General features: G+C 40.2%; 9 protein-coding genes across 9 annotated transcripts in view; 7 read left to right on the forward strand and 2 right to left on the reverse strand.

Moving 5' to 3' along the window:
- LOC129808477 (uncharacterized) overlaps positions 1-3,303 on the forward strand; it is a 5,537-nt gene extending 2,234 nt beyond the window's left edge. The window contains exons 1-2 of the mRNA XM_055858257.1: positions 1-2,654; positions 2,699-3,303. The exon at positions 1-2,654 is cut by the window's left edge and continues 2,234 nt beyond it. Coding sequence (XP_055714232.1) covers positions 1-2,654; positions 2,699-3,303 — 3,259 coding nt within the window. The remainder of the gene's footprint in view (positions 2,655-2,698) is intronic.
- Positions 3,304-34,889: 31,586 nt separating this feature from the next.
- Positions 34,890-39,207, forward strand: LOC129808630 (uncharacterized protein K02A2.6-like). Its single transcript, XM_055858417.1, has one exon. It carries the CDS (start codon positions 35,149-35,151, stop codon positions 39,079-39,081), a length of 3,933 nt encoding a protein of 1,310 aa, XP_055714392.1. The 5' UTR covers positions 34,890-35,148; the 3' UTR covers positions 39,082-39,207.
- A 10,569-nt stretch (positions 39,208-49,776) lies between these two features.
- LOC129808478 (uncharacterized) lies at positions 49,777-55,718 on the forward strand. Its single transcript, XM_055858258.1, has 4 exons — positions 49,777-51,703; positions 51,832-52,703; positions 52,755-53,899; positions 55,415-55,718. The coding sequence occupies exons 1-4, from the start codon at positions 49,777-49,779 to the stop codon at positions 55,716-55,718; spliced, it is 4,248 nt and encodes a 1,415-aa protein (XP_055714233.1).
- Positions 55,719-72,659: 16,941 nt separating this feature from the next.
- Positions 72,660-76,967, forward strand: LOC129808479 (uncharacterized protein K02A2.6-like). Its single transcript, XM_055858259.1, has one exon. It carries the CDS (start codon positions 72,660-72,662, stop codon positions 76,965-76,967), a length of 4,308 nt encoding a protein of 1,435 aa, XP_055714234.1.
- A 1,313-nt stretch (positions 76,968-78,280) lies between these two features.
- LOC129808481 (uncharacterized protein K02A2.6-like) lies at positions 78,281-82,588 on the forward strand. The gene has a single exon (XM_055858260.1). The coding sequence runs from the start codon at positions 78,281-78,283 to the stop codon at positions 82,586-82,588; it is 4,308 nt and encodes a 1,435-aa protein (XP_055714235.1).
- Positions 82,589-92,386: 9,798 nt separating this feature from the next.
- On the reverse strand, positions 92,387-98,427 carry LOC129808492 (uncharacterized). Its single transcript, XM_055858269.1, has 2 exons — positions 98,304-98,427; positions 92,387-95,442 (listed from the first exon to the last, which is right to left on the reverse strand). The coding sequence occupies exons 1-2, from the start codon at positions 98,425-98,427 to the stop codon at positions 92,387-92,389; spliced, it is 3,180 nt and encodes a 1,059-aa protein (XP_055714244.1).
- A 9,749-nt stretch (positions 98,428-108,176) lies between these two features.
- LOC129808493 (uncharacterized protein K02A2.6-like) lies at positions 108,177-118,927 on the forward strand. Its single transcript, XM_055858270.1, has 4 exons — positions 108,177-108,452; positions 111,213-111,423; positions 116,875-118,827; positions 118,914-118,927. The coding sequence occupies exons 1-4, from the start codon at positions 108,177-108,179 to the stop codon at positions 118,925-118,927; spliced, it is 2,454 nt and encodes an 817-aa protein (XP_055714245.1).
- Positions 118,928-119,009: 82 nt separating this feature from the next.
- LOC129808494 (uncharacterized protein K02A2.6-like) lies at positions 119,010-121,328 on the forward strand. The gene has a single exon (XM_055858271.1). The coding sequence runs from the start codon at positions 119,019-119,021 to the stop codon at positions 121,326-121,328; it is 2,310 nt and encodes a 769-aa protein (XP_055714246.1). The 5' UTR covers positions 119,010-119,018.
- Positions 121,329-126,932: 5,604 nt separating this feature from the next.
- LOC129808495 (uncharacterized) lies at positions 126,933-127,941 on the reverse strand. The gene is made up of 2 exons (XM_055858273.1): positions 127,092-127,941; positions 126,933-126,991 (listed from the first exon to the last, which is right to left on the reverse strand). Exons 1-2 carry the CDS (start codon positions 127,939-127,941, stop codon positions 126,933-126,935), a joined length of 909 nt encoding a protein of 302 aa, XP_055714248.1.
- Between the last annotated feature and the right edge of the window lie 7,275 nt (positions 127,942-135,216).

The raw sequence follows: 135,216 nt of genomic DNA on the forward strand, positions 1-135,216 counted from the left end.
TCCTGAGGAACCTACCGCATCTCTTGAACAAGAAGCAGCAGAAAAACACTTCGAAATAACCCATTCCAGGTCTTCAGATGGACGTTTTGTTGTGAAATTACCCTTCAGGTCCAATTCTCAGGATTTGGGGGACTCCAGGTCGAAGGCACTCCGCCAATACATGTCTTTGGAGCGGAAATTCCATTCCAATCCAGAATTTCACCGTCTTTACACTAGTGTCATGGACGACTACATTCAGCGTAAATGGCTCGAGACAGTCCCTCCAGACGCTGTCCAGGACTACTCGTACTACATGGCTCAACATGGAGTGTTGAAAGATTCAGCCACAACTCAGTTGAGAGTCGTGTACAACGCAAGTGAAAAGACAAGTACTGGACTTAGCCTCAACGATACTCTCATGGTGGGTCCAGTTGTACAGCCTGACCTGTACACAATCTTAATTCGATTCTGTCGTCATCCGTATGCCATCACCACAGATATTTCCAAGATGTACCCTCAGCTGATACTACATCATCCTCACTCTGACTTCCAGAGACTTCTGTGGCGAAAAACTCCAGAGGATCCTATCACGGATTATCGGATGACGCGGGTCTGTTTCGGCGTGGCAAGTTCTCCATTCCTTGCCACAAAGGCAATCACTATGCTGGGAGAAGAGCATAAGCAGACTCATCCATTGGCATCCCAAGCTCTACTCAACTCCTTTTATGTCGATGATGGCATCATTTCGGTGGAGACTTGTGATCAAGCCAAGGCTACTTGTACCCAACTGATAGAAGTTCTTGCAAGTGGTGGTTTCACTTTGGGAAAGTGGAATTCAAATTACCCAGGAGTGCTCCCGGATAATTGCCGCCCAACTCAGCAAGGCGTCGATGTAGCGACTACTTCCACCAAGACTTTGGGAATCAAGTGGAACACCAAGGATGATGTATTCTTCTTCACAGTCTCTCAAGAGGATGAGGTAAATACCAAACGTCAAGTAGCCTCATTCATCGCTAAAATTTTCGATCCCTTGGGACTAATCGCGCCTGTCGTTATCAACGCAAAGCTCCATCTTCAAGGACTTCATCAGTTGAAAGGCGGATGGGATGTCGAAGTTCCACCAGAATTTCAAGCTAGTTGGGATCGCTTCCTCCATTCATTGGACAATACCGAATCAATTCGAGTTCCCAGATGGGCTTCCGGAATCGCTCATGCAAAGGAAGTCCAAATCCACGGTTTTTGCGATGCTAGTCTTCGTGCCTTTGGTTCTGCTGTGTATCTCATCACAAAAAATGATGGTGAAACGACTTCCCACCTACTCACAACAAAGTCGAGAGTGGCACCAGGGGAGGACAAAAGCCAAACCATACCGCGTTTGGAACTCTGCGGAGCACTCTTGCTAGCGGAACTTGTGGACAAAATCAAAGACATTCTGGGCATTACAGCAGTATACTTATGGACTGACAGTACGGTCGTTCTTTCCTGGCTCTACAACCGTGCATTAGAGTTCAAACCTTTCGTCTCCCATAGAGTGAACAAAATCCTACGCTTGTCGTCTTCTAACCAATGGAGGCACGTTAGGACAGCGGAAAATTCTGCGGATTTGATCACCAGGGGAGCCACCACTCTTCAGATATCAGAATCGCAACTGTGGTGGAATGGGCCATCATGGCTCACTGCAGATTCCAAGGATTGTCCGCCCCAATTCATCTACTCGAACGCTGTTCTGACTTCTCAAGTCACGAAAAACATGAACGCCCGAAGTTACTTAGAAGATTTGGTTCATGTTCACTCATCGTTATTGAAGTGTCAGAGGATCGTGGCCTACGTCTGCAGATTCCGTAAGGCTTGCGGCAAAAGAGTTCCGGTGGAACGGGGGCCAATTTCTTCATCTGAGTTGGATAACGCATTGAAGCACTTAATCCGTCTCGAACAGTCTTCTGCCTCTGATGGACTGGCGGATGCCATTCGTAAAGGACCTGTTGGATCATCCTCCAAGTGGAAACATGTCTCCATTTTGTTTCCGTTCATCGATGACAGCGGACTTATCCGAGTAGGCGGACGCTTACAGAATTCCCAAGAGTGTTTCGACGTGAAACATCCTGTTCTGTTGCCCAGAGGAAGATTGGCAGAACTCATAGCCATTCACGAACACCGAAAACTGCTGCACGCTGGCCCACTGACTCTTCTTGCCAACCTTCGGCAGAAATTTTGGCCTATCGCTGGACGTTCTCTGGTGAAACGAGTGTACAGAAGCTGTGTTATCTGTACACGAGCTCGTCCGCGACCTGAATCTCAACTCATGGGAAGTCTTCCAGCGTCTCGGGTGACATTCCAAAGGCCATTCTGCTTCACTGGTATCGACTATGCGGGACCAATTCCAATCCGCACTTTTCAAAATCGAAATGCTGCAAAGAGAAATGCTTATCTGGCCATCTTCATTTGCATGACCACTCGCGCCATACATATTGAAGTGGTCAGTGCTCTCTCTACAGAAGCTTTTATGGCTGCTCTCAAGCGCTTCGCAGCCCGTCGAGGAACCCCGAAGGTCATTCATTCTGATTGTGGACGTAACTTCGTGGGTGCCAGCCGCGAACTCAAGGATCTCATGGGTTCACCGCAGCGTTCCAAGAGGAATTGGCTTCTCACAATCAACACCATCAAATCGAATGGAGGTTCAACCCTCCTTTGGCTCCCCACCAAGGCGGATTGTGGGAAGCTGGAGTGCGCTCCATCAAGTACCATCTTAAGCGCACTGTCGGAACAACTGCTCTCACCTTTGAGGAGCTCACCACTGTCCTTACTCAAGTGGAGGCCGTGTTGAACAGTCGCCCCATCGGCCTGGCCTCGGACAACCCGAATGAACAGGAAATCCTCACGCCTGGACATTTCCTTGTGGGATCCAACATCACTTCACCTCCTGATCCTGATCTCACCGAGCTCAATGACAATCAGCTCACTCGTTGGCGTTTGTGTCAGCAACGCTTCCAGCACTTCGCCAATCGCTGGAGACGCGATTACCTCAACACTCTACAGCAACGGTCGAAGTGGAAGGTGCCGCAGAAAAACCTACAAATAGGCCAAGTAGTGCTGACTCTGGACTCTACGTCTTTCGGAGAGAAATGGATTTTAGGAATTGTGGAAGATCTCCACCCGGGCATTGATGGACGAGTAAGGGTCGTGACTATCAGAACTCCCAAGGGACTTTATAGACGATCAGTGAATAAGTTAGCCCGTTTATTCACTGAGGATGCTTCTGAACTATCTGGTTCCAATGGTTCAGCCAGGGGAGCTTATGTTCAAAATTCAAATGAAAGCATTTGAAACGTTTACATTTGAGCGCAAGGAGTTGCGCGCTGAGAAGAAGGGGGCGCTGCTGTTGAGTTTCTCTCCTTCTTTCTCCCTCCCTCAACTTTTTGTAAAAAACTCTCTCCGATTTCCGCCAAACACGTTAAGTGCGAAAAAATAAAAAATCCCATAAAATCTCAAATAAAGTGTTTTTTAATTAAAGTGTGGGATTGTCTGGTGACGCGAGTGAAGTGTCTACTTGTCTAGTGAAGATTCTTCGGCTGGTGCAGTCCTGGGAAATTTTTTCTGGCCCTTCTCCCCGAATAACCTCATTTTCTTCATCTCCCGGACAGGTAAAATATTACTGACTGGGCAGGGCATTCTAGGGAAGGCACAGGATCTATAATCCCTCTGTTTATTTGCACCAGGTAACATATTACTGACTGGGCAGGGCATTCTAGGGAAGGCACAGGATCTCCAACTCCTCGGTTTATTTGCACCAGGTAATTTTACCCACACCCCCTTTTATTGTTTTCTCAATAGCTCCGCCCCTATGGCATTCAGCGGACTCAAATTTTAGTATGTTATAGCTGGGCCTTAGGGCTTTCCATCAATACCAAACTTAAGGTCCCCCGACCTCCCTGACCCGAGCTATAAGGGTCCAAGAAAAATTTCTTAAAATAGCCATAACTCCGGTTCTAATTGTCATAATTTAAAAAGTTAGGGCTTTTTGGAAAGCTCTCGTGAAATGCCACTTCCCCTTCTAACATTCCAAGTTCATAAAACCACCGCTAGGGGCGCTATTATTAAAAAGAAAATTTTTAAATCTTATAAGTTAAATAACTCAAAAATTCCATTGTGCGTCGGGCTGAAATTTTAGTATGTTGTAGCCGTTGATTATACCTATTAAACAAAAAAAACCTTAAGTCGATCCATAACCCCTGACCCGAGCTATAAGGGGTCAAAGTTCGAACATTGACTGGCCTCCATCTCCGGTTCTAACTAACATAGCAACCCAAATTTTACCTTTTTGGCTTCGTCTTGTTCAGGATGAACATGAATATCAACCTATTTAAATTATAATTTTAAGGTACTAATTCAATATCCCGTGAAGGAGATTATTATTTGTAAGTCCTTCAGACTCTAAAAATAGTATTCATATTTAAAATAGTCAAACTCATACTAATTGCTGATCAATTGCAGTCTCCTAGAAAGGGCTAGGAAATCAGCTCAATTACGAGGACTTAAAGGACAAGATCAGTCTCATTGCATTTTTTATATCCTTAATTAATAGGACAAGGAGACTCGTCCTTTAAGGACCACTAGGATTAGTTAATATTTTCAAATTACTTTTATCAGTTAATTAGGGTCAAACACAGAAAATTACTCATTTTTTAACGTCAAAATTTTCATGTTTCTAGGACGAATCCTGGGATGAAATTTATACCAGAACATTTGTAAAAGCTTCAAATCCTAGGATTCATCCATAAAATTCAAATAGTATGTATAGTTTTTCTAATATTAATGAAAAGGTTTTTATCATTTATGATATTATGTGCAAAGAAAAGATGAAAAATTGCACATCTTTTAGGACAAAATTAACGCATTTAGGATCTAAATTAAGGACCTGGACTAACGGCAAATCATTTTTAAACTCCTTAAAAATAGATTTGCCATATCAGAATTCAAAATTAGTTAATAGTTTAAGAACTATTAAAGATAAAAGATGAGCTGTTTTCCACCCAAGAATTAGGTCACCCGCAAAAGGTGAAAGACGACATGGAAAAATGTAGCAATCCATCAGCAATTTTTGGTAAATAGGAAAATTAAGTTAATGTGTCACCAAAGACACAACAGAAATTATTTAGAAAATATTAAGTTTTAAGTGGGAAATTTAAAATTGTATAAAAGCTTAAGAAATTGTTAAAATAAATCAGAATGAAAAAGCCAGCTTCAACAAGAGTTTCACTCAAGACTTCAGCGGCAGCTACTACAAGTAAGTGCCAAATAATAAGCAGGGCTTAATTATTCTCCTGGACAGGCCTAAGTTCGGCGGCACCATCCCGAGTGCCAACAAGACATCGGCCCCAGCTAAAACTTGCCTAACAAGCGGCAGGTGCAGAGAAGCTCTCGTAGAGCTGAATTAAATAGTTGACGAAGGAGGCGCACCACAGCCAAGTCAGAAGGGCTAGAAACCCTTCAGATTCCCCGGAGAGGCAGCATCCAGGTTGCCATTTTTCAAGTGGCAGTAATAGCCCTATACTTGAGGCTAGAGGCTGTCCAATTGTGGACGCCAGGGGAACGACTTATCCGGCAACTATTTAATTACAGCCTCGTGAGCTACGCAAAAGAGCAAGGAGCCTTTCTGAACGTTTCGGAAAGGATTCTTCCTCTAGGCTAAGCTCTGCTACAAGTCAGGGCTTGGACATGGTCCTTCGACTTTTTTAACAAATACAATTTCAAATCTCTTACCAGTGGCCAGGAGCTACAAAACCGGAGCATCTTCTGATGGGTCGAAGACACCAAAGGAAGACTCACCAAACACCAACAAATCATCAGACGAGCAGCATAAGGCGGAGGAGACCAAGAAGAAAGTCCAACAGTGGCTCCTCGAGAACTCCCGGAAAGTTGCCAGTACCCCGGGAGAAAAACTGCAGTCGAAGAAGAAACTCAAGAGAATCTCCATCGAAGAGTATCTCAAACGGAAGAGGGAAGGCCCAGGGAGCCCAAAAGCCTTCACCATTCCAAGAAGGCAGTCTTCGCCAGACGAGAAGATTGTCAGCAACTCTCCACTCCAGGAGCTAGAGGCAAAGGCCAGACATCCACCAAGTGCACGTCGCCACAGTGGACATCGTCAGAGACGCCATCAGCCAACAAAGAGGGATTTTCCAAGGCACAGCCAAGTCCCGCACAGGCCTCAGCCATATAGGCCATTTTTAGAAAATCTACAGGTGAATCTGCAACCCGGATACGACCGGCAGATCACCCTATCATCAACCAGCCAAGCACCACTACCAGCTCAACAAGTGGTGATCACACTAGAAGGGGCCCAAGCTCTGGAACTCCTTCAGAAACTTCAGGCAAAAGGAAACCAGACAAGTAATCCTAGGCCGAAGAAGAACAAGAGGCGAGGAGGTAGGCTAGTCAAACTCCGACAGCTAAAAGCTACCCTTCGTCGCCTAAAAAAAGACGCAGAGAGGAGAAACAAATAAAATTTATATTCTGTGTTGAAAAATAAAATTAACAGCAGATACAAAGCCTTATCTTTTCTCTGAGCTTTTTCCACTGTCCACGTCACAATGGACACAAAGGCCATAATTGAGTTCCAACTCTCAATAGTCTCCTCAATTGTTAAATTGGGAGACAACTTCTCCAAAGAAGGTCCAACAAGGAGAAGGAAGAGAGGAGAAGCATACTACACTGAAAAAATCAAAATACTTGAAGATTTGTGGAATAGTTTTCAAGAATATCACGTTGAACTCAACAAAACTCTCGAACCGACACATGAATACATAACCTCAAACACATTTGTGCAAACTCAAGAAAAATACAAGAAAACAAAAGCTCTCATTGAAAATGCCAAGTTAAAAGACTTCATTGAGAATCCAAAGCCAGTACCCTCACCACTGGCAATCAACAATCCAGATCTCAACCATGAGAAATCTGAAACTTCAGCAACCAACAATGATAATCCAAATCCAGAATCACTAAATCAAGGACACCAACCAGCAGGTGATCAAAAAATTGCGTCTCGGCTGAGAGCAATTTTAGCTATGATCAATAGCGATGAAGTGCAGTCATCAGACACCGAAAACGATGACGCACCTCCAACAACACGGCAACGACCAAACGTACCTAAGTTGCCACCAATACAAATCAAAACATTCACTGGAAATGAGAAGGACTGGCAGCCTTTCATTGAAATGTTTAACAGTATAATTCATAGCAATAAAACACTAAGCAATGTAGAAAAATTGCGCTACTTGCTATCTTACACTGACTCACATCCAAAAAAGCTGATCGAGCGTCTTGCACTGACTAACGCCAATTATGAGAGTGCACTGACCATACTCAAAGAACGATATGAAAACAAAAGAGCCATGGTCAGCTCATATGTCAATACAATCGTGACACATAAAAAAATGAGAGCTGGATCAGCTGAGGACGCTATTTGCTTACATGACACTATCAAGTCATGTGTGGCTGGATTGAAAAATCTACAATACAATGTAGAAAACTGGGATCCAATACTATTAGCCATCGTAACATCAAAGTTCGATTCTGCTACAAATCAGGCCTTCGAAGAAAGCCTCAATGACATTACAGAGGTACCAACAATGTCCTCTGTACTAATATTTCTGGTTAAAAGATTCAGAATTTTACGCGCAATACCACGAGAAAATAAAGAAATCAAGAAAGAAGATAAAAGACAATCTTATTACACCAACTCAAAAGAAAACTGCACCAAATGCAAAGGTGCACACCCCATCATAAAGTGTGAGGAATTCAAGAAATTATCTGTTTATGACAGAAATAAACACGTGAAAGAACACAACCTTTGCAGGAATTGTCTTTGGCATGACAAATCTGACGAATGCAAAAGCACAAAAAGGTGCCTCACATGCAACAAGGCACACCACATTATGCTACACTTTGATAAGAAAGATAACAAGAAGGACAATGGGAAAATCCAAGACAAAAAATCTAACTCCAAAAGCCATTACGTCAACGCAAATAAGGATGACAGTGCATCAGAAGATTCTGATGAAGAAATCATTGCTCTTCATACTACAAGCAGTGCTATCATCCTTCCCACAGCAATAATCAAGGCGCGTGGCAAAGATGGCCAGTGGCATCCACTTAGAGCTCTACTGGACACAGGATCCCAAGATAGCTTCATCTCAGAAAACGCAGCCCAAAGTCTCAATCTTCCAAGAACCAAAGTGAGCACAAACATAAAAGGAATTGGAGAAGTACATGCAGCAACGTGCAAATCCACAATCGAACTATATATTTCTCCAAGATTCGAATCAAAATTCAAGGCATCAACAAAGGCATTTATAATGCCAAAACTTACATCGCTACTTCCAAGCAACACCATAAAAACTTCGTTTAACCCTCAACAATATAAAAACTTACCATTGGCAGATCCGACATACAATATACCTGGTAACATTGACCTAATCCTAGGAGCGAATGTCTATGCAGCTATACTAAAGCCTGATATAAACAAAGAAGAGAATGGGCTCATGGCTCAAAATACAAAGCTTGGATGGATTATCTTGGGAAAAACCACTAACGTCACAACTCAAAAGGAAGTAATCAGCATGGTATCTCTAGCAGAAATTGACAAAACGCTTAGAGATTTCTGGGAGATCGACGTTGCAAACAATACTACTGAAGATTTACAAGAAGAATGTGAACTTCATTTCAAAGACACGCACACCAGACTGGAAAATGGCAGATATCAAGTAAGGCTTCCATTCAAGAAAGAGACTGAAATGAAACTTGGAGACTCAAGAAGCCAAGCACTTGCTAGATTTCTATCAATGGAACGTAAATTCGCAACAAATTCAGAGCTAAAACAAGAATACGCCAAATTCATGAACGAATACGAAGAACTAGGACATATGACCATGGTACCAAACTACATTGGGTCACCTCATAATGTATACTACTTACCACATCATGCAGTGTTCAAAATGGAGAGCACAACGACAAAGACAAGAGTCGTCTTCGACGCATCTTGCAAAAGCTCTTCTGGAATATCACTAAACAACATACTTCACACCGGTCCAAAAATCCAGCAAGATCTGACACAGATACTTACAAGATGGCGAAAATATTCTATTGTATGCACAGCAGATGTAGAAAAAATGTTCCGTCAAATAAATCTCCACGAAGATGATCGAAACTACCATCGCATCTTATGGCGAGACAACACCAGAGAAGCCGTGAAAGAATATCAACTGAATACCGTAACTTACGGCACAGGCCCAGCTACATACTTGTCAGTGAGAGTTCTGAAACAACTAGCCATAGATGAAGGTGATAAGTATCCCAAGGCCGCAAAAATTCTTCAACAAGATTTCTACGTGGATGACATGCTAACAGGCGCTCATTCGCAGGAAGAAGCAGAAGAAATATATATCCAAATCACCAAGCTCATGGCGCTTGGCCAAATGAACATACGAAAATGGACAAGCAATTCAATGGAGCTAATGCAGAAATTTCCAGAGGAGTCTCGAGAAAAGGGTATCATCCAAATAAAAGAAGACGAGACAATAAAGCCATTAGGAATCCATTGGAGTCCAACAAGGGATGAATTCCAATACACAATAAAGTTCTCACATGACAAGCTGTGGACAAAGCGCGGAATATTATCCAAAATCGCCTCGATTTTCGATCCAACAGGCTGGCTTGCACCGACAATCCTACGCGCAAAAATAATGATGCAAGCATTGTGGAAGGAAAACATTGGATGGGACGAAAAACCCTCACAAACGTTCATCAAACACTGGATAGAATTCTGCGAAGACATCATCAATATACAGAAAGTACGTATTCCTAGATGGACTGGGTACAAACCAGGAGCGACCATAGAACTTCATGGTTTCTCAGATGCATCGAGACTAGCATACGCTGCTTGCGTATATGTTCGCATCATCTACAAAAACACAGTCACAATCTCACTAATAGCAGCCAAAACCAGAGTTGAGCCAATTAAAGGAAATATTACTATTCCTAGAATGGAGTTATGCGGAGCAGTACTTCTCGCAAACCTAATGAAAATTACAGAAGAGGCTTTAGACGTGAAGATCAGCAAAAAATATGCATGGTGTGATAGTCAAATCACACTTGCATGGATCGATAAGGACCCATCAACTTGGCAGACATACATTGCAAATCGGGTCAATAAAATTCATCAATGCACTCCAAGAGAAATTTGGAATTACATTGCCTCAGACGAAAACCCGGCAGATATTGCTTCGCGAGGTATCACAGCAGATGCCCTTGTAGGCTGCAAGCTGTGGTGGCGGGGGCCAAGATGGCTACGCCATGACGAAGAAGAATGGCCAGTTAATAATCAAGATGAAGCATTATTAGAGCTTGAAAAAACTATGATGAAAGCAAACAACAGTCCATTCTCCCTAGCAATTTTCACCGATAAGGGAGCAGAGGAAGAAATTGGCAACAACAATTGGTTCGCAGAAGATCCAAATGAATGTGATTGGGCAAACAGAGTCCTAGAAAAATTGTCCTCATTCCAAAAAATGGTTACCACATTTGCTTATTGGAGGAGATATATAACAAACTGCCAAAGAAAAACACGAAAAGAAGAGAAAATCACTGGAGAGCTGAGCGTTAAGGAAAGGGAAGATGCGAGGCTGAAGGTGATCAAAATCATTCAAGCCATTCATTTCGCAGATGAAATAAAAGCAATCGAAAACTCCAAACCAATCTCGGTCAAAAGTAAACTAAAAAACCTAAATCCAATACTGCAAAACGGAATACTAAGAGTTGGGGGAAGAATACAAAATTCCCACTTGCCAACGAATCACAAAAATCCCATCATACTTCCAAAATGTCATATGACCGACTTAATCATAAGGGAGACTCACATGGATGTACTTCATGGGGGACCACAACTCACCCTAAACCAACTTCGAACTGAGTATTGGATAATCAAAGGAAAATCCTACATCAAGGCAATTCTAAACAAGTGTTTGAACTGCGCAAAACAGAAGAAAGAAATGTTAAGCCAGATGATGGGAGATCTACCAGCATCCAGAGTTACACCAGCGCCACCCTTCTCGAGATGTGGTGTAGACTACGCAGGACCCATCATGACCCGAAGGAATAAGGGAAGAGGGAGAGGTTCTGAAAAATCATACTTAGAAATATTTGTGTGCCTGGTAACCAAGGCAATCCACATTGAGGTAGTAACAGAGCTTACCACAGAAGCCTTTTTAGCTGCACTAAAAAGATTCATGGGGAGAAGAGGAAAGCCGTTAATAATCATGAGTGACAATGGAACTAATTTTGTCGGACCTCAATGCAGTCTCGATAAAGAAATGCAACAAACCATCAAAGAGTCTTCAAAAGCAGCTGCCATACAATTAACAAAACAAGGCATAACGTGGAAATTTATACCTCCGGGTGCTCCACACTTCGGAGGATTGTGGGAAGCCGCCGTAAAGAGCATCAAATATCACATCCTCAGAACAGTAGGCCTCACACAACTCACCTACGAGGAACTCACAACTCTTCTAGCGCAAGTGGAAGCTTGTGTCAATTCTAGACCTCTAACGGAATTGTCAAATGATCCTGAGGACATCGAAGCCTTAACTCCAGGACACTTCCTAATTGGCAGAGCCATTACCAGTCCACCACAACAGGATATCCCCGAAAACAATCCTATTAATCGCTGGAGAATGATAACCAAATTCAACCAGCAGATATGGAAACGATGGTCCAGAGAATATTTATGCACATTACAACAAAGAACCAAATGGCAAAATAAGATGGAATGCCCAAAGATAAGAGATCTTGTACTCTTGAGGGAAGATAATCTACCACCACTCAACTGGCCTCTTGCTCGCATAATAGAACTACACCCAGGAAGAGATGGACTAACAAGAGTGGTAACAATTCGACTGAAAGGTAACAAAACAAAGCAAGCTCCAATCCATAAGTTAGCCAGACTACCAATATCCACAGCACAAGAGTCAAATAATGAAGCTTCAATTCCTGATGATGGTGAAGCAATTACAACCTCTACTCCACAGCCAACTACTTCAAAAGGTAGAAGTAGTACTCAACGAGAAAAACAACAAACAGTTGCTAGACGTCCAACAACGAGATCTTGTACCAAGGCACTGTTGCTCACAATCCTACAAATAATGTTAATGCTGACAACAGTCTTCGCCTCAAATTTTACAATCCATTCACCAGATTCTGGATTATACATCGAGAAATTGGGATCAGCTCACTTAAGCAGAGGAAAATTGAGACTGGACTTAGCATTCTCCAAGCAAGAACTCATAAGGGAAAGGGCAACCATCCTGCAGGTCTGGAACAAGACTTCAAGTCAATGCACTGAAACAAAGAAAATTGCAGAAACTTCTCATTGCGAGATTCTCATACAACATATGGCACATGAGAGAAACATAATTTTGGATCAAATAAGTGAACTAATTAACTACGATACAAAAAAGGTTACAACAAACAAGCGCACAAAAAGAGGAATGTTTGGAAAATTAGTAAACTTCATATTTGGCAGTGATGAAGATGATCTCTACACTCACCTAGATGCATTGGGTCACAACTACAATGCATTACTGCAAACAATGAATCAACAAACACTACTGCTAAATACCCGAATATCTCAATCAAACACTATAGTCGAGAATAAGCTTAGACTATTCAACGAGCGTGTTGATATTCTCACTCAAGCAATCAAGGAAATGCAAGCTAATAGTTTACGCATTGATCAAAACCAACTAGAAATTCGAATGTTAAGTGCCTACATGGGTGCCAACAATTACTACTTGGAGATAAAAGAAAGGTACAGCGCCCTTCTACAAGCCTTAAATGAGAAAACAAATGGGATAGAGCTAATCAGTAAGGAACAATTACAAGATACAATAGATAAAGCTCATAAAAAATTAGGGCCTGGGTTGATAATCTCCGATCATAGTCTCAAGACAGCGAAATACAAAGTCACAGAAGACAATATTACTGTTCACATATACTTTGACATCATGGAGTCCACCACCTACGAATTAATACACGTGATCGCAATCCCAAAACATCTTTACAATGACACGTATCTATTACGAGACATCGAGAATTCACTACTAGGAGTGGATTATCATAATCAAAAGTATTTCATCATGAACGATGAAGATCTCAGAAGCTGCAAAATTCTTACCCAAGGAAATCACATGTGCAAGACAGACATCGTATACAACATCCCAGATCGTCCATCATGTGTACTAGATGAAATCTTCAGACGACATCAAGGTGAAGAGTGTGTCACAAAGAAAGTGACTGTTCAGGATGTAATCTGGAAAAAGTTAAACACCGAGAACACCTGGTTCTACATGACTGAAAAACCGATATCAGTAGCAGTGCTCTGTAGCGGGTTTCGGGAAGAAACACTCATCAACGGTTCAGGAATTCTCCACGTAAAGCGTGACTGCTTTGTGAAAACTAAAGCATTAACGCTACGATCAAGTTACACCATGGAACTTCAAGTACAAGCAACCTATAATCAACCAATCATCTTTCCTGATTTCAATATGACAGAGCTAGTACATCAACATCCCATTATCCTGAGAAGCTCATCAATCATCAAAGGATCAGAAGATATATTCGCCAAGGCTGCTACTCCAGTTCCCACTGTAATGACAATGGAGGTACAACCGATACCCAAGCACACCTCATATACCATATCAGCGATAATCGTCGTAATCATTCTACTAGTCATCACTTGGAAGACCAGAGCACATTGGTGGCCATTCATCAAGAATAACGTCTGCAGCTCAGAAACAAAGGATATCGAAAAGGGAAATCAGCAGACAAATCAGAAAGAAAAATTGGATCCACCACTGGCTCAGCGACTTCGGCAGATCTTGAACAAAGAAGAACCCACGCAACAGAATACTGTGGGCCCCCAAGATGTTCAGGATGAACATGAATATCAACCTATTTAAATTATAATTTTAAGGTACTAATTCAATATCCCGTGAAGGAGATTATTATTTGTAAGTCCTTCAGACTCTAAAAATAGCATTCATATTTAAAATAGTCAAACTCATACTAATTGCTGATCAATTGCAGTCTCCTAGAAAGGGCTAGGAAATCAGCTCAATTACGAGGACTTAAAGGACAAGATCAGTCTCATTGCATTTTTTATATCCTTAATTAATAGGACAAGGAGACTCGTCCTTTAAGGACCACTAGGATTAGTTAATATTAGGTGAGATTCTTAACAATCTCACCTACTATAATCCTAACAAAATTTCATGTCGTCCGATCGAGCTCAAACTTGGCCAAAACGTGTTTCAGCACTTCCTGATCACGAATATATATGTGGCTAATTTACGTTCCCGGCCGGCCGTCCGGCCGCTCTTTGGAGCTTAATAGCTCCTAAACTTAAAAAGATATCGACTTGCGGTTTTCGGCAAAGGTTAAATATCGTATGAAAATTGCAACATGGTGCATTGACCCCCCACCCCCCACCCCTCCTTCCGCCATTTTGAAGACCCCCCTTTTTTTGTTTTCTCAATAGCTCCGGCCCTATGGCATCGAGCGGGCTCAAATTTTAGTATGTTATAGCTGGGCCTTAGAGCTTTCCATCAATACCAAACTTAAGGTCCCCCGACCCCCCTGACCCGAGCTATAAGGGTCCAAAAAAAATTTCTAAAAATGGCCATAACTCCGGTTCTAATTGTCAGAATTTAAAAAATGAGGGCTTTTTGGAAAGCTCTCGTGAAATGCCACTTCCTCTTCTAACATCGCAAGTTCATAAAACCACCGCTAGGGGCGCTATTATTAAAAAGAAAATTTTTAAATCTTAAAAGTTAAATAACTCAAAAATTCCTTATGCAATCGGGCTGAAATTTTAGTATGTTGTAGCCGTTGATTATACCTATCAAACAAAAAAAACTTAAGTCGATCCATAACCCCTGACCCGAGCTATAAGGGGTCAAAGTTCGAACATTGACCGGCCTCTATCTCCGGTTCTAATTAACATAGCGACCTAAATTTTACCTTTTTGGTTTCGTCTCGATGAGCACTTTCAGATGGAAGTTCAAAAAGTCACTACAGGTGGCGCTGTGATAGCGTCAAAATTCATCGAAATTCAAAGTCACTTTTCTCAAAAACGGCATTGTGCAAGTTAATGAAATTTTAGTATGTTGTAGTCCAGTCTAGGACGTTTCCAAAATGGTGCGTATGTGCGCTGTGGTTTCAATAGAACCGGAGATATGAGGGGTCAAAGTTCACAAAATTCAAAAAATCATATCTCCGGTTCTATGTGACCGATTTTGATGAATGACGGCTTAAACGAAAGATCTCACCAAATGCTACAACTTTCTAGAACATTTGAACTTCGTGGGACCAACACCAGGGGCGCCACAGTCAAAAAACGAATTTCAATATCACATAACCTCAATTATCTCGACTGTCGCTAAACCGATTTTGATGATTACTTCGACATAATTGTAGAGGACATTTGTCTCTACATTTCGTCCATACATCATTTTCCGGTCAGACTACGCTATCACTCCGATTTTGCCGTTTAAGTGTGAAAAAATTGATTTTTCCCATAATAACGCTTTGAAATCACTCAGATGCCAATTTGACTGCCTCTACTCCACCAAGACACTTAAAATAGGGTTTTAAATGGAAAGTCCCACAGAATACAACAATTCTTTGATATAGTTGAAGTTCAACAAATGACTACTTGGGGAACTCTGGATGAAAAAACGAGTTAAGAAACAAAAAACCTCGATTATCTTGGCTTCTGAGTAATCGATGAGATCATGTTCTATGGAAAAATTATAGAGAACATTCTGGTCTACATTTCACCCATATAACACTTTTCTGTCAGTTCATCCAAATCCTTGATATTTTGGTTTAAATACAAAATTTGTATAATTTCACGAATTTTATTCAAGATAACTGAATGGCGTCTCCCTACTTCAGCTCTAAATCGAATTTGCATGCACTCCGAGTTAGCTCACGTTAAGAATCTCACCTACATAAGCCGGTTAGGATTATCTGTCCCTTTTCAAATTACTTTTATCAGTTAATTAGGGTCAAACACAGAAAATTACTCATTTTTTAACGTCAAAATTTTCATGTTTCTAGGACGAATCCTGGGATGAAATTTATACCAGAACATTTGTAAAAGCTTCAAATCCTAGGATTCATCCATAAAATTCAAATAGTATGTATAGTTTTTCTAATATTAATGAAAAGGTTTTTATCATTTATGATATTATGTGCAAAGAAAAGATGAAAAATTGCACATCTTTTAGGACAAAATTAACGCATTTAGGATCTAAATTAAGGACCTGGACTAACGGCAAATCATTTTTAAACTCCTTAAAAATAGATTTGCCATATCAGAATTCAAAATTAGTTAATAGTTTAAGAACTATTAAAGATAAAAGATGAGCTGTTTTCCACCCAAGAATTAGGTCACCCGCAAAAGGTGAAAGACGACATGGAAAAATGTAGCAATTCATCAGCAATTTTTGGTAAATAGGAAAATTAAGTTAATGTGTCACCAAAGACACAACAGAAATTATTTAGAAAATATTAAGTTTTAAGTGGGAAATTTAAAATTGTATAAAAGCTAAAGAAATTGTTAAAATAAATCAGAATGAAAAAGCCAGCTTCAGCAAGAGTTTCACTCAAAACTTCAGCGGCAGCTACTACAAGTAAGTGCCAAATAATAAGCAGGGCTTAATTATTCTCCTGGACAGGCCTAAGTTCGGCGGCACCATCCCGAGTGCCAACAAGACATCGGCCCCAGCTAAAACTTGCCTAACAAGCGGCAGGTGCAGAGAAGCTCTCGTAGAGCTGAATTAGATAGTTGACGAAGGAGGCGCACCACAGCCAAGTCAGAAGGGCTAGAAACCCTTCAGATTCCCCGGAGAGGCAGCATCCAGGTTGCCATTTTTCAAGTGGCAGTAATAGCCCTATACTTGAGGCTAGAGGCTGTCCAATTGTGGACGCCAGGGGAACGACTTATCCGGCAACTATTTAATTACAGCCTCGTGAGCTACGCAAAAGAGCAAGGAGCCTTTCTGAACGTTTCGGAAAGGATTCTTCCTCTAGGCTAAGCTCTGCTACAAGTCAGGGCTTGGACACGTCTCGATGAGCACTTTCAGATGGAAGTTCAAAAAGTCACCACAGGTGGCGCTGTGATAGCGTCAAAATTCATCGAAATTCAAAGTCACTTTTCTAAAAAACGGCATTGTGCAAGTTAATGAAATTTTAGTACGTTGTAGTCCAGTCTAGGACGTTTCCAAAATGGTACGTATGTGCGCTGTGGTTAAAACAGAACCGGAGATATGAGGAGTCAAAGTTCACAAAATTCAAAAAATCATATCTCCGGTTCTATGTGACCGATTTTGATGAATGAGGGCTTAAACGAAAGATCTCTCTAAATGCTATAACTTTCTGGAATATTTGAACTTCGTGGGACCAACACCAGGGGCGCCACAGTCAAAAAACCAATTTCAATATCACATAACCTCAATTATCTCGACTGTCGCTAAACCGATTTTGATGATTACTTCGACATAATTGTAGAGGACATTTGTCTCTACATTTCGTCCATACATCATTTTCCGGTCAGACTACGCTATCACTCAGATTTTGCCGTTTAAGTGTGAAAAAATTGATTTTTACCATAATAACGCTTTGAAACCACTCAGATGCCAATTTGACTGCCTCTACTCCACCAAGACACTTAAAATAGGGTTTTAAATGGAAAGTCCCACAAAAGACAACAATTCTTTGATATAGTTGAAGTTCAACAAAAGACTACTTGGGGAACTCTGGATGAAAAGACGAGTTAAGAAACAAAAAACCTCGATTATCTCGGCTTCTGAGTAATCGATGGGATCATGTTCTATGGGAAAATTATAGAGTACATTCTGGTCTACATTTCACCCATATATCACTTTTCTGCCAGTTCATCCGAATCCTTGATATTTTGGTTTAAATACAAAATTTGTATAATTTCACGAATTTGATTCAAGATAACTGAATGGCGACTCACAATTTCAGCTCTAAATCGAATTTGCATGCACTCCGAGTTAGCTCACGTTAAGAATCTCACCTACATAAGCCGGTTAGGATTATCTGTCCCTTTTAAACACAATTCTTTTTATTTTCACCTCCTTGCCTTTTGTCTTCTGCATTATACCCCTTTTCATGGTCTATCTTCTTATCAGCGTTGCAATTCCACATTTTGCATTTGATTTGTTTTTCTCACAGCGTTTATTGAGAAAGAGGGAAAAAAGTGTATATATAGGAGTTGATATTAAATCTCCCCAATATTACTGATGCTTCACCCAAATTGAAATGATTAAGTTCAGAGTCCCCTTTTCAATTATTTTGGCGGGCCCTTCAGGATGTGGGAAATCTACATTTTCCACAGATATTTAAAAAAACCTAAAAGAGATAACCAACACTGATTTCGAGGCAATTCTTTGGTGTTTCTCTGAACATGGAAGTGTAGGAGGTCTCCCAAAAATCCCTAATCTGAAAGTATGCCAAGGTATCCCGGAAAAAATCGGAGCTAATGATAAATCTCCAAAATTAGTTGTTATCGACGATTTAATGACAGATAAGAAATATGAATCGCGCATCTGTGATCTCTTTATTAAAGAATCACACCACAAAAATATATCTATAATTTTTATTTGCCAAAATATTTTTTATCAATCTCGATTTTCTCGCACAATATCCCTGAATGCGAAATACATTGTAATATTTAAAAATGTGCGAGATAAATCTCAGTTTTTTCCTTTGGCCCGTCAGTTGCATCCAGAAAATCCAAATCATATCCTGAGTGTATATAAGGAATGCACTAAACAACCTTTCGGCTATCTCATGATAGATTTAAATCAGGAAACACCTGATATATTCAGATACCGTACAAATATTTTCAACAAGGACTTTTGCGAGTGTTTTAGCACTGAAGAGCATTTAAATAGTCATGACGCGCACAAAGACAATAAAGAAGAAGAAGAAGAGCTCCAAAAACCCTTTTCAGAAATTGAGGGAAAACAAATATATTTTATACATGCTTAAAGATGCCCCGAAAGAGATGAGAAAAGCAATTATTAAGCACTGTTCACCATCCACTATTAAAGCAATACAAGAAATTATCCATAATACTTTGAATGGCAATTTGAAAGTTCCATCGAAATCTTTTGGCAGGCTAAAAAGATATAAAAATGAGATGCGAAAGATTGTCTGTCCAAAAACCTCTCACTCAGTGCTCCAAGAGGAAAATACTAATGCAGAAAGGGGAAGGTTTTTTGCCAATTTTAATCTCTACATTGTTATCAGGTGTTATTGGTAAACTAATATCGCCATAATGAACAAGAGCAAAAAGCCACTGGAAAGATACATTGTTATTACCCCTGAATTATTTAAAGAGTTAAAACCCTTTATTAATTTTGAAAGGAGTCTCACCTCACATCTCTAGACCGGGAAATTTATAAAATTTTGTCTAACAAGAAGATTAATAATATCGATAAATGGTATAGATCTCGACAGGCGCTAATAAAACAATCTGATTTGAGACGAAAAAAACCAGCAATTCCCACGAGAAAAAGTGAAAAGGAAAAAGAAAGATTTAAATTGCCTACTTACTCAGTGGGCACACAAACACTATATTTAGGACCTTCAAGTTTGAACAGGACTAATGTTACTTCAACAGGGGGTGAAATGTTTATCGATGACGAGATTCAAGACATTGTACCAGAGGGAATGCTTCCTGAGAATGATGAATCTAAAATCGATTTTGATAATAATACTTCCATGGCTGAGGAAGAAGAGTATTATGGATCAACGGATCTTGTGGATGAAGATATCTTTGAAGGATTACCAAGGGATGTTCAACAACAGGTGTTAAAGAAAATTTCCAAATACGGACCCGATCCATCTCGCAGATCAGCAATCCCCAATTCATTTACAATTACCGGACTTGATGGAGTTGTCTACAGTATTCCTACTAAGAATTTAACTGGAGATAAGACACCATCACCCAAACCAATTGCTGTGCCAAAATCTAGGAAGAAACACCCCGCACCAAAATTATCCCCAAAACGCACCCATGGCTATATAAAGAAAAATGCAAAAGATTCATCTGGACAAACGCAAATTGATTCCCCATCAAGAAAGAAGATACAATGGTCACCACTCCAGTAGATAATGAATATCTAAATAATAATAATAATATAATAATAAATTTATTCAAGCTCTACATTTCAGCTCTCAATAGCAATTATCTATATGCTAGACCAGAAAATTTGTACAAAAAATTGAAGCATGATAATTTCACTAGACGCGAAATACAGAATTATTTGCAAGAGCAAGATGTATATTCTTTGCACTATCCAATAAATAAGAATTTTCCAAAAATAAATATTTTGTTTCAAACATTAATGAGCTGTGGGAAATTGATTTGGTGGACATGAAACTGTACAAGAAGTTTAACGACAATTACACTTTCATCTTAACAGTGATTGATGTGTTTTCTAAATTTGCATATGCACGCATATTAAAGACTAAATCTGCTGAAGAGGTTACAAAGGCTTTTTCTAATATAGTTGAAAAGAGTGGAAACATCCCCGAGAAAGTTCAATCAGATCATGGAAAAGAATTCAAGAATTCTGTGTTTAAAAAATATTTGGGGGATAAGAATATAGCACAATATTTTTCTTACAACCCCATCGTGAAATGTGCTGTACACACAGAGAAATTTTAGTGGCATAACAACTCCAAATGGTGTTGTCAGACACACCAACCTCAACCCCAAAATCAACTAACCCCAATTCGGTGTTCAGAATACACCAAGTGGTGTCACAAAGTAACTAACACCGGCTTTGGGTTTCTGATTACACCAATTTTACACCAATTATTAACACTAAATTTAGCGTTGTTGGAACACCATTGTGGATTTTGTATCACACCATCTCAAGAAAATATAGGTGTTCCTTTTACACCAATAAATGAAAAATGTCTACAGATTTGCAACTAAAACTAAATGATCAAAGGATTTAGAATTAGGGCATTGGCATTCATTGGATGGGATTTGAAATTAAATTCCTGGGTGTTTCTATTTAAGAATTTTCCATTTTTCTGCGTGATTTTTATTAATTTTTGACCATTGTTTGAGGGCTTGGGGCCCTCCCTGGATGATATTCTCTGTATTTCAAAGCCATTTGGTGCGTGAAAATCTTTTTCCAACATTTAAGCCTGCGCCGAGATTTGAACACGCGACCTTTGTGATGACAGTCGAGCATCTTCCAGCTGCGCCACGAACTCCTATAATGTATTCAAAGCATATCGGGAACCATTGCATCGGCACACACGATATTCCAAAATTAGAGATTACAATTAGAATTACAGATTTGCAACTAAAACTAAATGATCAAGGATTTAGAATTAGGGCATTGGCATTCATTGGATGGGATTTGAAATTAAATTCCTGGGTGTTTCGGTTTAAGAATTTTTCATTTTTCTGTGTGTGTGGTCGATGGTGAGCAACGACTCCTTCATATTACAACGACTCCTTCATATTACATATTATGAAGGAGTCGTTGTGGTGAGCGACGAACACCGTTTGGCGTTGCAACAGCACTGTTTAGAAAATTGATGGTGTTACTTTTGCACCATTTCAGAGATTTCTGTGGCGGAGTTAATACAACACCGCCAAAGCATTTCATAGAACACCGTTGATTCAAAACTAGGTGTTAATTAGGTGTGAATGCTACTACGTTTGGTGTTCAAGCAACACCAACACCAAATTCAACCCCAAATTCAACACCGCTTTCTCAAAATCACTTCTCTGTGTGTAGTTGAACGTTTTAACAGAACACTAAAGCAATTAATGTTCAGATATTTTACTCATAAGAAAACGAATAGGTATATTGATGTTCTCGATAAATTAATAAATGTGTATAATAGTTCTTATCACTCTACTATAAAAATGTCTCCCGCAGATGTTTCAGAAGATGATATTCCTACATTAAATAGATTATACAGAGAAAAGAACAAAATTTTTGTACAAAAGTATGGCAATAAGCGCCATAAATTGCAAATTGATGATCTTGTACGTATTGCAAAGCCTAAGGCTAATTTTGACAGAGGATTTCAGCCGCGTTGGACCGAGGAAAAATTTTACATTGATCGTATAATTAATAAATCTCCATTTCCCATGTACATTCTCCGTGACTATAAGAATACGCCAAATTCTGGTCGCTTTTATGATCAACAACTGCAGAAAGTAAGAATCAAGAATGGGCACCCTCCCATAGAGCAAATTATAAAAACCCGAGGTTTGGGGAAAAAATTACAGTACTTCGTAAAATTTAAGGGTGATAACACCCATCATTGGATCAATCAATCTGATCTATTGAAACAGCATGGCATCGCTTGAAATGAGAGACGAGTTTTATTTAACTCTTCTCAGCAATTCCTCACAGAAATATTTTCCAAGCAATACACTTGCACATTTCCGGACGAAACTGCCGACTAAGCTTTTCCTCGGCGACGACTGGGTCGTTGGACTCGCTGAAATTGCATTCAATGTCGCTGAAACAGCTGATGAACGTACAAAGCCCAAAGTAATAAAGCCAAGAACTATATTGATTCGTAATGAAAAGAGGGTTAAACCCACGAAAATACCAATATATGCAACGATCACCCCTTTTCACAGTTTAATTTTTCTTTTGAGAAATGGATTCTCATTAGAAGAGCCTCCACGTGATAAAATAATTCTTGGGGCCAGTTTAGAGGAGAAAAATTTTGATAGTCGTGTGAAAAGCGTCATAGATGAATTTACAAAATGCTCCACAATTAAACCAGATTCTGTTAAAATAATTAATACTACAAAAGATGATGGTCCATCAGAACATATCATGGAGATTGAATGTAAAGCACCAGATTATTCAGCGGGGCAAATACTTGGATCTTATAATTCAGAAACCCCTTTAACTACAATAACAGTTTCTGTGGGAGATGAGGAGATTAAGGTACCTCTGTATAAAGACAATTACGAATCTATCGAGGAGATTATGAAAATAATATTGCAAGAAATACCTTATGAAGAAATAAATAGAGAAAAGCATTTGGACATCTTGCAGAACTCCCAATCACCTCCTATTAAGAGAAACATCAATGAAGATGAAATTGTAACATCAACTTTCCACCCTTCTATAGCACCCCTAACTGTTCCACCAAATCATACGCGCGATTTAATGTTTGTTTACACAGATATTATAAAACCACAATTAGTTAGTTACACATTTGCAAGATGCCTAAGGACAATCCTATTGATTCAAAACAGTGAAATTTATAAATCTTTTAATGCCATACAGTATTTTCCTCTGGAAAAAAGCAGCTTCGATACAATTGAAATACTTATAACATCTCAGAATGGAGAAACATACAATTTTCAACCAAGCTCTACGCCGATAATGTTAGTGCTTCATTTTAAGAGGAAGCTGAGATAAGATCTTACGAAGGTATAAATACATCTGAAAATACAAATTTCTACACACGATCAAACATGGCTAGCCTTTACACGTCGTATTATATGAAACAAATTGAACACGGAGAAATTGGGAATGTATACGTTCCTGATTTTTTCGGTGTACAGAGAGGAAGAGGTCTTGCGTCAATCCTTGGAGGCCTGATGAGATTTCTAAGACCATTATTTATGAATGGATTGTCAGCTCTCAAGACACAAGCTGCGAAAACGGGTGCCCAGATTCTATCTGATCTTGGTACAAAACCAATAAAACAGATTTTGTTGCAGCGTGGTACAGGAGCCCCAAATGAATTGAAGCAGAAAATTATTAAAAAGGTACGAAATATGACTGGGGAAGGTATAAATACCAGATCTCGCCAGAGAAATCCTATTCTTTCTACATCATCCTTACTTTCGGGAGCTGCAGGAGCTAGTAAAAAGCATAATATTCTCCACAAGATTAAATCAGCCATTTCAAAGAGGAAACGCAAATTGAAGAAAAAAGTGAAATCAAGTAAAAATCAAAACCGCGAAATTTAGATATTTTCTCATAATGGCAGAGTACAAAGAGTGCATGAAGAGCGAGTTGGATATTTTTATAACACCTCCTGTACAAACATCCATTCTACGCGCCGATGAAATTTCTTATCAACCATTAGCAAGCCTCGATAACCCTAAAGTTATAGAATTCTACTCAGTCGCGCATGGAGATTGTTACCGAGATTTGTCTTCAATCTACGTCAAATTTAAAATCCAACTCCTTAAAGAGAATGGCGAAAACTTCAATGAGGAGGATGTGGAGCAGCCAGGAGTTGTAAATAACATTCTTCATTCAATGATTCTTTCTTTCTCAGTTTCTCTGAATGAGAAAACAATTTCCCAAAATGAAGGAGACTATCATTATCGAAGCTACTTTGAAACTCTTCTAACATATGGAAAGGGCGCAAAAGAAACATTTCTACGCAATTCTGGATGGATTCGAGATACTGGGGGTATGAAAGATTTAAGTTTTACTAATACTGGGTTTACTGAGAGGAAGAATTTGTTTAAGAACAGCAAAGTAGTTGAAGTTTTAGGGAAACTGCATTGTGACATGTTTAATCAACCCACATTTCTAATTAACAATGTGGATCTGCGCGTAATTATCACTCTTGAAAAACCATCATTCTTTATCTTGTGCAATGAAAATCTGAATCCCCAATTTCGCGTTCATGAGGCCACCATGTACATGAAGCAGTTGACTCTAAATCCTAACATATTGTTTGCACACAACAAGGTTTTGGAACATAAAAATGCCCAATATCATTATAAAAAAGTTGAAATTAAAACAGTAACAGTCCCATCGGGATCAAACTCTATCAATCTAGATAACATTATTCACGGAGTTTTGCTCCGAAGAGTAATTTTTGCTATGGTAGATAATCTAGCTTACAATGGCCAAAAGTCTAAAAATCCATTTAACTTCCATCATTACAATATTTCAGATTTTGTTCTTCTTGTCAATGGTACACCTTATCCTGTACAACCATTGCAGATGAATTTTGCTCAAGATCAATATGCGAAAGCTTATCAAACTCTCTTCACGGGCACAGGGATTCATTATGATGATAGGGGCCATGAGATCACTTATAAAGATTTCAAGAATGGCTACTTTATTCTTGCCTACGATCTAAATCCCGATGCTCATTCACAAGGATGTCTTTCTTTGTTAGATCAGGGCTCAATTCGTATAGAGGCACGTTTTTCGCAAACCATACAGAACACAATTACTTGTACTGTATATGCTGAGTATGATGCAAAGCTTGAAATAGATAAGAATAGGAACATCATCTTGTCATAAGAAAACCAGGAAAATGTTATAATAAAAATATTTTTCATGTAAAAATGATTTGTTTTATTATTAAAAATAGAAAATTCCCACAGCAATTAAAAAAATCCCACGACACTTAATCTGCAATCCCATATGACACTGCCCGAGCCAATTTTTTGCTATCGGATGCACTCTTTAAGTGTGGCTGGCTCACAGGAGGGCTCATATGTCCAGACAGCTCGCGCAGTAATCTGAGATCTCCTGTCTCTGCTGTTTTTCCCACCAAGTGACGCGCGCAATTATTCCCACGGGGCATGTGTATGTGTATGAAAATGTATGCATGCATGGGAAATGTCTATATGGGATATCTATGCATTTTCACGATTCAGCGGGAACCCACCAACATGCCGCCGTGGCCGAGTGGTCTAAGCGGTGGTACATATTACGCATAAGACTTTAACTATCTGTCGGTTCAATCCCAGGTCTCGGCCAAAAAATTTTCACGTCGCGAAAAAAAAAATTACGGAAATAGTTAATAGCAGGAATAACAGAGGGCGCGCATAGAAAATAAAAGAACAGCGGTCGGTAATAAAAAATGGCGGACAAAAATAAAGAGCAGCGGTCGGTAATAAAAAATGGCGGACAAAAACAAAAATGGCGGATGGGCATTAAAAATGGCGAACAAAAAATAAAAATGGCAGACAGTAATCAAAATGGCGGATGGGCATTCAAAATGACGGACGGGCATTCAAAATTCAAATTTACAATCATAGATGGTGCTCGAGTGCTCTAACGGGAAATTCAAATTCAAATTTCCGCCTCGTGACGTCAGCCTCCCAGGGGGTGGGGGTGTGACGTCATTCCAAAATATTGCGTCATGCCTCCAGGGTGTGACGTCAGAAAATATGTGACGTCATCATATACGTGACGTCACATGCAGCGACTTGCTCGACAGTGACGTCACACCGACTTGCCCGATGATGACTCATCGTGACGTCATATACAGCGACTTGCTCGATATATACTACTCATGTACTTTAGTTCATTTCGGAGAGGATCATGCTGCGATTTGATCATGTATATTTTTCATTTTTTTTTCTTTTCCCATTTGACATGTACTTCTTACGGCGCAATCTCCTTTCTACTAGGGATTCTCCCGCCTCTCTCTTACCCTGATATTTATGTAAAAGGGGAGCTTGCTATACGTCTGAAGTTTTTGTTTTTTTTTTTTTTTTTTTTTTATCGGTGCTGCATGATTTTTCTTGGTTAGAGCTTTTTCTTACTATTTTTATTTATTTCTTTATTTTTAGGTGTGATTCCTTCATAATCACACCTATTGTGATACTCCGATTTTCTAAAAGTGCTCCGATCGAGCTGAAATTCACAGGGTATACGTTTTGAACATCCCTGATGCCAAAAATGATAGTCCGCCATTTTCGAGTCCGGCCGGCCGTCCGGCCGTCCGTAGTACGCAATATCTCCGGTTTGGAAAGAGATATCTTCATAAATTTTTTTTTTTAAATATATCTACTTGCGCGTACGATAATTTCTATGTTATTAGTTTTTTGAAAAACCGGTTCTAAACCGGTTTCAAACCGTTTTTATAGGTTTTCTAGAAACTGGCTTATGCAATTTGAACTATTTTATGTTCATGTTGTAGCGCTACTTGAGTAGACCAATTTAAAAAAAAAATTGGAGATTGCTCCATGATTTCTCGAGATATTTCAAGTTAAAGATTGCAATATTAAGAAATTTTGCTCGTAGCGTTAGGTGGGAAAAGAAGCGGCGTCACACATGGTATTGCGCCATTTCTCCCTCTCTCTCTCCCTCTATATGTATACATATCTATATATATATATATATATATATATATATATATATATATATATATATATAAACATAGTATATATTTTTATATATACCCGCGGATTTTCGCGGGTCGCGAAATTTTTCGCGAATTTTGGCGGATTTTCGCGGGTCGCGATTTTTTCGCGGGTCGCAAAATTTTTCGGGGATTTTCGCGGGGGCGCGAAAATTTTCGCGGATTTTCGCGGGTCGCGATTTTTTCGCGTATTTTAGCGGGTCGCAAAATTTCTCGCAGATTTTCGCGGGTCGCGAAATTTTTCGCGGATTTTCGCGGGCCGCGAAATTTTTCGCGGATTTTCACGGGTCGCGAAATTTTTCGCGGGTCGCGAAAATTTTTCGCGGATTTTCGCGGGTCGCGAAATTTTTCGCGGATTTTCGCGGGTCGTGTAATTTTTCGCGGATTTTCGCGGGTCGTGTAATTTTTCGAGGGTCGCGAAATTTTTCGCGGATTTCGCGGGCCTCGAAATTTTTCCCGGGCCGCGAAATTTTTCGCGGGTCGCAATTTGTTTCGCGGATATTCGCGGGTCGCGAAATTTTTCGCGGATTTTCGCGGGCCTCGAAATTTTTCGCGGATTTTCGTTGATGGCAAAATTTCTAAAAATAAATGAAAATATAATGTGATGTCAAGTTTGAAGCCTCTATAACTCATAATTTCCGAGATAATCGACTTTAAAGATTTTCAGACATTTTTATGCATTTCTCGTACAATTTTGCTCATTTTCAAATGAAATTTTGCACATCTCAAGCCTAAAGAAGGCTATAAACGGATGTAAAGTTTGAGGGCTCTATCTCTCATAGTTTCCGAGATAATCGACTTTAAAGATTTTCAGACATTTTTATGCATTTCTCATACAATTTTGCTCATTTTCAAATGAAATTTTGCACATCTCAAGCCTGTAGGAGGCTTTAAACGGATGTAAAGTTTGAGGGCTCTATCTCGCATAGTTTCCGAGATAATCGACTTTAAAGATTTTCAGACATTTTTATGCATTTCTCGTCCAATTTTGCTCATTTTCAAATGAAATTTTGCACATCTCAAGCCTGTAGGAGGCTTTAAACGGATGTAAAGTTTGAGGCCTCTATCTCTCATAGTTTTCGAGATAATCGACTTCAAAGATTTTCAGACACTTTTATGCATTTCTCGTCCAATTTTGCTCATTTTCAAATGAAATTTTGCACATATTAAGCCTGAAAGAGGCTCTAAATGGATGTAAAGTTTGAGGCCTCTATCTCTCATAGTTTCCGAGATAATCAACTTTAAAGATTTTCAGACACCTTTATGCATTTCTCGTCCAATTTTCTTAATTTTCCAGTGAAATTTTGCACATATCAAGCCTGAAAGAGGCTCTAAAGGGATGTAAAGTTTGAGACATCTATCTCTCGTAGTTTCCGAGATTATCAACTTTAAAGATTTTCAGACACTTTTATGCACTTCTTGTCCGATTTTCTTAATTTTCCAGTGAAATTTTGCACATCTCAAGCCTGTAGGAGGCTTTAAACCGATGTAAAGTTTGAGGCCTCTATCTCTCAAAGTTTCCGAGATAATCGACTTTAAATATTTTCAGATGCTTTTATGGATTTCTCATCCAATTTGCCTTATCAATAACGATAATAAGTTACATACAAATTAAAAAGACTTGTTGTTTCTTTGGACACTCGACGAAGAGTGGTTTATTTATTCAAATCAATCTCAGCCCTAGGGCAGAATTCTTTATTTTTCCCACATCCGCTGCTTGGCGTCACATTCGCACGGGCGAGGGTTTCTGCTGATCAAGCGTCTGCAGAATGCACGCTTTATCAGAAGAAACCCTATATCCGTGCGATGCAAGACCAATGCAGGGATGTGGGTTGGCGCAAGATTGCGCGCGTTGCTAACTGCTCCCCCTCTCAAGCTTGAGCGTCCCCGCTCAATGCAGCTTCACCAGATTCTCCTGAATTGTTCGTCTCCCTCAGCGTTCTTTGCACGAAGAGGTTTATCTGCTCCCCAGACATCACTCCAGGGCCCTCGCGAGATTGTTTAACTCCTCGAAGCATCGGAATGATTTCCTTACGGGCCAAAATCGTGCATACGATCAGAAGAACAATAACGACTGATGTCAACGAGATCCATGCTGTTCTATGGCTAACTAGGTCGTCCGCTATGGTACCCAACCTTTCGGTATTTTCCAGGTGTAAGTGTTTTAGGTACGGAAGGGTGATCTTGTTGACTTCTCTGGTGATATTGATGGTTGCATATCTTGACGGTAGGGGTTCTCTGCTTATAATTTTCTTAGGCTTCGCAAACTGCTGATCACCTATCTGGACGGCTTCCTCGTGGATGACAAGGTACGTTCCTTTGCGGAGAGTCTCATTCTGGTTCCTTGTAGAGACTGTTACGCTGGCGTCGTTAATTATGACGAGTCCGTCGGTTACCAACTCGACCGCTTCTCCATGACGCGACGAGATCACTTCGCAGGATGCTGAATGGTTATTCAACAGAGAGAGTGCGCAGGAGGCCCTTACTAGTTCTTTACAAAAATTGATTTGAATAGCTTTCCTACAATCTGTCAAAGGAACATAATCTGAGCGAAATTTTCCAATTTTCCTGGTCTCTAAGTTCAAATATGAATTATTAAAAATAACTGGATAAAGGATCACATTGTCGCAAATGTTTTTGATTTTAGGAATTAGAACCAAATACTTAATAAAAGACTCATTTTGAAAAACTTTAACTTGTGAAACTGAAAGAATTTCTGCTAATGTTAAAGTGGTTTCCTCAACCTCTGTAATTTTTTCAAGTTCAATGTTACTCAATAGAATTGGATTTATAATGTTTAAACGAGCCAAACTAATTGATGTTACTAAATTGTTCAGGAATTCAATCACAGCTCTATTCCTGGTTAAAACTACTTCAGAAGTATGCTTTTTTTCCAAATTTAGAATGTTATTATTCCTAGTTACCTCGTTAAGTCTATTCGTGAGCTCATTGATCTTGTCCTGAAGATGAGTATTTATCTTTAATTGCTGATTATTATTTTGAATAAGAGCTTTCTCTTTAAGCAATACATCTTCAAAATCATCATGACTTGGAACACCCGTTATAAACTTTAGAGCGTCTCCCAAAAAATCAAAAGCACGTCTAGTTCTTTTTAAGTAAGGTTTCCTAAGAATGCTAAGTAATTTTAAAATTTCTTCCGCGTCATTTTTGATGAATGTAGAGACACTATCAACGTCAGAAAAATCATTTTGCAATTGATAATTTTCAAAAGCGATTTCCTCAAATAGTGTCAAATTGACGGTGTGATCCAAGTAAAGAGATTCCTTGTACAAACCTACTTTCCCTTCATGAATGGGAATGTAAGGGGATTTCGTGTATTCAATTACTTTGAAGGCCTGTACAAGCCATATCCAGTGTCTAAAAAAAAAAGGATAAAAGCGAAAAGTAAACTTACTTCCAATGAATAAACTTAGATTTAAGGAGATTAAAAGATGAAACTTATTTGATGCTACTGACAAGAGAATATACTCGTCAAAAGGAAATGTTTAAATCAAAAGATAAAAAGGAAAAAATTACTTAATATTACTTTTATGGATTATTAACCCTCGGGTTGTCTTGATTTTGGTTCCTAAGTCTTCCAAAACCACTACCGGACTGAATAAGCTGGTAAGCTTATTTCCTACTCGACGCGTAGTTTTGACGTATACCTTTTTACCTGGATCGAACACACGATGCATTCTTTGCCGATTGTGAGATTCTAAGACTTTGCCTTGTGCAGCTTTGATTCTGTCTGACACTTGTTTCAATCGGTCGGGGGAAACAGAATGAATGATATCAATTGGGCATTCCCCAGTGACGCTGTGAATAGATCGATTGTACTTGTCACAAGCCAATAAGAAAATCTCAACCGTATCCATAATTCTGTATTCGAGGGCAAGGCATCTAGCTATCTCTGCCAGTGTGGAATGGAATCTTTCTACCTGTCCATTGCTTGAACTGTGAAATGGTGGAACCTTATAATGGTTAACTTGAAAATGGGTCCGGAGAAGAGCCTTAATTGTTTCAGAACAAAGAGCCCTTTCGTTATCAGTAACAAGCAGCTCTGTTTTCTTGAAAAAACTCAAAATTCTTATCAAGGCTGGCTTTATATCTACAAGTGAACGCGAGGAAATGGGCTCGATTAGAGCGAATTTGGACAATTTGTCTACACAAGTCAGAAATTGAGCCTGATTAGTGGAGAAAATGTCAACGTGTAAGATTTCTCCAACTTTAGTAGGGATAGGAGTTTCACGAATAGGTTCCACGATAGGCTTCCGCTGATATTTAGATCTCCAACAGATGTCACAGCTGGAAATGAATGCTTTGACCTGCTTTGAAATATTTGGGAAGAAGTAGGATTGAAGTATTTTCGTGGAAACGTCTTTATAGCATCTGTGGGCTCTCTGATGTTCTTTCGCGATTATGTCCGATTGGTCATCAGGATTTGTCACGTCAATTACTAAGGACTTGCAATATAACACCTTTGAACCTGGGAATTCCTTCTGTAGATAATCTTGAAATATAGCCAAAACAGATAACTCACAATGAATGCCATTGTTGGCTCCAAACAGGCTACAGGAGCCAATATAGAGGAGGAAGATTTCTCAGATCTCGCCAAGAAATTCCCTGCTCTTTAGACTGTTGATTTATTGAAGGTTTTCTACCCTTTCGGTGTCGCTCGGCGTCTTTTAAAGACAGCCCCTGGTAACGGCAATTGAATGCCACTGGGATACAGGCAGGAATGCCCCTCAGTGATGGCGACCAGACTAATCTGTGATGCAATTCTGACGCCGTCACATTGCTATCCCGCCAAAATTTTCCCGATTTTGCGAAATAGAAATATACATCATACACAGAGTTTTCACTCTGTATGAGTGGGCACGGATAAAGAGTGTGGCGCTTTCAGAGGGATGGCATGTGTAGTAGTGCACAAAAAGCGGAATAATTGCTGTTATTTTGAATATCCCGCGAATTTTATCTCGCGAGCTCCTGGAGGTCGTGAGATGGCAAAATAGATGCATTTTAAGTGAAAATTTCACGATTTAGTGCTCAAAAATTTTTGTTAAAATTGTTTCTATTAATTTTATGTAATATATAATTACATAAATTTAATGTCCACGACGAAAAATTGAAATAATTATCGATGAATACTTTGGGGTTTCTTGGTGTCTCCAGAACCCACAAAGATACTTATGGTCCATCACTTCAACATTCTAAAATATCTTAATGTGAAAATTCTCAAGAAATGGGTAAAAGTATTTGATTAAATGCATGTTATTTCAATAACGAGTAGGATGGTGTTGTCCAGAAACTATTTGTCAAAAAAAATTCAAAGAAGTTTTTCCTAGAAATACATTTTTAAACTATAATTAATTCTTACTATAATTTTCTTCATTTTCTTCATAAATCCCTGAATATCCGTCGAATCTCCGAAAAGGATTGCGCAAGACTACTTGTCTTTTTCACGAAAATATTCTCGAAAAAAGAGCTAAGTTCTCTGAAGATCATAAACACGGAGAACTTAAGCGTAAGGGACCGGTGTAACAATTTATTAACAACAATAATCTGATGGTCGTTGAATGGAACATTTCAGCCCAGAATAAAAAAAAAACATTTCTTCTCAGAGCTTTTTCGGTTCCCTGCGGACCTTCTTCACGGGTCGAAAATGTCAGGTTTCTGGGACTTTGTCTTTCTTGGGGGCCAAAGGGATGTCTTCATTGGGTACATGGGTTCTGAGTCACACACTTCACGAACAATTTTACAGGGATATTTTACTTTTTACAAATAAGATTACTAGTTACTACACAAGTTAAACAAAATGAAATAAAAATCTTTCTTGGCTACTAACTAAGTTTTGCTTAACTCATTTAGTAACTTATTTGTAAAAAGTAAAATATCGCCGTAAAATTGTTCGTGGAGTGTGTGATTCAGGACCCATGTACCGCATGTACCCAATGAAGACATCCCTTTGGCCCCAAGAAAGCCAAATCCCCAGAAACCTGACATTTTCGACCAATGAAGAAGGTGCGCTGCGCAGGGCACCGAAATCTCTAGGAAGAAAAGATTTATAATCCAAAGACCTAATATTCATATTTTAATAGATTATTTTGTTCATGTTTTACGATGATGTTAACATTACCTCTTCCTTCCCATCCTATGATATTCAGTGGCCCCAGCTCTTTCTTCAAGGAAATATTTTCGCGAAGGACACAAGTTGTCCTATACAGCCTTATTTATAAGTTTGAAGAATATTCAAGGATTTATGAGAAAAATCGAGAAAATTACAAGAAAAATTAAATGATAGAAAATTAGTTTGTTCTAGGGAATTTTTCCTTGAATTCTCCTGCAAAAATCATTTCTGGATTCTGGACATCAATGTTCTGTAATTGTTGCAAAACAGGAAAAGTGCCCAAAATGCTTAACTTTTAGAATGCACTTTTCCTGCTTTGACACCTTTACTCTTCCTCTTTCCATTATTTATATTAAATTTATTATTATTTTTATACAAGAAATGTCGCGACATTATAAAATGTTCGCGACCCATTGTAATTTGGTTCAGTTCTACTCAATAAACCGCGAAAACTTCACCACGCATTTTCATTTCGCTTCAGTGGTGCCGTGACCAGGAATAGCACAAAGTGTCACGTGTGTGAATATTCCATGAAGCGCACTAGCTTTAATTTACGCGGAAAAAAAGTGCTAGTCAAAGAAGTGAAAGTGAAGAGCAAATCTTGCTCTGGTGAAGTGAAATCCGCTGAACCCTCCTGCATAGCCGATTTAGGAGTCGCAGAACCATCCTGTGCAGCCAAATTAGAAGCCGCTGATCCCTTCAAGAAAAGCAGTCTACTACAACGGTCACCACCGACGCCTTCTACAGCCCAAACCCACCTATCGCTTGGAGTGACTCCTCTGCTGAAAGAGATCGAGAAGCTGCCTGTAGTCTTCAATTCATCCGAATCTGACGAAGAAATTCCTGTGTTCAACGAGGAAACACCAAGGAAAGCTACATCAAAGTCGTCTCAACATCTATCCTTGGGAGAACCATCAAAGGCTCCACAAAAGCTTCAGCCACAAAAATCATCGCTGGAGCCTACTCAAACATCTCAGCATCCTCCAGAGCCATCTCAGCAATCTACAAAGCCACAGCAGTCTTCAAAGCGATCACCACCACAAAAACCAACAAATCCTCCACCTCTGCCACCAAATCCTGTTCATCGGACATCTACATCGTCTACAATGTCGCTACAAGAGAGCAGAAACCTTCTTCAGTTCCAGGAACTCTACAAAAATATTCCTGTTTGTACGGGTGAGTCAAGAGTTATTGTCCATTTTCTCGCGATTTGTGATGGAATTTATGAGGAATTTTTCAAGCAATATGAGGGAGCAAGAGATATGGAATTTATTCGATATCTTTTGCTAAAAGTAGATTCTGAAATTTATGAAGTTCTAAGAGGTCAAAATTATAATTCTTATGAAGAATTTCGCAATGTAATTAATTCTGTAAATGAACCTGAATTGAGTATTGGAGAAGCTGCACTTTCATTACAAAAACTCTCGATAGGACCTAAGGAAACATTAAGACAATTCGCAAAAAGGGTAGAGGATGCGTTAAGGGCATTGCGACGGGATTCTTTCTGTTATGTACATAATGTATATATTGTATATAGATAGATAAGTAGTTGTAAGGTTTCCCGGATGGTTGAATTGTATGAGAAGAAGAAGAAGAATAAAGTGTGCACTTGAACGGGATGCCTCGTGGTGTTACTGCTGCAGCGACGTGAATGGGATACTAATCTAGATATAATTCCAGGTGAGTGAGCAGTATACTACAATTATGGCGACGTGAATGGGATACTAATCTAGATATAATTCCAGGTGAGTGAGCAGTATACTACAATTATGGCGACGAAAGGACCCAAAGACGAAAGTGAGGTTAAGTCTTCCCAGACAACAAAATTTGTTGAATCATGCCCAAATTTGGGGCCATACGACCCAAAAGGAGCTTTTGCAAGTTACAAGGAGAGGCTTGAGCTATGGTTCGAGGGTCAAGGAATTGAAGACGAGAAAATTAAACGGGGCCAATTGATGTCGGTGGTGGGAGCAGCAGCTTATGAAACCGTCAAGGGATTGGTGACCCCAAAAAAGGTGTCTGAATGTTCGTATAAAGACCTCATCCAAGCCATGGAAGCCCACTATGATCCTGTTCCCAATGAAATTGTACAAAGGTACAATTTTTACAGAAGATCTCAGAAAGAAGGAGAGACTATAGCTGAGTTCATCGCAGAGCTAAGAAAGCTATCAGAATTCTGTAATTTTGGGGACTTGGAAAAGGCCATCAGAGATCGTTTGGTGTGTGGAATTAAAGACGATTCAACTCGCAAGAAGTTGCTGGCAGTGAAGGACCTAACCTACAAAAAAGCGTGTGACATAGCAAGAGCAGAAGAGGCGGCTGCAAAGGGCGCGGAAACGATCCAACCAGAAGAAGGGAAAGTTCAAGCCATCTCTAAGAAAGGATTTGCTATAGAAGAGGGACCCGGGGAGATGTGTTTCCGATGTAAGAAACCACATAATGCCAGTGACTGTTGGTTTAGGGAGGCCATCTGCCGACAGTGTGGAGAAAAAGGACACATCCGGCGAGCATGCACCAAGGAAAAATCTAAGAAAAAGAAAGCAGGAAAGAAAGTAAATGTTGTAAAACTTTCAGATGACACTTCAGATGAAGACGAAACTGTAAATCAGATAAATACAATTGCTGAACAGTGGAATGGTGTTTGGGTGTCAGTGAAGATTGAAGGAGTTCCTCTAGAGATGGAAGTTGACTCAGGGGCATCCAATACAGTGATAAGTGAGAAGGATTGGAGGAACCTGAAGATTAGCAAAGATTATCGGGAGTGCAATGTGAAGCTACAAACTTGGCTTAAAAAAGGGGTCACTGTAAAAGGGAAATTAAAAGTGAAAGTTGAGTTGGCTGACAGGAAGGTAAAATTACCGTTGATTATCACCAAAGAAGGAGGTAAACCGTTGCTGGGAAGGAATTGGTTCCAAGCATTGGGAATCAAAGTGCTTGTTCCTGAAGTCAAAGCAATTGAGATGGACCAGATGGACAGATTGTCACCGTTGATAGAAAAACACAAGGGGGTATTCAGAGAAGAATTGGGTGCTCATCCCGAGATTGAGGTGAACTTAGAGTTGAAGGAAGACGCCAAACCTGTATTTATGAAACATCATGCTCCACCCATGGCTTTGAGAGAAAGGATTGACCAGGAATTAGACAAATTGATAGAGCAAGGGGTGATTGAAGCAGTGGAGAATTCAGAGTGGGCGACACCAACGACATACAGGGTGAAGCCAAATGGTGATATCCGCATTTGTGGAAATTATCGAGGAACGGTGAACCTGATGAGCAAGAAGAATCCGTATCCTCTACCTACAGTGTCAGAACTTCTCGCTGGAGCTGGAGGAAGGTACTATTCTAAAATCGACTTTGCTCAAGCATATCAACAATTGAAAGTAAACGAAGAAACTAGCCGAGTTTTGACTTGGAATACTCATCGGGGTCTGTATCGAGTGAAGAGGCTACCTTTCGGGATTTCCGCAGCACCAGGTATTTTTCAAAAATTTATGGAAACCCTTTTGGCAGGTATACCAGGGGTGTTAGTATTTTTAGATGATATCTTGGTAATAGGGAATAGTGCTGAAGAACATTATAACAGGCTTGAGTTGGTCCTTAGGAAATTAGATGAGGCTAAATTAACTGTGAAGAAAGAGAAATGTAAGTTTGGGGTAGAAGAAATTGAGTTTGTGGGCTATAGAATTAGTAGTAAAGGGATAAAACCTTTGGAAAGTCACATTAAGGCTATACAAGACGCCCCTCCCCCAAAAGACAAGGAACAGTTGCAGGCATTTCTGGGATTAGTTAATTTTTATTGTCGATTCATTGAAGATAGGGCCACAGTAGCTGAATGTTTGCATAGGTTGCTAGATGAAACTACAAATGCTGAGTGGAAGTGGGAAAAAATTCATGATAAAGCATTTAGGGAACTGAAGGAAGCTCTCACGTCCACAGACATTTTGATGCATTACAGTTTGAAAGTACCTTTGGTTTTGAGTTGTGATAGCTCTTCGTACGGGGTGGGGGCTGTTCTGGCTCATAAAACTGAAAGAGGAGAGAAACCAATTTCGTACTTTTCAAGGACACTCAACAAGCATCAAAGGAATTACGCTCAAATTGACAAAGAGGCTCTGTCGATAATTGAAGCAGTGAAACATTTCCATAATTACATTTATGGAAGGAAAGTGACCATCATAACAGATCACAAGCCGTTGTTGGGAATTTTTAACCCGAATAAACCAGTTCCTCAAATTATTTCCCAAAGGATGGAAAGATGGTGCCTTCTGTTAGCTACTTATGACTATGAAATAGTCTATCGAAAGGGGAAGGAACATGGCAATGCAGACGGGTTAAGCAGACTACCTTTGAAAGAGGAAGTGATCGAAGAGAGTGAAATTGGAGTGATTTCTATGTTGGAAACGGATCAATCTCCAATCCAGGCAAGAGAAGTTCAAGAAGCCACGAAAAAAGATCCATTGTTGAAGAAAGTCAAAAGATGGGTGTTGCAAGGGTGGCCAGAAAACTGCCCAGGCGAGGATGTGAAACCATATTTTCTCCACAGGAGTGAAATAACAGTGGAAAAGGATATACTTCTGAGAGGAACACAAGTGATAATCCCAAAGGAACTTCAAGAAAAGTTGATGGACTCTCTACACAGTACACATCTGGGTATAGTCAACATGAAAGTCTTGGCTAGAATGTATATGTGGTGGCCAAAAATGGATCAACAACTTGAAAGAAAAGTGAGGGAATGTGAAACGTGCCAAACTCAGAGAAACAATCCACCGAAAGCTCCATTGTGTGAAGGAAATGCACCACAGAAAGCCTGGGAAAGACTGCACGTAGACTTTGCCGGACCTCATCAGGGCAACAACTATTTGATTGTCGTAGATGTGACGTCTAAATGGTTGGAAGTTGAACGAGTAAGGAGCCAATCGTCAGAGGAAGTGATAAGAGCGATGAGAAGGATCTTTTCGACTCATGGAATCCCAGGAGAAATTTTCTCGGACAACGGAACTTGTTTCGTGTCAAGGGAAATCAGGAAATTTTATGAGTCAAATGGCATCAAAAGTATCACATCTTCTCCATGGCATCCTGCCAGCAATGGTCAGGCAGAAAGAATGGTTCAAACAACCAAAAAGGCTTTGGCAAAATTTACCGGTGACGTCGACTTGAAGTTAGCCAGATTCCTTATGGTTCAACACCTTACTCCAAACCAGACTACTGGGAAGGCACCCTGTGAACTTTTGATGGGAAGGAGGATAAGGAACTGCTGGAGTCGGCTACACCCAGAGGAGATTAAGACAGAAAGGAATAAAGAACACAAAGAACCGAGGAAATTCAAGGAGTGGGACAAGGTCTACGCTAGAAATTTTTCAGGGGACAAGTGGATAAAAGCTGTGGTTCTGGAAGTAACAGGACCAGTGTCCTACAAGGTACAGCTCGAAGATGGAACTGTCTGGAGGAGACACATAAATCAGTTGATAGAGCGAGTGGAAGCTTCTCCAACAGCGACGGCTGACAGACCGGAAGAAGGAACAGTTGCCTCAGGCTCAGGGTCAAGAGTGATACAAATTGAAGAGACCATACAGAACCCAGAAGTTACCACCCCTGAAGAGCCTGGTGAAGTCTCACAGCCAGAGACTCCTTTAAGCGAGTTGAGAAGGTCAGGACGTGAGCGCCATCCTCCCAGTTATTTACAGGATTATGTCTGTGACTAAAAAGGGGAGGGATGTTATGTACATAATGTATATATTGTATATAGATAGATAAGTAGTTGTAAGGTTTCCCGGATGGTTGAATTGTATGAGAAGAAGAAGAAGAATAAAGTGTGCACTTGAACGGGATGCCTCGTGGTGTTACTGCTGCAGCGACGTGAATGGGATACTAATCTAGATATAATTCCAGGTGAGTGAGCAGTATACTACACTTTCCCCATCAGTTAAATCGAAAAATTTACGAGAGGCATTAGATGTATTCTGTAGTGCAATCCGCAATACCGATACAAGAATTATTATGCTGACGCGCGATTTTAAAACTATTAATGCGGCACTCACCTTTGCAGAAAACAGATTACGATCTCTTCCCTTCCACCCAACTGAGAATTCAGCGGAAAATATAGGAAACAGATCGACAAATAATTCTAATTTCAGAAATTCTCATGGGGGAAATCAGTCTAACCGTCCTAGAGATAATTCAAATCAGCCCCAAAACAACTCTCACACCCAAAATTCCAATTTTCGCCCAAATCATTCCAGAAATTTTCGCCAAAATCATTCCGCTCATCAGAATAACAATTCGTCTTTTAATCGAACTTCTAATAATAATCAATCTATATTGAATAATACTGGTGGAAGATCTTCGTTAAATCCTAATGAAACTACGTTTTTCAATCCCCCAGGAGGTCAATTTAATTCCACCGCCCTCCCGCTTAATTCATTTCCTAATTGTTCTCAGACTCATGAGACACGCGAGTCGGAAAACGAAATTCGGTCGGCAGGTCAAATGCAATGAGATCACCTGTCGACCGGGAAAAAGTTATTAAAATACCCAGCTATTTTATTGAAAAGCCCGAAAATCCTCACTTATTAGAAGTATATTGCGTTTACAAAACAGATAGGGCTCAATTTACATTTTTAGTGGACACCGGCTCTCCTTTTTCCTTTATAAAACTTAGATGCTTACACCCGGAAATGCCTGTTGTGGTCTCAAGAACAATGGCAATTGGAGGAATAACTGAAGGTGTAGTGAAGACACTCGGTACAGTCTCACTACGTATGGGATTTACGTCATTTGATCATCAAGATGTCTTAGCATTGCTCCACGTACTTCCTAACAGACCATTCCCTTTTGATGGCATCATAGGGAGAGATCTTTTATCAGCATTAGATGCAGTGATTCATGTCAATCAAAGGCTCGTTCTCTTTAACAAATTACAGATAGCTGTTCCATTCATTCCTTTTTCTCTGGATCAGCATCGTCTCCAAGATGAATTTAACTCGAATTCCCCTGGCCAAAATAATTTATCTAAATCGCATGCAAAAAGCGATCCGCTCTTATCGCCAGAATTCGATGATTCTCCCCAAAATCAGTCTTCCACGCATGACAAGACCAATGAGCCCACAGAAAGAATTTCTTCACAAAATGCTGATTCAGACCAAATTCAATTGAGACCCAATTCCGAAACTTATGTTGAATTTGCATTTCCGCATAATGAACCTCAAGTGTGTCACCAACATAATTTTGATGACAAAGTATATATTCCGGATTGTGTCATCACCCCAATAAATAATAAAGCGCGAATTCCCATAATAAATAAAAATCCGCACACAGTTCAAGTGCAACGCATTGCTCCGATTACTGACCTTCTCCACGAATATTGTGTATTCTCTTTGGAGCCCACCACTAAAAATGATGATTCAGATATAGAAGCAAGGGCAAATAAAATTTTGTCAATTCTTCAAGTTAATGAAAAACTGAATGTTAATGACCGAGAATTTCGCCGTCGGCGAGTGATTTCGCCACCGATTCCTATTGTAGCTTCTTCGGTATTGCTTGAACGACCGTCATTACCTGCTCTTCCGCCTCCTCTACCAAATGACGTCTATGAAACGCCTATAAGAAAACCTATCTTTTTAAAATAACCCTTCCAGAGTATTCTTTTCTTTATATATATAAAAAAAAAAACACCGCCAAAAAAAAAAGTAGCTATATACAAAAATAATTAATTTAAGTAATCTATTCATTGTGTAATGCTAATATTTGCAATATTTTATACCACTATTTATTATACTTTATATTCTATACTATATTATACTTTTCTATACTATTGTATCATTATTATATTTGACGATCACGGTAAACAAACAAGCTATAATTTATAACTATTTATTGTAACTTATAATCTAATTGTCTTTTTTTATTGTAAAAAATAGTCTACATTAATGATATGAATTTTAAAATTTTATTGCCAATCGTATACAAAAATACAAATTATATACAAAAAAAAAAGAAAGATACACCATTGTAAAAAAAAAAAAAAAAAAAAAAAAATTAATGTAATTAGATATATTAATTTATATGCCTTCGTCCAAAAGGGGAGGAGTGTTGCAAAACAGGAAAAGTGCCCAAAATGCTTAACTTTTAGAATGCACTTTTCCTGCTTTGACACCTTTACTCTTTCTCTTTCCATTATTTATATTAAATTTATTATTATTTTTATACAAGAAATGTCGCGACATTATAAAATGTTCGCGACCCATTGTAATTTGGTTCAGTTCTACTCAATAAACCGCGAAAACTTCACCACGCATTTTCATTTCGCTTCATAATGTACAATTATTGAGATAAATACGAGTTTAAACAATCAAGTTTTTTTAATTTCTTGAGAATTTTTACCTAAAGATATCTCAGAAATTTGACGTGATATTCCTCCATAAATGTCTTGGGAGAACATGTTCATGAAACACCAAAAGGAAAACAAAAGTACTCATCCACTTGCATCCCCCACAAGAAAGGATTTCATTTTATTGCACTGTGCTTTAGAAAAAAAAAACTTTAAGTATTATAGTTCATAACGAAGTTGTTTATTAAATCCCCAAGGCATTAATAAATTCATATGGAAAAATCATTTAAAAAAATTATTTTGTTGCCGTGGACCACACTTGTAACAAAGAAATTAAAATTTGAGTGATTTGATGAAGCTGTCTATGTAACGGAAATGATTTTGAAAATATCCCGCAATTAAAGAGTGAACGAGAGAGTGCGAGGGAGAGCAATGGCATGATTGAGAAATGACAGCCTCATTGAACAAGCGTTGAATTTCACGGATTTTTCTCTAGTTTTTCGCGAATTTAATGTTTTAGTAAATCAAATTACAATAATTTTCATTTCATAAAGGGTGTTTCTGTGTTTAAATGTGAATAATTTGCTCAAAAGTGCACAAAATATGAGCTGAAGCGGCTTCACACACACAACCACCATCCCAAAAAATCTGGATAAATTTCGTGACGGCCATCGGAATTGGGGGGCTGATGCCTCCAGAGCGTAAAACAGAGACTTGGTCTGTGCACCGGGCACGAATGCCTCAGGGAGAAAATATCTTCAATTCCTCAAAGTCCGAGCTGCCACTTAAGATAGGCTATTTAAAGCCGCAGTGGTAGGCAGCGGAGCCTCTTCTGGCTGCTGAAAGTAGGCAATCCTAATGCCGACGAACAAAGCCAGAAGATGTTGCCACTTTAGGTCCTTAGGCTTTATGTAAAGCCGCTGAGTCCAGGCAACAGAGCCGAGCGTCTGGCTGCTGAGAGAAAGGCACTTTAGATGCCGCTAAAGACAAGCCAGACTCTTTGGCCGCTGAAGTGGAAGGCACTGGAGTGCCGCTGGACTTGGCCAAAGTGGTCCTGAGAAATCGCAGAAGAGACAAAGGCAATTAAATGCCGAAAAGAAACGCTTGGTTCCCTGGTAATGCGAAATCTAAATTTATTTACAAAAATTATGGGTTTTTATACAAAATTTGTGGTCTCCCACTATTGAGCATTGTTTGAAAATTGCTAAGTCCCTATATTTGAATATATGCCTGATATGCAGAATTGCATTTTTCTTGTTTGTCTTCTTCACCCAATGACGCACGTTAAATAGGTCGGTCATTCACTGGATGAACTGTCATATAAAAATGAATATCTTAAATATATCCTGAAATATATTGATTTGAAGGATGAACCCTTTAGAAAGTGATAATCGGCTTTAGTACGATTCTATTGATGGTAATTTCCATCTGAAATTCGGATTAACAGTGCATTTAATCTTAAATTGAAGATGCTATGAGACATGATAAAGGATTCATATGGTTTTTTCTTACACTATAAGGATTGGAATAACGATATCAAGTATAGTTACAGTTTGATAGTGTAGAAAAATGATCTTGCATATATGAATAATAAACTATGGATATTTATGATAAAAAACTATCCCTAAAAATATGCAATTTAGTGTTCAATGAGAAATTTTGTATCTGAATGTTATGCCCAAGGATTGGCATGATTATTAAGTAAACTAATGATCCTTAAAGGATGAAACTATCTTAAAGCATATTTGGATTATATATCTGCTTGATGAGACGGATAATTTCTAATTTTGGATCACTTATAGTGCAAAAATCTAAGCCTAAACTTTATCATTTTTGCTCGTGGGGTTTTACATACAATTTCTCATATATTGAAGAAAAGGCATGTTCCTATCCGGAACAGCCATTGCTCACGGAAGGGTTAATAGATTCCCTCAATTTCGTTATAAGGAATTCCTGATCTTTAAAACCGATGGTGTGCCTCAAGAATTTTTTAAACAAAATTTTCCTTCGATAGAAATTATCGTTTCCGGGAGCGATAACGATTTGATTCTTGAAACAATTTACGGGATGAGGACTTGACCGAATAAAATCGGAAAGGGACTTTTCACTATGCACAGTGTCACCTGACTCGGAAACGTCCATTTGGGACAGTGTTTCCTCCTGAGCAGCCGTCGTTCTGGACAATGTTTCGTCCTGGGAGGCAGTAGATTCACAAGAGTTATGAGAATCCTGAGACTGTGTCGGAGCTGATGAATCAGAGTCATCTATACCATGCATGAATTGTCGAGACAAGGCGTCGGCGACGATATTTTCCTTGCCGGGCTTATAATGAAAAGTCGGAGCATATTCCTCAATAGCGGCTTGCCATCGCTTCATTTTAGCATTCGAGTTACGATGTGACATTGCAAATGTCAAAGGTTGATGGTCAGTGAAAATATTAACACCTTTGCAGGCGTAAAGGTAATTTCGAAGTTTTTGAAGGGACCAGAGAACAGCTAACATTTCCCTCTCATTAGTTGCATAGTTCTCTTCAGCTTTGGAAAGTGTTCGTGACACAAAAGTAATTGGCTTTCCCTTCTGCGAGAGCACAGCTCCAATTGCAGTGGAGGATGCGTCTGTGGTCAAGTCGAATGGTTGATTAAAGTCGGGTTGAAAAAGTAAGACATCCTCGGATGCAAGAATCCGTTTGACTTTCTCAAAAGATGCTTTAGCATCATTGTCCAAGGTTATTTGTATGCTTTTGGATTGTCTGGCGCTAACATTACCGTTCTCGCCACGCAAGTATTTTGTAAGCGGTTTCACAAGAGACGCATAATTCCTGACAAATCGCCTGTAATAACCGGATAATCCCAAGAATGCTCTTAAGGAGCGAAGTGTTCTAGGTTCTTCGTAATTTAAAATTGTTTGAACCTTCTCAGGAGAGGTTTTAATACCGCCTTCGGACACAAGAAATCCAAGAAACTCGACTTCCTGTTTGAAGAACTCGCACTTTTCTGGGGATACTCGCATATTAGCATCACATAATTTTCCCAAAATTATTTCAATGTCCTTGAGATGTTGTCCAATATCTTGAGAAAAAATTGTAACGTCGTCAATGTAGACGTAGCACCGGACACCAATATCCTCCCGCAAAACGTCGTCAATCGCACGTTGAAAAATGCTCGGTGCATTCTTCAAACCGAAAGGTAGTCGACAAAACTCGTACTTCCCATTGTTCACTGAGAAAGCAGTCTTTTCACGATCTTCCTCCTTCATCATTATCTGGTGAAATCCAGATTTTAAATCGATCGTCGAAAAATATTTTGCTTCTCCTAAACTTGAGAGGATCACGGAAATATCCAGAATTGGATACTTATCGGAAATGGTGTGGGAGTTGAGCTTCTTGAAGTCAATGACCAGACGATGCTTCTTTTCTCCGTTCTCATCTTGTCCTTTTTTATCGACTACCCAGATTGGGCTGTTGTACGGAGAACGAGAAGGTCGAATTATCCCGTCACGCAATAAGTGGGATATCTCAGAATTTACGAAGTCAGTGACCCCGAATGGGTAGGGATACGATTTAGAAAAAACTGGTTGATCAGTATTAGTACGAATCGTCGCGACTATATTTGTGTTGAAAGGTAGGGCTGAATCTGGGTCAGCAAAAACGCTTCTGAGTCGGGTTATCATCGAGCGGAAAGATTTCGAAATGGACTCAGGGATAGAAGAAAAATCAATTTTGATTGAGTTGACCGATTTACAGTAAAGAAATTTTAGCTTTTCGTGGCCCTCATGGCCATAATAAAGATACCCTCTCTTGACATCAATGATTGCTCCTACCTTTTTTAGGAAATCATAACCAATAATGGCGTCAAAACTAGTTAGATCGGGTAAAATGAAAAACGTTTCGACATGTCCAAAAAGCTCTATCTTCGTCTTAAGGGTGATCTCCGTCTCACCATTAACTGTTTTAATTGTAAACGGTTCGTTTACCCTTTGAATTCCTTTTAGCAAATCAAAATCCCTGATATAATTTTTTGAAGAGCCCGTATCTACGAGAATTTTAAGGGTCATCATATCTTCAAGCTTCTTCTCTATAAAGGGAAGAAGCGACTTTACCCTAAAAAATTAACATCGTCCTCATAGTCAACTTGTTCCTGGATGTCATCTAACTGATCCTCAGTTTGATCAATATATTCCTCAGCACCCCAATCCTCAGACTGAAGTTCTTCAGTCTCATCGGTCTGAAGATTGTTGATTCTTTGGTGTTTTCGGGGATCATCGCGAACCGAAATAGTTGACTCTAGAGGCCGTTTGAAGGGAACTCTAAGACCTTGTTGGTTTAAGTTAGGTCTCGAGGGGCCTGGAGCAGGCGTATTGTTCTGGGATTCACGTGGGATAGGTCTGCTTGCGGATAAATTTTGACGATTAAAGTATGAAGGATTTCGAGGAAATAACTGTGGCCGGAAAACAGGGGGTTCGTTAGTAGACAAATTAGGTCTATTTAAACGAAAACGACTTGTGGATGGATCAACTTCCATAGGAACATCCCTTGGTTGAGCTCCTAATGATTGCTGCGAAGAAATCCTACGATATTGGGGCAAATTATGAGCTTGTGGCTTAATGGACTGTAAACCCATTAGACGATTAGCGAAAATATTTGCAAAATCATATCGCCGTTGATTCATGTTAAGTTCCTGGGCTAAGGCCAAGGCTGATGGAAGATCATCAGGTTTGCTAGAAAACAAAATATCTCCAACAGGTTTATTCAAACCCGAGATAAAAACGCGGAGAGCGTCAGAACGGTATTTATCGTTGAGCAATTTTATCATTTCAGAATTGCCGGAATACTGCATTGTCACCTTATTAGTGAGCAAATTAAGATGTCGCTCAATAAAATCATAGTACTCCTCGACAGACGTTCGCCCTTGTCGGAGGATACTCATTTCCTGTTCAAGAACATGAAGTGACCTCTTATCTGAATAAGTATGATCCAGTCTCGCGATAATCGCTTCAAAATTTAGTACGGTGTTATGAGATGCCAGGATAGTATCCGCGTTTCCGACAATTTTGTTACGGGTAATTGCGACAGCCTGATAATATTTCGAGGTACCCACATAAGGTTGGTACACTTTAATTGCGGTGTGGGCGGCTTGTCGCCATGATGGATACTTCAATAGAGTTCCATCAAATTCCGGTAAAGATTTGACAAGATCTAATCCTTCGGGGCATGCAGTAGTAGAAGTAATGTCAATGGGCTGGTACGAAATAATCTCGTGTTGACATGTCAGGGCATTTATTTTCACAGTTAAAGCCTCAATTTCGGCTTGAAGTTCGGACCTTAGCCGATTGGCCAATGCCTCCTGATTTACCTTAAAGGTAGTTGAAATTATGGCACGTAGTGTACCCTCATCTACTCCGGTAGTCATGATTATTTTCCTTTATTAAAAAGGTTCGGAAATTAATAAAAAAGAAAATTAAAATTAAAATAGCCCAAAGGAAAATCTCAGAATCTCTCTCCTATTTCAAAAAAAAATCAAATTTAAATTTATAACCTTGAAATTTATTTAAAAACGTAAAATTAAATAAAAATATTTCATAAAAAGAAATGGGAGTCCACCCGAAAGTCACAATTAAATCGAAAAAGCAAAAAATTAAATAAATCAAAAGGAAACGATAAAAAAAATCAATGGCCCACTCACAATAAGATTGCTACTATCAACTTCGGCATTTTAATTTTAAACTCCCTGCGCACTCTGTTGATCCTCGCAGATGTCGTTGACCTCAATTGTTGTCGGCAAAAATTTACTCGAATCCTCAATTCAATTTTGAAAACTTTTCCTTTCCGGTGCACTTCACCTTCAGTTCTTACAGTTCTAATAGTTTTTCCCTTTTTTCCTAACACTATCTTCGCTTTCACTATCCCTTGCTTTATTTTGTCCGAAAAATTTTTTCACTATTTATTCTTTATAATTTTCTTCACTTTTTCCACTGTCTAAGTCTTTTCTGCTATTTCCACTCTTAAAGTTTGCTTCACTTCATACGAAGTTTTTTCCTCTGTTTAATCTTTGTAATTTTTCTCACCTTTTTCCACTGTCTAATTTTTGTTTTTGCTATTTTCCACTCTTTTTTTCACTGTCTTATTATTTTTTTTTGCTATTTTTCACTCTTTTTCACTGTCTTATTCTTCCCTGCAATTTTCCAACTTCAAAATTTTCACTTTTTTGTTTTTTTTAATTAACTTTCAAGAAATTTTCACAAAGTTTATAGAATTAGTAGTGAATTTTATCACAACTACCACAAGTTTTCCACTAGTACGGTGGATTTCACGATGGGACTCTATAGTGATTTTACTCACTGTCCCTGCTCGGGCGCCAATTAAAAAGACTTGTTGTTTCTTTGGACACTCGACGAAGAGTGGTTTATTTATTCAAATCAATCTCAGCCCTAGGGCAGAATTCTTTATTTTTCCCACATCCGCTGCTTGGCGTCACATTCGCACGGGCGAGGGTTTCTGCTGATCAAGCGTCTGCAGAATGCACGCTTTATCAGAAGAAACCCTATATCCGTGCGATGCAAGACCAATGCAGGGATGTGGGTTGGCGCAAGATTGCGCGCGTTGCTAACTTACAGCTTAAGAATTATTAAACGCAATTTGCATTATTTATGTATAAATATCGTTCGAGTTTGCCACAATCCGAATTTGCAATTAAGGAATCGCACCTTTATAAGCTAATCTAGGCTTATCACTGGCTTTTTATTATAACCTCCTCTCAAAAAAAATAACTCTCATAAATAACAGAAAAAACTGTCAATTATCTCATTATTTTTTTCTTCAATTAATTAATTAAATTTTTTTCTAATCTTTAGAATCTATTTTTTTTTTTAATTTCAAACTTTCATTTGCCATTTTTTTTATTATTTTACTTCGCTTCTCACTCTCATTCTCATTCTCCTATTCTTTATCTGTTCTTACTTTTTCTTTTTCTTTTTTTCTCTTCTTTTACTTAGCCCCAGCTCAAGTTTGCTATCAACTTTTGCTTTCATCTTTTCTGTTTTTTCTCTTTCTTCCTTTTTTTTATTGCTTTTTTGCAATGTATCTTCACTTTATCATTTTTCTATTTTTCTCTTATTTTTCGTTATTTGAATTTTTCTTTTGCTACTTCAGGGTGCTTCTTCATCTTCTTGGGTATCTCTTTTTTGCTCCTCTGGTTCTGGTTTTTCTTCATCTATAAATTTTTGAATTCTACTCTTTTTTTTACATTATCGGTTGTGGTATCTTTTTTTCCTTTTTCCTTACTTTTGTTCGAATTTGCGCATTGATTGCAATCTCAGTGATGGCAACACGACAATCCCATGATTTTCAAGCCATTCACTTACCTCGACCCTTTGCTAACTTCTCACGCTACCCACTATCCTGCTCTGAACCATTTATAAATTCACAATTAAAAATTTATGTATTTTAAATTATGTAAATTCTGTGATTCGGTCGGAAGCGGGGTTTCCGCTGTTTACCCGTGGAAGCTGTTGTGAAGACGGCGGCGGCCGCCGCTCGAGTACCAGCGTCAGGGTAGGGGTGGGTTGTGGGTTCTTAGTGGTATGGGGCGCATTGTGCTCGAGTGTATGAATAAATAAATAAATAAACTTAAAAATACGAGAAATAAGTGAGTTAGTATAGGCATCTTCCTCTTTCTCACTGGTATATTAGGGCATACTGAAGCGCAGCCTAGTGCCCGACGCTCTCTATTGCTCCCAGTGAAAACCCCTGTTTTGCCACACTACCGACTCACTTTGTCCCTGTCCCTATTTCCAGTGTCAGGGCCACGACTAGCGCGCGGGAAACCTCTTCAGCATCACATAAGAACTAAATAAAGTCAATTTGCACCCTCTAAACGAAAGTTGTGCCACCTTGCGGAATTGTGAATAAAAGACACACTTTCTGACAACTCATTGTTTACATTTCTGCCGTCAGTGGGAAATTTAGTCTGGAAGTTGAGAGTCTGAGAAGAAAGAGCTGCCGCTGCTGTCCGGTAAGACGATCCCATCCACAACACTGGTGTCAGAAGTGGGATTGATCTGATCACTCGGAATCATGGAGGACGCTGGGCAGATTTTATCGGGACTCAAGGCCTGGATGGAGGAGAAAATGGAACGCTATTATGAGATGCTTCATGGCATGAATAATCGGCAAAATCGGGCTTTGACTGAGATTCGGGAGAGACAGGCAAGGGCGGAGGAGCTGCAGAGGCAGAGAGAGGAAAGAGCCGAGAGGGAATTGGCTGAGTTAAAGCAGCAGTTTAGCTTGTGGACTCTAAATATGACCGGACGATCGTCCGGAAATGCGTTACCCTCGGTCGCTCCGCAGCGAGCAGAGAAGTTTTCTTTCCAGTTTCCTCCGGAGTTTAGCTCTACTGGGGCCGTTGGGGGTCGGGTAAATCCGGTAGAAACGCCTAGTATAGCCCAAATTCTGGAAGAAGATCGAAATGTTTTGGAAACTAGTCGATTGGGATTTTTGGCCTCGGAAACTGTAAATCTGGGGAATAATGATTCTCCTGGCCAACCACAGTCGCCAGGTGCTTCACCTCTTTCCGGAAATATACAGGTGACTCAGATTCAGACTGGGCGCATTCCGAATCCGCTGACGCGAAATTCCTTAAGGGGTTCTAACGTTGGGGAGGGTTTGGGGGATCTTGGGATAAACTCTCAGTGTAGGGATCCGGATCGATTGAAATTAAAGGTAGACACTTATGATGGCAAAGCTGTTTTAGAGGACTATTTATTACAGTTTGAGATGGTGGCGAGGGCGCGCAACTGGAATGCGGTGGAGCAGGCTATTATGCTGGCTTCTTCTTTGCGGGGTGAGGCTCTGGCAGTGTTGTTTGAGATCCCTCTCGCTAAGCGTAATAACCTGGTGGACTTGGTGAGAGCCCTGCGAACTCGGTTCGGTCGTGAATTTCAGCAGGGAATGTCTCACCTGAATTTAAGGAGCCGAAGACAGCTCCCCAGGAAAGAAATTGGAGCTTTTGCGCTCGAGATTCAGAAACTGACTCATCTGGCTTTCCGGGATTGTCCGGAGAGTGCACGTGACAAGATAGCTCTGGGTCAGTTTGTGGACGGGTTTGCAGATCTGGATCTACAGGATCTGGTTAGGCTGACCCGGCCCTGTACCTTGGAGCAGGCAGTTTATGCTGCCATAGACTATGATGCTGCACGTGAAGCAAATAGAGCTTCACGAAGTGTATTCAGGGCTGCTTTGGTGGGTGTGGTTGCCGAGCCGTCTTCCGGGGAGGTTGACAGACGATCTGACCCGTTATCCGGGCAGTCTGGTGGAGCTCCTACTTCATCTGGAAACAAAAAGAAGTTTGTTAATTACAAAAAGAAGGGAGGAAATTTTGGGTTTGGAGGCTCTGAAAGGGGTAGTACAGGAAGCTCTGAAAGGAGTGATACAAGAAGCTCTGAAAGGAACGGAAGTTCCACCGGGTGGCGCGCACGGTCCTGCACACCACCAGCCTGGGTTCCCGCAGTGGACGATGCTGGCGCAACCGGAACACAGGGGCGTAGTGGTGCTCCTTCGGCGTCGATCGGTGACACAAGGTCAATAGGGCCTTTGTGCCGTGGTACTCGTGTCGGGCCTGGTTATGGGGCTGCTGTAAATTACTCTGCTCGAGGCCTGGTAGTCAATGGGTGTGTGGGAAATGTAGCGTGCGAGATAGTAGTAGACACTGGAGCCAATTACACGTTAATAAGTCGTAGAATATATGAGGCTCTCAATCCCAAGCCATCCCTCCGACCCGTAAAGTGGGTTCTGACTACAGCCACTGGGCAGAACTCCCCAATTCTGGGAGAGTTAGAGGTACTGTTGACTTTGGATGCATGCACCCTGCAAGTCACGGTGTTTGTAGCAGATATCGTTGAAGACTGCGTCCTTGGACTGACTTTTCTGCAACAACGGGTAGCCCGCTTGGATTTAAAATCCATGAAATTGGTCTTTGAGGAGGGTAACCTTACGGAGCTGACTCGTAAGGACGGGGTAATTCGCTTGTGCACCTGTGAAGCCAAGACGGTCCCCGGAGGAGCCTGGCTTGCCGATTTGGAACCTATAACTGCTGTCCTAGAAAAAACATAAACAGGGGTGAAATATTGGAAGTTGTGAAGGTTCCGGAATATCTCCGAGAACTGTATGGTCAGGCTGTACGGGGTTTGACGGAATCCCAAGCTGGAAAGGTGCGTGGATTGCTCCTGAAACACTCTAATGTGTTCTCCAAGACCCCATGGGATATAGGGCGCACTGAGTTGGCCGAGCACGCTATAGGTACTGGAGATCATGCCCCTATCAAGCAACCCCCTCGAAGATTTCCGATCGCCAAAGCCAGTGAGATGGAACGTCTAGTGGAGGACATGTTGCAACAAGGAGTGATAGAGCCTTCTACGAGCCCGTGGGCATCGCCGGTGGTGTTGGTGAAGAAAAAAGATGGCACCACTAGGTTTTGTGTAGATTACAGCCGGTTAAATTCCGTAACCAAGAAGGATTCTTTTCCTTTGCCTAGAATCGATGACACCCTGGATGCTCTAAGAGGGTCTTCTTGGTTCTCGGTCTTAGATCTGTGCTCCGGGTATTGGCAATGCTCCACGAGGCATGCGGACAAGGAAAAAACCGCCTTCACTACAGGTAGAGGACTTTACCAGTGGGTGGTGATGAGTTTTGGTCTTTGCAATGCCGTTGCAACCTTTGAAAGATTAATGAGTGCAGCCCTGGCTGGATTGCAATGGGACACATGCCTTGTATACTTGGACGACATAATTGTGCCCAGTCGAACCTTCGAAGAAGGCATACATCGCTTAGATTTGGTTTTAGAAAAGCTATGGGCTGCGAACCTGAAAGCATCCCATCGAAAATGCAAATTTTTTCAAAGGAGCGTCGAGTATTTGGGACATGTTGTCTCGGGGGAGGGCATTCAGGCAGCTCCATCTAAATTGGAGGCTGTGGAAAATTGGCCTGTACCGCGTAATAAGACTCATGTACGGCAATTTCTGGGACTTTGTTCCTATTACCGTCGGTTTGTCCCCTAGTTCGCCGATATCGCCCGGCCATTACACCGGTTAACGGAGAAGTCGGTTAGGTTTCAATGGTCATCGGAGTGTCAGGCCTGTTTTGAGATGCTGAAGAGGTGTCTCACCAGCTCTCCGATACTTTCGTACCCGCATGATGAGGGCGAATATGTCCTGGATTGTGACACGAGTGCTGTGGGTGTGGGAGCCGTGTTGCAGCAGGTTCAGGATGGGACTGAAAAGGTGATAGCCTACTATAGCCAAGCTCTATCGGGACCCGAGCGAAATTATTGTGCCACACGGAGGGAACTTTTGGCAGTGGTGAAGGCTGTCTCCCATTTCCACCACTTCTTGTACGGACGTCATTTCCTAATTCGAAGTGACCATGCCACTCTGCGATGGTTGCTAACCATGAAAAGCCCAGAGGGGCAGCTAGCACGATGGTTAGAGAAACTAGGCCAGTACGACTTTGAATTGAGGCATCGGGCTGGGCGAGTACACGAAAATGCTGACGCCTTCTCTCGACGACCTTGTGCAGTTTCCGATGGTGGGCATTGCGATCGAGTGGAGGAGCGAATGTTGGTCGAGGAGCTGTCCTCGGAGGACTCGTGTGCGCACAACAACGCCCCATTAAGACCGGTAGCGGTTAGTTCGGAGTTAGCAACAGATATCGCGGCGGCTACGGAAGATGATGATGTGTTGAGGGAGGTAAAGCTTTTGTTAAGTCAGGGTGAACGGCCGGAGTGGGAGGCGATTTCGGGTGGACCTGCTCTGCTGAAGAGATTTTGGGGTTTGTTTGCGTCGCTGAAGCTGGAGCGGGGTGTAATTTGTTATCAGTGGGAGACTGGAAGGCCAGGAAACTCTAAGAATTTTTGGGTTCTGCCGGAAAGGATGTTGCCTACGCTGTTGAGGGAATTACACACTGCTCCGTCCGGGGGACACTTCGGAATTAGTCGGACGCTTGATCGCCTGAAGGAAAGGTTCTATGCTGTCGGAAGCCGGACCGCCGTTGAGAAGCTCTGTCGTGAGTGCGATGTATGCGCTGCCCGCAAGGGGCCGGGCAGAAGAATTGTAGCTCCTTTACAACCCCGAGTGTCGGGGGAACCTTTTGAGAGGGTAGCTTCCGACATCTTAGGCCCATTTCCCGTGACGGCAAGGGGAAACCGGTACATTGTCATGTTCGTGGATTATTTTACTAAATGCCGGAAGTCGCGGCGATCCCTGATCAGACAGCGGAAACGGTGGCCCGAGCTTTTGTGGATTTGGTTGTTAGCCGATACGGCGTCCCCGGGGAATTCCACTCTGATCAAGGGAGAAATTACGAATCAGAGGTATTCCGTAAAGTGTTGGAGGTTCTCGGAGCTCACAAGACTCGCACTACTCCCCTACACCCACAGTCTGATGGCATGGTTGAGAGGCTAAACAGGACCTTGTTAGACTTCCTGGCCAAGTTCGTGAATGATCAGCAGAGCGACTGGGATCTGCTTCTCCCTTTGTTTTTATTAGCATACAGGAGCGCGAGGCATTGATCTACGGGATACACCCCTGCTCAAATGGTACTTGGGAGGAATTTGAGATTGACTGTAGATCTGGCTTGCGGGAGACCACCAGATGAAAGTGCCGAATTACCATTCGTCGAGGATTTACGGCAAAGGATGCATGAAATTCATCAAGGTGGGCGACACAACCTAAATGTGGCTTCCAAAGTTGCCAAAGACTACTACGATCGAGGTCAAAACTTTTTAACATTTTCATCAGGTCAGTCAGTTTGGCTATATAACCCTTTCAGGAAGGTTGGAAGATCACCGAAATTACAAAGTAATTGGGAGGGACCCTACCAGGTTTCGGATAAGATTAATGATGCCGTTTACCGTATTCGGAAGGCCTCGCGTGGTCGTCCCCGGGTAGTACACGTAAATCGGCTGGCCCCTTACCGGGGAGCTGATGTTGGCCGAGACGGCCAAAATTAAGGAGGGGGCCGTGTTGTGCCGGATCTTTAGGGGGCAAGATTCGGCATAAAAGAAGGGATATTGAGCGACAGCAAGCATTGTTTTAAATTGGTCATATACTTCGGGAGAACGCCACAAATGCCTACAATAGACCTTGTTTGAGTAAACGTTTATCTGTCTCTTTGGAGTATCTCGACTCCCGTTCCCCAAAGCAATCTTGTGGTGAACTTAAAACACGAGAAGTAAGTTAGTATAGGCATCTCTCTCTTTCTCACTGGTATATTAGGGCATACTGAAGCGCAGCCTAGTGCCCGACGCTCTCTATTGCTCCCAGTAAAAACCCCTGTTTTGCCACACTATCGACTCACTTTGTCCCTGTCCTTATTTCCAGTGTCAGGGCCACGACTAGCGCGCGGGAAACCTTTATTTCCCAAGAACCCCGTTCGTTATCGCGCCCCTGACGCGTTTCGGATCCAGGCCGGGATCGCTGGGCGATTGACGGCGTTGCCAAGAGGCCAACACCTCCGGGAGGTACGGCGCCGCGTGGAGGTAGTCCTCCGGAACGTCAACCCCCGAGCGGCGTTTAGTTCCGATCTGGCCACTTTACTTACGTTCTCGAATCCAGGAGTCCGCAGTGCCACGGCAGAGGCTTTGGACGCCGTCCTGGCCACTCTTCCCCCCTCTGCAGGTGTCCCGCTGTCCGGGGAACCCTCCCGCCAAAAACCCTCCCAGCCAGGGCACCACCACAGGTGGCTCCTCCCAACCAGCTTCCAGAACACGTCGAGCGGGTCGAGAGATTCAGCGCCGAAGGCTGCGCGCCCTGTTCCTGCTGGGCCAAGCCGAGTCTGGGCCAAACTCCGAGTTCGGCTGCGCTAGGTTCCGTTCTCTGGTGCATGTGGGATTGAGATCCCTAACCTCTGGCCAACCATCTCGTCCCTCCGGAGGCACCTCAGTGTGTGCGACCCCAGCTGGTGACTGCCTGCACATTCTGCTGACGGAAGAGGATAGGCAGTGGGCTGATCAGGAGATTCAGTAGGATCTTACCAGTTAAAGGCCGGCCGCACCTCCAATTGTTGTGTGGCCAATACCACAGGGCGCCAGGCCACCAAATACCCCTTCTGTGAAGGGAACTCCCCCTTTGCAATATTTGCTGTCAGTTAAACTGATTATTGTTTTTGTTTGGCCCTTTTAAGAACACTTGTCCCTCTTCAGCATCACACAAGAACTAAATAAAGTCAATTTGCACCCTCTAAACGAAAGTTGTGCCCCCTTGCGGAATTGTGAACAAAACACACACTTTCTGACAACTCAGTGTTTACATTTCTGCTGTCAGTGGGAAATTGAGTCTGGAAGTTGAGAGTCTGAGAAGAAGAGCTGCTGCTGCTGTCCGGTAAGACGATCCCATCCACAACAATATTTTTCGGACCATAAGCCAATATACTTTTTTGCTGATGTTAAAACCTATGAATAGACAACATTTACTGGATTAAATCTAGAAAACATTAATGACATCTATAACTGATAACACACTGAATGCAATAGAAAAAATGATTTTTTTTAATCTAAATTAGATATTTCTGCCTAAAACGATAATTGAGATTTAAAAAAAAAAATTTTTACGAAATTACTTGCTGTGTATAGAAGCCATAACTCAGTATGCTTTATTGATATTTATTTATCAACTGTTTCTTGTGTACTTTTATTTATTCCATTCATTCATTTCAGTAATTTTTAACACATAATGCCAGATGATCTCTTGGGCTTAGGAAACATGGAGTTATCTTCCACGCAACTTGATCTTTTGGTACTTCAGGAAAGAGTCAAATTTTGAGGTGTTGTGAGACAGGATTAGGATTTTTGTACAGTCACTTTCGCCAAAATTTGCTTAAAGCCTGATAACCCATAATGGCTTGCAAGTCTTACATGGCTATATCAATGGAGTTGTGTCTTTCAGCATCGAAGAATTAATTTGATAAAACCATTTAATTTAAATAAATTTGTTGTTTATCTGTTTCTTAAGTGTTAGCTAAATCGTAATACCCATTAAATTATATTTAAGGCTAAAGACGACGAACGTAATTTTTGTATCTTGGCAAAAACAGAATTTGAATAAATCCAAATTTTATATTCAAAAAAGTTACTGAGACAATCGACGGCTCCATTCCATACTATGCTAAGTCGACTTAGCTTTATATTACTCCGAGAGATATGTAGTTCCTGGGACCGAGATCTACAACTGGTGAAAATTTGGTGGTCATCCGACATCCGGGTAACGAGATATTCATTTTTTTCGAAAAAAAATTACACAGGCAGCATAGGAAATCGCCAACTTCAAATGGCTCTCCTGAAATGTTGTCATTCTGAGATAGCATAGTATGGAATGGAAGCATCGTAATTATCCTTTCATTTTTATTATGTTCTGGTTTGAACACAAAAATCAGGGAAGCTGAATCTGGACGGAGTTAATAGCCCTAAATTTGTGAATCTTGGCGCATATATCTTTTTCTTTATGTCATCCTAATTTGTTAGAAAAAGCAATAAAATTAAACATGTATATGACAAATTTGGTAAATTGTATTTATATTTATAAATAAAATTTTATTATAATAATAATTATATTAATATTTATAAATCTATAAAATTTATTAAAATATATTATTGTTGAGTTTCATCAATGCTAATTGAGAATTTCTTTGGAATACAGTAGACTCTCACTCAATCGGCTCTTTTTCAATTGGGCGTCAAATTTTGGTGACAATTTTCACGCTTAATTATGAAGCTAACTCGCTCAAATTCGCTGTATTTTTTCCTATTTTATCGTGATTCTTTATAATTGAGCGCTTTTTGTGGAGTTTACAAAGGCTTTGACGCTCAATTCTATCGCTAAACCGGATGACATTTCGCCCCATATTCCCGATTGAGAGAGAGTCTACTGTAATATTAGTTTTAAAGCCTTAAAAAGCACTTTTTATTTGTAAGCATTCAAACTTCTAAGCATTTAGAATTCCATTTGAACAATATACTCTGAAATTTTTATTTTCAATTTTTAAAAAATAATTGAAGTAGTCCACCTAGATTCATCTTAAGTAAAAGAACTATATTTTTATTAACGCATTACTTCAGCTAGTATTTGAAACGAATATTTTGCGTATTTCTTTTCATCAATTTCGCGAATATTCGTTTGTCGCGATTATTTTATGAAAATTTTAGTATTGCGAATATTTTTCAGACAATAACTTGCAACACCATAATTCAAATTCAAATATATTTCTGTGGCCATAGATCTTCCGACAGCCGCGCAAATAAAATAAAGAAGAAGAATAAAATCTCATATTTTCACAGACAAGTCCATGGACCTTTCGTCATTTTTCCAAGTACATTTTTAGTCATAGAAAGCATGCGTGTAAATGGCTACTGTCAAATTGACAGTGTGTGATTGACAAAAATAAATGGAGGCAGCAGTACTCTCGTGACAAGAAAGAAAAAAACAAAAATAGGTAAAAATTCCTATATATTTTTTTCTTAATCACCTTACTTTTTTTTTGCAAGATGTCTAACAGAAGGAGCTTGTCGCCGCGAAAGCGTCGATGTTTCTCTAATTCAAGGAATCGCGGTTGCAATGACTCAATTCTTGTGACATTTTATAATGAATCAAGCTGCTCAGGAGTTCACGAACCTACGTAATCATAAGAAAAAACTCTAAGGCAGGCGTGATTAACTTTATGGTAGGATCTCTGAGTGGATTGGTCGTGCTATGAGTCAATCTTTGTTTACGTGGGGGTGAAAAAGCTGAGAACGCTTTTTTGAAGAATGATCCACTGCATCATCGAATCATTTTGGAAAAATTGAATCTGAAGTGGACTCTATGGTTGAACCATTACTGACGTTGTAGACAATATAGGATGAAATTTAGTATATTTTCTGGATCCAAACTAGCCAAAAACTCGTGAATGGAGCAGTGCAGTGGTAAAAAGAAAGAGCATCAGACTTATATCTATAACGAAAATGCTATTTCGGGCTCTCTAGTTGTCCTCTCATTTTCGTTTCTGCCCCACCGAACTTATCAAAGGTAAGGCTATCAGTGAGATGCATAATCAGATAAAGACTACACAATCGAATGCCAAATTATATCGCAAAACGCCATATACATGCTGATATGTAAAATTCTCAGGATAGAAGAATCCCAGGGCTAATAAGAGAAATTACACATCAGCGACATTTTTTGCGAGATTATCTGGATGCTTTCTCTTTGGCAGCTGTTTGGAAAGCTTGGTTAGTCGGACGTAGGGCTCTGGAGAAGAAATGAGGTGTCTTTCAGAAGGACGCTATCAAAAGTCACATTCACATGGAAAGTTTGTATACCAGCTTGACTCAGGTGGGACTCCAATCTACTGAACAGAGAGCTTTCCGATACTCTTGTCCTGTTATCCGTCATTCATACTATTCCCACCACAACAGTTTGTCTATGAATTAAAATAAAATATTATGACGGATTTTCTGATTAATTGTGATACACTCCTTTAATACACCTGACACTTTTTGAAAATTTCCTTTTACTGCAGCTTATTTAGCAGAACGATCAGGTACATTACATAATGGCATCTGTTATAATAAGGAGTTTTGCAAATTATCGATATATTCCTTCCTGTCAAAGTGTTTCTTATGATTTGTCTTTTGGAAAAAGTCAAGGTTGATGCTAATTGAGGACTATCTATAACGCTCTCTTTTGCTGCCGGATGAGATTGTTCCCGAATACTTACTCCTTGACTAATTTTTCTTATTTTCTCAAGACAAAACTCCCTCCAAGAATCTCTCTAACCTCCCCAGGCCTTACCACTTCACCTCCTCCCGTCACCTTACCATCAGATCAAATACTGGTCACAAAATCCGATCTCTTCCAAAGTTTCTCACAATCCCACTTTCCCCACTCTCTTCAGACCCTATCCTCGAACATATTTTCCATATATCGAAGGGGAACTTAGAAATTGGCCCATATAAAATTATTTTAATCGAATTAAGAAATATAAAACATTTAACATAAAGGTACTCATGGTTTTAGTGAGGTGGTGGTCAAGTAGATCCGATGAATTCCATGTTCTTATTCCGTGGCGAATAAAGCCCGCAGGTGACAATTCTAGCTGAGGAAGTGCCCGATAAGTTTGAGGTACAATTACGATCCTCTTCCTTCCTCCTGAAGTGGCGATCCTCTATTTTCAGCTAATATCCCTGAGTGAGAGTCCCGAAAGTGCTCAAAGTGTCGTCTGAGGGGGTAGAGGCCAGTAGAGAGGGGCATGCACTTTATCACCTCTCGTGATAATAGACCATACACACACATATAAGCACCAAACAGATTCCGGAGATCCCAAAAATGATCTGAGACTGACTTCAGGCGGCATTTTATTTTCAAACTTAACCGTAACAGAAACTCGCACGTAATATATCATTCTACAATATACTTTTTTTGTTCTACTATTTTTGTTCTTTCTTGTCCAGGGAGCTGCAGTGGTAATACATATTATAAAATGGTATGACATTTGTGTAAGTTAGCAATTCTCTTGGTAAGGTATAGATTGCAATTATTGCCCTATAGTTTGTACCAGGATTTTTCTCACTGTTTTTCTAGTTTTTTGTAAGAAACTCTCTCGATATTCTTCATTGTAGTTTTTCGGAAAGTAAATTTAATAGGGTGGAATCACCAGTTCTCGCCAGTGCCCCACTTCTCGCCACTTACATTGAAATCGCTATTTTTCGCAATTAATGAAATAAATGAGTCGAAATTTTTTTTTTGTATTGTTTCTGCTTCTACGCATAGAATCGAAAAATAATAATTATTCGTTTTGGATTCACGATTTTGATCACTTTTTAGAGCAATATTTTAAGCAAGTGCATCGAATCCAACATCTCTTACCAAATGTACTAAAAGTGTCGTCAAATTTTCATCAGGCCAAAAATACCTATTTGGGTAAATAATTTGTCTATTGAATATTTAATTGCACTTGTGGAATACATAAAATTTGTATTTAGTCAATTAATATTTCATTTTATATTATTTTTGTATAAAATCGTCAGGGCCAATTTTTTTTTAAATTAGAAAAACTTCATTTTTTGCCTATTTTTGGGGGATAGGGAGCGCATGAAGGGGGAGGGGGTAAAACCAAAGAGATTACTTTCAAGATAATGTCATTTGAGGTGGGGTCACCGAAGACCGGAAGTTGATATTTCTTACCGTTTAAATTTTATATGGGTCAAAAGACTGAAAATTGCGAAAAACAGTTTTTTTTAATAGGACTATTACCGTTACTTTCCCGATCCATCACCGATTGTGACCGATGCAGTCGGGTTCAGAATTAAAAGATCTTTCAAAAATGTCAAAATTTGTTCAAATCCGTTGAAAATTAGGCCCTACAGGCTGGTTTACCTTTGACCTTGAATAATTCAAGATGGCGATTTTTCCGGTGATAGGTGTCTAAGGACTAAATGTTCAGCTGGACTACCTCCATAACATATCCAAAAATGAAGGAAATCGTCAGTGCCAATTTTTTTTTAAATTAGAAAAACCTCATTATTTGCCTATTTTTGCGGGATAGGGAGCGCATGAAGGGGGAGGGGGTAAAACCAAAGAGATTACTTTCAAGATAATGCCATTTGAGGAGGGGTCACCGAAGACCGGAAGTTGATATCTTTTACCGTTTAAATTTTATATGGGTCAAAAGACTGAAAATTGCGTGCAACAGTATTTTTTAAAATAGGACTATTACCGTTACTTTCCCGATAGATCACCGGTTGTGACCGATGTAGTCGGGTTCAGAATTGAAAGATCTTTCAAAAATGTCCAAATTTGTCCAAATCCGTTGAAAATTAGGCCCTACAGGCTGGTTTACCTTTGACCTTGAATAATTCAAGATGGCGATTTTTCCGGTGATAGGTGTCTAAAAACGAAATGTTCAGCTGGACTACCTCCATAACATATCCAAAAATGAAGGAAATCGTAAGAGCCAATTTTTTTTAAAATTAGAAAAACCTCATTTTTTGCCTATTTTTGGGGGATAGGGAGCGTATGAAGGGGGAGGTGGTAAAAACAAAAAATTACGTTCAAGATAATGTCATTTGAGGAGGGGTCACCGAAGACCGGAAGTTGATATCTTTTACCGTTTAAATTTTATATGGGTCAAAAGACTGAAAATTGCGTGCAACAGTATTTTTTAAAATAGGACTATTACCGTTACTTTCCCGATAGATCACCGGTTGTGACCGATGTAGTCGGGTTCAGAATTGAAAGATCTTTCAAAAATGTCCAAATTTGTCCAAATCCGTTGAAAATTAGGCCCTACAGGCTGGTTTACCTTTGACCTTGAATAATTCAAGATGGCGATTTTTCCGGTGATAGGTGTCTAAGGACGAAATGTTCAGCTGGACTACCTCCATAACATATCCAAAAATGAAGGAAATCGTCAAGGCCAATTTTTTTCAAAATTAGAAAAACCTCATTTTTTGCCTATTTTTGGGGGATAGGGAGCGTATGAAGGGGGAGGGGGTAAAAACAAAAAACTACGTTCAAGATAATGTCATTTGAGGAGGGGTCACCGAAGACCGTAAGTTGATATCTCTTACCGTTGATTTTTTAAATGGGTCAAAAGACTGAAATTTGCGAAAAACAGTATTTTTAAAATAGGGCTATTACCGTTACTTTCCCGATCCATCACCGGTTGTGACCGATGCAGTCGGGTTCAGAATTAAAAGATCTTTCAAAAATGTCCAAATTTGTCTAAATCCGTTGAAAATTAGGCCCTCCAGGCTAGTTTACCTTTGACCTTGAATAATTCAGGATGGCGATTTTTCCGGTGATAGGTGTCTAAGGACGAAATGTTCAGCTGGACTACCTCCATAACATATCCAAAAATGAAGAAAATCGTCAGGGCCAATTTTTTTTTTTTTAAATTAGAAAAACCTCATTTTTTGCCTATTTTTGGGGGATAGGGAGCGTATGAAGGGGGAGGGGGTGAAAACAAAAAAAATTACGTTCGAGATAATGTCATTTGAGGAGGGATCGCCGAGGACCAGAAGTTGATATCTCTTACCATTGATTTTTTAAATGGGTCAAAAGACTGAAGAGTGCGAAAAACTGTTTTTTTTTTAAATATGACTATTACCGTTACTTTCCCGATCCATCACCGATTGTGACCGATGCAGTCGGGTTCAGAATTAAAAGATCTTTCAAAAATGTCCAAATTTGTCCAAACCCGTTGAAAATTAGGCCCTCTAGGTTAGTTGACCTTTGACCTTGAATAATTCAAGATAGCGATTTTTCCGGTGATATGTGTCTAAGGACGAAATGTTCAGCTGGACTACCTCCATAACATATCCAAAAATGAAGGAAATCGTAAGAGCCAATTTTTTTTAAATTAGAAAAACCTCATTTTTTGCCTATTTTTGGGGGATAGGGAGCGCATGAAGGGGGAGGGGGTAAAAACAAAGTGATTACTTTCGAGATAATGTCATTTGAGGAGGGGTCACCGAAGACCGGAAGTTGATATCTCTTACCGTTGATTTTTTAAATGGGTCAAAAGACTGAAAATTGCGAAAAACAGTATTTTTAAAATAGGGCTATTACCGTTACTTTCCCGATCCATCACCGGTTGTGACCGATGCAGTCGGGTTCAGAATTAAAAGATCTTTCAAAACTGTCCAAATTTGTCCAAATCCGTTGAAAATTAGGCCCTCCAGGCTGGTTGACTTTTGACCTTGAATAATTCAAGATGGCGAATTTTCCGGTGATAGGTGTCTAAGGACGAAATGTTTAGCTGGACTACCTCCAAGACATATCCAAAAATGAAGGAAATCGTAAGAGCCAATTATTTTTAAAATTAGAAAAACCAAATTTTTTGCCTATTTTTGGGGGATAGGGAGCGCATGAAGGGCAAGGGGTGGGGGGTAATTTGGGGAAGTTAGTTCGATAGAATGTATGGACATTGTGGGAGGTCACCGAAGACCGGAAGTCAATATCTCTTACCGTTTAGCAGCTAGAATTTTGCAAAGTTGAAAAAAAAAGTCGATTGTGAAAACTGCTCTCTCTTGGAGTTCGAGCAGTTAAAATGAGGCATGGCGAGAAGTGGTAATATTCTGGAATTGATTTTACCACCTGTCGCCATATCTTTTCAACAGGCGACGCTAACTTCACTTCGTACATTCTCAGTTGTCAAATCTGCATTGTTTACTTTCTGCAAAAGCCCCATAATTTGATTTCTCAAATAAAAGTGAAGAAAAATCATTTAAAGAGAGTAATAATAAAGTGATCACAAGGAAAGAGAAATGGTGAATGTATTCTTTTCATAACATAGCCTAAAATAACCGAGTGTGGTTCTTTTCAAGTGGGTGGCGAGAAGTGGTTACAAATTTTACAAAACTGGCGAGAAAGTGGTAAAAAGTGGCGACGAAATGGTTATTTTTGCATTATTAATAAAAATCAGTTTTTTAAGTAGTCCAGCGTTATGTTCTAGGATTATTGTTTTCACGTATCTAGAGCCAATACATCTAAGTAACTTTGTGTCAAATTTGACTTATCTTGTAACAGGGATTCAAAAGTTATGATTAAATGAATTTATTTTTTTCCTAAACATGGCGATAGCCGGTTATTCCACCCTACATACTCCAAATTTCATTTTGTTTTAAAGTTAAAATCAATTTGTGAAGTTGCTTACAAAATGATAGTGAATCAACTTCACTTATGAAGTTGGTTTATTTTCAATTTATATCCAACTTCACTCATAGGATTATTGACGTCAAATTAAGGACTTGGCATTGTGTGCGGTTCTCAAAAAGAGAAACAAAAAATCGAACTCAAATTGAAATCGGAGAAAAACTGCGCTGATAAAATGGAGGAAATGGAAAAGGATTTTTTCAAAAAGTTGGAAAGTCTTAAAGAGGTCCATTCAAAGATTACAGAAAAAGCCACGCTTCTCAGGCTGGACTTTTCAGACTTTCTAGAACAAGTTGAAGAGGCTAAACTGTCTGATTTTGGTAAGAGAAAAATGATATGATTAAGAATTAGAAAAATAATTTTAATTTCTTTTGCAGGAAAGATGTCTATAAAAAAGGAGATACAGAAAAAAATTCAGAAGCTGTCAACAATTAATTAGGTCGGCAATTAAGAGAATTAAAACTAAAATGTAATATAAATTTTTTTTGAAAAATTGGAAAAACCTCATTTTTGACCTACAGTAGAGTTCCTCAAATTTGAACATTTGGGGGGTATAGATGACATTTCTCACTCCTCAAATTTGAACAATAAAAACATAACGGAATTCATGTCAAATTCACTTTCACATGAGAAGAGAAACTAATCCTGAGATGATAGATAGATAGATAGAATCTTGGGGGCAGTCAGTGACGTCCATCCATGCACATGCAGCTCCTCTCTCGGCTCCAGCTTCAACCTCAGCAGTAGCCGCTCCACTCTCCACTCTCTCCCTCTAGTGACGACTGTTAGTCGTGTGCAATTCCTGATGCAATCTTCTTCTACACCTGTTGGAGCACTGATACCGGATATGTCGAAGTGCGAGGCCTGTGATGGAAAAATTACCCGGAGTGGTAGTAGCATTGATTGTGTATAGTGTATAGCCTCATATCATGAGAAATGTACTGGACTCTCCCCATCCACCTTGGACAATATATAATATATATATAATAAATTTATTCAAGCTCTACATTTCCCCCCTTACCATGCGTCCATACCCCCTTACCATATCAGTAAGAAACTATCCACCTTCAAGTGCAGCAAATGCAGGGCCGCTCCGAGAAGAATGTCTATTTCTGCTGAGGCTCTTACAATAATGTCTGTCAACAATAATTTGATTGAGCTGAATGCTTTCGTACAACGTAAGGTGGAGTTACTTGAGGAAGAAATGAAGATGCTGAATGAACTTGCATTGGAAAATAGAAAGTTGCATGCAACTGTTGAGACGTTGAGAGAGGAGAAACTGAAAACTGATGGGAGAGTGGGCCAGCTGGAGGAACAAGTATTGAGGCTCACGGCTGAACGGGACAATCAAATGCAGAGAGAGATATCTAACACTCTTGAAATTCAGAATGCACCAGATGATATGATTTTGCCAAATCACTCTGAGAGTGCAATCATTGTGTTAAAGAGTGCTCTTGATATTGATGTGCGTGTTGATGAGATAGAAGAAACCCAGTTTGTTAAGACCGGTTCCGGCAATGACAGAGAGAGTGGAAATATGTTTCTCATGAAACTCTGTAATTCCACGGTCAAAAGGAAAATCTTGGCAGCAAGGAGGGAACATCACAAGAGGAACAATTTTAGAGGCGTTTACCTCAGGGATACGGAGCATCGAATATTTGTAAATGAAAGGCTCACGATCCGTCGGAGGGAGCTCCTGAAGGAGGCTAAGATTTGGAGGAAGAGGCTGGGCTACAAGTTCATCTGGGTGAATGAGGGGAAGATATTGATGAGGAAGAAGGAGGGAGACAGGGCTTTTGTTATTAATTCGTTCAGTGATTTCTCTAGACTTGATTAACACTATTTGCAATTGCTCAATTTTAAGTTCTTTTTTTATCTTAATTGTTAAATTCAGGTTTTAATCTTCTTCAACTTAGCTTAACTAGACTTTATTTTTTTGTCTTAATTTAGTTCATTTTTATTTTTTTTCTTCTAATTTTATTTTTCTCTTGCTTGACATTGCGTATTGTGTTTTTTCTTTGAATTGTTATTTTGAATTTTACTGATTTTTTCTTAGGGAGATGTCCACCCAATCAGAGTTCGTGGTACTAAGCCAAAACATTAGGAGTATTTCTAAGAATTTTGAGAGTTTCTTGGCAACTGTTCAGACGTACTTTGTACAGCCTGACTTTATTTGTTGAACAGAAGTATGGGTTAATGAGGAGGAGGTTTCAGTTTATCAGATGGATAATTATAAGATGTTTGCAGTTTGTAATAACTCCTACCGATCAGGAGGTGTTATTGTATATGTTCATTCACGCTGTATTTCTTCACAAATTGATGTTCTTTTTAAAACTGCGGATTGTGTCTGTGTAAGTGTCCTAGTTTTTGGCAGCTCGTTCACATTTCTTTGCATTTATAGGCTACACAGGTTCGCTGTGTCCGAGTTCTATTATGAATTAAATCTTTGCCTTGAGAGGTTGAATTGTCGTAATCTATGGGATCTGGGGGATATTAATATTGACATTTTAAATAAGCGGCAAAGTGCACAGTATGATTTGCTTATGGCAGAGTATGAACTTGAATCACTTATTGGGGAGCCCACAAGAATAGGACCTAATAGTGCCACTTGTATTGATCACATCTATTACAGATGCTCAAATATGAGGGTTTGTAATATGATTCCACAAGTCATGCATGTTGGTGTTACCGATCACTCATTGGTGAGCCTAAGGATCATTGTGTCGGACTCTCATTCCAATACTACTGGGGGTGAGTCTAGATCGGTTGAATCTCGGGTGATTGATTTTCAGGGGTTAAATGCTGCATTGCGTGTTGAGATGTGGTGTGATGTTTATCGGGAGTTGGATGTTGATAGTGCCTATTCTGTTTTTGTCTCGCGATTGATTGGCCTTGTGGATAGTTACACTACATACAAACAGTTTAGTGGTAGGCGTGACTGCCCAATTAAGCCGTGGATCACCCGTGGGTTGTGTTATAAAATCCATAGGAAGAATCAACTTCTGAAGCGTGCGAGAAGAAATCAATCGGATTCAAGGCTGGCTGAATACAGTAAAGTTCTTGCCAGGAGAGTTGCAAGGGATATTTCAACTGCTAAGGAATCTTATTACAAAAGAAAACTTGCTACGTCTAGGAATAATCCCAAGAAAAGCTGGAGCCTTATGAATGAGTTGGTATCTCGCCGCACCACTACTGCATCTATCGATTCTGTGTCGTCTAGGGCTGGTAATATTTTGACTAATAAGTATGAGATTGCTGATGAATTCAATAACTTTTTTGTCAATGTGGTTCAGACATCTATTGCTTGGAATGGGGATTCCTCTAATTCCAATCACAAGAAAATTGACAGATCTTTTTTCTTTCGCCCTACTGATTCTCTTGAGGTATATAGAACTATTCAAGGTCTGCGAAATGGTTGCGCTAGTGGTTATGATGGCATCTTTAATAAGATTTTAAAAGCTGTAGTTTTCAATATAGTTGATGTATTAACTTATCTAATCAACAAATCTTTTGAAATAGGAGTATTTCCGAATGCCCTAAAATTGGCATTGGTTATTCATCTATACAAGAAAGGAGATCGCACGAATCTAACTAATTATAGGCCGATTTCAATACTTCCTGCCATATCTAAGGTCTTTGAAAGGATAGTACATGTTAGAATTTATAAATTCCTCACAGAACGCAATTTTTTCTCTCCCTCGTAGTTTGGTTTCAGACCTGGGTTGGGTTGCGAGGATGCCCTCTCACGATTTATTGGTGACCTAAATAGCAATTTAAATGATGGGTATTCCGCCAACATGGCGTTTTCATTGATCTTACGAAGGCCTTTGATTCGGTTCGGCATGGTGTTTTGCTGGACAAACTTGAGGCTGCGGGCTTTCGAGGTCTTCCACTTTCCTGGTTAAAGAGCTATTTGGACAATAGAGTTCAGAAAGTAAAACTGCTGGTACATTATGTCGTCGGGGTGTCCCCCGGTCTTCTCTGCTTGATGGCATCGCCTTGGTTACTTGCCTGGACATCTCTTGGTTGACCTAATGGACGGGGCTAAGTGCTTAGGATGATTCTTTTTATTTAATTCAACTTCCTTTCCGGAGTGAATGGTCGCGTTCCTATACTGAGGGGGTTTCTTCCTCGGCTTCACCGAGTTCTTTTCCCCAATTTGTGATGGTATGAGCACGCGATTTCCGCGTCGGGGGCGCACGGTATCCGGGGTACACCCTTTGGGATGCTTTCTGGGCTTGTGATTGGGGGGCTGTCGTCTTTGCGGAGGGACTTGGGGGGGCTGTCTGCTGGTGCTGATGTGCTGGTTCTCTCTCTTTCTTTCATCCCTCTCGGGGTCATGAGCTTTGGTATTTGTTGTTTATTTATTATTATTATTGTTGTTTACTCTTTCTTTTCATCTGGTTTATATGCTTTGAGTGGATCATATATTTTTATTTTTGTTGTTTTTTAATTTTTTTAAAATTGGTTTTGCACTCTCGTTTGGGTTTTAAAGTGGGTGTTTTTTAACTTTTTTTTCTTTACCTCGTTGGCTTATATTTAAATGACTTGGATTATCTTTCCGCGTTTATCTAAAATTAATTGTTTTTCTTTTTAAATATATATTTTTTTTTTAACCTTTATGCCAAACGGCTGTCACAGCCTGGCCTTTGTCTCTTGATTCAGTGGACATTTCCCATAACTCAAACAAAAGCTAATATGATTGTAAAAATGTTTGTATAATGTTAATCTCTATGGCTTATATAACCTGTGAAGGAGTTTTCCATCGTTTTGCTCTGGAGGTTGGTCAACAACACTAAGACGGCGATGGCCGCAAGGGGGGTGGAAGTTGTCTGAATCAAGATGAATAATAAATACAAATACAAATACAAATACAAGTAGCTGGACTATTGCAGAGACCAAATGGGAGCACTCGGAACTGCCATAGGCCTGCACTTGTTGAAAAGGCAGTCTCTCCCTTATCATTTGGATTCATAGCCACCTGCCAGTACCCCGAGAACAAATCAAGGGAATGAAACCATCGCGCTCCAGACAATGAGCTGAGTATGGCATCGATTCGCGGAAGAGGGTGAGCGTCCTTCCTGGTAATCTCATTCAAACGACGATAATCGACACAGAACCGTAGAGATCCGTCCTTCTTTGGCACAAGCACAACTGGGGAGCACCAGTTGAGCACCTACTCGATCGCTCAATCACCCCTTGGCGTTCCATCGTGGCTACGAGCTGAGCAGCTTCTCTCTGTTTTGCGAGCGGAATACGACGGGGATGTTGTCGAATGGGTGGATGTTCACCTACATCTATGCTATGCGTGGCCAGGGTAGTGTGACCCAAATCATCAGGCGATAGACTGAAAGCCGTTCGGTGTTTGGCCAGCAGCTTACGTACACACTCCCTTTGCTCCTCAGGGATCTCATCATCGATTCTAGTAAGCTGTATAGAATTTCCATTGATTGGAGATCTCTTAAAAATAAGAGACAAAAGACGGTTGGATTTTGAACATGTATGGAGGGAGAGAGAAGAAGGAAAAAGTGGTGAAAAAGATCAGCTGGAAAGAAAGTAGGGGAAGCAGTCTGTTAGTTACGTAAGAAGACTTGAAAAATCAAAGAGACGTGAGGAGAGAAAGTTATAAGTTTATTTTGTGAATTATAAATTAAATATTAGTTCAAACTACAGAAAAATTTACGTGACGTAGAGTTAAACGTGTTCAGTGAAATCTAAGAGGAGAATACTTGTAAATAAAATAATTGGTGAAGGTGATAATTGTGTTTCACTGCCTCAGTGGATTTGGTGAAGGGCATTTGGCGGTCATCGAGGAAACGTCTTCAGGAAAATCCAGCCGCCTACGTTCCGGATCACTGTTGAAGACATTTACTAAAGGAATATATATTTCCAGGTACGTGAATATCACAAACGGTAGAAGGAAGCCCAAGAAACACACAGTCCCTGACAGATTTATAACACCACAATATATTTATAGGTAAACTGGGCAGGAAGAAGAGGGTATTAGATATCACAGAATCCTATCACAGAGAAATTATTGTTTACCACAGGTAATTCTCCACATAAGCAATTCCTCTAATATTTCAGGCAGGGGAGCATTCGACTCATTCCCTATTGTGTCAATCTTCCCATCTGTTACAACTTCAGCCCGCTCGCATGATGCAACGACGGAACCCTGGGGAATGGTGAGAGAATTGTCTGAGAGGTTTATAATTCTTATGGGAATCATCTCTCTTTCGGGGCTTACCAGAGTGCGTCCAATCCTCCAGGATTCCTCAGCATTTTCCACCAGATGTTCAATCAGAATAGGGCCTTCCTCTTCTAATTTCATACAAGCCTGCGCTACACTTTCTGACCAGGCTGGCATCGTAATAGGGGAAGCCAGTCTTAAGAGACTCCGCTGTACATTGGATCCCACCGCGCCATACAAAGGCACAATTGAACCATCACAACGAAAAGTCCCAGTGCTGAACTCCAAATGGCAACGATGGTCGCGTAAAAAATCCAACCCTAAGAGGCACTCATCGGAAATATGAGCCACTAACACTAATTGTTCAAATTCCTTCCCAGCCACTTTCACTTTCACTATACACCTCCCCTCCACCGGGATGTCATCTCCATTGGCTCCACACAATCTCGCTGTATTGCTCTCTAGTGCCTGAGGGGGCACGAGACCAGTCTTTATTACTGTCACAGGAGCTCCACAATTCAATGTAAACACTATTTCTCGCCCATTTATCTCCCCAAGTAACTGTAAACTATCGGGGTCCGTTCCGAGGCCACGGACAGTGAATAACTGAGGAGCATTTATCATTTCAGGCAGCGACTTTAGCTCCGTTGAGCCGGCCCGGTTGCATTTCTCGCCACTGGGGAATCATTTCCTGACGCCGTGGATGACAGTTGGGGTTGGTGATTCACTCCTGAGGTAGTAGAGGATGTTACAGTTACCGCTGAGCTCTGCTGTGGCTTATTCCAGCGATTAAATGGTCTACGGGGAAACCATCGTGGCTTCTCTGTCTGTGTGCCACTCTCACTTCTATTCACTTGAAGATGTATTTCCCTAACGGGTTTCTCTACACAATGTTCGGCAGTCACCGTTGCTTGGAACTCCAGAGAAATTCTTACTGCCTCATCAAGGTCAACAGGGGCCCGCAGTCTCAATTCTCTGCGAAGCTCAGAATTATCTATACCCCACTGGAATTGCTGAAGCAAAAGTCTCTCTCTTGCTGCGGGTGGGCAATCAGAGAAGGCAAACATGGCTAACCGTCTTAAATCAGCCGCAAAATCGGCGATATTCTCCCCCGACTTTTGTGAACGGCCTCGAAATTGAGCCAGACAGACCTCACGATGCTGACTACGGCCAAAACGCCTTTTGAGAGCCTCCTCCACAAGAAAACAATCCTGCCTTTGACTTTATTCCATTCCAGAAAGAACACTGAGTGAGAGAAATCCGAAAAAGTTAAAATAACATTCCGGAAATTTTAATTTTACCCTGCAGTATTGATCCAAAATCGGTGTAAATATAACCCTTTTTAGGTGTATTGTGGGTTAAAGTTACCCTTTTTCATGTTAGTTTTACACTTAAAAAGGTGTAAAATTAACATTAAAAAATGTTGTTATATTTTTACGCCTAAAAAGTGTTAAAGTTATGAGAAAAAAAAGTTAATCGCAGCCTCTTTTTTTTCTCAGTAAATGTCTTTTTCACATCATCTCTTTCGTCAAAGCGACATTTTTTGTTATTTTTTGCATTGTATAATCTCTTAGTTAGTGTTGGGTATCGACCCAACGACAGATGGCGTAAGCCATGCCTGACGCCATCACGGTCACATGACCCTTCCGCGCTCTTAAAGCGTCACTTGCTATACGATTGTCTTGAACTTAGTACGCCATTTATATGCTCTTCATTTTATTAAAAAATATATCTTGTGAATTATCACTAACAGTGTGTATTCTTAGTGCAAACCACTCCTCAATTGGCATCCCAATCATCTATACTCGAACACCGTTTCGGCGACGATTCAGGGATTAACTATTGATTGTTGCAGGTAGGCCACACCACAACAACTGGCGACGATTCAGGGATTAACTATTGATTGTTGCAGGTAGGCCACACCACAACAACTGGCGACGAGAGGTGAGGAAAAGCCCCACAACAACTTGACGGGAAGTGAGGAAAAGCCCCAACAACTGAATTTCCAGAAGCCGCATCTAGAGAAATACGCATTCCGGGAAACTTATCCAATAGTTTCACCCTAACCTCACAAACGGGCACATGTGACAATGGCTACTCAAAAAGAAGACAATATCTCTCTTCTGAGCATCCTCAGCGCAACTCAGAAGCTCCTGGAGGACCAACAAAAACGGCTTGCTCAACTTGAGGCAAGATCCAACCAACCAGATCGTCCAGAACTCACCATTGAGGCTCTTGCGCCTTCCATTCAGACGTTCGTCTACGATCCGGACAATGGCGTCACCTTCGACGCATGGTTTTCACTTCATGAGGATATTTTTCGTGAAGATGCAAAATCCCTCGACGACTCTGCCCGAGTTCGTCTTCTCCTCAGGAAGCTCAACCCTCAAGGGCATGAGGGTTATGTGAATTCTCTTCTTCCAAAAGCTCCACGAGATTTCACGTTTGATGAGACAGTTGCACGGCTAAAAGACCTTTTTGGCCGCCGGGAATCACTTTTTCACACCCGCTGGAGATGCCTCCAAATACAGAAGAAAGAGACGGATGACTTTCAGACACATTCGACTGTCATCAACAAGATTTGTGAAGAGTTTAAGCTGGGAGAGCTTACGCCAGAGCACTTCAAGTGTCTTGTTTTTATTCTAAGCCTCAAAAGCAAGAATGATTCTGATGTGCGAACACGACTTCTTCATAAGCTGGAAGTGGAGAAGCCTGAGACACTCACATTGTCCTTTATGGCCAGTGAAGCAACACGTCTCACCAACTTGAAGACTGAGAGTGCTGATCTTGAGCTCAAAGACACTATGCAGGGTGTTCATTTTGTTCAGCGTCAGGGAAAACCTAAAAAGGGGAATTCTTCAAACTCAAAGTCTCAACAATCCGGGCGTAACTCACAAACACAGCCTACTCAGCAGCCAAAATCTCCTTGTTGGTTCTGTGGTGGATTGCACTTTGTCAAACAGTGTAATTACTCAAAGCACACCTGTAAGGATTGCTCCAGGGTTGGCCACAAGGAAGGGTATTGTTCCCAGAACAATTCCCAAAAGAACTCCTCGAGTTCCAAGTCCCAGTCAAAACAAAAACAAATACACTCTTCGAAATCGAATGTCAATCCTGTCAGTGTTCACCACACTGTTACAAACAGTCAGGCAAAAAGTTACATTGACGTGGTAATGAATGGGAAATCTGTGAAGTTGCTTTTCGACACAGGATCAGATGTGACAATTATCTCCAAGGATGTCTGGAGACATCTTGGATCACCAGTTCTGTCAGAGACTCCCTCTACAGCTTCTGATGCCCAGGGAAATCACATTCCTATGGATGGCGAGTTTTTCTGCACGGTTGACTTCAAAGGGGACATTAAAAGGGCCAGATGTCTTGTCACTAATGTGAACATTAACCTTTTTGGTGTTGAATGGATCAATTTATTCAACCTCTGGGAAAAAACCATTTCTTCACTTTGCAGTGTAAACTCAGTTTCCGAAAAAGACATTGTCACATCACTCAAAACAACTTTCCCATCTGTTTTCTCATCTACAATGGGAAAATGCACCAAGGGACAGGCGCATCTTCAGCTGAAGCCTTCAACAGTTCCAGTGTTCAGACCCAAACGCCCTGTACCATACCATGTCACGGATTTGGTGGATGAGGAACTTCAGAGATTGCAGAATCTGGACATCATTTCTCCTGTGGATCACAGTGAGTATGCAGCTCCTATCGTTGTAGCCCGTAAACCCAATGGTTCCATCCGAATCTGTGCTGATTATTCCACCGGGCTCAACAATAATCTCGAATCCCATCACTATCCTATCCCTACCCCTGACCAAATCTTCGCAACACTGTCAACTTGCTCAGTATTCAGCCAAATAGATCTCTCAGATGCATATCTGCAGATCGAAATGGATGAAGAATCGAAGAAACTCCTCACGATTAACACCCACAGAGGTCTCTTCACATTCAATCGCCTCTGTCCTGGGGTAAAATCGGCACCTGGAATTTTCCAACAGCTCATTGATACCATGCTGGCTGGCATCAATGGGGTTCATGCCTATTTTGATGACGTTCTCATCGCATCAAAGACCAAAGAGGAGCATCATCAGACACTCTTGCAAGTGTTTCGACGACTCAGTGAGTACGACTTCCGTGTCAAATTGGAAAAATGCAATTTTTTTCAAAAGGAAGTACGCTTCCTTGGCTTCATTCTCGATGCCAAAGGACAGCGCCCGGATCCAGCAAAGATTGATGCAATTATCAGTATGCCAGCTCCGTCAAATATTGCACAACTCAGATCTTTCCTCGGGGCCGTCACGTTTTATTCACGGTTCGTGAAGTCTCTCAGCACCATCCGGGCTCCACTGGACAAAATGCTGCAGAAGGACGTTGGAGATTGGAATTGGACGCCACAGTATCAAAAGGCTTTCATCAAGGTCAAAGAAATCCTATCCTCAAATCTCCTTCTCACACATTACAATCCTTCCCTTCCTATCACAATCGCTGCAGACGCCAGTGAGACGGGTATTGGTTGCGTAGCATACCATACCATGGAAAATGGGCAGCTCAAGGCATTTTATCATGCCTCTCGCACTCTTACCAAGGCCGAGAAAAACTATTCACAAATTGACAAGGAGGGTCTTGGACTGGTTTATGCTGTTCAGAAGTTTCACACCTACATCTATGGGAGAAAATTTACTCTTCAGACGGACCACAAGCCCCTACTATCAATTTTTGGCTCGAAGAAGGGAGTGCCCATCCACACCGCCAACCGGCTTCAACGCTGGGCTCTCATTCTGTTGGCATATGATTTTAACATTGAATATGTCCCAACAAATGAGTTTGGTGGAGCTGATGTTCTTAGTCGTTTGATTGAGCAACAAAAGTCAAGCAACGAGGACTTCATCATTGCCCAAGTCCGAGATGACGAGATCGTGGACAACATTCTCATCAGTGACGTGAACAAACGCTTACCGGTGACCTTCAAGAAGATTGAGACTGCCACTCTTTCTTCTCCGACTCTACAAGAAGTCTCCAACTACATCCGGCATGGATGGCCTCGCTCTACAGCTGATTTCTCACCGGAAGTGGCAAACTACTACAAAATCAGAGACTCTCTAACACTCATACATTCATGTATAGTCTACAGAGATCGCATTGTCATACCACCAATTTTCAGAAACGCAATTCTCAAGCAGCTACATGACGCTCATCCAGGAATAAATCGTATGAAGAGTCTTGCCCGCTCGTACGTTTTCTGGCCACATATGGATTCTGATATTGAGAACTTGGTCAAATCTTGTTCTTCCTGTGCTGCTGCTGCCAAAAATCCGACAAAATGCGACCTATCCTCATGGCCTCTCACATCAAGGCCATGGCAGAGAGTACATGCCGACTACGCTGGACCAATTGATGGACAGTGGTTCCTTGTCTTGGTAGATGCTTACACAAAATGGCCTGAAGTATACATGACAACTACCACTACATCATTGGCGACCATCAGCAAAATCTCGGATGCCTGCTCACGTTTTGGATTCATGGAGACCATCGTAACAGACAATGGTACCCAATTCACCAGTGCTGAATTCGCTGAATTTTGCCGCGAGCGAGGTATCACCCATATCACGACAGCGCCATTTCATCCACAAAGCAATGGCCTGGCAGAACGTTTCGTGGACACCTTGAAGCGTTCTCTCTCCAAGCTGTCTGGCATTGGCAACACACAGACAGCCCTCACAAAATTCTTGATGTCCTACCGCTGTACACCCAACCCAAATACGTTCAACGGCAGTTCTCCAGCAGAACTCATGATGTCACGACCACTTCGAACGACACTTTCTCTGACTCAACCTATGGAGAATGATCCAATTGAGAGAAACACGGCCATGGAAAATCAATACAACAAGAAACATGGGACCAAAAGTCGTTCATTCGTTCGAGGGGAGGAGGTATTGGCAAAATGCTTCCGTGGCAATCACTCATTCTGGGCACCCGGTACGATCATCGAGAAACGCGGGAACGTTATGTACAACGTCTCAATCCTTTTGCCGAGAGGATGTTCCAGACTGATTCGCAGCCATGTTAATCAACTCCGTAAACGCTACCCAGACACAAACGAATCAGCTGATGATCCCTCTCTGGTTGAAGGTCAACAAGTCTCCATCCCTTTCGACTACGACGATGGAAATCAATCAGCAGACTCCTCTGCTGACGGGACATCTCAGGAATCTTCCAATGTTCCCATGCGGCGAAGTCGTCAGCCATATCGGAACCCTAGGCTTCCGACACGCTCATCTCCTCCACGACTTCGTTCCCGGCTTCCACGCAGGATCCCGCTGGCTCCAGCTTCTTCAAGGGGGGAGGTGTTGGGTATCGACCCAACGACAGATGGCGTAAGCCATGCCTGACGCCATCACGGTCACATGACCCTTCCGCGCTCTTAAAGCGTCACTTGCTATACGATTGTCTTGAACTTAGTACGCCATTTATATGCTCTTCATTTTATTAAAAAATATATCTTGTGAATTATCTCTAACAGTGTGTATTCTTAGTGCAAACCACTCCTCAATTGGCATCCCAATCATCTATACTCGAACACCGTTTCGGCGACGATTCAGGGATTAACTATTGATTGTTGCAGGTAGGCCACACCACAACACTTAGAGTATGCAAAAACTTCATGGAAATTTGAAGAACAAAAAAGTGGCCTAAATTGCAAGCTAGCCAAAATTTGGTACACTTACCCTATCTACTTATTAATACAAAACTAGGCGATTTTTGAGAATTTATTTCTGTGCAATTGATATCCGAACTGCTGCCGATCAAAGATTCTTTAGCTACCTTTAGTTCTTTTGTTATCTGGGAAAAGTAGAATGAAGAAGGTAAAAATATTTCTTTATGTTCTTTTCTAACTTCATGTAAAATCACGCAAAGCTCGGACACAAGTTACGTATAATGAAAAGTTCGACATCGTGTCTATTTTGATAATATTTTTTTCTGATTTGAATTCTGGGTGATGAATTCTTTGCTTAGACAGGTGAACTGTATGAAAACATGATTGAATTTTAAATTTGGTGATCCTTAGTATTTGTGTTTGATAGCTGCTCCTTTTTTCATTAAAAACGCCTATTAAGCGTTACTTGATGGAGCTAATTCCAAAATATCTTCGTGTGTTTCTATATTACTGTCTGAATGGGTTTGTTGGGTATCGACCCAACGACAGATGGCGTAAGCCATGCCTGACGCCATCACGGTCACATGACCCTTCCGCGCTCTTAAAGCGTCACTTGATATACGAATACGATTGTCTTTGTGATTAGTCACGCCATTTATGTGCTCCAGAATTTATTGAGAAAATATATCTTGTGAATTAGCTCTAATACCGTGTATTTCATTGCGAAACCACTCCTCAATTGGCATCCCTATCATCTATACTCGAACTCCGTTTCGGCGACGATTCAGGGATTAAATATTGATTGTTGCAGGTAGGCCACACCACAACAACTGGCGACGATTCAGGGATTAAATATTGATTGTTGCAGGTAGGCCACACCACAACAACTGGCGACGAGAGGTGAGGAAAAGCCCCCACAACAACTTGACGGGAAGTGAGGAAAAGCCCCAACAACTGGATTTCCAGAAGCCGCATCTAGAGAAATACGCATTCCGGGAAACTTATCCAATAGTTTCACCCTAACCTCACAAACGGGCACATGTGACAATGGCTACTCAAAAAGAAGACAATATCTCTCTTCTGAGCATCCTCAGCGCAACTCAGAAGCTCCTGGAGGACCAACAAAAACGGCTTGCTCAACTTGAGGCAAGATCCAACCAACCAGATCGTCCAGAACTCACCATTGAGGCTCTTGCGCCTTCCATTCAGGCGTTCGTCTACGATCCGGACAATGGCGTCACCTTCGACGCATGGTTTTCACTTCATGAGGACATTTTTCGTGAAGATGCAAAATCCCTCGACGACTCTGCCCGAGTTCGTCTTCTCCTCAGGAAGCTCAACCCTCAAGGGCATGAGGGTTATGTGAATTCTCTTCTTCCAAAAGCTCCACGAGATTTCACGTTTGATGAGACAGTTGCACGGCTAAAAGACCTTTTTGGCCGCCGGGAATCACTTTTTCACACCCGCTGGAGATGCCTCCAAATACAGAAGAAAGAGACGGATGACTTTCAGACACATTCGACTGTCATCAACAAGATTTGTGAAGAGTTTAAGCTGGGAGAGCTTACGCCAGAGCACTTCAAGTGTCTTGTTTTTATTCTAAGCCTCAAAAGCAAGAATGATTCTGATGTGCGAACGCGACTTCTTCATAAACTGGAAGTGGAGAAGCCTGAGACACTCACATTGTCCTTTATGGCCAGTGAAGCAACACGTCTCACCAACTTGAAGACTGAGAGTGCTGATCTTGAGCTTAAAGACACTACGCAGGGTGTTCATTTTGTTCAGCGTCAGGGAAAACCTAAAAAGGGGAATTCTTCAAACTCAAAGTCTCAACAATCCGGGCGTAACTCGCAAACACAGCCTACTCAGCAGCCAAAATCTCCTTGTTGGTTCTGTGGTGGATTGCACTTTGTCAAACAGTGTAATTACTCAAAGCACACCTGTAAGGATTGCTCCAGGGTGGGCCACAAGGAAGGGTATTGTTCCCAGAACAATTCCCAAAAGAACTCCTCGAGTTCCAAGTCCCAGTCAAAACAAAAACAAATACACTCTTCGAAATCGAATGTCAATCCTGTCAGTGTTCACCACACTGTTACAAACAGTCAGGCAAAAAGATACATTGACGTGGTAATGAATGGGAAATCTGTGAAGTTGCTTTTCGACACAGGATCAGATGTGACAATTATCTCCAAGGATGTCTGGAGACATCTTGGATCACCAGTTCTGTCAGAGACTCCCTCTACAGCTTCTGATGCCCAGGGAAATCACATTCCTATGGATGGCGAGTTTGTCTGCACGGTTGACTTCAAAGGGGACATTCAAAGGGCCAGATGTCTTGTCACTGATGTCAACATTAACCTTTTTGGTGTTGAATGGATCAATTTATTCAACCTCTGGGGAAAAACCATTTCTTCACTTTGCAGTGTAAACTCAGTTTCCGAAAAAGACATTGTCACATCACTCAAAACAACTTTCCCATCTGTTTTCTCATCTACAATGGGAAAATGCACCAAGGGACAGGCGCATCTTCAGCTGAAGCCTTCAACAGTTCCAGTGTTCAGACCCAAACGCCCTGTACCATACCATGTCACGGATTTGGTGGATGAGGAACTTCAGAGATTGCAGAATCTGGACATCATTTCTCCTGTGGATCACAGTGAGTATGCAGCTCCTATCGTTGTAGCCCGTAAACCCAATGGTTCCATCCGAATCTGTGCTGATTATTCCACCGGGCTCAACAATAATCTCGAATCCCATCACTATCCTATCCCTACCCCTGACCAAATCTTCGCAACACTGTCAACTTGCTCAGTATTCAGCCAAATAGATCTCTCAGATGCATATCTGCAGATCGAAATGGATGAAGAATCGAAGAAACTCCTCACGATTAACACCCACAGAGGTCTCTTCACATTCAATCGCCTCTGTCCTGGGGTAAAATCGGCACCTGGAATTTTCCAACAGCTCATTGATACCATGCTGGCTGGCATCAATGGGGTTCATGCCTATTTTGATGACGTTCTCATCGCATCAAAGACCAAAGAGGAGCATCATCAGACTCTCTTGCAAGTGTTTCGACGACTCAGTGAATACGACTTCCGTGTCAAATTGGAAAAATGCAATTTTTTTCAAAAGGAAGTACGCTTCCTTGGCTTCATTCTCGATGCCAAAGGACAGCGCCCGGATCCAGCAAAGATTGATGCAATTATCAGTATGCCAGCTCCGTCAAATATTGCACAACTCAGATCTTTCCTCGGGGCCGTCACGTTTTATTCACGGTTCGTGAAGTCTCTCAGCACCATCCGGGCTCCACTGGACAAAATGCTGCAGAAGGACGTTGGAGATTGGAATTGGACGCCACAGTGTCAAAAGGCTTTCATCAAGGTCAAAGAAATCCTATCCTCAAATCTCCTTCTCACACATTACAATCCTTCCCTTCCTATCACAATCGCTGCAGACGCCAGTGAGACGGGTATTGGTTGCGTAGCATACCATACCATGGAAAATGGGCAGCTCAAGGCATTTTATCATGCCTCTCGCACTCTTACCAAGGCCGAGAAAAACTATTCACAAATTGACAAGGAGGGTCTTGGACTGGTTTATGCTGTTCAGAAGTTTCACACCTACATCTATGGGAGAAAATTTACTCTTCAGACGGACCACAAGCCCCTACTATCAATTTTTGGCTCGAAGAAGGGAGTGCCCATCCACACCGCCAACCGGCTTCAACGCTGGGCTCTCATTCTGTTGGCATATGATTTTAACATTGAATATGTCCCAACAAATGAGTTTGGTGGAGCTGATGTTCTTAGTCGTTTGATTGAGCAACAAAAGTCAAGCAACGAGGACTTCATCATTGCCCAAGTCCGAGATGACGAGATCGTGGACAACATTCTCATCAGTGACGTGAACAAACGCTTACCGGTGACCTTCAAGAAGATTGAGACTGCCACTCTTTCTTCTCCGACTCTACAAGAAGTCTCTAACTACATCCGACATGGATGGCCTCGCTCTACAGCTGATTTCTCACCGGAAGTGTCAAACTACTACAAAATCAGAGACTCTCTAACACTCATACATTCTTGTATAGTCTACAGAGATCGCATTGTCATACCACCAATTTTCAGAAACGCAATTCTCAAGCAGCTACATGACGCTCATCCAGGAATAAATCGTATGAAGAGTCTTGCCCGCTCGTACGTTTTCTGGCCACATATGGATTCTGATATTGAGAACTTGGTCAAATCTTGTTCTTCCTGTGCTGCTGCTGCCAAAAATCCGACAAAATGCGACCTATCCTCATGGCCTCTCACATCAAGGCCATGGCAGAGAGTACACGCCGACTACGCTGGACCAATTGATGGACAGTGGTTCCTTGTCTTAGTAGATGCTTACACAAAATGGCCGGAAGTATACATGACAACTACCACTACATCATTGGCGACCATCAGCAAACTCTCGGATGCCTGCTCACGTTTTGGTTTCATGGAGACCATCGTAACAGACAATGGTACCCAATTCACCAGTGCTGAATTCGCTGAATTCTGCCGCGAGCGAGGTATCACCCACATCACGACAGCGCCATTTCATCCACAAAGCAATGGCCTGGCAGAACGTTTCGTGGACACCTTGAAGCGTTCTCTCTCCAAGCTGTCTGGCATTGGCAACACACAGACAGCCCTCACAAAATTCTTGATGTCCTACCGCTGTACACCCAACCCAAATACGTTCAACGGCAGTTCTCCAGCAGAACTCATGATGTCACGACCACTTCGAACGACACTTTCTCTGACTCAACCTATGGAGAATGATCCAATTGAGAGAAACACGGCCATGGAAAATCAATACAACAAGAAACATGGGACCAAAAGTCGTTCATTCGTTCGAGGGGAGGAGGTATTGGCAAAATGCTTCCGTGGCAATCACTCATTTTGGGCACCCGGTATGATCATCGAGAAACGCGGGAACGTTATGTACAACGTCTCAATCCTTTTGCCGAGAGGATGTTCCAGACTGATTCGCAGCCATGTTAATCAACTCCGTAAACGCTACCCAGACACAAACGAATCAGCTGATGATCCCTCTCTGGTTGAAGGTCAACAAGTCTCCATCCCTTTCGACTACGACGATGGAAATCAATCAGCAGACTCCTCTGCTGACGGGACATCTCAGGAATCTTCCAATGTTCCCATGCGGCGAAGTCGTCAGCCATATCGGAACCCTAGGCTTCCGACACGCTCATCTCCTCCACGACTTCGTTCCCGGCTTCCACGCAGGATCCCGCAGGCTCCAGCTTCTTCAAGGGGGGAGGTGTTGGGTATCGACCCAACGACAGATGGCGTAAGCCATGCCTGACGCCATCACGGTCACATGACCCTTCCGCGCTCTTAAAGCGTCACTTGATATACGAATACGATTGTCTTTGTGATTAGTCACGCCATTTATGTGCTCCAGAATTTATTGAGAAAATATATCTTGTGAATTAGCTCTAATACCGTGTATTTCATTGCGAAACCACTCCTCAATTGGCATCCCTATCATCTATACTCGAACTCCGTTTCGGCGACGATTCAGGGATTAAATATTGATTGTTGCAGGTAGGCCACACCACAACAGGGTTAATGCAATTTTATCCCTGCTTATTGCTTGATTTTAATAAACGTGTTTGAAAATAAGAACCTTAAAATATCTCCTAGTATTTAAAGATTTTTTTTGCAAAAATTTCTATTTTTTTTCGAAAAAAACAACCGTAAACTTTATCAACAGACTGGCTATTTTTAGAATAAGATTTTGTATCAGACAGTCATAGAATTTGTATACACAATCAAATTTGTAATTATTGGGCTTATTGGGAAAATTTTGATGTAATTTTTGACGCGTGTTTCGCGTGTTTCCCAGTTCATAAAGACTTATAATGATTAGAAGTTTTCTCTTAATGTCGTTGGTTTAGTGAGGGCCTTGACAGACCTGAGGATTAGCCTAGAGGCGGCTTACCATAATAATATTAGAAATAAGGTTCAAACTACATTTCCATCATTTTCCACTAAGTCGTCTCTCGGCTTAAGTCGTAAGTGTGTCTAGGGCATAAGGCTCTTACTAAAAACACAGTGCAAGAATATTTCTCTATTTTTAACCTACTAACGTCGCCACACCTATAATTAACGTTTTTTTAAGTTTTACTGATTTTTATTGATTAATTTGAACATCTATAATTCACCAGCTTTAAAATTACCACAAAAAATCTGAAAACAAATAACCTATTAATAATAATCAAATCTACGTAATAACAAAATATTGTTACCTTAGAAATAAAAATTAAAAAAAATATTACGTAGTGCTTGCATACTTGGCAAGGATCTTTTTAATGAATAACGTTTAATAAAAATCGTTTGAAAAATGAGCCTTCCAAAGTGGTTGACCTTTGACCTTCAATAATTTAAAATGGCGAATTTTCCGGTCATAAGTATGTTTGGGCGAAATGTTCGCCAGAACTAGCTCTAAAACATATCCAAAAAAATAATGTTTTAGTATCCGAACCGCCCCTAGATTTAAAGATTTTTCTCGAGAAATATTTGTTTGGAAATATTTTAGACGTTTTAGAGTTTCTTGCACAATTTGAAATCATGAAAAAAACGATGAGAAAATAGATTTATATTGAATTTTAGGAAGAAAGCTTATCAAAATCTTCCTAAGAAAGTTTCAAATATAAATTGAAACTGCTCTTGATTCCTTGTTCTTTAAACAAAAAATAATTATTGTTGGTTTTGGAAACGAATCAAAACTGTTTATGAGCTGGTTTTTTATAAGTATAATGTTCAAAAACCATTATGGTCTAAGAATATCAATTTGGGGACATTATTCTCAAGCTTAAAATGCAACTAACTCCAGTAAAAATCTACTCAAAGCCATGAAAACGTTATTGTACCCCTTGTCGAAATTCGTCAAAATCGGCGCAGACATGGTACAAAAAACGAAATTTCCTCGAAAAAGAATTCCTAAGTGTATTTTTTTCCTAAAGGTCTTCAATAAGGAATTCATTGATTTTTAAATAAATTAAAATTCATAAAAATTGGACTCTTCGTGAATGTTCGAAACAACTCTTATTCTTTTCGTTTGAAAAACGGTTTCTTTTGGAGACAATTCTCCAATTCGACTACACTCTTACGAACATTCTGGCTACACCTTTGACACGAAATAGCTAGATATGGCCGGAAAATTTCCAGAAGAAGTTTCCAATGAAAATTTCTGGAAATTTCCATTTTGAAATTTATTAAAATTTACTTCGTTCATTTTTCAATACTATACAAGAAGGTGTCAGCTCTTAGCAATCTTGAATGATAGGCACCTCAATCTATATTACAATAGTGAATATAGAACAAGATAGACAACCTCTTCCTTGCTCACAGACTTTTATTGGTATCTCGGTGTGCCCCCCCCCCCCTTAACTATTTGCTGACTGAGCCTTTCACCCTGTATCCGCCACTGATCGTTGGATATTTTAGAACTCGCGTGTGACAAAATTTCCTCAAGAAAGCTTCACAATATTTTTACTGTTTCCAAGTTCTTCTGCTTTATCTACTTTTATTCATTTCATTTCATTTATTTCAAATACACTCAGCTCTTCGTTATCCGGCACTTCGTTATCCGGTTGACAGCTGCCAAACACAGGCGGTTGAAGTATTCAAAAATATTTTTACAAAACATGAAGTTTCTTCAGTGTGAATTAAAGTATTATTATAGTTGTATCGACGTTTTTAATACATAATTGTGATAAAAAATGAAACATAAGTATACCATGAAGAAAATTCTCTTGTTCTTTGTCAGACAGAAAATAAATTCACACAGCACAAAATAGAAATACCGTTGATCATTCAAAAAACCTAAATGTCATTTTGTTGGTAACCAGCGTTGGTAACCTAGTCCCCGGCGAGTGGCCTTTAAAGTTGAAGCCAATTTCTTACTTTCACATTCAAATACGTATGGGAATTTTTTTGCACTCGCTACCGTTATGCTAAATATTTAAAAAGTGACAAGCTTTTCCGTATTATAAGATACCTTTCCGTATGGAGGGATAAGTATACTAAATTTTTGTTTAAATAAATTTTTTCCTCGGAGCACTGTGAGCTGAGTCCGAGATCAATTTAGGAATTGGCTTCAAATAGCTCCATATAAAAAGGCCAACTTGCCAGGCGCTTGTTGGTAAACAACCTCTAGAGTAAAACTGTGGAAAAACTTTTTCTCAGGTTGTATGAGCCATCTGGTGCAAATATTGATGCAAAACCAATGCGAAGGCAAGTTTTAGTTAGAGTATCTCATTGGAATTTCAAGATCGAGCATTTTGCAATACTAAAATCTTTGATTGACACTATTATTATGCATTGATGCTTTTTCTTTTGTAAAATTCATACTATTTTTTCATGATTTGATTTTGGAAAATTTAGACAGTGGCAGAGCTGTTAGGATTTATCTTAGAATTTTGAGAGGGTTTACCTAGGAATTCCGGTGAAGAGAGCGCCTATGACGCTCTACAGTCACTGGGGGACAAAATTCTAATAATTAGAGCGCCTTCTTAAAGGCAGCTCTTTCTTAAAAGAACTTGGGAGGATTCCTGCATGAGAAGACTTAGTGAAAAAACAAAGTTTTTGCCTTACTTACTTGTCCTTTCCACTACTGCATCACTCTTGTGAGCTTCTATGCATAAGCCGTAGCTAGATTCCATGGAAAAGACGCTACTGATTTATTTTCCCACAAATCAATTATTTATATTACAATACTTTCTTAATTCTAAAGAGGTGGGAGAAAGTACAAATTTTGATGCACGCCTACTGCAACTTGGGGGAAATGTGACAAAATATAATGAGCAAGCAAATTTCTTCCCCTACTTGCAAGTACATTGTACGTTCTTCCACAATTGCCCTATATTCTTCCAAATATAAACAATGAGAAGTTAGTATGATTTATCAACTTTTAGCAGGAAATAGACGGAGACACTGAACCTTTCTTGATTTTCACAATTTTATTCTCTACGACGTTTCGAGGATGGATGTCCTCTTCATCAGGTCTACAATTCAATTGAACAATTTTTAGAAAATCACTTCTATCAAAAATATTATGAATTTTCTTTTTTCTTACATCGAATATGGCAGGGAAAATCACGTACAGGTGGGAGTTGTTACACTGCACTTGAACTTTGATCACTAATTGATCTGTGATGTTCACCATTCGACTGACCGACACAGAATGAGCTCTCCTTTGAGATCAATTTTCATCACAGCTGTGAAATCCATCTTCCCTTGTTGCATTAGTATGTTGTTGTCTCATTTTTACTCGTTGTAAGAGCGAGGTGTAGATGGTGTTGATCCCTTCTGTATCAGCTTTTCTGTTGATCGTGTGTTGTTTGTGTATGTGAATGTAGAGCATCTCTAAATACTCAAGCCTTCTGTTGTGCTCACACTTGTCCAGAATTTCAGCTGAATCAAACTGAAACCGGTTCTGCATTTCTCTGGCATGAGTCACCAGGGCTGTGGCGTCACTTCTTTCTTCTTGATTTGGGTTGATCTGGGTGATGCTCCTCTTGTGTTGGTAAAGCCGGTCTTTTAATCTCTGCGTTGTTTTTCCAACATACACCTTATCACATTCACATGGGATGGAGTAAACAACTCCACTTTCCATTAATGGGTCAATCTTGTTTTTGAGATCAGTGTGCATTGCCGAATTTGTGTTGTTGCATTTAAATGCTATTTGGAGATTTTGTGTTTCGGTGCACAAGATTCTCTTAATCGCATCACTTAATCTGGGGATATAAGTGATCGATTTGTAGATGATCTCCGTGTTGGTATCCACATTTTGGGTCGTATTGTGAGCTGTTTGTTGTCCAATGTGTCTATTCCATAGAATGTTGATGAGTTTTGGCGGGAATCCATTCACTCTGAGCTTCGAGAAGACGATGTCTTTCACATGTTCCTTGTTGGTAGTTATGAGTTTGTCGACTCTTTTTATGAGGCCAATAGCGGTACCTACTTTCTGTCTCAGAGGATGTTGTGAATGGAAATTCAACATTCTGTCTGAGGCGATGGGCTATTTGTACCACATTGTCACGAGATTTGTGGGTTTTCTGATGACGAACGTATCCAGATAAGGAAGTCCCCCTTCTTTTTCCATTTCCACAGTGAATTGGAGCTTTGGATGGAATCCATTGAATGTTGAGAGAATGTCTGTAACTTTTCACGCGGCACTAAGCAAAAAATGTCGTCGACATATTTTGTTAGACATATCACTCTATTGGGGATGTTTTCCAATATTTTGCTTATCGCGTAATCCATGACTATATCCGCGATAATTGGAGACAGCGGTCCTCCCATCGGCATCCCATCCATCTGTGAATAATCTGTGAATGGATGGGATGCCGATGGGAGGACCGCTGTCTCCAATTATCGCGGATATAGTCATGGATTACGCGATAAGCAAAATATTGGAAAACATCCCCAATAGAGTGATATGTCTAACAAAATATGTCGACGACATTTTTTGCTTAGTGCCGCGTGACAAAGTTACAGACATTCTCTCAACATTCAATGGATTCCATCCAAAGCTCCAATTCACTGTGGAAATGGAAAAAGAAGGGGGACTTCCCTATCTGGATACGTTCGTCATCAGAAAACCCACAAATCTCGTGACAATGTGGTACAAAAAGCCCATCGCCTCAGACAGAATGTTGAATTTCCATTCACAACATCCTCTGAGACAGAAAGTAGGTACCGCTATTGGCCTCATAAAAAGAGTCGACAAACTCACAACTACCAACAAGGAACATGTGAAAGACATCGTCTTCTCGAAGCTCAGAGTGAATGGATTCCCGCCAAAACTCATCAACATTCTATGGAATAGACACATTGGACAACAAACAGCTCACAATACGACCCAAAATGTGGATACCAACACGGAGATCATCTACAAATCGATCACTTATATCCCCAGATTAAGTGATGCGATTAAGAGAATCTTGTGCACCGAAACACAAAATCTCCAAATAGCATTTAAATGCAACAACACAAATTCGGCAATGCACACTGATCTCAAAAACAAGATTGACCCATTAATGGAAAGTGGAGTTGTTTACTCCATCCCATGTGAGTGTGATAAGGTGTATGTTGGAAAAACAACGCAGAGATTAAAAGACCGGCTTTACCAACACAAGAGGAGCATCACCCAGATCAACCCAAATCAAGAAGAAAGAAGTGACGCCACAGCCCTGGTGACTCATGCCAGAGAAATGCAGCACCGGTTTCAGTTTGATTCAGCTGAAATTCTGGACAAGTGTGAGCACAACAGAAGGCTTGAGTATTTAGAGATGCTCTACATTCACATACACAAACAACACACGATCAACAGAAAAGCTGATACAGAAGGGATCAACACCATCTACACCTCGCTCTTACAACGAGTAAAAATGAGACAACAACATACTAATGCAATAAGGGAAGATGGATTTCACAGCTGTGATGAAAATTGATCTCAAAGGAGAGCTCATTCTGTGTCGGTCAGTCGAATGGTGAACATCACAGATCAATTAGTGATCAAAGTTCAAGTGCAGTGTAACAACTCCCACCTGTACGTGATTTTCCCTGCCATATTCGATGTAAGAAAAAAGAAAATTCATAATATTTTTGATAGAAGTGATTTTCTAAAAATTGTTCAATTGAATTGTAGACCTGATGAAGAGGACATCCATCCTCGAAACGTCGTAGAGAATAAAATTGTGAAAATCAAGAAAGGTTCAGTGTCTCCGTCTATTTCCTGCTACATTCTGTCGAACCGAAATTATTCTGTATCAACTTTTAGAAAGAAATAATAAAAAGAAAATGATTAAATATATTATAAAAAATTATTCATGTTCACAGTCGTGAACATCTTGGGCCGGCGGCGCCCTGGATGATGATTCTTGGAATCTATTGTGTAGCAATCGCCTGAACCTCTCAGATAACGTTACCTCCTCTGGTTCAGGTTGGTCTTCGTTCGGTAGCTCTCTACGACAGCATCGTAACCACATTCTCCTCGTTGTCCATGCCACCAACAGGATGATAGGTATGATGATGGAGACCAGTATGGTAAAACTTGGTCCCATAACCCAATTGTGGTGTGTGTTGACAATCACCTCTGGAATATGAGCAGTTGTAATTGGCTCAAATGACTTCAGGGGTTGTGGATTTTGAATCTTTATTTTCGCAGCGGTACGATCTGCTTCAAGCAGAGTAAAATCCATTCGTTTCACAAAGCTAGATGAAACCTTAGTTGTAGATTCAATGCTTGCACGTAGACTCATAGTGCCTGATTCAATAGCACATCCACCCAAAATTTTTATGATGCCAACATTCTCGATGACATGTTCATCTCTTATCCCTTGGCATATTATAGCAATGGACTCTGGTTGACTACTGATAAAGAGCCAAACATTGTTCATAGTCAATTTTTTCCACAATATGCCTTTCAGCTCGATCAAAGTAGCTTTGCAGGATTTCTTGGGATATCTGTTGTAGATCTGATCAATGACACAAGTAGGTCGCTCCTTCAGATCATGTACTGCATGAGGGGCACATACGTATCTCGACTACAAATCATGAGTGCAACTTTCATGACGAAATTCAAAGAACGTCTGGCTGTTAAAATCAACAGCAATTGTCTCTGATTCTAGATCAGGTGTAAGAAAACTCCCATTAATGAGACGCATTGGAACAGGTGTTATGTGGAGCACCTTATACCTCTGTTTTTCCAGAATGTAAAGCTTCCCAAAGATTTGTATAGAATCTGCATTGATTGTGAAGTCAACCTTGGACCCTACTATCTCAACCACTTGATAATCGGACCCTATTCTATCTAAAGTTCTCCTGATAGTTTCATTTAAAGTTTTGCGTGAGGCAAAATCTAAGATGTTGCCCCTACCAGTTCTTGCTCTCATCAATCTCTCATAAAACTCATCTAATTCTTCAAGATAATCACTCGCGGACGTATACATTGCCAAAACTTCCAGTCTTACCCTATTATGATCCATAACCACATTCCAAGCTCGTAGTTCCTCTGTGAGTTGAATCACCTGGTTCATCTTCTGCGTATATTGTGACATCTTGGCATTGATTTATTCTATCGCGTGATCAACCTTGGCGCTTAATAGCATATTATGCTGATTGATGGAGTCCATCTGTACCCGTTGACTTTGTTGAAGTTCCTCTATATCCCTGTAAACTTCATCATTCACTCCGAAGACATAGGTTAAAGCCTGGCCTAATAGTCCTCTTCGTTTTCTAACTGCGGAAGTGTATATATTTTCAATTTTTTCAATGACTGAACCCACCTTGTGTCGAAGATGTTCGATATAGTATTTACATCTCACATCATGAGTGAGTTCTTCAGCTTCCCGACACGCATTTGATGTATTTTTAAGAGTGTCCTCTATTGTCAGTCTGTCCTTTGAAAATTGGTCGTAACGATAATCCGTTTCAATTCGCAATATTCCTCTCTTGAGCCTTGCTACACCTAGTTCCTCAACATAAAGACCTGGTTGTGGTTCAACAATAGTGTAATTATGATTTCGAACTGCAGAGTGACTGTGAGTTTGAGTAGCTCCAAGAGTGAAAAGCGCTAACAGCATGAAAAGAAGTGTGCTTTTCCAGGAACTATTTCTAAATCTTGGTCTGTTGTTTTGACGATTTGCCCAAGCGAAATTACTCGTACTAGGGGTTTGTCTAAAATCAGAGTCTGTCCGATCAGGCTTCTGATCAATCGGAAGCTTCGCTATCTTAGTGATTGGACGTCTTTTTTCCCCATCCTTAGTCTTCAAATCCACCACTCTGTTAATACCATCAGATCCTGGATGGATTCTAATGACTGCCAATGGCCAATGGCCATCACACGATGCCAATGGCCATCGTTGAGGAGGTATGTTTCCGTCCGTGATAAGAACTAAGTCTCCTATCTCCACAGGCTCTTTCAGTCTCTGCCATTTGTAGCGCTGCTGCAAATGCTGTAAATAGTCACGAGACCATCTTTTCCATAAGGACTGATTCAGCCTCGTAACTTTTTTCCAACGTCTAAGTGGTTCTTCCTCTTCCACTTCGTCTTCGGGCGGGGCCAAGATTTGCCTTCCGATGAGGAAGTGTCCCGGCGACAGGGCAGAAAGATCGTTCGGATCGTTAGACAGCCGGGAAATTGGCCTTGAGTTTAAGGCCGCTTCTACGCGTGTTAGGACTGTCGTGAATTCCTCATACGAAAGAGTTGTATCCCTCAACACTATCTTCAAGTGTTTCTTCGCTGACTTTACTGCAGCTTCCCATAATCCACCAAAATGAGGAGCTGCTGGTGGGATTAGATGCCATTGTATCCCTTCCTCAGCTGCATATCTTGATGCATTTTCGGTTGCATCTTTTGTCGCCTTTTTCAATTCCTTTTCTAGTACGTTCTTCGCACCAACCAAGTTTGTGCCATTATCACTATATATGTTGGCTGGTTTTCCTCTGCGTGACATAAATCTTTTGAACGCAGCTAGAAAAGCTTCTTTTGTAAAATCACTGACGAGTTCCATATGTACGGCTTTCGTGCTGAAACAGACAAATATAGCGATATAGCTTTTGGTCTTCGCAACTCCCCTTACTTTTGACGCCCTCGTGAAGAAAGGTCCAGCGAAATCAACTCCGCACGAAGTAAAGGGAGGAGATGAAGTCACTCTCGAATCCGGAAGATTTCCCATCAGCTGATCCGAAGTGTGTCTTTTATGTCTGAAACAAATTAGACATTTGTCTATTATACTCTTTACAGTATTTCTCGAATTAGGAATCCAATATTTGTTCCTTAGATAATTCAACGTCAGTGAAATTCCTCCATGTAATGTGGAATGATGGGCTTCACGTATAATTAAATTAGCCAAATGAGATTTCTGGGGTATCAAAACTGGATGTTTTGCCCCATATGGGAGTTCTGAATTTTCGAGTCTTCCTCCCACTCTAAGAAGTCCATCCTCATCAAGAAATGGACTCAACGAGAGTATCTTACTTTTGGAGAGAATAGGAAGTTTCTTTTGAAGTCGATAAACTTCTGGTCCGAAATATTTTGCTTGGAGTGACTTGACCAGAAACAGTTCCGCCTCTCTCAACTCTTTAGTTGTCAAAGGACCTCTTGTTTGATCTTTTTCTTTAACAAGTTAATAAATCTGAAGTAATATGCTGCGATACGAATTGTCTTCGATAAGGAATCATATTTATCCAGAAGCTCATTCTCTGGTATATCTAATTCTGGTATTTTTTCTTCAGCAGCCATGTGGTCGAAAAAATCATCCCTGTCTATCAACGACAACGGAATTAAAGTAGATGTGGCAGCCATACACGCTTCTTCTACCATTCTCAGATGCTCATGCTCCTTATCTGGCCAATAATCCTCAGGATCCTTTAGCCATGTTGGTCCTCTCCACCATAGTTTGGTGGTACGTAATTTTGAAGGACAAATTCCTCGCGACAGAAGATCTGCTGGATTTTCTTCTGTGGAAACATATTGCCAAATCTTTTTATCTGTATATTTATGAATTTTTTCGATCCGTTGGGCTACATAATCACCCCATTCAGATGCATCTCTTCGAAGCCATGCCAGGACTATTTTAGAATCAATCCAAGCATGACAGTTTACATCCGCGATATCGAGTGTTTTCAAAGTCATATCAAGGAGCTCAGCTAGCAAAACTGCTCCACAGAGCTCAAGTCGAGGCATTGTGTATGGTTTGTCCAATGGAACAACCCGTGTTTTAGCAGCAAGTGGTAGTATCATCACGAGACTATCCTTTTCAACACGTGCATACACCACTGCGCCGTACGCCTTCTCCGAAGCGTCCGAGAAACCATGCAACTGTATATTTGCTCCTGGTGAATAGTTCATGTATCTCGGAATTCTTATTTTTTCCACCTCTGGAAGGTTACGTAGAAATTCTTTCCAATCATCCACGATGCCTTTTGAAACAGGTTTGTTCCAGTCTACTTGATCCTTACATGCTCTCTGCATGATTAATCTAGCTCTTATAGTTACTGGAGCTAGCCAACCAATAGGATCATAGATAGAAGCCAGATCGGATAGTATCATTCTCTTGTCCATCTGACCAGAGCGAGGAGTTGGTTTTATTTTGTAAGAAAATTGGTCGGTGTTAGGATCCCAACCAACACCAAGAGCTGTTAATGTCTCATTTTCAGTCAGTTGCAGATACTTAGCTTCAATTTGTTCTTCAGAGAGGTTTGCTAGCAACTCAGGTTTGTTACTAGTCCATTTTCTCAAATTCATGCCTCCCTTTTGTAGCAAATTGATCAATTCATTCTGAATTTGAAGAGCACCCTCCACTGTGTCTGCCCCTGTCATTACGTCATCGACGTAAAAATCTTTTATGGCGGCGACAGCACCAGGGAATTGCGCTCCTTCGTCTTCAGCCAACTGCATCAGAACTTTCACCGACAAGTACGTGGCCGGTGCAGTTCCATACGTCACCGTATTTAACCTGTACTCACGAATTGGTTGCTCAGGGCTGTCTCTCCACAGAATTCTTAAGTAATCTCTGTGTCCTTCTGCTACGATTATCTGCCTGAACATCTTCTCGATGTCAGCAGTGTATACATACTTGTATTTACACCGACGTATGATAATCTGATTTAAATTTTGTTGCAGCTTTGGACCAGCATGCAACACTGAATTCAAGCTTTTTCCAGTTGATGTCTTACAAGACGCATCAAAGACAACACGCGTCTTGGTCGTGGAACTTTCTTTCTTAAAAACCGCGTGATGTGGCAAATAATATTTTCCACCATCAGGAGGTGCAAGCGACATATGCCCCAAAGAAATATACTCATGAATAAATTCAGAGTAATCCTTTCTTAGTTGCTCGTTTGTGGCGAATTTCTTTTCCATATTAATAAAGCGAGCCATTGCTTGTTTTTTTGAATCTCCTAGTTCCGAAGGATTACCTTTAAATGGCAATTGGACTACATATCGTCCATCTTCGGTTCTTGAATGTGTTTCTGCAAACTCCTTTTCAACACGATGTAGCACCCTATGTGGCTCTGTGTGTTGATCCATTTCCCAGAAAAGCTGTAATTTTCGATCAATTTCAGCCATCGAAATCATGCTAATTATTTTACTTTCTGGAAGTTTCTTTTGACTATGAGATCCTGTTAAGATCCATCCAAACTCTGTGTTCTGTGCGCTAATAGTGTTTGATCTTTTTATCCCATTCTTCAAAACTGATGCATAAATCTGTGCACCAAGGATCATGTCTATGGATCCTGGTGTCATGAATGTTGGATCTGCCATCAGAATGTTATCAACCTTCAATCCTTTGTATGAATCAGTTTTGATAGGTTGTTGTGGTAATAGTCCTGTGAGCGAGGATAGTACAAGTGCTCCAACCTCAAGTTTATAAGTTGATGGAAATCTCGGCGCTAGAATGATCTGAACCTGATGTTTCGAGACAGCAGCTGCACTTCCACCTATTCCTCGAATGGGTGCATTAATTCTCTCGCGTGGCAACGCAAGTTCTTGGGCTGCTTGTTCTGATATGAAGGAATCCCCAGATCCTGTATCAAGCAACGCACGAAGATAATGCCAATCTCCTCCATTTGCTCTCGCTTTCATGAGAATTGTAGGAAATAATGGCGAAGTTGAGCTTGTATGCAGGGAGACATGCTCAGAATCCTCAAACTCTTCAGAATCCTTCTGTTCTTCCTGATTATCCGTAGATAGAACTAATACATCAGTTTTCTTAGGTTTAGTTTCTTTAACTTGAGATTTTTTCTCATAATGTAGCAAGGTGTGATGCTTTTGATCACAATGCTGACAATTCCTTTTGCTCTTACATTCCTTGTCCTTTTTATGTGACAAGCAATTAAGGCAAAGATCAAGCTTAAGAGCTGTTTGATGTTTGTTGTAAGATGTCAGCTCTTGGAATTTCGGACAGTTTGTTATTCCATGAGCTTCTTTGCACAGAAAACAAGCCATCTTGCTGGTGAGATGAAATGACTTTTTAACGGTTTCTTTCTTCGCACCTTTTTTCTTGCTTTCAGGATCACCTGAATCCTCTTTATCGTTTGCTTTGAGCACTCTGTGCCTCTTGCGTAGGAAAGTCATAAATTGTGCGAGTGTGGGCATTTCAATTGGATCGGGAAGCAATTCCTCAAGGTATCTAAGAGCATCTGTATCCAGTTTTTTTTATTGCGAATCCAATAATTAAAGGATCCCAATTTTCAGTACAACATCCTTGACCTCTTAGTCCCTCAAGGGCCTCGTTAATTTGATCATGAAGAGTTATAATGTCCGTGGCACTGTTTTGGCCAACCTTCTTCATATCAGTCAGGATGTCGATATGACTCATAATAATTTCTCTCTTATTGTCATACCTTTCTTTTAGCAGCTTCAATGCTGCTTTGTAATTATCACCTATCGGGGTGATTTTACTTATAACCTTCTTTGCATCTCCATCGAGATACGATAATAGATACGAAAACTTTTCAGTATCATGAAGATATGGATCATTATGAATTATATGAATGAATAACTCATAAAATCCTTTCCATTCAACAGCCTTTCCAGAAAATTTGCCAATTTTTACGGGTGGCAATTTTGGTCTATGCGACGCATGCGGCCCTGGAAACGGTGTATTGAATTGAGAAAAATTTGGACCTTGTGTCCACTGATTCCCTTGTGGCATAAAGGGAACAAAATAATAGCCAGGAACATTCTGAGGTTGTCCTGCAAATCCTTGTTGATCGAAGGATTGATAAAAATTAGGTCCACGAAAACCTTGCGGTAGAGCATTCTCCTTTGAATGATCTCCACCCGAAAAACTAGTGAAAGTTTGAACATTGTTCCTCTCGTGATTTTGCGATATTAGGTGAGATTCTTAACAATCTCACCTACTATAATCCTAACAAAATTTCATGTCCTCCGATCGCGCTCAAACTTGGCCAAAATGTGTTTCGCCACTTCCTGATCACGAATATATGGGGGGCTAAGTTACGTTCCCGGCCGGCCGGCCGGCCGCTCTTTGGAGCTTAATAGCTCCTAAACTAAAAAAGATATCGACTTGCGGTTTTCGGCAAAGGTTAAATATCGTATGAAAATTGCAACATGGTGCATTGACCCCCCACCCCCCACCCCTCCTTCCGACATTTTGAAGACCCCCCTTTTTTTGTTTTCTCAATAGCTCCGGCCCTATGGCATCGAGCGGGCTCAAATTTTAGTATGTTATAGCTGGGCCTTAGAGCTTTCCATCAATACCAAACTTAAGGTCCCCCGACCCCCCTGACACGAGCTATAAGGGTCCAAAAAAATTTTCTTAAAATGGCCATAACTCCGGTTCTAATTGTCACAATTTAAAAAATGAGGGCTTTTTGGAAAGCTCTCGTGAAATGCCACTTCCTCTTCTAACATCGCAAGTTCATAAAACCACCGCTAGGGGCGCTATTATTAAAAAGAAAATTTTTAAATCTTAAAAGTTAAATAACTCAAAAATTCCTTATGCAATCGGGCTGAAATTTTAGTATGTTGTAACCGTTGATTATACCTATCAAACAAAAAAAACCTTAAGTCGATCCATAACCCCTGACCCGAGCTATAAGGGGTCAAAGTTCGAACATTGACCGGCCTCTATCTCCGGTTCTAATTAACATATCGACATAAATTTTACCTTTTTGGTTTCGTATCGATGAGCACTTTCAGATGGAAGTTCAAAAAGTCACTACAGGTGGCGCTGTGATAGCGTCAAAATTCATCGAAATTCAAAGTCACTTTTCTCAAAAACGGCATTGTGCAAGTTAATGAAATTTTAGTATGTTGTAGTCCAGTCTAGGACGTTTCCAAAATGGTGCGTATGTGCGCTGTGGTTTCAATAGAACCGGAGATATGAGGGGTCAAAGTTCACAAAATTTAAAAAATCATATCTCCGGTTCTATGTGACCGATTTTGATGAATGAGGGCTTAAACGAAAGATCTCACCAAATACTACAACTTTCTAGAACATTTGAACTTCGTGGGACCAACACCAGGGGCGCCACAGTCGAAAAACCAATTTCAATATCACATAACCTCAATTATCTCGAATGTCGCTGAACCGATTTTGATGATTACTTCGACATAATTGTAGAGCACATTTGTCTCTACATTTCGTCCATACATCATTTTCCACTCAGACTACGCTATCACTCCGATTTTGCCGTTTAAGTGTGAAAAAATTGATTTTTACCATAATAACGCTTTGAAACCACTCAGATGCCAATTTGACTGCCTCTACTCCACCAAGACACTTAAAATAGGGTTTTAAATGGAAAGTCCCATAGAATACAACAATTCTTTGATATAGTTGAAGTTCAACAAATGACTACTTGGGGCACTCTGATGGATGAAAAAACGAGTTAAGAAACAAAAAACCTGAAAGGATTGCACCCCCTGACGCATCCGGAGGGAGTTCATCTCCTTGACCTTCGTATATGAATTGCCGTCAGTAATCTACCGAAGAAACAAAAAACCTCGATTATCTTGGCTTCTGAGTAATCGATGAGATCATGTTCTATGGAAAAATTATAGAGAACATTCTGGTCTACATTTTACCCATATAACACTTTTCTGTCAGTTCATCCAAATCCTTGATATTTTGGTTTAAATACAAAATTTGTATAATTTCACGAATTTTATTCAAGATAACTGAATGGCGTCTCCCAACTTCAGCTCTAAATCGAATTTTCATGCACTCCGAGTTAGCTCACGTTAAGAATCTCACCTACATAAGCCGGTTAGGATTATCTGTCCCTTTTATTTGAAGAAAGCTTCTCCGCGCTATCTCCTAGTGGCATCTCTTTACGCGCATGTGAATAACCGATGTTCAATCCACCCCGTAGTACATCATCTCCCCACGAGATATGTCGAGATCCAGAAAATTCGCCAAGACGCTGTGGCTCATGTGACAGCTGCTCTTGCGAGCGTGAAAAATTTGGAAAATCTCGAAGAGGGTTATCCGGCCATTTCGGATAAACACCTGTATAAGACAACTCTGTCTTACTTGAGGAACGAGCCTCAGCATCATCTTCATCCGAAGATTGGCCATCGGACACGGGATGCTGAGTCTTATCGTCATCAGACGACAATTCTTTGAGCTTTTCTTCCATCAGGAATTTCGCCTCCATATATACTTTTTGAGTCGCGCCATAAAAGTCATTTTTGAAATATTCGTCATCTTTGCTTAGGTGTTGGTCAAGCTGAATGTGATTACTTTGAAATTCTTTCCATCTCTCTTCAATTTTCGCGAGACGACGCTGAATTGACTCCCGCGTTTCACGTTTGCCCTCTTTTTTATAATTAGTAAGCAATTGTTCCATTTCTACCGCGTGTTTCGCAGCGTCATCAAGAATACCCTTTGTGTCCATTGCTTGTGTGACGAGTGCAAAGTTCTCTTTCTCAATCAGTGTATGTAGAGAAAAAAGAAATGCAGTGGAATTTTGTGCCAAAATAAAATTGTGTTTATTTGACAAAAAAGTGTTTAAAAAATCAAATAAAGTGAATAAAAGTTGTTATGAGTGAAAATGTGTCCCTTGGTGAGATTCTTCCGCATCCAGCCTCTGGATTTTGGAGTTAATTTCGGCTAATTTTGCCTCCAACACCTTCACGGCTTTTCTTCTGCGCCGTTGCTGGACTTTTCTGCCTCCGCGGCTTCGTCTGTGCTTCTTCTTAGGAAGCTCAAAGAGGCGTTTTGAGGACGATCTTCTAGCCAAATACTCCTGTATGGTGATTGGCCTTGGTCCAGAAGTAGGATCTTGGAGCAACTTTTCCAGAGATGGCTTTTCTGATTTCTGAAAGGCTTCTGGAGGCGGTGGTGGCGGAGCCTCTGTGGCCTTATAGAGAGGAGTCGGAGGGACTCTCTCGGGAACAAACTTAATATTCTTACGTTCCACTGAAAAAAGGTTTTTATTTTACTTATGATTTTACGATTCAATTTTCAGGGGACGAGATTGACTGAAGCAGCAACCCGCGAGAAAAAAATGGTGAGTGACAAATTTTAGATTTAGAAGAATTATGCTTAGAAATCTTGAGAGCAATTTAAATTTTTCGGTCGCAAAAAAACCCAAATAAACCAACAAGAGAACGAAAAAAAAACAGGGTTCAATTAAAAAGGCCGTAAGGACCAATGAATAGACAGTGGCAGAGCTGTTAGGATTTATCTTAGAATTTTGGGAGGGTTTACCTAGGAATTCCGGTGAAGAGAGCGCCTATGACGCTCTACAGTCACTGGGGGACAAAATTCTAATAATTAGAGCGCCTTCTTAAAGGCAGCTCTTTCTTAAAAGAACTTGGGAGGATTCCTGCATGAGAAGACTTAGTGAAAAGACAAAGTTTTTGCCTTACTTACTTGTCCTTTCCACTACTGCATCACTCTTGTGAGTTTCTATGCATAAGCCGTAGCTAGATTCCATGGAAAAGACGCTACTGATTTATTTTCCCACAAATCAATTATTTATATTACAATACTTTCTTAATTCTAAAGAGGTGGGAGAAAGTACAAATTTTGATGCACGCCTACTGCAACTTGGGGGAAATGTGACAAAATATAATGAGCAAGCAAATTTCTTCCCCTACTTGCAAGTACATTGTACGTTCTTCCACAATTGCCCTATATTCTTCCAAATATAAACAATGAGAAGTTAGTATGATTTATCAACTTTTAGAAAGAAATAATAAAAAGAAAAGGATTAAATATTTTATAAAAAATTACTCATGTTCACAGTCGTGAACAGTAATATTTCAAAATAAATCTATATTTTGAGCAAATTTAGAACGGTGTTGCATGAAATCATCGATATAAGCACTTCCATCAGCAATTCGCGTATCTGCTGTGCAATTATAGGGAAATGCCAGTATAAAAAAGGAATACAGTAGAGTCTCGCTATAGTCCATATTTGGTTTCAAATTTGACACTTGGGTCGCACTATATACTCCATGTAATTTTTTAAAATTATCAACGATTTTTAGTATTGAAATTGCTCGACGGCTTCCACTTTCTTTGCGATTGTGGTACTTGTCTTTGCTCTCTTCATTGTGGATCACAATTATCACAACTACTTAGTAAAGTTTGCCAAAAATATTAAAATAATTATGAATTTCGCATACTAAAAAACATAACCTATCAGTGTTTTGAAATCAACGGTCGATAAATTGTGGACTATAGAGCGATGGCTTATAGCGAGACTCTACTGTATCACGATATAAAGTTAATGAGAATCAATTGAAATATGCAAACGTTTTCTGGAATTCCCCTGAATAATCGCAAAAGTGTTTGGCGCGGTTGGCGCCAATTTCCACAGACCATATTGAAATACAAAGAGAAGATCTCCTGAATTTGTTGCATAGTATGATTGATTAGGCAGAGTATGGTAAGAGAATGGACAGAGCGTGGATAGTGCGTATCATATCGAAATCCTTATCAGAAATTGGTGAATTGGCCAAAAATAGAAAGGAAGATTTTCTCATAAAGTGTGTTTCTCTCTTGACACCAATTGGCGGCCCAAAAAGTGACGCGGGAGGATGTCCAGGAGAAACGAGTTCGAGTCAGATTGTGTTTTGCTCCACGGAGACCTTTATGAATTGCCCCCTCGATCCAATTAATGAGATTTTGGCGCTTTATCGTTCCCAAAAACTGACCATCAAAACATTGACCATTCTAGTCTCAGTATATTGCTCGCGCACTTCAAACAAACAATTTTGTGTGATTTTTTTTTTTGAAGCAATATGAGAGCCAAAAAGTCATTTCCAAAATACACAATAATGAGCAGGAGAATTGAGCAAAAAACATTTACCAAAACATCACTCCAATGTGAAAAATTTCCACAGTCACTTTATCATCCTCAAAATACCGTCCGAATGCCGGGATGATCGTCAGCAGAAAATGCGGATAGGGAGCAAAAAATTTGCAACGACTGGAGGGTTAACACAGATATCACCAGTGTTGATCTTGTTGATCTTTTGGTGGGATTCAGATAAATACTGAAGCAGAGGATCATGAGAATTTGTGCTCGAGATATTGTGAATTTGCTGGAAGAAGGAAAAAAAGACGTCCTGTGGGGTCCTTTTGGGTTTCGATTTTCAATAGGCGAGCTGCCTTTAGCACCACCAACAGAGACTTCTGCATCTATATTGCTTCTACGGTGATCTATTTTCTTCCACTTGAAACTGATGCTCAAAAAAATAAATGCTTCGGAAAATTTAATTAAAGCAAACCCGATTGAATTTGTTCGTTAGCAAAAAAATTCTTGTGAGAGTTAATTGCACAATTTAAATGAGTAAAGTTAAATTCTATCGAGAAATTTTAAACGGTCGATTGTGTCTTGTATCTCTGGAAAACTATGCCCATCCCAAATCAGACCGTCAAATCACCTTCTTTCCAGCCCTTTTGGGTCTTCAGGTGGACTTTAGTTACTCCTCTGGATACTCCGGACCACCAGACATTGGGCAAGTCTACGAGTATATTGTGACACTCAAAAGAATTCTCGATGATCGTTCTCATTCTCGAAAAATAATTGTGCTATTTGATCATGAAAATTCCCGAGAAAATCTAACAAATGCGGCTTTTCTCGTGGGAGTCTTTGCGATACTCGTTCTAAGATACTCTGCTGAGAAAGTGTGTCAGAACCCTGAATATTTCATCGGGTCCATATCTTTCCTTTCGCGACACTTCAAACATAAAATCAGCTCCGAGATTGCCTCTCGTGCATTTTTTCTCTAGCTTGGAAAAAGCATCTCTTCCGTCTAAAATCTGTAGGCTCTTTTATTTGGAAACATTCGTTGTAGAAATGTACAGATATATCCAGAGTCCTGAAGGAGGAGATATAACATGGGTGGTTCCTGGAAAATTTATTGCTTTTCCAGCGCCTCAAAAGACTAACAAAGGACGTCACAGTGTAAAAAAATTACGTTAAATACTTACTGCAACAAAATGTGAGAACGGTCGTGAGATGCTGCACACCAAATTACACTGCCAATTTGTAAGAGTCACCAAGGGATTAATAACTTGACTATTTTACAGAGAATGCAATGCAAAATAATGCAAAAATTTTCATAAAAAAATTAAGAATATTTTGTGACATTTTCTCGTGAGTTTTTAGGGTCATTTTCTTTAATTTAATAAGTTTTAAAACTATCTTCTGTTCCTTTGACCATTTTTTTACATGTTTGTACTTACGGTTTTAAGTAGGAATTAGTTTAAACTAGAAATTCTGGATAAAACTTAGTTTTGGTTAAGATTCTTTGCAGTCGCATTTAGAAAGCGATTTTGCATTTATTTCATTTATCTGGACTGATTTTTGCATCAGTTATCGTTTATTTTGGCTAAAAATGGAGGTTGCGAAGCGTTAAAGCCGTTGAAGCAATCGAAATCGAAATTGTTATTTTTCGAACGATCCCAAAAACTCAGCTAAAACACGGTTTTAGAATGGGAGATTAGGAATGGCGGGAAAATGAAGCTCATGTTAACGATCCTTCCTCGATAACGCTGAAAGGTGGAGGTTTTTAGGAATCAACAAATCGAGGCATTACTGCTCTCTCGGTAGATTTCTAGCTTCTCGAGCAGTAACAAAATTATAAAGTCAAATATAAATCAAAAACTCAAAAATTATAAAGTCAGTTCAAAACATGTTTTTTCTTCGTTTATATAGATAGATAGATAGATAGATAGATAATTTATTTCATCAACAATGTCTTAATAGCGCGTTACAATAGGATTTTTGTGAGATGTTTGTGACTTTGCGTCCACCGCCGTCTTAGCGTTGGTGCCCAACCTCCAGAGCAAAACGGTGGAAAAGCTCTTTCGTAGGTTGTATATGCCATGGTAAATTATTCATCAAATTTATGATAAAAAAACACCTTGTAACAAAATCTTTTCACATAAAATCGTAAAGAAAAAAAAACAGGAAAAACACTGATCTGTCCAACTTGCGCGACTTTAAGCATTGTGAGAGAAAAATGAGAATGGCTAGCTCAAACTGAGCTGTGAGCCATTCGGGCATACGCACAATTGTAGAGAGAAATGTGACTTATATTATATATTTATTATTAAAAAAGGAAGATTAAACCAATAAATAAATTTCATTCCTGAATATTCATAAATAAATAACAAACGCAGAAATTAAAAAAAAAAATAAAACTAGACCAAATCAAACAGGTCATCAAGTCATCAGAATAGCCTCATAGGATCAGAGGAAATATCACGCCGCACAGACCGCCCCACCCCCAGTGTCGGTGTTTCCCGGAACCGAATGGCTAGCCACTATATTCGTTGGCCCGAGCTCCACCATACTTGGGGAGAGAGAACCCGGTGAAGCCAGGAGAGAGAGACCCCAAAGCACGGGACAACGAGCAGGGCTATTAACTACAATACAAGTTCAAACCATACGAATCCGTGCTGAATTTAATTTCAAAATAACTAATAGAACACCGCCAAAGCGGGCATAGGCAGGGAATACCACGGCAAAATGACACTCCCACAAATCTCGAGCCATCCCTCAAAAGAAGACTTCGCCGTTTGTCGTTATAAGGGAACACTCGCCAGTCGCCAGAGCGAGAAAAAAAATTTAAAAGAAAAAAGATTTGAGAAAAAAAATAAAGGAAACTAAAGAGATAAACAAACAGAACGAATAAATAAAACAAAATGGCAGGATCATCAAGCAAGGAATCCAATTAAAACAATCATAAAATGAGTCTGGTAATAACATCATCATGTTCATTGATAAGATAAACCTTCAGTTCGCCAAAGGAAAATGAGTTGTTTCCAAATACACCCCACAAAGAGTTGGCCAGTTTGGGAGCGCAGTAGGCAAAGCTGTGCTTGAAGAATTCCTTCCTAGGTCTAGGTACAGCGAAAGGTTCCCGCAATCGTACACCCATCAGAGGACGAACATTGTGTGGTGGCCTAATGATTCTTTCGCCACACCTATTAAAGAATAATTTCATAGTTCGGTATACATATAAGGATCTAAGTGAAAAAATCTTCCAATTTCTGAACAGCGGTTCTGAGCTCTCAAACCTACCCTTACGAGACATAATTCGCAGAAGAATTCTCTGTGATGCTTTAAGGCTACGCAAATGTGAGGGATAAGCAGAACCCCAGAAAGATACCCCATACTGCAGTCTAGACTGCACCATCGTGTAATAAAATGATGACACCACCCCACGCGGGCAGGACTCCCTGAGTCTAAAGAAAATCGTATGGAAAGTCTAAGATGAGCCCGCAGACCCTCAATGTGCTGCTTCCAATTTAAAGCCTGATCAACCATAACTCCCAAATATCGGAACACAGATGCTCGTTGAAGTTCAAAGCATGTGGCCCTGCATCCCTCAGTCCCCACCATCGAATCATCACAGCCATCGGAGTGCACATAAAGCGGCGGTACCCCTGGAGACCCCCTCAAAGAAAAGAACATAAATCTGGACTTCGAACTCAGAAGCATGAAATGATGGTTAAACCACATCTTCAGCTTACCTAAATCCGAAGCCACGTCTGGCAAAACAGACTGTTGGGTATCCCCCGAATAAGTGACCGCCAAGTCGTCCGCATAAGTGGTAGGGAAGCCAGTCAATCCTATATTATGTATGTCATTAATATATATGATAAACAATATTGGCCCCAAAATAGAACCCTGGGGAACCCCAGACTCAATGTACTTGTACGAGCTCAATTCATTGCCAATCCTAACACACTGTCGTCTATGTGCCAGATAAGAACTGAACCAGCCCTTGACAATAACTCTGACGCCCACAGCATGGAGTTTTCTTAATAGGAGCTCGTGGTTGACAGTGTCAAACGCTTCACAGATGTCAAGAAAAACAGCAGCCACTTTTCTATCATCATTCAAATCATCAGCGACTCTTCCAAGGAAAGCCTCTAAGCCCTGTTCACACCCTCTACCTTCCCTGAAACCAAATTGATGATTGCAGAGAATCCCATACCTAGACAAGAATCTAACTAAGCGTTTCTTCATAAGCTTTTCAAAGATTTTAGAGAATATGGACAGTAACGAAATCCGGCGATAGTTTTCCAGTCTATGCCTGTCACCTTTCTTATGGATTGGAACCACCACCGACTTCTTCAGCTCTTCAGGAAATACTCCAGATAAAAAGGACAGATTTACCAAGTGACTCACAACACCAACAATATTCCATGCCACACGTCTTAAAACTGGACAATTAATAATAATAATAATAATAATAATAATAATAATAATAATAATAATAATGTATTTATTCACAATAATAGGATCATCCCTTTTACAATTGTGAAAGAAAAAAAAAGATAATAATAAAAAAAAACTAAAATAAAAAAGGATAAAAATGAAAATAAGGAGAAATAAAGAGAGAAAAGAAGAGAAAAAAAAGAAAAGATTTTCCACATCCCAAGCTTCTCAGGCCTCTATTTGAAAAAATTGGCGAATGGATGCAGCAGAAGTGCGCTTATCATTCGGTATGCTATTGTAAGCAGTAACGCCTTTAACAAACAAAGTTTTATAAAGGCAGTCACTGCCCACTCTAGGCACCAAGAGTCCCCGAACCCTGGCCGAACCCCCCCTAACCAGCAGACTCGACAGGTACTCAGGACATCCGGAAATCAATAGGTGAAACAGGAATAGAACAGTTCTCATCTTCAAAAGGGATCTTAGATCAAAACCAATGAAAACGTTTCTATATGGAGTGATGTGATCCCGGCGACTTATGCCGCAAATATACCTGACACAATCATTAAAGGAGACCGTCAGACGACGAATTGTGTCACTATCCGCCGCAAAAAATAGCTCTGCTCCATAATTAAAAAAAGGAAGAAGAAGCGCTCGCGCGAGGATCAAGCGAGTGCCATAGGGCGTAATGTCCCGGAAGCGTCTAAGGGTATACAGGGAATAGTTGACCTTTCGGCAAATGAAGTGGCTCTCTACAAGAGAGAGTTGTATTGAAGATTATACCTAGGTTTTTGACCTGATCAGAAAAAGGGATAGTTTCACCGTAAAGGTGCAATGGACTGGAATCAATGGTAACTCCTTTTTTAGAAATCACAATAGCTTGCGACTTTTTAGGATTCAGAATTAATCCGTTTGATAACGCCCAGCGCTCAATTTTAGAAAGATTACCGTTCATTAGGTGAAAAGCTTGAAGAGGATCAGAAGGATCACCCTCAACATAGATTTGAAGGTCATCAGCATAAAGATGAAAGGAGCAATTTTTCAATACTGAGGGTAAATCATTAATGAAGAGAGAAAAAAGCAATGGGCCTAGAATTGAACCTTGTCCAATGCCCTTATTTAAAAGAGAAGGGGGCGAAATATTCTCACAATACTTCACGATTAGTGACCTTCCAGTGAAGTAGGATTGTATAAGAGCAACTGCTGAGGATGAAAATTTAAAAAGGGAACATAATTTATAACATAGGAGATTGTGAGGAAGGCTATCAAAGGCCTTAGTAAAGTCCAGCAGGACAAGAATTACGAAGCGACCTCGATCCATTAAAGACGCAATGTCATGGTTGACTCTCAGGAGAGCCGTCGTAGTGCTGTGGCCCTTTCGAAAGCCTGACTGAAAGTCACAGAGGAGCCTGTTGTCCTCTGAATATTGTGATATCTGCTCGTGAAGAAGAAACTCAAAGGCCTTTGATAGAACAGGAAGAAGGCTAATAGGCCTAAAATCAGAGGGAGATTTAGGATTAGAAATTTTGGGAATCGGAACTAGAAGAGCCCGTTTCCAAGAATCAGGATAATTTGAAGTTGTGATTATATGATTGAAGATATCAGTGAGCACTGGAAGGATCACCGGGAGAAGAATTTTGATGAATTGAAGAGAGACGCCATCACACCCCATAGCATTCGACTTGACACGTGAGATAGCTAAAACTACGTTATCCTGCGAAACACAGTTGAAGCTAAAACCCTCCCAGGGCGCGGGGGGCAAAGAAGGAGAAATCAACAGATCAGACGTATAGGAAGAAAAGAATACACACAACTCTTGAGCTGAGATTGAATTGTTTTCACTTGATGACACAGACGGTCGCAGACCAAGCTTTTTAATATTGCACCAAAAAGTTCTTGATGGAAGCTTAGGATCCAAGCACTTGTCAAAATGACGTTTTTTTACGAGATTTAATAAGATTACGAGTTTCATTACGAAGCTTCTTGAATGAAAGTTTATCAGCTGAACGGCCAGATCGTTTCCATTTTTTATATGCAACGTCTCTGCGCTTTATAGACGACACTATGCTATCATCGATCCAGGGAGTCGATAAGGGAGGGACGAGTGAGCGCTTCTTTGGCACAACTCTCTCAAACAAATCATTAACTAAAGTAGAGAAGCCCTCCACCCTCTCTGTGGCTGTAGTCGCAAGCAGGACATCCCCCCAACCAACCTCTGAAGCCGCAGCTCGAGCAGCAGAACCATTACAATTTTTAATGCACGCTGTAATTTTGTAAGTTTTAGAAGGCTTAGGGAGACGCAAACTGTACGAAGCACATATCAGGTCATGGTCTGAGATACCAGGAAGAGGAGCCTGATCGTACATAAATATTCTTTGTGAATCACATGATGATAAAATTATTAAATCTAATAAAGACCCCATACGTGTGGGATTAAATGGCACATGAAAGAGAGAGTGTGCAGATAAAAGGGATAAAAACTTTTTTGATAGAGAGGTGATTCCGGTTTGAACGCTTGAACCGAACAGACGTAAACCAAACAGTAGTCACAGTGAAAAAAGTATAAAGAATAGAAAAGTGAGTTGAAGTGCTTTAAAAGGACAATTAAAGTGTAAATTAATATATAGTATAAAAAATAAATTCTTAAATTGGAAGCCAAAAGGCGTAAAAAAAACAAAGAGTGGGTCCAAGTGGCCCACTCAGAGTGCCACGTGTCAGAAATGGCTAAGAGAAAAATGGAAGTACCCATAGTGAGTGAAAATAAGTTCAGTGTACTGGACGATGATGATGACGGCGGATCAACCGTTACCGTCAGCGAAATGGATGAAGACATTCAGCCGAAAACACCAAATATATCGCCAATCAAGGTGCTGAGTAAAATCAACAATATAAAAGCATTCCACGAGGAATTGACAAAAATTGCAAAAGATGTGCATTTTCGCTCATACACCAACACGAGTAACATCATCACTTACAATAAAGTTGATCATGATGCAGTAAAAAATTTCCTAGAAGAGAAAAAGTGGAATTTCACACTTTTTCAATAAAAACAGAACTGTATAGAAAACTAGTTCTGAAAGGCCTCGATAAGTCCTATTCAGCGGAAGAAGTAATGAGCGATATCAAAATCCAGTCCAAAAATGTGAAACAAGTGAAACAAATGACGACACGAGACAGAACATATAACGCTGAAACAACTTCGGGAGCGAAACAACCGAGACCGAAAATTGGAGTGTATATGGTGTACGTAAGCCGAGACACCATCCTGAAGGAATTCACGGAGGAGATCAGGGCCCTTATTTTGCTGTGAAACGCAGATTTATCACTAATTTCGTGATAGTGCTTGCGTGTGTGAGGCTGGCTTCGGCCCACATTAAATGAAATTGTAAACAAAATAATCACTGTAAAGCACACAAACACCTTTCACGAGACTAAAATTGTTGTCCTTTGACTTACCAACTAAGAAAATTCGCGAAAAACTCTGGAAAAATCCGTCAACTACATTTAATTCCACTGCAGTTGTCAATCTTGAGCACACTCTTGCTTTCGCTCGCACTCTCTCATTCGCTCTTTGGCTGCGTGATAAAATTTCAAAATAATTACCGTTGGACATTCTATTTCATAAATTTAGCCAATTTTAATAAGTTTTCTTGCAACTACTGTGCCAAGCAAGAAAATTAAAATTTTCAATGATTTTCTTTTTTAATTTATAGTTTTCACTATGTGTTTCTGTAAAACCTCGAGAAATCACAGGCAAGGGGAAATATTAAGTTGGAAATGGTGTACAAATTTTGAAAGTAACTCTTATAAATTATGAATTGTCGTAAATATTTTAGACGGATGGGTCAGAATTGGTATTCATAAATTTAGCAGTAATTTTTTCACAGCATGAAACTCATGCTCTTGAGTATGTCGCTGGAAAAACAGAAGAAAAAACACGGAATTGTAGAACGAAGTTTTGATGGGTATTGTTTATGAGTGATTTGTCTGAAATTTCGTGGCTTTTTTGAGAAAGAAAATTTGTTTTCCCGGAGTAAGTAGTCAGATCGAAGCATCTACCGTCGCCACCATCGCAAAAGTTAATTACAAAGTCACCCATTAGGCAAATTTTGCTAAATTCAGTAGAATTTACTCTAAGATGGTTCCCATCATTGCATTGTATGAAAATACAATATTATAAATTTTTGCCACTTTCCACAAGGTATTGTTCTGTTAAAATAAGCTTGGCTTATTTTCTTTGAAATTATTTATCAACTTGGTGGAATAATTTTTTGTACATAGAGTTTGTATCACCAACTTTAAATACTATTATTTCCTTCCCAAACTCTATTCCCCATCCCCGTTTTGAAAGGGGCTTCACAAAAAATCTAGTGAAACAATGGGAATTACATATTTCTTAAAATTAATAGAAAGAATATTAATAACTATTTCTTTGCGTTAAACAGCAATTTTCCACCTCAAATGCATTTAATTTTTCATCTCGGGACCTCCAGGAGCTCGCGAGATAAAGTTTGCGTGATTTTTAAAATAACAGCCATTTTCACGATTTTTCCTCACTACTACACATGCTATGTCGCTGAAAGCGCCAAATCTCCACGCACACAGAGCCAAAGCTCTGTGTATGATGTGTATTTGCATCACGCAAAATCGTGATTTTTAGGCGTGATAAGCTCCGTTTCAACAGCAGATATGTCTTAAGACATAAAATCACATGGGAGAAGCCGTCTGCGAACAGGCAAATCGCGACTCAGTGTACACGTTGCGCTAGATGGGGGTGTAGTGATCCAAATCTTATGGATCACTCTGTAAGAATATTGGGCGAAATTTAAGATGATTTGTAATGATCCATATTCTATGGATCACTCTGCGAAGATAATTTATGGGAGTTGACGAAGATCAAACCCAAAGAGAAATAAAAAGAGTTCGATGGAAGAATTCTCACTTGGAGAATGACAAAAAAAATAAGAGACCATCGCGCAGAGATAATTTACGATCATAATTTATGAGATGTCCACATTTCGTGGGTGCAGGTGCAGTACAAAAAATAGAGACAAAAATAGCACACAACCAATAGTAAAATAAAAAAGGGCATATCGCAAACAACAGTAAGAAAAATAGGGTTCAATGATTGGAGAATAGTGTCTTCTATAGCTGAGATTCTGGTATAAAAGGGCTGCCGAAATTAGTGTAATTGTTCAGTCGCCAGTGACTTCTCTTGAGAGCACTGGTTGTAATTCAAAAAGTGAAATAAATACTATTGGTGCCAATACCTTTTGTTATTCACTATCTGCTGGACCGATCCGACTGGAGGATTTCCTGAGGTGGACGTGTACTTGGAGAAAAATTTTCAATTTCCTAAAAAACCACGGCACTACATTGGTGTTTTCGCCCGGGAAGTGATTAAAGTGATTAAAACACCTTATCACCCCGTGAGGACAACGAACCGATAGACAGGAAGACCAGAGGCTCCCAAGGGCCCATCAGCACGTAGATGCCCACTGAGCCAAAAATTCTTGAACTTCGCAATAGAAATATTGTGTGTGACGTCGTTCAAGACCAGGAACTTGCGGAGGAAAACCGAAAGAGAAGCACTGAGAAGGAATTACTTCCCAGCCAGATAAGCCTTCCAGCGGAAAATCCCTCTGACCAGAAGGAACCTGAGGAGGAGATACTAAAAACTCCTGAAAAACTCGCCTTCTGGGAATACTCCGAGATTCAGCCCGGACGAAGCTTGTATCGCACCCCCCATTCCAAAGAAAGAGCCAGAGCTACATAGTCAGTCTGCAACGTCATCTTTGGAAGAACCAGTGAGCCCTCTTCCTGAAGAAATTACAGAGTCGAAGCAGACAACTGATATTCTTCAAGAGGAGTTCCATACACCAAGCCCCATCATGCAGGAAGACTTCAAGGACGGAGCACCCTTCATGCGGCTGGATCAACGTGTGGCAGCATTTCCAGAGCTCACACGTAAGTCGATACAATTATTCTTTAAGAACGCGGACATTACTTATTCCCTATACAATATTGAAAAAGATCCAAAAATGGATCAATATTTCACGTCATTATTACTTAGTAAAATGAGTGTAGAAATATATGATGAAATCAATGATAATAGTGTGTTAGACAAATATGACCAACTCAAAGGTTATATATTGAATACTATTTATAGAAGTATAGGGATAGATGAGGCAAGGGAAAACTTATACACATGTAAGAAGGAATCCCAAGAGACATTCAAGCAATTCACGCAACGAATTCAAAAAAGTCTCAATATTGCCATCAATGCATATGCGTCTGAATTTGGGCAACAAAATATCCCGGAGAAAATTAAAGCGTCTCTCAATGCTCTTGCAGTTGAAACATTGACAAATGCAATAGCTGACCCAGAGATACGAATTTTAATACGTGCTGAAAAAACGGATAACTTACAACACGCGATTGTTTTAACTGAGAATCGTCTCAGAAGAGCGGGTTATTCAATTAACGAGATTGACAAAAGTAACGAAATTCCGCGGCAGAATATGTCCCCAAATTTCTTAGTCACCCGTTACAATAATAACTACACTCGAAATTCTTACCCACGCATCGCTGAAAGTATGCATCAAAGGTCATTTGTACCAAGAATGACGGGGAACAATATTGAGTCCCAATATCAACCCAATTACAAAAGCGGGAATATAAACAATCATGCTTTCGTTCCACAAATACCGTTCAGACATATTTCAAACCATCTCTCTAATCAACGAGTACCCCCCTATAACAATGTCAAGGACATGTCTTAGTAGGAAAGTATTTTGTGTTTTAGGTCGATGTAAAAACAAGGTCAAAAAAATTAAAAAAAAAAGATTTTGCCACTTGGGTAAATTAAAAAAAAAGCTTCGTGAAAAATTTACATGAAGAAGTCTTTTGGTGGTTAAAAGAAATTTGTCAAGGATAGGTCTTAGGAGGAAAGAATTTTGTGGTTTAGGTCGATGTAAAAACAGGGTAAAAAAAATTAAAAAAAAAAGATTTTGCTACTTGACTAAATAAAAAAAAAAGCTTTGTGAAAAATTTACATGAAGAAGTCTTTTGAGGGTTAAAAGAAATTAACAAGGACAGGTCTTACGAGGAAAAGATTTTGTGGTTTAGGTCTATGTAAAAACAGGGTTAAAAAAACAAAGATTTTCCTTCTTGGGTAAATTAAAAAAAAAATCTTCGTAAAAAATTTACGTGGAAACGTCTTCTGGGGGCTGAAAAAATATCAAGGACAGGTCTTACGAGGAAAGAATTTTGTGTTTTGTTTTAGGTCGACGTAAAGACAGGGTCAATAAAAAAAAATTGGCTACTTGGGTAGATTAAAAAAAAAAGCTTCGTGAAAAATTTACGTGACAACGTCTTCTGGGGGCTAAAAAAAATATCAAGGACAGGTCTTAGGAGGAAAAGATTTTGTGTTTTAGGTCTATGTAAAAACAGGCTTAAGAAAACAAAGATTTTGCTTCTTGGGTAAATTAAAAAAAAAAGCTTCGTAAAAAATTTACGTGAAAACGTCTTCTGGGGGCTAAAAAAAATTATCAAGGACAGGTCTTACGAGGAAAGAATTTTGTGTTTTGTTTTAGGTCGACGTAAAGACAGGGTCAATTAAAAAAATATATATTGGCTACTTGGGTAAATTAAAAAAAAAGCTTCGTGAAAAATTTACGTGAAAACGTCTTCTGGGGGCTAAAAAAAATATCAAGGACAGGTCTTAGGAGGAAAAGATTTTGTGGTTTAGGTCGATGTAAAAACAGGGTTAAAAAAAACAAAGATTTTCCTTCTTGGGTAAATTAAAAAAAAGCTTTGTAAAAAATTTACGTGGAAACGTCTTCTGGGGGCTGAAAAGAATATCAAGGACAGGTCTTACAAGGAAAGAATTTTGTGTTTTGTTTTAGGTAGACGTAAAGACAGGGTCAATTAAAAAAAAATTTGGCTACTTGGGTAAATTAAAAAAAAAGCTTCGTAAAAAATTTACGTGAAAACGTCTTCTGGGGGCTAAAAAAAAATATCAAGGACAGGTCTTAGGAGGAAAAGATTTTGTGGTTTAGGTCGATGTAAAAACAGGGTAAAAAAGCAAAGAAGCTTCTTGGGTAAATTAAAAAAAAGCTTAGTAAAAAATTTACGTGAAAACGTCTTCTGGGGGCTAAAAAAAAATATCAAGGACAGGTCTTAGGAGGAAAAGATTTTGTGATTTAGGTCGATGTAAAAACAGGGTAAAAAAAATTAAAATAACAAAGATTTTGCTTCTTGGGTAAATAAAAAAAAAAGCTTCGTGAGAAATTTACGTGACAATGTCTTTTGGGGGCTAAAAAAAATTATCAAGGACAGGTCTTACGAGGAAAGAATTTTGTGTTTTGTTTTAGGTCGACGTAAAGACAGGGTCAATTAAAAAAATATTTGGCTACTTGGGTAAATTAAAAAAAAAGCTTCGTAAAAAATTTATATGAAAACGTCTTCTGGGAGCTAAAAAAAAATATCAAGGACAGGTCTTAGGAGGAAAAGATTTTGTGATTTAGGTCGATGTAAAAACAGGGTTAAAAAAAATTTAAAAAAAAACAAAGATTTTGCTTCTTGGGTAAATTAAAAAAAAAGCTTCGTAAAAAATTTACGTGACAATGTCTTTTGGGGGCTAAAAAAAATTATCAAGGACAGGTCTTACAAGGAAAGAATTTTGTGTTTTGTTTTAGGTCGACGTAAAGACAGGGTCAATTAAAAAAATATTTGGCTACTTGGGTAAATTAAAAAAAAAGCTTCGTAAAAAATTTATATGAAAACGTCTTCTGGGGGCTAAAAAAAAATATCAAGGACAGGTCTTAGGAGGAAAAGATTTTGTGATTTAGGTCGATGTAAAAACAGGGTTAAAAAAAAATTAAAAAAAAACAAAGATTTTGCTTCTTGGGTAAATTAAAAACAAAACTTCGTAAAAAATTTACTTGAAAACGTCTTGCGGGGGCTAGAAAAAATTTATCATTATCATATGTCTTAGGATGAAAGGACATTGTGTTTTAGGACGATGTAAAGACCGGGTCAAGAAAAATAAAAGAAAAATATTTTGCCACTTGGATAAATTAAAAAAAAGCTTCGTTAAAAAATTACATGAAGAAGTCTTTTGGGGGTAAAAAAAAGATTGTCAAGGACAGGTCATAGGAGGAAAGGATTTTGCGTTTTATGCCATAGTAGAAACAAATAAATTGTAAAATCATTGTCATTGTAACATCTTAATGCGCAAAATTTAATGTAAAGCTAAATTGTGAAAAGCCTTGTGTAATAGCGCTGTAAAATAATTAGAAATTAAGGCATTCTTTTTAAATATCTTGAAGTAAAGTGGAAAACAAAATTTCTCTAAAAGGGATAAGACAGATTTCAATTTTTATATTTAAGGTAACTCCGGTGACTCTGTCCATGCCTCTATCACTGAAATGGGACCTTTTATATAATCAGAGCAGGAGTTCGTAGACAAACGAAATGCAGTACTATGTGTTCCTTACAAGAAGAAAAAGAGACTTCTTAAATATTTTATTTGACTTTCAGTATAGAAATTGATTTCTTGACAATCGTACTTATTTTTCTTAATTTTTAACCAATTTAAAATCCATTGTACCACTTTTAAACAGCGCCTAATCTTTTTATTATGTCTGAAAACATAAGAAAACATTAAGACATTTTTTGTTACTTTTTAGATCAATATAGAAAGTGAGGAAAAAAAATAAAATGTTTGGAACGTCCTATATCCTCAAGAAATTTGCTTTGTGCTTAATAAGTAGATGTTAAAGATCAAATTAACGCTTGATTCTAATCAAGGTGGCCCCCTGAAGAATTCCACTTGATAGAGTTTCCATAGAGTTACATTTTCAGTGCGCTCTAGACAGTTTCCAATGAATTTTGCTCTAAACTAGAGTGTTTGTATTTTTGTAGGAAGCCTCTATCACACAAATCATGCATTTATAGTGGTCGGAACGGGGGGTCATATAGATAATAAGTAATCCTAAGTATCCTTTACGATCAGCAAAAGACAGTACTTCAATATTTTTTAAAGTTTTCTATAGATGAATTTTCAAGTTACCAACTCTAGGGTAAAATCTTGGCAATTTTTACTGACATTTCATGTTTGAGCCACCTTGCGGCGATTTCCCAAACTTGGTATGTTTACAAACATTGTAGTACAACTCATTACCTTTCCAATGAGCTATCATTAATTAACTTCTGATCACTAGAAGATGAATTATTAGCGAATATGTGAGTTGGCACATTCTTATTTCTTAAAGTTTTGAACTTACCAATTGTTTTTTTAAAAATCTATTTCTTATCCGATCTCAATGAAATTTTGCAAAAACATTGTCTACTAAATTAGCAATATTGCACTAAAATATTGAGATAAAAATCTCAGTAGTTTGTCGTTGAGAAATTTATTCCCGGCGAATTTATGAATTTTTGGTGATTTTCACTGTACCTAAAGTGGCCTTGGAGCACCTCTAAACAACGTCCGATATTTTTCATGTCTAAGAAGCATTTAATTGTCTCATCATATAGAACATTTTTCCACCTGGGCCAAAAAGACTTTTTTTTTTGAAACACCCTAGTGGTGGCGCTACAAATAATTACCACAGATATGGAGAAAATGTTTTCAAAGTCCCAATATGTCAATAGAATATCGCAAAATTTCATAGATTCTTTATATGTTAGTGAAAATGCAGAGACTGGTTACCGTTAGAGTTTTTATTGAAAATTCATATAGTCACACCCCATTCTATAATAAATCGTTTTAATTATCATATTTTGCCTATTAAAAAAAAATATTTTTTTAGGAAAATTCTGAAACGCCTCCAAACAAATCTTTCATGCTTTTAATATCATGTAAGCATAAAAATAAAGGTTAAAACCTTGCAATTATTGCTAAATATAAAAATTATTTTTGACTTGCAAAATTGTGTGGTAAAGTCAATGGTGGACACCCTATAAAAAAAAGGAAATCAGACAAATCCTACGAATGTCGTACGACAATTCCATTAAATAAAATAATTGAATTCTGTTATTTTTTGTTAGGTGGCAAAATTTGAATTACCCGCCACCTAGAATTTCCCTCATAGTCAGCGCACAATGACTACCGTGACTACCGGGCGCTGACCATGAGGGAACCTCATTTTTCTATCCGTTACTTTCCACCCGACCGTCTTGAAGTAAAAAACCACCTCTGTAAAAATTTTTATTAAAGTGAATTAAATATATCTGTTGAACCCAAAAAGTGTAGTTTTTCTACCACGCGTGCACCACGGGATTCGGCGACAATTCTGGGATTGGATTTTACTAAATATTCTTCTATTTCCCAGGTAAATCCCGTAACAATACACAACAGAACTGGCGACGAGGATGGGATTGGATTTTACTAAATATTCTTCTATTTCCCAGGTAAATCCCGTAACAATACACAACAGAACTGGCGATCGAGAATGGCTCAAGCTGGGAATGATCCTCTGTCTGGGTTTCTTACCGCAATTGAGAAGCTCATAGATGCCAAGCTGAAAGAGGTTAAGCCAATTGTTCCGGAAGCCACATCATCAATACCTGAAGTGTCCATGGATGCCCTTGCTCGCTCCATAGCAGCATTTACGTTCTCTCCGGAGGACAATATGACCTTCGGTGTGTGGTATTCCCGGTACAAGTCAACATTCCTGAGCGATGGAAGCAATCTCGACGATGCAGGACGTGTGAGACTCCTTCTCCGTCGACTGGACAATACTGCTTACTACAGATATGCCAATCTCCTACGTCCGATAAACCCAGCAGATCTCTCATTCGATGACAACATCTCGAGACTTTCCAAGTTGTTTGGAAAGGGAGAGTCTCTCTTCAGTCTTCGTCGGAAGTGCCTACAGCATGTGATGAAGGAATCTGAGGATTGGGCAGCGCACGGGGCTGCTATCAACAGCCTTTGTGAAGATTTTCGGCTAGGTGAATGCACGCCTGATCACTTTAAGGCATTGATCTTTTGCATCAGCATCCAAAGTGACAAGCATGTCTTTGTCCGGGAGCAGCTACTGACATGCTTGGAAACTGAGCCCTCAAACAAAATCAATTTGGGGTTCCTGATTGATGAAGCTCAGAGAATTTCCAATATGAAGAAGGATGCTCGTCTTGATATCACTCCTGCCAACGTCAGTGCTATCCGGAAGACGCCATCGCGACCCTCTTCACAGTCTGACCGCCCGCCTCGACCGTGTTTCCTGTGTGGCGGAATGCATTTCATCCGGGACTGCGTCCACAAAAATACGAAATGCCAGGATTGTGATACTGTCGGTCACAAAACGGGTTACTGTCCCCCTAAAAAGGGTCAGGAAGACAGCAGAGGAACCGCTGGAAAGCCCAAGAAGAGGTTCTTCAAGAAGAAGAAGAAGGCATCGGCAAACACCTATGCAGTTTTCACCGCTCATCCGAGAGGAAGAAAATTCTTGACTCCGCAGATTAACGGCCACTCAGTGGATTTCCAATTGGACTGCGCTGCGGATGTCTCGGTGGTATCCAGGAGTACTTGGGAGGTTCTTGGAAAACCTAACCTCTCAGAACCATCTGTTCATGTCAAAGATGCTCAATCACGTAGGATTCCCATCATTGGTGAGTTCCAATGTGACATTGTGCTCCATGGAAAGCAAGCTCGAGGTCGATGTTTGGTATCCGACAATGCCAAGACGAACCTGTTCGGGATAGAATGGATTAGTGATCTCGGATTGTGGGATGTAGCGCCTAGCGCCTACTGTTATGCAATTCAAGAAGAAATTGACACCACGAAGGCTGTCAAGGAGATCCAGGAAGCTTTCCCAGACGTTTTTGGAACGGAAATTGGGAAATGCACTCGTGTCACAGCGACAATCCATCTAAAACCCGATGCCGTGCCTATCTTCCGGCCAAAACGCCCTGTTGCCTTCCATCTGCTGCCAACTCTCGACGAAGAACTGCAAAGATTGCAGGGATCTGGAATCATCACTCCAGTGGAATACTCCCCTTGGGCCGCACCCATCGTCGTGGCACGCAAAGCGAATGGCAGCATACGGATTTGTGGAGACTACTCTACTGGTCTCAATGAGTCCATCGAGATGAATAACTATCCAATTCCGGATCCAGATAGTTTGTTCAGCCGCATGTCCAACAAGAGTGTCTTTAGCCATATAGACTTGTCGGATGCATATCTACAAGTGCCCATGGATGAAGAATCGAGCAAATTACTCACCATTCATACTCCTCGGGGACTTTTCCGATTCAATCGGCTTCCACCTGGCATCAGGAGTGCTCCAGGAATTTTCCAGGAAGTCGTGGAGCGCATGCTTCAAGGAATTCCGGACGTGATATGCTACTTCGACGATATCTGTGTCGCTAGCGCAACTCCGGAGGCCCATTTCTCAACGCTGAAGAAAGTCTTTCAGAGACTAAAGGATTTTAATTTCCACGTCAAGCTCGAGAAATGTAAGTTCTTTGTCAATTCCATCAAATTTTTGGGCGTAATTACAGACAAAGATGGCCTGCGACCAGATCCCGACAAAACACTGGCTATTAAGCGAATGCCCGCTCCCACAAACGTCACTGAGCTGAGGAGTTTCCTTGGAGCTATCCAGTTCTGGGGAAAATTCGTGAAGAACATGAGTGATTTACGAACTCCTTTGGACAATTTGCTCAAGAAGGGGGTCAAATGGAAATGGACACCAAAGTGTGAAGAAGTTTTTCGCCGTTTCAAGGAGATACTTACCTCTGATCTGTTGCTTACGCACTACGACCCAAGTTTGCCCATTATAGTTGCCTCTGACGCATCATCTCACGCACTGGGGTGCGTGGCTTATCACCAGTTTCCTGATGGCAGCATGAAGGCATTCTATCACGCCTCTAGACGACTGACAGACACAGAGACGCGATATAGCCAGATCGAGAAGGAAGCACTTGGAATTATTTTCGCTGTAAAGAAATTCCATCGTTTTATTTACGGCCGGAACTTCACACTATTGACAGATCACAAACCTTTAGTGTCTATTTTCGGCAGCAAAAAGGGTATTCCAATTCACACGGCTAACCGACTCCAACGCTGGGCACTCATACTATTGGGGTACGATTTCACGATCAAATACACATCCACCACAAGTTTCGGTCACGCAGACGTACTATCCAGACTGATTTCTAACCACAAACATTCTGATGATGACGTAATCATCGCTGGAATTCAACTCGAAGAATCATTTGACGAGATGGTTTTGACAGATGCAACATCTCCATTACCAGTGAATTTCCGGATGATCCAGAGCGCGACCAAATCATCAAGTGTTCTCCAGGAAGTTGCTGCGTACGTGAAAGGTGGCTGGCCTTCTTCCCAAAAAGCCGTGAAAAACAGGGAAGTCTCTCGCTATTATAAGATCCGTGATGCTTTGTCATTAATCCATGATTGTGTCTTTTACAGGGACAGGGTAGTGGTACCTGAACAGTTTCGGAGCAAAATCCTCACACAGCTACATGAAGCCCATCCGGGAATGTCACGCATGAAAGCCCTGGCACGCAGCTACGTGTTTTGGCCAGGAATTGATGAGGATATTGAGGAGAAAGTGCGCCATTGCTCCGACTGTGCCACTGCATCCCGGTCCCCTGTAAAGACCGATCTCGCATCATGGCCACTGGCTACCCGGCCATGGCAAAGGATCCATATCGACTATGCCAAGTACAAGGGAGAGTATTTTCTACTCATCATCGATGCCTATACCAAGTGGCCTGAGGTATTTCAAACATCTTCCATGACGACCTCACTGACCCTCCAGAAACTATCGGAAGTTTTTGCGCGTCTTGGACTTCCTGAGGTCATCGTCAGTGACAATGGGACTCAGTTTGTCAGCGGAGAGTTCCAGGAATACTGCCGCGTCAATGGAATTCAGCACCTTCGCACTTGTCCATATTCTCCATCGTCTAATGGGCAATGTGAGCGCTTGGTCGATACTTTGAAGCGCTCTCTGGAGAAACAGGCATCGCAGAAAATCGACATTGCTCTTCAGAGATTCTTGGCCAATTACCGTGTAACTCCTAACGAGTATGCACCATCAGGAATGTCTCCATCTGAGGTTATGTTTGGACAGAAAGTTCGCACAATCTTTGATCTCCTCAAACATCGTCCAGTGGAGCCCCTGCAGCGCAATGAGCAAATGGAGAGTGATTACAACAAACGTCACGGAACAAAACAACGCTCCTTCCGGAAGGGGGAGGGGGTATACGCCAAGACATACGCACAAGGAGGAAAGTGGAAGTGGACTCCCGGAAAAATCATTGAAAGGCGAGGATCTGTTACTTACAATGTTCGCCTAACCAATGGACTTCTCGTCAGATCTCACACAAATCAATTAAAGCACCGTTTTGTACAGCCCGGGAATTCCTCTGACCAATCTTCTGCTGCTGTGCCTCTGTTCAATCACTCATCACCATCTCCACCACTTGCTCCTGTGCCAACTCGATCTTGCGTCACGGAGACGTTGGATCGCTCATCTCCCACAAAATCGCCTGTGAAGTCACCACAAACACCAGTCAAATCTCCAGTGCCTGGAGGTTCTCGTGATGAAACCTCATCCGAGGTGACTCCACCACGCCCTGCTCCAATCACGACGAACTCACGACACTCTTCACCACGATCAGCTGTCACTATTAGTTCGGACACACAAGACGATAGCGACACACTTGATTCGTCTAGTGGTGTCTCGGCTAATCCGGGACAAGAAGTTGCTCAAGAGGATGAGCTAACCCCCGCTGATTCTCCAGAACTCCCGAGACCCGAACACACACCGATGTATCGCCGTTTGAGGGCAAGGCCATATCGCATTAGCGATCGCTTCAAGGGTAAAGACTAGCTTTCCTTGAAGGGGGGAGGTGTTAGGTGGCAAAATTTGAATTACCCGCCACCTAGAATTTCCCTCATAGTCAGCGCACAATGACTACCGTGACTACCGGGCGCTGACCATGAGGGAACCTCATTTTTCTATCCGTTACTTTCCACCCGACCGTCTTGGAGTAAAAAACCACCTCTGTAAAAATTTTTATTAAAGTGAATTAAATATATCTGTTGAACCCAAAAAGTGTAGTTTTTCTACCACGCGTGCACCACGGGATTCGGCGACAATTCTGGGATTGGATTTTACTAAATATTCTTCTATTTCCCAGGTAAATCCCGTAACAATACACAACATTTTTATTAAATGAATGAGGATTTATATTTAATAGAAAGCCACGAAATATTCTTATATTTGGAATAATCAATATTTTAATAATATAAATAAATTATTAAAGTATTTTTAAATTTGTAACTAAGTTAAGGTACAAGATTCATGTGAATAATAATTAATGCGTGTGTTGTACCATTTAGTTATAAACACAGACGTATTTTGCTCTAGGAGAAAGAATTAAAAAACGGTTTGAGGGTCACCTGTATAATCGCCATTGGAGATATTCGGATTTACTTCTGTGTAGTTAGTTAGGGATCATATGTATAGCCAGTATCTGGTTCTCCAAAATCTAAATGACAGCTGTTAATCATCGAGAAAATTTAAAAACTCCATCACGTCATTCCATATGGGTTTTTATAATTAATTTGTCTCCCGATTGTACAGATACAAAGCGTCAGTTAAATCAGCATTTGTCGTAACTTCATTTTTGCGATTTCGGGATATATACATATTTAGAATAGGCGTAATTTTGTTTATTAATCGCATTTGAGAAAAAGAAACTTTTATAAGCCCATTAAAAATTATTTTAAACAAAAATTATCGTAAGTGTCCTTAATTAATAAAAATTTATCAGAATTTGTCGTAACTTCCATTTCTGGGCAAGTTACGACAAATTTTCATACAAAATTTTCTCTAATCAGCATTTGCCGTAACTTCTTTTGCTCGTTTGCGTGGCTTGTAATTTGCAGCAAAAATGTAAAATTTCTCATTAAAGCGTTCACAAACTCTTCCAAATATTCAAAGACAGTGAGAATAATGCAACATTAACTAATTTTAATTCAATATTTACGAGAAAAAAGTAAGAAAAAATCCCTGACCATCTGTCATTAAATCAAAACAAAAAAAGCGATGCGGCGGACAAAATTTATTCAATAAAATTTATTAAATTAAAGCTTTTAGGGACAGGGATAAGAGTTTAATTGATTAGTTTAGTCAAATAATGGTGCTTATTATCACTAGAGTCATTGAAATTGATATAATGCATTTTTGAAAATTGTCGTAACTTCCCAGATCTCCATACATTGGAAGTTACGGCTTTATAAACGATGGAATTTACGACAAAATCTTATTATGTTTCATTGAACATATATCCCAATATCTCAGCTTTTAAATCATTTTATAAAGATTTCCTCGAGTTAACTAACAGTTTATTAGTGCCACTATTATTATTTTGACTCAAAAGTATCGCATTCGGGGCTCAATTTTAAGAAAAATAATTCTGAACTGAAAATTTCGTCTCCTGGAAAGTTGTCAAAAGGAAGTTACGACAAATGCTGATTTAACTGACGAAAGAATGAACTCTATTTTACACAAAAGTTTTGCTTCTTGCTAGACACAGCCATAACCCGTTTTTCGAAGCTTATAAAATATTTTTGGGACAACTTCTTTAATTCATCGTTCTCCTCAATTTTTTCGTCGCTTCTATTCCCTGCTCTTTCAAAACCATAAGTTCAATTTAAAATGGTTAAAAATTTTTATTGACTTTCCTTACAATAGCCTTTTTTGAATTGTCACATTTTTCTTCTCAAACTTGAACGTTTACAAAGTCTGCCGACGTTTGATATCCTTAGCTTTCTTCGTCTCATTGTGATTTTAGAGTTTTCATTAGACACTTTCTGGAGGTCCCAAATTTTATAGTTGCTGCTACGGAGGAATCCTCAGCGGTGTGCTTATTATTTGTTGCAAAATGGAATTCCTTTGCAAGCCTAGAATAAAAATCTGTGATAAACAAATGTCTTTATTTTTCAAAAAACACATTATCTGAACATTTCTGCTGCAGAGGGATCGCGAACCTCTCATTGATTTCCACCTTCTCTACTACCTCCATCGTCTCCTCAAATTCCATCGACTCCTACTTATCTTGCAACATTTGTGTAGTAGCTCGGCATATTTGTATGGCCGGCTCGTGATTTCGAGTTCCACTCCCGGATAACACGACTAGTCGCACTTTTGAGGTTATGAATGCTGACGATTTTGTTGATGGGTTCCCAATTTGAAGGCTGTCACATTTTGTAGTCTCTTGAGCTGTCAAAAATACCGACGTCGAGATTTGGTAACTGAGACCACGGGCTCACGTAATGATTTTTCCATGATTTTTAAAAGTAGGAAAAATTGTGGAGAATTTCGGAGAAAAATCCAGTTAGATTATTTACTTATTGCTAGAAACTTTCTCTGTATACTTAAATTTGGCACACTTTCACATAATTTTCCAGAATCATGATTGAAAAATGCAATGAGCGTTGGTAATAACGACGTGGAAATTACGTCATATTTAGGTAGAGATTAGGTAATACTAAGGTAAATACTGCAAGATAGCACTACCTGATTATTACGTAATTCCGACTACACTTGTTACCACGCTAATATATTAGGAAAATTCATTAAACAATACAGTACATAGGAAAAGTTCGTGCAAAGAGTTCGCTTATTGCCACAAACTTTCTCTATATACTTAAATTTGCAACACTTTCACATAATTTTCTAGAATCACGATTTAAAATTGGAATGAGCGGTGCTAATAACGACGTCAAAATTTCGTCATGCTTAAGTAATATATTCAATCACAAAATGGCGTAGGTCATTCATTTACGTATTTATGACCCCTTGATTACCACATGTAATTTGCCTATTTTCATCACGTCGTAATGAAGTACGAGAACTAGAGTCGGTTATACCTGATGAGTGTTTCATATTCCAATACGCAGATGATATTGCCATAGGTATTGTCTATTCGGATCCAGAAGTAATTGAAGACTCCTTATCCAGTGCATGCGCGGCTATACAATCTTTTTTGGAGGCCAGGGGATTAACTCTGTCTGCTCAAAAATCTGCTTTTATGCTTTTTACTCGAAAACACCGCCCTCCGGAGATCAAAGTGGAATGGAACGATACAGTTTTACAAAGTGTTACAACATTTAAATACCTCGGAGTGGTTTTTGATTGTAAGTGTTTGTGGGCGGCCCAAATTAGATCTGTGATTGGATCGTGTAGTAAGCGAGCCAACTTTCTGCGAGCGGTTTGTGGTCAAAGATAGGGGGCACATACAGCTGTTCTAAGAACAATTTATGTAACTACCATTAGATCTGTGATAGAGTATGGATGCTTAGTTTTCAGGACGGCGGCTAGAGGACATTTAATAAAACTCTATAGAATTCAATGGCGATGCTTGCGCTTATGTCTAGGACTAATGAAGTCAACACACACAATGTCTGTTGAAGTTTTAGCGGGTATCTGTCCCTTGGAATTGCGGTTTAACTTGCTCGGGGAGAAATTTCTAATGAAAGCTGCTGCACGGCAACCGGATCTATGGGCCGATATCACACAAATACAAGAATCGGGATCACGTTTTTCGCTATCCCAGGTGGTATTGGCTTTGGCTGAAATAGGCTGGGATCCTAGTCCTCAGTTACAGAACACACCTCCAGTCTGCCCCGAGAGAATGAATGTTGTGGTGTCCCTCACTGTTTGGGAACAATTGAGAGGGTTCTCGAAGGATTTGTGGAGCTCAATTGCTAATTTATTTGTATGTGAAATGCTTCACAATGAACAACGCATGACAGCACGAATCATCTATACGGATGGATCCAAATCAGAGCAAGGTGTAGGAGCAGGACTCTGGGATGCTACGACAGGGTCGCGAGAATGCTTAGCCTTGAATCCCAATTCGTCGAACTTTACAGCAGAGCTCACTGCGATTAAAATGGCCCTTAGAATGGCTACTGAGTATCCATCAGAGCATAGTCAAGTATGTATACTATCAGATTCACTGTCTGGTAATTTATCCATCAAAAACTATGCTACAAGTCGTAGCAGAGGGTCACTACATAGAGAAATTGCTGTTTTGATTGAGGGTCTTGAGCACGTGGGGAAATCTGTAAGCATCTGCTGGGTGCCTTCGCATGTAGCAGTCGTCGGCAATGACATGGCGGATGCAGCAGCGAGGCAGGGAGCTCGTTCACTAGTTATCCATGACGAAGTAACAAGTATTGAAGATTGGTTCGCAGTGGCCAGGTGTGAGTGTCTGTGTCAGTGGAGGATGGCTTGGAACGTGGACGTCCTAGGAAGATACTGCCATTCAATTTTACCTGATTGTAATACACAATCTTGGTTTAAAATGATTGGAGATTTAAATAGGGAGACCATTGTTATCATTAGTAGATTAATATCAAACCACAACAGACTTAAAGCCCATTTGTGCAGAATAAATATTATAGAGGACCCACTATGTGAGGTCTGTGGCGAGCATGAGGACATTGATCATGTCCTCTTCCGATGCCCTCGTTTCAGGGATGGTAGAGAGGAGCTTGTTAGCTCGTGCAATGCTTTATCCCCTAACCTTCAGGTTAGGGACATATTAGCAATGAGTATAGAGCGCAGGCTAGTTGGACCATTAAAAATAATTGCCAAATTCGTAAAGAGAAACGGAATCAATGTATAAATTCATAGGTAATGGGCTTTATTCACCCAAAGAAGTGTTTATGTTTATGAGGTATATTTTATTTATTTATTTTTTATTATGTGATTATTTATTTATTTATTTGTTATTTAGTTACTTAATTTTATTGGGCAGATGGTCAAAATAGGCTTGTTGCCTAAGACCTTACTGGGATTAATGGGGGGAAACAAAAAAAAAAACAACTACCCCTGTTTACTACTACCCCAGTTCCCCCTATGTATAGGTGTGTTTGTGGCAGGTATGATTGTTAGACCGACGACGGTTGAATTCAAAATGTAAAATATAAGGTTATGTAGAAGTTTCGCGTGAAGCCTAAATTTGAAATATTTTTCTCTTGTGTTTCCTGAATATTGTTGTATTATTAATTTCCTTAACAAATTCCATCTATTTATCAACAAATTATATTGATAAAGTCTTTAAAGTTACTTTTCCTAATTTGGGGAAAGTGAATTTTTCATGAATTCCGTTACTTTTTCGAAAATATTGTTCAAATTTGAGGAGTGAGAAATGTCATCAATACCCCACAAATGTTCATGTTTGAGAAACTCTACTGTAAATACAGTAGATTTGTAGATTTGTAGATTTGTACATGGGTGGAGACATTCATCGCTTCCTTCTACCGCGGCCTTACAGTCCTATTGTAGAAAACCCTGTAAATAATTATAAGCCAGACAGTTTTAAACTTTTAAAGAAGTCTAGAATCTTTTCCGGCTTAATTTTCCAGATCTCATGTGGCTCAAGCACATATGAGTCTAGAAGTACACGCCTTCTGCACATTACTGCTTTGCAATAGCATAAGATGTGTACAGGCGTTTCATCTTCCGTTCCACAGAATCTACAGAGGTATTCCTGTGAAACTTTGATATTGTACAGATGCTTTCGTAGATGGCAGTGTCCTGTCATTAGCTCTGTATATTCTCTGAGTTTTTTCCTACTCAGCTTATAGACCTCCCGAATTTGTGACTCGGAGCATTCTATTAGGAACAACTTGGCCTGTCTGTGCCCTGTACTGTTATTCCAGTGTTCGGCTTCCCTGGCCTGAATCCATGTATGGATTTCTTTCTTGATTGTGGCGTCTGAGATGCCACAGAAAGGTTCTGGTCCAATAAAAGGAGAGTTTGATCCTTTCCTTACAAGCTCGTCAGCGGCTTCATTACCAGGAATCCCCATGTGCCCCGGTACCCACACAAGTGTGACTCTATTGCTAGAGCCCAAAGTCATCAGAGACTCCAAGCAGCTCAAGACGAGTTTTGATGTTATTTTATCAGACTTTAGAGCTAACAATGAGGCTTGACTGTCTGATAAAATATAGATACGTTGACCCTTATATTGTCTCCGTAAATTTTCCAGTATACATACCCAGATAGCTGTTATTTCAGCTTGAAAGACTGTGGCATATTTACCCATTGGTATGTGCAGCTTGAATTTAGGCCGGAGTCTAAACACGCCTGCACCCGACGAGTCATCCATTTTTGACCCATCTGTGTACCAAACAAGAGCACTTTGCTCAATGCTATTATGAATTGATTGCCATTCAGAAGCCTCTGCAATAAGAACATTGAATGGTTTGTCAATTCTATAGGATGGTGTCATCTTGTCTGACACCATTGAAAGGATTGGATTGCTGTTAATCTCATTGATTAGGACATTATCCAAATTCCTTACCCTAATATTGCTGGTTGCCAGCAATCTGATGAGAGAAGCTTTAGCATGCACCTCTAGATGTATGTGTAAAGGAGGCATAGAGAGCATCCTTTCCATAGCAAGGGTTGGAGTTGTTGTCATTGCTCCTGTTATTAACAGGCAAGCCAATCTTTGCAGTCTAGTAAGACTGGTCCGAGATCCTTTCAACCCTATCATTTTACATATAGTCTTATGAAAGGATCGTTGGATCCAAAAGGCAGGAAATAAACTGAAATCTAATCTAATCTAATCTATCACACGCCACCATACACTTGATGGATATGTGATGATAGGTCTGACAACTGCTCCATATATCCAACGCATGAGTTTTGGATTTAGGCCCCATGTTTGGCCGATGTACCTTCTACAGGTCCAAAGTGCTGCACGGGCCTTGTTTATAACATTGTTTAAATGAGATTTCCAGCCAAGTTTGCTGTCAAGGATTACTCCTAGATACTTGGTCTCGTTAGAAATTTCAATGGTTTCACCATCCAGAAGTGGCAGCCTCTCAAAGTGTAGCTTCCTTCTTCTAGTGAATGGGACTATTACTGTCTTTTTTGGGTTAATTCTTAGTCCCTGCTCTCTGCACCAAGTCCCTGTGGTATTAAGAGCTCTCTGGACCTGTTCCATGAGGGTGTTTTCAAACTTCCCTACTGCTAGAATAACCACATCATCCGCATAGCCTTGTGCGGCTACACCTTGTTCGTTTAGCTTCGTCAGCAAGTCGTCTACAACCAGTGTCCAAAGAAGGGGAGACAGTACCCCTCCCTGTGGACACCCTTTAGTTGCAGAAAAAGCTGTCGTCTAAGCTAAATATTGTGTTACGATCCTCCTACTCCCCAACATCGTCGTTATCCATCGACAAGTTGTGGAGTCAACGCCCCTATTGTTAAGGCAACGGTGAATACGATCGTAAGATGTGTTGTCAAAGGCGCATTCAATATCTATGAAAGCCGCTATTGACACTTCTTTATCTTGCAAAGCCTTCTCGATTCGATCTACAAGAGCGAAAAGAGCGGTCTCAGTGGATGTACCTGCTTGATATGCATGTTGATCTTGATGTACCAGTCTAAATGGTAGAACATCGTCTCTAATATGCCTATCAATGACTTTCTCCATAATTTTGAGGAGAAAAAATGTAAGACTTATTGGCCGATAAGACTTAGGATTGTTTCTCGGCCGCTTACCTGCCTTAGGAATAAAGATTACGTTAACCAATCTCCATGGTTCAGGCATATACGCCCAAGCATGACTAGTTCTCATGATCTTTAATAGAATTGGAGCTGGAGAGTCTGCTCCATGCTGCAGCAGTGCCAAAAAGATATTATCCATCCCTGGGGTTTTAAAAGGTTTAAACGACCTAATTGCCCACTTCACGCTGTCAAGTGTAAAAATTCTTTGTGACATTTTGAAGTCAGATCGCTGTGGTCTGTATGCAGTTGCAGGTGTCGTCTCTGCTTCAATGGTTGTTACTGTCGCTCCTGGAAAATGTGTATGTACCATAAGATCCATACTTTCTCCGAGAGTTTCAGTATAGCTGCCGCCCTGTTTCTCCAAAAGGTCACTTTAACAGTACTGTCCTTAGAAAGAAACTTATGCAGACGAGCACATGTTGGCATGTCTTCTACTTCATTTACGCCATGAGTTCCTTTTGGCTTTCCACAGAGCTTTATTGTAGGATGTCAGAGAAGCTTTATAAGTCTCCCAGTCAAAGTTTCTTTTGGCTCTGTTGAAAAGCCTACGAGTCTTTTTGCGAAGCTTCGTAAGTTCAGAATTCCACCAAGGAACTGTATTGTCAGTTCTAGTTGGAATAGGTCTGTTACTTTGGAGGTATGCCTCCATAATTAAATTGTTAGTATATTCAATGGCATTGTCAATGTCGCTCGGACTTCTGATATTATTGTTAAAATCCTGTAGTCCAAGCGCTAGTTTTTCTTTATAAACTGCCCAGTTGGTTCTTTTGGGATTTCTACGTACTTCCCGATCGTTCAGCCAAGACACATCAATCTCAAAATTGATGTGTCTGTGATCAGACAAGGAAGGTTCATCAGAGACGTGCCAATTCTTAATTTTGCTAAACATTCGATTGGAAGTTAGTGTTCACGCGAAAAAGACATATCCTAAATTTGTCCATGGAAATTTCCACCCATGATTATTTATTTGGTGACTCGTCTAATGTGTCAATTGATTATTTTTTCCCCTCTCCATAACGGACTTTTTTTTTCTTCCTTCCCTCTTCTCTGCAAGTTCAAAGTCAAGTGTAACAATCGCTCTGCCACAAAATTAAATATTCTCAATTTAAAGTAATAAATATTTTTCGCGACTGCACCAAAGTATTTTATTGTCGTGCGTGAGTGAGAGTAGTCCTGAGTGGTAATCCAAAAGTGCCATTTCACGAGAAAAAGGTGAAAGAAAAAGACTGTGAGTGAACCTCGTGGAATCCAGCCCAACGAGTGGAAGTCTTTCGAGGCAAAAGCTGCGCAGCAGAACATTGAGGAGGAAAATTTTTATTGATCCTCCTTCGCCAGGATAACCAGGCTTGTATTTCTTTCCTCAACAGGTACAATTACCACAATTATTTGGGGAAAAGTCAGGGCTTTGGAACTCAGGAGTTCTTTGTCTAATTCTCAGGTACAATTACCACAATTATTTGGGGAAAAGTCAGGGCTTTGGAACTCAGGAGTTCTTTGTCTAATTCTCAGGTAAATCCTCACCACTTTTATTGATCCTCCTTCGCGAGGATAACCAGGCTTGTATTTCTTTCCTCAACAGGTACAATTACCACAATTATTTGGGGAAAAGTCAGGGCTTTGGAACTCAGGAGTTCTTTGTCTAATTCTCAGGTACAATTACCACAATTATTTGGGGAAAGTCAGGGCTTTGGAACTCAGGAGTTCTTTGTCTAATTCTCAGGTAAATCCTCACCACTTTTATTGGTCCTGCCGAGCACCGTTGGAGTCAGTGGAACTTCAGCCAGCGACATGCCGCACAAAACGTCATCTCGTGCCTCGTACAAAGGTCAATTGACAACCCTCAAGAGGAACATTGAGAGGTATGAGAATGATCCGCAGCTGTTAACTGAGCCTAAAGCTAAATCGGAGCTGAAAACTCAAAGAGAGTTGGTGGACAGAATCGAGAAAAAGTTCCAAGAAGTGCAGCATTCAATTATTCAAGAGTGCGCCACCGCTGAACAAATTGAAGCTGAGAATTTAGAACTCTTGGCATTTTTGGAAGAATGCATGCAAACTTATGAAAGGATCTCGGTTCTCATAACCACAATTGAGGATTCTAAAGAACATTTGACGCCACAATTGGATGGAGATTCCTCTTCCCTCAATAGACTTCTTAGCCTCATGGCAAGTCAGTTGGAGGAGCAAAAACTCCAAAGAACTTCAGAGGAAAGGAAGCTGAAAGAAATTCTGGAAGCTCAGAACAATAATTTCCGTTCTTATTTGGAACAATCCAGACAAGAACTTCTGAATGCTTCAATAGAAAATGAAACAAGTTTTGCGACGCAATCTTCTGCAAAATTGGAGCCAATTAAGGTCCCTGAATTTTCGGGATCTTATGCTTCATGGAGAACATTCCATGACATGTTCATATCTATAGTCGACAGCAATCCATCGTTGACTAAAGCGCAGAAGATGAACTACCTCAAAAATGCTGTCAAGGGAGAGGCTGAGCAACTCATCAGCAAATTCAGCATTTCAGATGACAATTACGCAAGAGCTTGGAATCGTCTCAAAGAGAGGTACGATGACAAACTTTCCATAATGTGCGCGCTGATGGATCAGTTTTTGGACCAGCCGTCAATTACTCAGCCCAATGTTGCAAGTATCAGGCGCATCCAATCTAACACTTCATCAGCAATTGACGCATTGGAAGGGATGAACATTACTCAACGAGATCCATGGCTCATCCATTGGATGCTGAGGAAATTTGACAGAGAAACTAAGTGGCTTTGGGCGCAAGAGAATCACGATATCTCCACCACCACATGGGAAGATTTCGACCGGTTCCTGAACAAAAGATGTCGCGCATTAGAGCACACAGGACCCTCTGAGGACACTCCTGAACCAGGTCCGAGTAAGTCACAAAAACCTCAGTTTCCACCCAGAAAGAAAGCATCTACACTGGTATCAGGGATTCAAACCAATTGTTCTTATTGTAAAGAATCTCCCCATAAATTGTATCGGTGCAAACTTTTTTTGAGTCACACATGGAAAAAAAGATTGGAAGTAGTTCATCAGCTAAATATTTGCCAAAATTGTCTTTCTGATTCTCATCCTATTGATCAGTGTAGTTACCCATTTTGTAAAACTTGTAATAAGCCTCACAATAAGTTGTTGCACGAAGCATTCAAGCCTTCAGCATCTTCCGGTGATTCTGACCAATCAGGATCCGCCCTTTGCGTTACAACTCAAAATTCGATCCCAGACACTGTCGCCTCCATCTCCAGTCAGTTGGCTTTGAATCCCACGATTCAATCTGCGGATAAGTTAACTTCCTCCACAACACCCACGTGTTTAACTACTAACGGGGGAGTTCAATCCAACGTGCTTTTTGCCACTGCTGTGGTAACGGTGTTAGGTCAAAACAATCAGAAACATTTCTGTCGAGTTCTTTTGGATCCAGCTTCACAGGTTAATATCATTAGCACCAATTTGTGCCAACTGTTGGAGCTCCCATGTAAGATTTCTCGTTTTTCCATCAATGGAGTAAATGACAGCACACAATTGTGCAAACAAGAGACTCAAGTCAAACTTGAATATGAGATTAGCAATATTCTCATGAGCCAGTCTCTTGACTGTCTAGTCATGCCACGTGTGACTACAGACCACACCAATTGGGAGGTCAATGATACCAAGATCAAGATCCCATCTCATCTTAAGTTAGCAGATCCCCATTGGAACCACTGCCAACGTATAGATTGTAGTGTAAGGTCTGAAAATGTAGAAGTCAATGTGAGAGAGTGCTCCGAGAGAGAGAAAGAGATCCTCTTGAAGGGGGTTTGAGAGCGCGGCTATAAAAGAGCGAAGGATGCTGCCATCTTCCTCTTTGCCGCCCAGCCCTCAACAGATTAGTTCGTCAAGTCAAGTCAAGTGTCGCAATAAAAGCTTTTTCCTCAAGTCACAGTGTTTACTTCCCGTTTTCTAATAACGCGTGTCCACTCGAAATACGCCAGTGGCGACGAGGATGGGATTTCCTCAAGTCACAGTGTTTACTTCCGGTTTTCTAATAACGCGTGTTAACGCTCTTAGCGTTTGAAATTAAAAACATAGAAATCGCTGGCACTGGATATCGAACAATATATCGCTATATCGATTTTCTGCATTTCCCCTGTCAGCTGATCACAGGATCTCCCTCTCTCACTCTTTTTACTGTTTTTTTTTTCTCTCCAATCTTAAATTTAGTTAAATTAAGGCAATCAGTAACAAAGTTAAGGACAGTGAATAAAGTAGTGGTGATTTTGTATCAAAAAAGGACTTTTATTTGGGTAAAGACTGGGTGAAAGTGGAAAGTGGAATCCACGAGGCTCTGCAGAGTAATCCGGAAGACTGGTTGGAACAAGTTGAGGCCACAGGGGAAGTAAAATTTTGATCCTTCTCCCCAGGATATTAACCAAGCCTCCTTGTTTCCACAGGTAACGACAAAGGGATCACAGTCCACAAAGCTCTGCCACAATTATTCAACTTGATCTCTTTAATTTATAGGTAATCCACAAAGAAGAAAGAGAGAGTATAGCAGGTGATTAATTCCCGGCATTTTATTCTTTTTTCTTAAGGCAAGTACCAAACATATTTGGTCCTTCGAGCCGGATATTAACCAAGCCTCCTTGTTTCCACAGGTAACGACAAAGGGATCACAGTCCACAAAGTTCTGCCACAATTATTCAACTTGATCTCTTTAATTTATAGGTAATCCACAAAGAAGAAAGAGAGAGTATAGCAGGTGATTAATTCCCGGCATTTTATTCTTTTTTCTTAAGGCAAGTACCAAACATATTTGGTCCATCGGCCTCCAAGTGCAATTTGACATTTGGAGGACACCAGTTTCCTGCTAAGCAGAGCCCAAGTCTTCAAGAAAGTCGCTACCATGTCCAACTACAAAGTGCGGAGTGGCTACAAGGGTACATTGACAAGTATCAAGAATGCTCTGGACAGATTGGTGCAGAATCCTGAAAATCTTCAGAGGTCTGGTGTCCGGAAGGAACTTGAGGTTCATCTCGAGACGGTAGGGAAGTTACTGCCCAAATTTAGAGACCTTCAGCGACTCATAATCAGGGATCAGGAGATAGAGGAGGACAGGGAGCAAGAAGAAGAAGAACTATTAGTTTTTTTTACTGAATGCGATAATGTAGAACGTCGTCTTATTAATCTCATCGCTGATTTGAGGCTGAATCAAGAGGTTCCTGCGGGCCCTTCAACTGCCATGTCCTCGGATGATCTGTTCAGATTTTTGAGAGAGGATCGTAAAGCCCAAGAAGAATCCTTTGAAAGGATAATGAAGGAGCAACAAGAGACATTCAAGCACATATTGGAGGGAAGAGGGGAGCAAAGGTTAGATAATCAGAGTGTGTCTTCTGCCAGTCTGGAGAGTCTGCAGACACATCATCGAACAAGTGGGGTTAAATTAGAAGCAATTAAGGTCCCCAAGTTTGATGGCAGCTATTGTGATTGGCCAGAGTTCCAAGATTTATTCACCAGCTTGGTGGATGAGAACCCTAACCTCACAAACTCTCAGAGGTTTCACTATTTGAAGAACTCGCTTCAAGGAGAGGCAAAAGGAGTCATCAAGACTATTGCAGCCAGTGGTGAAAATTATGTCAAGGCGTGGGGACAATTGAAGTCGAGATATGACAACAAGGTTAACACTCTTGCCAGTCTCTTGGACAAATTTCATAAACAGCCAGCAGTAACTTCAGCATCCCCTGAGGAGTTGCGGAAATTGCATGATACTTCGAAAGGCATCTTGGATTCCCTAGAGACCATGCAGGTTAGTGGACCAGACTCTTGGATTATCCATGTAATTCATCAAAAGTTAGATCATGAGACTCGGTCCCTTTGGAGTAGAGAAATAGAAGATCCCTCACAATTTCCCACTTGGAGTAGTTTTGATAAATTTCTTGCTAAACGTTGTAATGCTCTTGAAAGATGCCCCCCTCCTATTACTACTCCTACTACTAATTTTAGTAATTCAAGTGCCAAGAAAAATGTAAAACACTTTGGAAATAAAAATGCCCTCACAAACTTGTCAGCCATAGAAACCAGTAGATATTTGTGCCCTGTATGTGCTAAGTTTCGTCACAAATTGTATAAATTTAGCAAGTTCAAATCATTTACTGCTGTAAAAAGATTGGAGACCGTGCGTAATTTG

The sequence above is a fragment of the Phlebotomus papatasi genome, chromosome 4 (assembly GCF_024763615.1).
Source record: "Phlebotomus papatasi isolate M1 chromosome 4, Ppap_2.1, whole genome shotgun sequence".
In the NCBI taxonomy this organism is placed as follows: Eukaryota; Metazoa; Arthropoda; class Insecta; order Diptera; family Psychodidae; genus Phlebotomus; species Phlebotomus papatasi.

Excerpts from the sequence above, each read along its gene's own strand:
- LOC129808630 (XM_055858417.1), top strand. The coding sequence starts at position 35,149 with ATGGCGACGAAAGGACCCAAAGACGAAAGTGAGGTTAAGTCTTCCCAG.
- LOC129808478 (XM_055858258.1), top strand. The coding sequence starts at position 49,777 with ATGGAGGACGCTGGGCAGATTTTATCGGGACTCAAGGCCTGGATGGAG. Across the intron at positions 51,704-51,831 it reads TAACCTTACGGAGCTGACTC|TTGTGAAGGTTCCGGAATAT; the intron begins GTAAGGACGGGG and ends AAATATTGGAAG. Across the intron at positions 52,704-52,754 it reads TACCGCGTAATAAGACTCAT|TTCGCCGATATCGCCCGGCC; the intron begins GTACGGCAATTT and ends TTTGTCCCCTAG.
- LOC129808479 (XM_055858259.1), top strand. The coding sequence starts at position 72,660 with ATGGCTACTCAAAAAGAAGACAATATCTCTCTTCTGAGCATCCTCAGC.
- LOC129808481 (XM_055858260.1), top strand. The coding sequence starts at position 78,281 with ATGGCTACTCAAAAAGAAGACAATATCTCTCTTCTGAGCATCCTCAGC.
- LOC129808492 (XM_055858269.1), bottom strand. The coding sequence starts at position 98,427 with ATGGAGGCGAAATTCCTGATGGAAGAAAAGCTCAAAGAATTGTCGTCT. Across the intron at positions 95,443-98,303 it reads TGCTGAGGCTCGTTCCTCAA|ATGCTCTTAGATACCTTGAG; the intron begins GTAAGACAGAGT and ends AACTGGATACAG.
- LOC129808493 (XM_055858270.1), top strand. The coding sequence starts at position 108,177 with ATGGCTAAGAGAAAAATGGAAGTACCCATAGTGAGTGAAAATAAGTTC. Across the intron at positions 108,453-111,212 it reads ATAAAGTTGATCATGATGCA|AAAGAGCCAGAGCTACATAG; the intron begins GTAAAAAATTTC and ends CCCATTCCAAAG. Across the intron at positions 111,424-116,874 it reads AGCATTTCCAGAGCTCACAC|GTAAATCCCGTAACAATACA; the intron begins GTAAGTCGATAC and ends TCTATTTCCCAG.
- LOC129808494 (XM_055858271.1), top strand. The coding sequence starts at position 119,019 with ATGCCCGCTCCCACAAACGTCACTGAGCTGAGGAGTTTCCTTGGAGCT.
- LOC129808495 (XM_055858273.1), bottom strand. The coding sequence starts at position 127,941 with ATGACAACAACTCCAACCCTTGCTATGGAAAGGATGCTCTCTATGCCT. Across the intron at positions 126,992-127,091 it reads TCGGGAGGTCTATAAGCTGA|ATTCTGTGGAACGGAAGATG; the intron begins GTAGGAAAAAAC and ends ATACCTCTGTAG.